Source organism: Rhinolophus sinicus, linkage group LG03 (assembly GCF_036562045.2).
Source record: "Rhinolophus sinicus isolate RSC01 linkage group LG03, ASM3656204v1, whole genome shotgun sequence".
Classification (NCBI taxonomy): Eukaryota; Metazoa; Chordata; class Mammalia; order Chiroptera; family Rhinolophidae; genus Rhinolophus; species Rhinolophus sinicus.
Window position 1 is genome coordinate 11,146,612 of NC_133753.1, and position 119,916 is coordinate 11,266,527.

Below are 119,916 nucleotides of genomic sequence, written 5' to 3' on the forward strand. Positions count from 1 at the left end.
CTACATCACCAGCTTGCTGCAGGAACTTCTAGAAGGCAGAGAGCCCAGGAGGTGGCACCGTGGGGCGCAAGAGGTCACGCTCCGACGGCCTAAACTCTACCCAAAGTTTACTCCTTTGGCCTCCGGGCCTGCGCTCCACCTGCCCGCGAGACCTACCCAAGCACGTGAGGTGCGCGGGCTTGGCTCTCCCGCCACGGGCGCGGGCGGGGCCCCAGCTCTGCTGAGGGGCTGCACCTGCCCGGGACCCACAGTCTCGGGGTCGGGCTCTGCTGAGCCCTCCGCGTGCGGCGGGCCAGAGGTGACCTCGGAGAGCAGGGTGCCCCAATCCCCACTCGCAACCGAAGGCACAGGCGGAGGCCAGGACCCGCGCGCTCCGCTCCGCACTTGGCGCGGGGCCCTCGCGGCAGACGCACGCATGCAGGGAGGTGCCACGTGCTGGGGCCCCGAGCGCGCAGAGGCCGCGCTCGCCGTAGGCGCGCGGCGGCGAACCCCCGTGCGGGCAGCGGGGACCCAGCGCGCGGACGCCCCCTCTCACGCACGTGCGGACCGCCCCGCTCTCTCCAGGCACCCTGCGCAGCCCAGACCGCGCCGCGTCTCCAGGGCCCGGCACCGCGAGGCGGCGCGCAGGCAGCCTAGGGCTGCCGGTTGGGGGCGGGGCCGCCGCCCGCATTGTTCCTCCCCGAGCGGCTGGCCCTCCCCTTACCCAGCCCCGGGCGGGGCGCGGGGCCGCCGAAGCCGCGGAACGTGGGCTCGCGCCCCGCCTTTGTCTCCCGGGCGCGAGCCGCCGTAGCCCCGCGCCGGCCGATCGTTGCCAGAGCCGCTTTGTGCCGCGGCGCGGCGGACGGGTAACGTGGGGCGCTAGCCGGCGGGCGCAGCCTCAGCATGGACCTGACTGTCTCGGAGCTCATGGAGCTCTTCCTGCAGAGCCCGCTGGTGACTTGGGTGAGTGCTCCCGGCTCCCCGCCCCATTGTTGGTGCACCGGCTCCTCTCCCGCCCGCCTGCGGTCTTCGCAGACCCGACCTGTCCGGGCCCCGGGTAGTCCCGGGACGCGGGGACTCAGCAGGTGTTCCCGGCCGGGGCCCGCGCCCCGGGGTCCGAAGGCGTTTTCAACTCGGGAGCCGGCGCTCCGGGTGCAGGATCCCCCGGCGCTTCCGGCCAGTCCAGGGGCTGAGCGGGTACACCTGTTCCCGCGCGGGCGCTGAGCTGGCTGCCCCGGGGCAGACCGGGTCGGAGTGGTCACCCCGGCCCCTGTGGCTTAACCAATCGGGAAAAGGACCCACTGCTCCAAAATATCCGCGTGTAGTTTTTGAACCCCTGAGACCAGCGGGTAGATGTCGGTGACGGGTGGGGGGGGGGGGGTCCGAGGAGGAACGTGTACAGGATGGAGTGGACGCAGTGATTTCTAATGGATTTGACACATGAGAAATTTATTGAACAGTCCATTTTATTTTATGTTCCCGCTCTGGGACGTTGGGCAAAAGTGGCGAGGAAGTTTTCCTCCTGCTGTCTCGCGTCTGTTGCCTGGTGCAGGGAGGGGGGAGAGGCCCTGGAGAAGGGCGGGCTTGGTGCCTGCTGAAGCATGGGTGGGCGTTGGGTGATCCCCTCTGCCCACACGGGCTCTGCCGGCCTTTGCCCTGGAGCGCTTTAGTATGTGCGTGTGGGGTTGACTTTTCCTGCCTTTCTCTCCGCGTCCCACTCCGCACAGGTGAAAACTTTGGGCCCGTTCGGAAGCGGCAACCAGGACAACCTGACTATGTACATGGATTTAGTGGATGGCATCTTTTTGAACCAAATCATGCTGCAAATGTAAGTTATACTCACGGAGGAAGGGAAAAGAAATGATGCTTCAGAAATGTTAAGTTTGTAGAAATGGATCGCGAGGTTCAACGGGAGGGTTCTTTGCACGCGGGGCTACTGTTATCTCAGTATTAAGTGCCTTTTCGCTGCCATTTGTTGGGGTATGAAGAACTCCAGGACAGCGAGTTGGCAGCGTGTTTGATGAAGGACATTTGGAATTGCATGTCATCCACATGGTGTAGGTAGTACAATTCAGAGTCAGGTACATAATTGTGGTTTAAACAATGAAATTTAAAAAAAAAAACAACCTCTTTGGGGGCAAGGAACTGTAAGGAACAGTGTCGGGTTACAGGAAGTGTCGGGTGGGTCGGAGGCATCCTGAGTGACTATAAAGTTTCTCTTTAGGTTAGGACGCCTGTGTTTCTGAGCTCCCTTTCATTTCATCTTCCATTTTCAGCTGCCCCATGGCAACTACAATTGGTTAAGTCGCTTCTCATGAACTGGATTTAAAGTCACCGCGTTAGGAGTGGCACAGGGAGTCAGAAGGCTGGGGTACTGTTTGTTTTGGAGCATGCAGCCTAAACAGGGTACGGTGGAAGTTACACTTGCTAGCATGTATGTCTGACCACATCCTTTCCTGTTGCTGTATTCTGCAGAGCCTGTCTGCCTGATTGACAGCTTGCCACATATAGGTGTTGGCTCCTAGGGCTGCGTTCTGTTCTTAACTCAAACTGCAAGGGACATCTTGGCACTGCCTGTCGGTATGATTCACAGGCACTCGAGGCATAATAAAACTTCCTGATGTTCTCTGTGGATCATCCCCTTTTGCTCACCTACTCACCTGCAGTGAAGCCAGTTGTCACAGTTGAGTATAAACCCTTTGTGGCCCACGAAGGAACGGTTAGCTATGGCATATTCCGCAAGTGATTTAAATAGATTTACCTAAAAAAGGGCTGTTTTAAAAAATTTCCCAAGAACATTGCTGTTTTTGTTTTAATAAGTCATTTGCTGTCACGGTGTGAGAGAGACATTTCAATCGTAATGATTTTTTTTTTTTTTTAAAGCACTACTGTTGTCACCAATCCTGTGTTTGATTAGGTTCTAAAAAGGCACATCTGTTGTCAACTTTGGCAGCACTTCTCCAAGAACTGTGAGGAAAGTGAGTTTTCCTGGGGCAGTCTCATGGCATAGTCAAGTTCTGGCAGCTCCCCCCGCCCCACTCTGTTTTGACCCTGAAAATTACTGGGTTCCATTGGTGCGGCCACCAGTGGAACTTCAACCTGTCCTTACCCAAGCCCAAGACTGTTTAATTAAAAATACCAGCAGTATCCCCAGCCTTTTCATTCAGCTTTTACACCCGGGCAGAGGGGAGAACAAAAGCCCTGGGACTTTCTCTTTCTTCCCTGACCTTTGGAATTCCTCAAGCGTTTACCACTTGCTTGTAAATCAGGAAAGCCTGTTGGACGTTCCTTTGAGAAATGCCAGCTCATCACTTGTTCACACTTGGCCCGTGGCTAAATTCAGTTGGAAGGGCTTCTCCTCACCCCTTGACAACTTCTAATGTTGTTTTCTCCTCTGTGATATGCCAAAGTATTCGTTCTGGAAGTGGGACCTGATAAGTTTGCAGATCTTAAGGTGTCAAGCAGTGCTTCTGGGTTCTTCTGCCCAAATGAGGCACAGAGAAAGGACAACGGGTAAGCTGTTTGGGTGGCTTCCCAGAAGGAGGAAATCAAAGAGAGAGTGGCACCAGCAACACATAGTTTACTGATTGGGTGATCAGAATAACCCTGCTCCTGGTGACAGAAATGAGAACGTTGTTTACCTCTGGAAGTAGGAGGGAATTTACTGGAAAAGGGGAGACAGGAGAACTTCTGGGGGTGGTACAAATGTTCTGCATATTGATGGGAATATGTTTCATTTTTCAAAACATCAAGCTGTAACTTAAGATATGTGCATTTTACTCTGTGTAAAAACTCCCTTGATTAAAAAGAAAAAAAAGAATCCAGCCCTGGTGTGGACAGCCTAGATAAGCCTGCCTGGGTTTGAACTGTGTGATGCCGGGCACATCACTCATCACTTTGGTTTCCTCAACTATAAAATGGAAAGTCAAGTACCTCCCTTAAGAGATGGTTGTGAGGATGCAATGAGACGATGTGTTAGCATTTAGCACAGTGCCTGCCACTTAAAAGGTGTTAGTGTCAATTACTTATCTATATACTGTCTTAATCCAGAAGGGACTTGAGGCACCTCACAAAACTTCTTATTTTTTTCAGTCTCTCTTTCTCTCGCATTCTTAGCCTCCTAGATTACTGCCTAATTCTTAGCCTTAGCCCTCTTTCCATGGGCTCTAAGGCAAAACTGGACTCGGGAACCCATGTCCGAGCCCCACGTCTGACACTATACTTAATTAAGCTAAGCCTCTGTTTTCACTTCTGCCAAATGGAGAAATGTCAGGCTAACTAGTAGGTAAGTGATAAAGCTCTTCTGCTTTATTTCCCAGGCTAGTAGCTCTGACTTTGAGTTATTCAGCTCTTTTGATAAATTCTCCCCAAGTTGGTAAGACCTGAGAAAGTGACCGAAAGGAGTATGCTACCTGGGTTGCTGCAGCTCAGATAAGAGGCATGTCACCTAACACTTCAGAGCCATATGGAGGCTGGCTAGGGGTCACGTGACTGCACCTGGGCATTGTCTCTGGCAACTGAAGAAGGCTGCGGTCCGTCGTAGTCCCTTGGCCCTGGCCTCCCGGTGACATCAGTGCCTGAGAGCAGGAAAGCCCTGTGAGCTCAGCTTTCAGGGGAGGCCCAGGTCTAGGAGAATTCCTGAATGAAAGTCCGGCATTGAGTGGCATGGGAAAACTTGCTGAATAGCTCCTCTGTACGTGCAGTCTCTGGGTACCTCTTGGTACCCAAGGGAAAACAAGGTGTCTGATCCACTTTGGACACATTTTTCACTATCTTACAGGACAATTATTTAAGAGCTTTGACTCTAGCATCAGGCAGACAAGTTCAAATTCCCTCTCTGCCGCTTGCTAGCTCTGGTACTTTGTGCAAATTACTTCAACTCTCTACGCCTCAGTTTCCTGATCTGTAATAAGGGGATAGTATTTTATAGATTTGGGGGGGATTAAAAAATTATGCAAGTGGAAAATGCCCCCGAAATGTCAGTCTTCGTCCTTGTCAGAGGGAGGCCCAGAGCTGGGTTCCCATGTGTGCAGCTGCGTGCGTGCGCTGGTGTGCGTGTACGTACGAGAGCGGACCCCTGATTTGACCCAGATCAGACACCGAGGCTCTTGTTGGATTTCCCGCAGGAGGGGAGGTGGGGGTCACGCAGTGCTAGGCGGAGTGGGGCAAGGCCTCCCTTTACCATAGTTGAGTTTTGATTTGATTCCTAATAACCTGTCTCTACCCTGAGAGCCTTAGTAAAAGGAAGGCGTCCTAAGGATGATGATACGTCGTCTAATTACACACATAGGAAATAGCGAGGCTCTTTTGGAGTGTCGTTTCCATTGGCTGTTACTCCTCAGAACTGGTGAGAACAAAAGCAGAGATGATCAGAGGTTTCCCTGCTGTTGCCTGATGGACAGACACCCAGGCTGCGACCCTGGGAGCATGCAGTCCCTTTCAGGTGCAGTGGCCGTCCACTCGTGTGCCGGGCGCTCTGGCTCCTGGCACGCCTGGGGTGTTCCCATCTGACTTAAGTGAAAGCTGGGACTACAGTAACACCAAAACAGAAAAAGCCCTGCATGTTGTCTAGGTTCTGCTATTTTAAGAAGCACATTTGTCACTTTATGAAATTGCTTATCATATCTTAAGGTATCTATAGTCAAGGGAGGAAAATTGCACCTTTAAGATAAACTATTTTGTAATGCTAGGTACACTCCTGCAGCTCAAAACGCCTCGGGGGTTTAAATTCTGAATGCCGCCTCTACTCCTAAATTAATTTCCACTGAACTGCTAACCTTTATTTTCTCAGTAATAAATGGCTCCAAGAGAGACATGTAATGTGTAGGTGGCTTGGCCAGACTCCACTGCTGTGTGAGGACAATAAGAAATGTCTGTCACATGACAATTAAAAAGAGGTCCTCTGGTTGCCCCAAGGTACCCACGCAACCATTTCAGGGGATACAGGATGATTGAATAAAATCCATGACTGAGCCCTGCATGTAATGTGTAAAGGGGTTTACACACAGTGCCCTGTGGGGACTCCTAGTGTACCTATCAAATATTTACTTACTGGTTGAATTTTAAATAGCTATTTTAAATAGCTTGTATTTTGTTGCTGGTTTTTGTTTTTTTTTTTAATTTTTCCAGTGTACATTTGGAATGATTTCTATTTGTAGATTTTTTTTTTCTATTTGTCAATTTTGTATTAATTATTGATTTCGATTGAGTGGAATGGCATTGAGATCGATTTCCTTCATGCCCAAACTCCCCTTCCTGTGCTGCTCATTATCGAGGGGCGTGTTGCCCAGGAAGGAAGGAGAGGCCTGCCTCTCTTCCATCATGCCAGCCCCCAGGAGGCTCAGTGCCCTTATCACAGGGCTCGGATGACAGATGAAACCGTGAAGACAGCCCTCATTTGAATTAGACATCCTTCCCAGTGTCTTGGGACAGTAACATGGGGGGAGGGCTTTGTTATGAAAAGCAGAGTGTGGTCCTTAGAGAAGTGGCAGCTAAATCTGTTCTAGCGAGTCTGTTCTCTGCAGATAGGAAACCTTTTTTGATACTGAAAATTTTGAGAAATGTCCTGTACATGTAGAGATGAGTGAAATTGTAAGTCACTTGTGTCAGATTTCTCGTTTCATCACAACCAGACCTGACTTTTGCCTGAGACGGGAAAATAAACGACACTTGGGGGGTTTCCCACATGCATTATTTGTGTCTTTATTCTTAGCATTTCTCGTAGGTTGCGTTGTCATCCACATAGTGTCACAGGCTGATAATGTTGGTTTTTCAAGATAGAATTGTGTTCCTGGAATGTAAATCCACAGGCAGGCCCAGTCCAAGAGCAATGCAGGTGACGGAGGAGGGGAAGCCACGCAAAATGGAACATTAATGAGTTTTTATTGATTTAAATCAGAAAATGTACCATTTCCCCCCCTTTTCTGTCTTTTCCTTTTTTGGGGGGAATACTTAAGTTTTAATGCCAACACGTGAAGTGAACATTTGGGGTGGCCTAATTTTACTGTCTCTTCATAGTTCACACATTTTGGTTTGTTCAGCTTTTCATCCTTTTAATCTTGAAGTATATTTTGGGGTAGTTTGTTGATTTTTGTACAGTGTAACCTTTTGGGTCTGCATTGACATTTCGTGGTGGTTTACGGGTGCGGCTAACTGGGGATGGGAATGACGCTGATTAAGGGTCTGTGGTGCGTTGGGTGCTTGGTGGGGGGCAGGAGGGTGACGTGGGGCGTCTGACGCCCACCACTCGGGCGGGCGGTGGCAGAATTAGGATGTGACTCGAGCCACACTCGTCACAGCGCCACATTAACCTAGGCTTGGAGAGGACGAAAGGCACTTGATTGGGAGACGCCATTTCCCTTCTTGTGTTTCTTCCCCTAGAGACCCCAGGCCTACAAATCAACGCATCAACAAGCACGTGAACAACGACGTGAACCTGCGCATCCAGAACCTGACCATCCTGGTGAGGAACATTAAGACCTACTACCAGGTAAGGGCAGCTCCCCGTTCCCTGGCGCTTTGCTGTGTGCCTGGCCCTGTCGTCATGCGAACGGCCTCCCCGCAGGAAACCAAGAGGAAATGGTGTTCGTGGGCAGGCGTCTGCTCGATGACGGCTTGATGCAAGTGTGTTTCCCTTGCATCCTTTTGTGTGTGTTTTTTTGGCATTGTGAGAAGGCTCAGTTATTGGGTCGCTTTACTTTGTCCGGCGAATCACAACCGCGGCCCGAAAGCACGCAGTTGAATGGAGAGTGGCTGGAATGGACTGGGGGTGGGGACGGGACCTTAAAATGGCTCCCGTCTGCAGCTCAGTGAGTCTTTGTGCGAGAGCAATTCAAAAGGCTCAGGGAGCTAAGGGACCACAGAAGGGTTATGTTGGACTAAGGGTGTAATTGATGAGCCCCCAGGTTGCAGACAGGAGTACCGGGTTCACGGTGTAGAGTCCACTTGTCAGGCACTCACCGTATCGTGTTAGCAGACAGTCCCTGGGTCGGGAAGGGGAGCCTGATGGGGGAGGGCTGTTACAGTCCCCGTCCCAGCCTGGGAAGGCCGGGTGGGCATCTTTGATCACATTCATGACCTTTATATGGCCAGCGTTGCTACATATGGACGTAAACTGCCCAGCAGAGCCCTGGTTTGCAAACTTTTTCTCAGCAGTGAAATGTTCCCCCCATGTGATTTTTCTTGAGATCCCAGGTGAAGCCCTTTGACTGATTGACTTGGGAGTTGGGGGACCCTAATGCCCTCTGCTCTGCCCCGTCCTCCCCTTCCAGGGCATCTGTGTGGGTTCCCAGGACTGCAGGGAACGTGGTGTGAGAACCACTGCTAAAGAGCAAGTCCTTCCCCGATTCATGCCGGGCTTTCACTGCGACCTGGGCTATCTTTGCCTCTGAGACCTGGTCCTAGCACTCAGCTTTCTGGGCTGCAACTTAGTCTTGGTTTGGGGTTTGGGAGCAAATCCTCTCTGCCCTCGTGCAGTGATTGCTGGTTCTGAGGTCAGGTCAGGGCCCGCTGGCTAAGGCCCGAGGGGGATTTGGGCTGTGGGGTGGGGGTCAGGGTCGGGGGCCCAGGTCTTGCCGAGGCCTGTGGTGGCTGCCGGAGCCCTTGCTTCTGACTCAACTTCAGTTTGAAAAAGGATGGAAGAGAGAGGGAGTGGACAGTGTCCTGCGTTTTCTGAGATGATTGTTTCCAACCTCCTCTCATTGGGGTCGGGATGCAGGAGGGGGCTTGGGGTGCTCGATGCTTTGCCCGAGTTGCCACTTCAGCAAGCCACCTGTGCGCATTGCAGGGGCGGTTGGTAGCACAGCACTGTGGGTTCCCTTAGAGCCCCTAGAGGCTCACAGCCAGCCCCCTCCTTTTTGTTACACCAGTGGGCTGAGGAGGGGCCGGGGCTCAGGGAGAGGTCTGGGAGAGCTGGATTTGCGGGGCTAGCGTGTTCGTTTCCTTGTCGGAGGGGAGCCACGCTCAGGGGAGGGCGTGCTGTAGGCACACTCAGCTAATTCTTGTCTGTGACGGCTGCAGGCTCCCAGGAAGCTGGGCAACGGCTATGGTGCTGCCATTGAACTTGGGTCTGGGTGTGGCAGGAGCTGTCTGGTGGCTGTGCTGGCTCTTGATGCCTATCTGTCGGCACCATTTGTGGTAAGCAGGTGCTGTTGATGCAGTGTGCTAAGTGCCAGGGGACGCAGATGTTACTTCCAGTTCAAGAGACAGGACCCCTAACTCAGGCTGCGTGGCGGGGAGTTGGGGGAGGTGACAACTGAGAGAACTTTTCGTGGGCAGTGGAGTTTCCAAGTTTGGAGGTTTGTGGGAAGGAGAGGAGGGGAGATGGTGATGAGGTGGGGGAAGGCGTGGAGGCACGAGACAGTCCTGTCCCCCAGTTGCTTGGCTGAAGGCCTGTTCCATCCAAATTTCAGATGAATCAAAACCAGAGAGGAGGTCAACATGAGAGATACAGAAATTCAGGCTTCAAACCAGGCTTGCAAGGCTGGGTAGAGCCAGCGGCGATCCCTGTCCACAGAGGCGTGTCCCACTTCAGGTGTGGCTGGGAGAGGTGGCAGTAGCCCCTCCCTGACGGCGCTGTGAAGGCCTCAGGTGGAGCTGAGGTTTCGGAAGCTGTCCGTTAGCAGCTTGGAGCAGTCGGGCTCTTGTGCAAGCTGTTTGGCCATGCAGACGCCTTCCTCTCGTCTTCCTGGCTGAGCAGGCCGCACGCAGGTGGCAACCGGCAGCTCTGCTGGTGCAGGTCTGGGCCGGCCAAAGGGGCCCGCCACCCACCTGACTCTGTGTCAGTGTGGAGGCAGGTTGCTACTTTGGGGGGCACTGTGTAAAGTTCTAGAAGATGGGGGCCGTCAGAGGAAGGAAAAGATGGCCCTTCCATTCTCAGGGTCCAGAAAAACTCTCAGGTGGAAAGCGAGCCCCTGGGTCCTGGCTCGCTTTCTGCAGTGTTCGCTCTCTGATGGCAGGGCTGCTGTGCCCGGCCAGCCCAGAGTAAATGTTTGCTGAAAGCACTTGCCAACGGCCGCAGGGCCGTCCCTTCCCTTAGTCCTGCTCACGCAGAAAGCTGGCAGGACACTTGCCTCTTGGGTTGACACAGGTTAGGTGTGGGCAGTGGTGTGCTGTGTATTTTTCCCTTCCGGTTTATTGTAAAATAAAGTTAAGTTCTGGTCATATAAGTACTATGTACTTTTTATAAACAGCTTGGAAAATAAACAAGTAGCAAGAGAAAAAGAACCACCCACAATCCCACCACCCCAAGACAATCACTATGAACGTTTTTAGTGTTTCCTTCCAGTTTTTGCATGAATAGTTTTTGTTTTATCCAGTTGTGGTCGTGCCATATATACAATTGCATATCCTGTCTCTTTCCCCCTCCCTCCTGACATTATAGCATAAACATAATTGGTTATTATTGTAAAGGAACATGCAAGAAAGTTTTCAAAAAGAAGTAGTCCCCCGTGTCCCCTCGCTGTGAGGCTGGGAATGAAGTGAAAGAACGTCGTGCTTACTCTGACTGGGATGGCCACAGAGGGCAGGAGGTCACCCCCAAGGAGACTGGGACTCCCTCTTGCTGGTGGCTTTTCAGTAGTCATGTCAGGGTCCCAGAATGCAGCCCTGGGTCTTGTTTGCCAGGCCACCCTGGCTGTCCTTTTCTGGGGCAGGCACCGGTAGGAAGGAGGGAGCCCTCTCTTGAAGAGCATGGGCTTGTTTCACAGGGAAGCTCCAGTTTTGCCTCTAAAAGATCTGTGCAGACAAAGGATCCTTGACCTTTTTCCGAGGAGAGAAGACAGGTGTTGGGTGAAAACCAGCGTGACCAGGTTCAGTCTGAGCACTGGTGTCTCAGCCAGGCTGTCAGCGTCTTCCTGACCTGGGGCTTGTTCTCGCTTAGCGTTGGGGCCGGGAATCATCCGCGTCTTCAGAAGTTCCCCCAGGTGTTTGAGTCTGACCAGCCTTCCCACAGCAGTGGGAATCAGTGGTCTAGAGCGCTGGTTCTCCAAGTGTGGGCCCAGAGCAGTAGTTGCAGCGTCACCTGGGAGCCTGTTAGAAATGCAGGTCGTCAGGCCCCTCCCAAGACCTGCTGTGGAGGTCCTGCGGTCTGTCTTAATAAGCCCTGCAGGGGATGCTCATTCCCTCAGGTGGGAATTGGGTTAGAGAGTTTCTAGTGACATCTAGAAGAGGCACCTTCAGCCAGGTCTGCTGGGGCAGAGAGAGCACAGCTCGCACCAGGTGACCCCTCTCCATCCCGCACAAGGGACATACATATCTCATCTGCCCGGGGACGGGGACGGGAAGGCAGGCTCCTGGCAGCCCTGGGAGGAGAGGGGACTGGAAGGAGCAAGTGGGTTATGGGGAGAGTTTCCGGGAAGGGGCAGAGGAAGGCAGAGATGGACAGGGCCTTGGGGAGAGCGCCTGGGTCAGTCTCGGCATGTTAAAGAGGAAAAGGCTGATTGATCCGTGTGAGGGGTGAGGGTGGGGGGTGGGGCACCAGCTCCAGAACGAGCACCCCCAAACGGGACATCTGCCCAGGCCTGGAGGGAAGACGAGCCTGGACCACAACTGCATGCTGCCTCGAGCCGCCTGGCTGGTCAGCTTCGAGCCCAGGGTCTCATGGTGCTTGTACTCGCTCAACAGCCAAGCTCTTTTTCATCTGAGTTTTTTTTTTTTAACTAATTTTTGGATTTATAGAATGTTTCATTTTTTACATTCAGAGGCTGGAGTTTTTACATTAAACGCACGTTCATTTAGTAGTGGAGCCAGTAGGAAAATAAGGCTAGTATAGCAGAACCCTTCTGTGCAACAAATAGCTGACAGGTGTTTATTCTTCGGGGCTGTGCCTGGCGTCCCACTGCCATTCCCTGCCCCGGACACCTGCAGTCTTGCTCCTTCTCCTGACCAGCTGCTTGTCCCTAGTTGCTGCGGTGTGTCTGGCTTCATGGTGGTGGGCGGCCCTTCACACCACAGCCTGGTGTATTTATTCCCCGTGTCTTGATGGAGATGCAGGTCTCTGTTGTCAAGTTCACGTAACGGACGTCTGTCCTGAAATCGGGGCCCTCAGGTGGGTGTGGGGACCTCCCTGCAGGACTGACTCTGAAATGGGAAATTTGCTGAGTTTCTTCGAGCACCCTTGCACCCCATCTCTGGCCGCAGTGCTCGGGACAGGCTGCTGTCCTTCTCTGGGCCTCCTGAGCTCTCATCTGTCAGGAAGGGGTCAGGCCCCCGAGGTCCTGAAATTCGCAGTTGCCCGATGGCCAGAGGCGACCAAGGTGTAGAGATCAGATCACCTCACGGACGTTTTGTTGAACGAGTTCTCGCTCTTCAGGCTTCATGGTCAGAAGGCCGGGCTGACCCAGACGTTTTTACTTATCTCAGAAGAAGTATTCCGGGGTTGCCTCTTGTTCTGTAGTCTCTTTTTTTCCTTGGTTGTTTTGAAAAATTAAACACACGACAGTACAAATGGTTATAATGCACGCCCATATATCTGTTGTTCAAAACAAATATGAACACATGTGACTATTTTATATTTACTTGAGACCTTTTTTCCTTAAGAAATACAATTTTTCTGACAGAAGTCCCCAGTATGCCTCTACTGAGTCTAATTACCCTTCCCTCCCTTCCTAGAGATAACCCATATCATTAATTGCTGGGTATCCGGCTCACGTTTTTATACTCTTGGGGGGGAGGGTGTGTGTACACACACATTGCTTTGTGCGATATCTTTATATAAAGCTTGCATACATTGCCTGTACCTTTTTCCCACTCAGCCCTGTTTGAGATCCTTCAACCTTCTGTGGCAGTTGTATTAGATAAGCATGGCTGACTGCTAAAAATTAGAATTATCTTTAGAAAAGTGCACGCTCGGTTTGAAAAATGAAAGACTTTTGTCAAAAGTAAGAATAGCAGGAAGTGTACATTTGACATTGTTGGTGGGAACATAGTAACCCACGGAGCTCTGTCTCCTTCGTGTGGTCTGGAGGGTCTCCTTAGGCGGGTGTGACCTAAGGGCTGTGATGGATATGGACAGTATTCAAGAGAATTTCTACTCTGCTCAGGCCGTATCTGCACGTACCCCTGGAATTTGCTTTATGAATAATACATTGTATTGAATTTGCAGAGGAGAAATTCCATGCTCCACTTCTGACTTTACAGGTTAAAGAGTTGGGCCGTGAGATGGATACTCTTGATTTTTGTAGCTTATGTCTACATTCTGAGGAAACTAAAAGTAAGATTTTTGATTGTGAAAATATTTTCTGATTGCCAATTGAGAAATATAAAGGAAATTAAATTCATCCGTTATCTCACCACCTATGGGTACCATTGTTAACATTTTGGTACTTGTGCTTTCCGACCCTTTTCTGACGTGTGTGTGTGTGTGTGTGTGTGTGTGTGTGTGTTTCAAGATGGGGGTCATATCATTCATTGTACTTGTAACCTTCCTTTCCATGGACTGTGTAGTGAGCACTTTGCCGTCATTACGTGCACTTGCGCAACAAGGACTTAGTGTCTACCAGGCATTTCATCGTGTGGCTGGCTGTCCGGCTGTCGCTGGTACTCTTATTTCTGTCTCGGAATAATCAACAATACCACCATGAACATAAATCTTTCAGCAAGTGATTTTATTTCCTTAGGATAAATTCCTAGCATGGCATTCCTGGGCCAAAGGGCACGAATACTTGGAGGACTTTTGCTACTTACTGCTCAAATTGCCTTTTGTACAGGCCTTTTGTTTGTCTTTGCTGGGCTGCCCGTTGGTGCCGTGGTGAGGGTACCTGTTGGAATGCAGGGTTCTGTGTGGCTGTTCAACACTGATTTCTGTGTCTCTGCCGTGTGGGTGAAGGTCTGAGATGACTATACGTCTGGGCAGACTTCCTTGTGTTGGAGAATTGTTGGATGCTGGTCTGGAATCTCCAACAAGACAGCGGCAAGTGATGGTGGCGAGAGGACAGGGCCATGAGGCTGGCTGGTCCAGCCCAGGACCCAGGCCTTCATCAGAGAGGCCCCCTGCTGTACCCCTATCAGCAGTGGGCGCCCTTTGTCGGCCGGGAACTTGACCCAGGAGCTTCCCAGCTTCCCTGTGAATGTCCGCTTTCAGTCTAAAGTTCAAAAGAGAAGTTTCCAGACTCTGTGGGGGAGTGGGCCTGAGGAGGGCAGTGGTCTGCGTGGACCCCCCCTTTACTCTTGCCCTTTTCTCACTTCCCGTCCGCCCATTCTCTCCAGTGTAGTGATGAAATGTGGGAAGAGGAAGCACTGGTGGCCCAGAGAGGTGGGGGTGGCTCCTGAGGATCACCCAGTGCATTTTTTCTTTCTTTCTCTTTCTTAAGGCTGTTCTGCCTGAGATGCTCACATCTGGGGTGGGAGAGAGGCCAGGTAAACCAATCGCTGTAACCCCTGTGTGTGCACAGGACATGGGGACATCACAGGACGCAAGAGGAATTCCGCAGCCCAGGAAGGGCGAAGCTGATGGGGGGCTTTCTAAAGGGGCTCACACTTGACCTGAGTCTTGAAGGATTGGCAAGGAGCTGGACTGGCAGAAAATGGGGTGCATGGGGTGTCCCGGAAGAGGACTAGCACCTGCAAAGCTGTGCAAACATAAAACAGCCTGAGGACTGATGAAGTCACTTTAGAGGAGCTGGAGGTTGGGGTGTCTGTGGGAAGTGGTGATGGCAGAAGCTGGAAAGATGACAAGTTTCCTGGGGGTGGATGCCATGCTCCTGCATTTGCACTCCATCCTGAGCCCTTGGGTGTCCTTGGAGAGCTTTTAAAGGCAAAGTTAAAAAAGAAAACATTGGTGCCCATATGGAGAACGGATTATGTCAGGAGGGAGGGACACAGGAGAGAGGGGACAAGTTCTGAGACTCACATGGGATTTGGGCCACAGGAGGCCGTGGACAGCAGCTTGCTCGGTGCCCCACCTGGAGCCAGCATCTGAGGGGAGGATAAAACACTTCCAGGCTCAGGGAGGCAGAGCTCTGCAGACCTACTTCCCGCCCGCCAGCTTCAGGGCAGGGCCCCAAAGGGGCTGAGTGTGGCGGCTCTGGGTTAGCCAGACAGGGTCCTCAGGAGGGTGGCAGCTTTCAGGGCCACTAGAATTGTTTCCTACGCTGCATGGAAGGGTTTCCTCCTTACCTGTGAGGCTTCCCTGCCCTGTTGGCTGAGGACACCTGGTCATGGATTGCATGGTCCCAAGCCTTTCCAGAGGCAGGTTTTGTTTCTGCAAGACGTGAGACTGCCAGGTGAACTTGGTTTCCTTTTTTCTCTCTCTTTTTTGTTTTTAGAAGAAAAGCTGCCGAGGCATATTGGATGGCAGTCGGGAACTTTGCGACTCCGCTCTGTGCCCCCAGTCAAAAGGTTGAGAGAAAATGACTGACTGCCTGCTGTGAGCCAGCCATTACGCTAGGAGCTTTCTAGCCTCCTCGTTGTGAGGAGGAAATTGCCATCCCAATCTTGCAGAGTAAGAGAGCAAGGCTTATCCAGTGAGATAAGGAAACAGCCCCAGAGAGCTGCAGTGTTCTTGGTCATCAGCTGCTTGGGGCAAGTGCTTTCTAAAAATCAAGCTTTCTATTAGGTTGGTGCAAAAGTAATTGCAATTTAAAAGGTTAAAAAAATCATTGCAAAAACCGCAATCACTTTTGCACCAACCTAATACAGTCAGTCATGTAGGGAAACAGCTTGCTGCTCTCTGTGACTGTCAGCAAGATGGGATGGCCCCGAGGCCTGCTTCTGGAGGGTCTCCTGCTTGCCGTCCCCCCGCCCCCCTTGTTAACCAGATTGCACACCAGCCAAGCCCCAGAGGAAGGGACGGGATTGCTTCAGGCTCCTCTGAAACCAGCACTTCCTGGGTTGGGCGGTGGGTAGGGCCAGGGAGCAGTTGGCCCCAGACTTTACCCTGCACGCCCCCCCAGAGCAGCAGGAAGCAGAGAACTGGGCTAATTACAGAGGCTGGGGAGGGGTGAAAGGTGGGTCTGATGTAATTAGCAGAGCTGGAATTCAGCCAGGCCATGGAGGCTTAAAGCGGGGAGAGGAGAGGGAAAGGGTGTGTGTAGACACAGCCTTTCTGGTCTCTGTGGGCTCCTCCTCCTGTCCTTTGAGTCCAAACCTGGAATTTCCCATCCATCCCCGAGCTGCCACTCTCTCTTGTCTTAATGGAAAGGAAGCAGCTCTTACTTAGCTCCAGAGTCTTACCTTTTGCTCCCAGGGGCCCAGGATGCCACTGAGGTCCCTGTGGGCTGCCACCTCTCTTTGGCCGGTTCTGCACAGACTGAGCCCAAATGCCCAGTACACAGTTGGACCAAAGACCCACTCGAACCTTCACATTTACAAGTCTGGACTTTCTCGTGTTTCTCATACATGTTCTCTCACCATGTATTTACACCTTTTGCTCAAGTTTTCTCTTAATTCGTGGCCATTCATTTAAAAAGCGATGTGCATTGGAGCCCTTCACAGAAGGTTCGTGCTCGGAAGAGAACAGCAGAGCTGTGTCGGGGGTGGGAGGCTGGGCCGGCTCCCCATCATCGGGCAAGAGGTCTGAGTTTGTGCTTCCAGCGGAATATTAGCAAAAACCGTAAAAGCTGGGCTGCTTTGGGAGGGAGCTAATTGGCTTCATTTTCAGTTAGGTCTTGTTCACCGCGTGTTCAGAACTGTGCTCGTGAGTGGCCCAGTGTGTGTCAGTCCAGAACTGTTGGGTGAATGAAGTTAGCGACACGACACGACGTATAGTGCCCTGAACACCCGGCAGGTTGGCGGTGGTAAGAGGTACCAGATCTGCTTGTGACAAAAGGGAGGGAAATGGGTTTCTGAAGCTTTTCACAAGAAACAAAGTCTCTCGTTCGCCATGGGTTTTGGTGTTAAGTGCCAAGATAAGCACGTTTGATGTTATAACTGGTTTGTCAGAGGCAGTCTCGGAAGAACTTGCCCAGGCAGGCTCGGCCCCTCTGTGAAGCCGGCTCCGTGGCTCCCGTCCAAGGCTAAAAACAGTTTTTGGTATTCAACTGTTCTTTTGGAAAGGAGCAGTTTTCCTGCTATTTTGCTGTGGCATTCAGGGCTGTGGTCCTTTACAATATAATTTCAGTCCTGTTTTTGTACCAATGAGGAGAAAGAGAAAGTCCTGAGGACGAGGGAGTGCTTGTCTTACAATGGTGGGTTCGGCCAGAACTACAGGGGTGTTGGGGAGGGAGAAAGGTAGTGAGGCTGCCAGCCGTACGCTGCAGCGGTTCCATTGGTTTGGGACTGGGTTTTAGGAGTTTAAGGGGAGAGGGATGGTGTTCTAAATGTTAGGGTCACTCTCCGTGGGAAGGGATCGGTGCAGTGCAGCTTGGGGTGGGGGAAGCCCCCTGTTGGCTTCCATTAGCTGCCACCCAGGGCCCTGGCGTTGGCTCCCGAGGGGGGAGTCAGGTTTGCTTTCTCAGCCGGGGGAAGAAGCTTAGCCACTGCCCAGTGCCAGTGTGTGAGCTAGCTCTGTGAGCTGGCTTCTGTGGTGTTCTGGAAGGCCAGGAAGGTGAAGCCAGTGGGAGAAGGACAAGAGGAGGTGGGAGGGCAGAAGTAAGGGCCAGCTCCACTGCTTTGTCAAGTTGGGTCATTTTAGTTCTTTCAAGGGTTCTAGAAACTGTGTCACCGTTACTGGCAAGGCGACTTCCAGTGCATCAGATAACTTCATCTGTAGAGTATGGGTCATACCACAGTGCAGGTTATGAGGCTCAGATGAAGTAACACCGAGTTTCTCGAGTCAGTGAAGCCCCGCAGCGATAGCTCGCGTTTGCAGGCTGGGTCTGCAGGGGCTGTTCCATTTGTTCTGCATTCTGCAGATGGAGGGGCCAAGTCACTTGTGCCGATGGAGGACTTGGGAGACACAAGTCCAAGTACAAACAGAGAGTGAGAAAAGCAACCCCCAGCTCTGTGTACAGAGGCAGAGGTAGAGGCGTGGACTCCTTGGATCTCAGCACTCAGAGTGTGGCCTTGGGTAACTTCAGCTCCGACAGTAGCGCCTCCCTCAAGAATTGTAGGGAGGACTGAGTGGAGCCTGTACGCGTACCATGCTGATGGTGAGGGTCAGATGCCCTCCAGTCTAACAGAGGGGTCGTGGGCAGACCCTTCACTCTGGGCCATGCTTCGTTCATCTATTGGTGAGCAGGTGGAACTTCCAAGCGTTCCACTCTCCGAGTTGTTTGGATTAGTCCAGCACACATGCACATGTGTGCTTGACTTCCGCCCGACACGTGTTGCTCCTGTGTGAGCTTTTGTTGTAAGCTTGCTGTGTGCTTTCTGTGTACTGAACATCTTAGATGTAGTGTCTCTTGGCTGCCTTTCTCTGCCACCAGTAATGAAACTCCTTAGAAACAGGCACTGCGTCTTTGGGTTTGTCTCTCACCATCTCCTGTCAGCATATGTTAGTGACAAGATACAGAACAATAAAAGCCACGACTCATTGGAGTAAGTAATTCAGAGACTGAGTCATTATATTCAGAAAACACAATATTGTACTGGGCCTGGGCCCGGATCCTATCTCTAGGCTAACCCTGCAAAGGTCCCTGACCTGTTGTCCTTTCTAGACTGTTAAATAATTGGAGCACAAGGCCCTGCTGTATTCATTCTGTGTCCCTTGAGTACCTGACACATATCAGGTACTACTCAGTACCTGACTATTCAGGGGATCAGTGGGGACAAACCAGGACGGAGATGCAGTGTGTGTGTGTGTGTGGGGGGGGTGCTGGAGCATGAATCCCACTCTTAGAGGGTCCCCTGCTGCCTTCACACCAACCTGCAGGCTTTTCATGTGGTGTTTGCTTTGTTGATGGAGATGCCATATGTCAGGTACTGAGGCTCAGGCCCTGGGGGGTGGAAATTAAATTGATTGTTTTCAATGTTGTCTACAGCGTGGCTCTCTTGAGCTTTCCAGTGTTTAGGCTTAAGGACTTTAAAAATAAATGTCTCCTTTCCAAACCACCATAACTAAACAGGCTCATTCTCCTGTTCTGGTGGCCAGGCAGAAGAGTTCACGTCCCTTTAAATCAGGGGTGTCCAAACTGCGGCCCATGATCCATTGTTAATTGGCCTGCAGCAAATCCCAAAAACATATTTAGTTTACTTAAATAAACCAGGTGAGGCAATACGTACTTCACCTCGAGTGAGTGGCCCGGCTGTTTGTGTATTTGACCACATATGGCCCTTGGTGAAAAACGCTGAAAAAAGTTTGGACGCTCCTGCTTTAAATGGTAGAATTGTGGCTACTTAGGCGTCAGAAACCTGACGCAGTTTTGGCACTTTTTGTGCTAAGTGGGTCTTCCTTCTGTTCCCCTTGTTGGGGTGAGAATTTGTGACATTCGAATTTTATAGAGTAGAGCTTACAAAATTGGATTTTCCTTATGGAAATGGACTAAGTCGCAGCTGGGGATGTCCTAAGCTAGAGATGGCCAAAGGAAGAAAGGCTGCGGGTTTCCAAGAACTCCGGGCTCCTCTTTAGCCGCCTGGGGGGTAATTGAAACAGCTTGTCCCCACTTTGAGAGGAAAGCAAATGAGGATGGTGTGTGGGTCACCTGGGAGGACAAAGGTGCTTAGACCGGTCCTGCTTCTCTCTTCATCACCTCCATGGACCTGGCTTCTTCCTTTGGGAGGTGAACACTCAGCCGGCCTCTACCAAGTCTGCCCCTTTCCCGACTCCCCAAGGGCCTCCGGGCATTGCCGTCCTGTCCGTCCTGCAAACCAGGGCTCCTCATTTTCTCTGCATAAGTCGGACTGGGGCAAGCGGCCAGGCCTGACCCCTCCAACCTGGTTCCTTTGTCAGATGGGGATGATAACTGGACTCAACTCCCTGGGTTGTGACGGTTCAGAGAGAGACAAAGTGTGCGAGTGAAGCGCTTAGCGTGGTGCTCACTGCAGAGCTGGAGTCTGTGAGCACGGACTGTTCCCGTTGCCAGAGACGGTACCGTCTTTGCGCCCTCTCTTTCCACTCATGCATCTTGCCGTGGCACTTTCTCCTGCCTGCAGCCCCTTCCCTTGTCTGCTTCTGTGAAGCCCGTGCAGTCGCTCTGAACCTGAGTTTAATTATTTTTATTACCACCATCATCACATCTTGCAGCCCTCCCCTGCTTTCTCTGTGTCCCACACCAGTTTGCAGGCTTCTCGGGGCAGAACTCCCGTGGGCTGTCTTTGCCCCCAGGGTCCAGTAGCACAGTAATTGCTGGCCGAATGGCTGCCCGTATAATACTTGCCATTACTTTGCCTGCATTCCGCTGCTGTGGTCCCACGAACTGCGTCTAAAAGAAGCCACTCAACTGGCTGGACCGTGCCTCCCGGCCCAGGAGCCTGGGACCAGGCTGAGAACTCCCCATGGCAGGTTTATGTGACGGGCTGCCCTCTAAGATGTCCCTCCTTTGATGCATCACCTGTATTGAAACTCTGGGTCTTTATTGACCCTGGGGTTCAAAAGGTGGGGTACATTGATTTCTAAAGGCAAAGCCACTTTGACAAGCCTTTTAATCTCGTCCTTTTAAACTCAAACAACCTTTTTAAACAGAAAGTAATTGAAAATGTGGCCAGTGAAGCCTTCCTCCTTTCTGTTTCCCCTTTGAAAGGATTCTCCTCTAGTTCTGACCGAGGTCTTCTCCCCTGCTCTGGGGTGGGGGGAGCAGGGGGCATCGAAGTCAGGACCTCAGAGTTCCATGTCCGTAACCCACCCCATCTCCAAATTTACTGGGCTGGGCTTTTTGCGCGGGAAAGGGCACATGGTAGGAAGGGGTGGTCCAGAGCCAAAGGTAGGGCATTTACATTTCTGGGTCTATTTGAGCGCTTCGTAGGTACAGTCTGAGGAAGGGAGAGCTTGAACCGCTGGAGATAGGCCAGGTTGGCGGGAACAGGGTCACCTGGGAGCAGCTGTTGTGGCGGCCCCAGAGGGTGGGGAACGGCCAGATGGAGTTGGGAGGTGGGATTCATGATAGGACTGTGAAATTCAAGGGTATGTTCAGATCTGGTTGGAAAGAGTTTAGAAAGTGTGAGGGGTAACTGGACTTTAAACTCCAGAGTAGACTGAAAATAAAAAGACATAAAAAGGAATGTGGTGTGCTCAGGAAATCTAGCTTTCAGTCTTTCAGGATTCCTGCTACCTGATTTTAGAAATCATCTTTGACTTTGAAAAGCAAGGAGCAACACCCACGTTCCTAGGCGCATTCACAAAAGCCGAAAGGTGGAAGTGTCTATCAGTGCACGTGAACGGATTAACAAAATGTGTGTATACACAGTGGGCTATTATTCAGCCTAAGAAAGGAAGGCAGTTCTGAGACAGGCTACAGCGTGGATGAACCTGGAGTATATTATGCGAGGTGAAATGAGCCAGTCACAAACGACAGATACTGTATGAGTCCACTTATATGGGGGGCCTGGAGGAGTCAGAGTCACGGAGACAGAAGTGGGATGGGGGTTACCAGGGTGGGAGGAGGGAATGGGGGGTTAGTGTTTAACCCACTAAAACCGGAGTTTGGTTTTGCAAGATGAAAAGAATTCTGGAGGTTGGTACAATAACGTGAATGTACTTAACATTGCTGAACTTGACACTTAAGATTGGTTACGATGGTAAATGTTACTGTATATTTTATGTGGTTTTATGTTATGTGGATCCTGCCGTAATTTTACCAGGAAGAGGACTGAACTCACACCCTTGCTTTCTGGAGGCCCCTGTTCTCTCCACTCTCTGGTTCAGATCCGTGACCTGTGACTCAGGCAAAGGAAGTAGGATGTGTGTTTGCGCTCCATTCTCTGGGCTTCGGGAATCTCTATGTTGATCTCTATGCTGTTCTTGTTTTTAACTCATGTAGGCTCTGGGAATCTAGTACTACAAGGAGACCAGCTGTTGGCTCTTTGCATACGGTACCTGGAAAGTGGTTCTGCTGGAACCTTCAGGAGGATGGGGCAGGTGTAGCTGTGGCCTTTCCCTCCTAAGGTCTGGTGTGCGGACTCGGAACAGCCAGTTAGAAAACCAGGAGGTTGGACTGATGCGTGCTCTGGGGTAACCTTTGCATTACAGCCCCAAGGTTTTCTGCAGGGGGGGCTTAAAGTGACACCAGTACCTCTGGGAGGCCACTTCTGTGCCACGCTCGGAGTGTTGCCCTGAGTTGGATGGGATCCCACCTTTTGTAATATGGTAATGAGGTGGAGATGCTAAAAGCATAAATTAGGAGGGTAGGAGGTTTTTATGGAACATATGGCTATGTGCCAGACGCTGGTCTCAAATATTTTCTGAAGGAATGAAGAGGGCATCCAATGTGAATGTACGTGATGTTAGTTATAAAGGTCTTGAAACCCTGGCCCCGGCTTTAAAAGTGGCTAAGGGACCGTGCGTGGCTCGCTGAGCAGGATCAGTCAGCATTTTTCCTCCCCCCGCCCCCTTCTTTTCTTGTTTGTTTTAAAGGAAAAACCTTTTCCCTTGGAGTCAGCATAAGGGTTTTTCCACATCGAAGCAATTAATCTTAAGTCCCGGCAGCTGAGATACTCCTGTTGCTGATGGATAGTCCGGAATGTGAGGGCTTTTTAGACGTTCATGCTTAAATCAAACCAGGATTAAACTGTCGGGCACGGAAGCATCCCTTTCCCCCTTGAAGGCTTTTGGGTGGAGGTCAGTGACTTTGGCTTAGAACTTGGAATCACATCTGCCTAGAAGGGCAGTTGGTAACTTCCCCTGACGCAGCTGGGGAGGGTGAGGAGGAAGGTGGTAGCCGGGGTCAGGGCGCACCGCCCCCGTGCCCTTTTGGGGTCTGGACTTGGAGGGAGGGGAGATGGAGCCGTTTTTTTCTTCCTCACCTTACCTACCCCTACCTGGCCTGTAAAGGACCCCCTCCCCTTGGCCGTTAGCTGCTAAGGCCCTAGAAGGAACTAATCTGGCCCTTGTCCGGCAGAAGACAGGACTGCGCCCTGCGAACCTCCATTTCCTTGGATCGCTGCTGGTCTGGCATCCAGACCCAGAGCCCGCCTTGGGCTGGTGAACACTTGCTGGGGGGGAGGTGCTTTTCCACCTGGAAATGAGCCTTCCCCCCTGAAGGCGAGCTTGGCCCACTGCGCAGAATCAAGAACCTGTATGCTTTCTTTTCTGCCTTCTATTTTTATCACATAGATGATAGTAATGGAACAAATCTGCACAAAAAGAGAGAAGGCAGATATCCCGCCACCATCCTGCCACCTCAGCACATTAAAGTGGGTCAAAGTTCACTGTCCTGCCGAGCCTGTGGCCCTTCCCTGGGAAGGGAATCTGTGGCTTTCATGGGGACAGCTGAGGGCTATTAATACTGGGAGGAAGTCCTTCACACCAGCCCCAAGGGGGAGGAGTCAATGTCTCTCTCCCCAAGGGCGCTTCTGAGGCACAGCCCACTGTGAGAACAGACCTCTGTCTTTATTTGGTTGAAATGTCATGTGTTGGAGTGTTTCAATCCTTTTTTGGTCATTTTCTGTGTTTTACAAGTGGCTGACAGCTTGCCACGTGTATTTCTTGTTTACGGATCAGTTTGAGAGCTTGCTGTGAACATCTGAGTTAAGCCCTGAGCAGCAGACACGGTCACGCAGAAGCTTGTGTGTATCACACAGGCCAGGCAGATGCCCTCAACCAGGAGCTAGGGACGCTGCGGCAGAGCGTGTCCAGAGCAGGCGCTGCCTGGACCTCAGAGTGCATGAGGCCCAGTGGTTAGCGTCTACACCAGGAGTGAGGGAAAGTGGGGCTGGGGTGGCCCAGAGCCACAGGCCCAGTCCCCTCGTTTTTCACGGAGAGGGGGGTGGGGCGGGACAGTGGGGGATGCGAGTGGGGCTTGGCCGTGGCCACACAGTGAATAAGCAGAGCTGGATGGAACCCAGCTCCCATGTGCCATGACGGGTCCAGTCATTCGTTGATTGGGGCTCACCTTCCACCCGATCCTCTCCCAGAGGCACGGTTGGGACATGCCTCGGGCGTGATAAAGTGTTCCTCTGTGTTGTTAGGGCTTGGTGACTCTAACAAGTCCTGATGGAGTGTGGCTGGTGTGACGTTACAGTCGGAAGGGGTGTGAGGCGTGGCCCAGTGTGGAGGTTCTCAACTCCTGTGGACCCCTCCCCCCAGGGTGAGAAATGCTGATTTAACCGGTCTAGTGGGCTTGGTGGTCAGTAGTGCTTAAAAGCTCTCTTCGATGCTTCTAATTAGTTGATTCTGACATGCTCCCGTTCAGCCTGCGACTCCTTTAACAGTGGGAAAACTCAAGGGGCCGCTGAGGGGGTTTCTTTGGTCCCTTCAGGGATTCGAAGGTGAGTCCGGGACCTGAGGTCTCGGCTCCTGTCACCTAAGGTCACTTTCTCCCCTCCTTGCCTTGTTTCCCATCCGGCCTCAGCCAGGGGTCTCCGTGAGGCTGCGGTAAGTCGCTGGGGTGGCTCTGCCTGCTCACGTCCTTGTGGACAGATCCACTGGAGAGCATCCGATTTTGCTTCCTGTGCCTTTTTCCAGCCTAAGGAGGCAGCTTGGGTTTTTCTGTTTGCATTTGGCTTTGGAACTTTCGGGGAGGTAGAAAGAGAGCGCTCAGACACACAGCCCCAGAGAGCTTTTGTCTAGGGTGTGATTCCTAGGAGCTTGCCGCCCAGGGGGCTTCTTTGCCAGACCTCCCTGGGCAGGAGACCACGCCTAGCCTCCAGGTGCCCCCCTAGCAGCACAGGCCTTTGAACCTGAGTGGATTGTCCTAGAGCCCCAAAGATTAGGCTGGGAAACATTCAGTTGTTAGAGACCTCGGAGGTGGTTTTGAGGGTGAGTTGATTGCTCCTGAATTTGGTTGTCACATTGTGTAATTATCTTGTGTTAAGCTTCCACCATCCAGAGAGGTTGTTCCCGCGCGTCAGAGGCTTCTAGTCTGTGGAGCCTCTTCTCCTTTGCAGAAAACCCTGGGTGCCCCTTGTCCCCCACGCAGCTCCAGGCTGGCTGCCTCTCACAAGTTCTTCCCTCCTCTAAGTGCCGACTGTGTGCCCCCCACTCAGCAGCACCTTCACCAGGTTCAGAGCCAAAACTACCTTGATGACAAATTCCACAAATGAGTTACATGATCTTTGCGTAAACATTTTGGGTTTCCAATCCTGTGGTTCATTTGTTTTTCCAACACAAGCCCTTGCATCAGGAATTGTACATTTTTTATGTAAATGGTTGCACTGAAAGCTGATATTACCTTGGTCCTGGTCACTCTACTTGTTTGCACCTCGGTTTCCCCATTTATAAAATGGGAATCACAACAAGGTTGGACTGAGGATAAATAAGTCCGTATATTTAAAATACTTAAGAAGAGTGCCTGGCACTTAGTATGGAAGTGTTGGCAGTCACTGCCTGTCTTGCCTTTGGTGGTAGAGGATGCCCTAAGCTGGCCTGCAGCGGTGGGTTCTGGCCACGTTCTCTGGCAGATGTGCCATGGTTATAAGGCCGCTCAGGTGGCCTAGGGGACCAGACTGGTTCGTAGCCCACAACAGCAGCGCCTTGGATCCCGCAGGTCACCTGACATGGGGCACGAGGAGGAAGGGTACTGGCCCTGGGAGTCGGCAAGGGTTCCCTCCCGTTTGCAGTCATGTCCCACACCAGCTGCATGGGCAGAAAACACAAAGACTGGCTTCCAGTACGGAAACTGTCAGCTACCAGAGCAGTGAGGAATCAAGATGTGACCGTGAGGAGTGTGTGTGTGATGCACGTGCAAATATACACAATCCCTGTTGGCCCTGACGTGAGCCTACTGCTGCGTTTACTTTTTTGATTGTAGGCTCATCATAGTAGAGAGAACACTCAGTCATCCAAAGATGTATAAAATGTATGAGTTAGATGGTTCAGGCCTTCTTACCCCATTTTACAGATGAGTTAATGAGGCCCTGCGATGTTAAGTGGCTTGCTCAGGGTCACGCACAGTTAGTGGTGTCAGACCTGCAATTGGAACCCAGGCCTTTCTGCTCCTGGTGCAGTGTTATCTTTTGTGCTGCGTGGCCTCTGAAATAAAAATGCGTGTGGGTCGTTTTCTAGGAGATGAGGAAAGTGGGAGGGTTGAAGTGGGTGGAAATGTGCCGTAAAGAGCAAACCCCATTGAGGACAAACATGGCCCTTTAAATCCCCAGGATATCCAGACCCCAGTTTGGCACACCCTGGACTACCCAGGAAGGGCACCAGCTCCTGGCCTCAAAGCCACCCACCACCTAACCACCTCAGGCCTGTCTGCAGATGTGAGTTTCCTGTGGGCCAAGTGGGAATGGAAATTCCCACCTCAGGGGCTGGGCATGCAAGACACCTGGCACTTGCTGGCTCCTGCCCATCGGATCCCTGTGTCAGGGAGGCTGTGAGAGGCTCCTAGCTATGCTGCTGTGTGCCTGGGTACCGCTGTCTGTCAGAACCGGAGGTGGTGTGGGCCAGGGGCCTGGTGGGGTGGGGGTGGTAGGGAGCGCAGCCAGGGGGGCATGTCTGGTGTGCACGTGCCTGGTTTCAGTGGGACAGGGGAACTCTGGGCACGGGAGAGAGACGGGAAGGACGCTTGGACTCTGACTGGTTGGATGACTTTCTTTCCCCCAGATTGTAAGGAATATCCCAAGTCCGACGGCTAAAACTCCTGGTCTGCACTTTTCAACTGGGGTTCTGTGCTTTGGGTCCTGCAGACCTACCAACCTAAACCTCAAAGCAAAACCAGCCCGGGGAGCTATGCTCCTGGCAGATGTTTTCTGTGTCAGAAAGGGAGGATATGTGGGTGCCGGTCTCACCATGTGGCTCATTAGAAGAGGCTCTTGGGAATCTAAGTGATCACATTGCGTTGCTTCATGGGGAGAAGTTACTTTGGAAAAAACACACACAAAAAACAAAGAAACCATTTGTCTTTAGAGAGTGGGGACTGTATTGTCCTTTGATGTTGGGTGGATGCTGACCTGTGGGGTGGAGGGGAGGGTTTAGGGCATCACCAGATGCAGCCCTGTGCCCTCCCCTGGGGTTCTCTGGTGATTGAGGGCACACCAGTGGACCAGGGAGGCAGGGAGGTGAGGACGGCAGGGTCACCCTCTTGTGGTTCGTTAGCGCCACACTGATGCGCGTGATTCACCAGCTGGCCCTCGGAGCCGCAAGAGAGAGTGAGTGGCTGATGGGGGTCCCAGGTGTGCGGTGGGGGGAGTGAGCTGCTGCTGCATAGTTCACAGCAGTGAAAGTCAGGGTCTCTCCTCCTGAGAAGTCTTGGATGATCCTCATGGCTTGGGTTGGATGCACCGATTCTCTCACCTCAGTCTTACTGGAGGCATCAGTGCACCGGGCCAGGTGCGGAGTCCTCAGAATGTCTTCCCAGGATGCACCAGTGCGCGTGGTCCCCAGGTATGCTCCCGAAGGCCTTCCTTCACACGGGTGCAGAATTGCCCTTCATATTGGAAATAGAGGGGCGCTGCCTTTCTTCAGGTTTCACAGCATCACCTGTTGCTGGATGTTTACACACTTGGATTCATTTGCTTCTATCTCACTGAGAAAAACGGGCATCGTGTGGTTGGAGGCGATCGCATTTCGGTGGTGCATCCTCTCCATTGGCGAGTCCAGCTCCCCGTCTCAGCACGCAGCCGACAATAAAACGGTCTGTAACCTGCAGGAGTGCTTGTGTCTTTTCCCAGCACTCATGTCCCCACGAATGGCGCTGTTCCCAGGGGTGTCCGGTTTCCCACTGCCATTCACTAAGCCCCACACCATCTTTAAGCAGCAAGAACTGGTTTTGCAAAGTAAACAGATACCTCCGTGGGTATCCTCAGCGAATGAGGATGGGGGCTTCATAAGTTACCGGACTTTGAGGGCAGCAGAATGACCCTGGGCTCCTCCCTTCTCGTCCCCACCCCCTTTTCCTCTGACTCCTAAACACTTGAGTGCGCAAGGAGAATGGGGGAGGCCTTGCCTTTCCTTGGTGTTGGGGAGGAGGGCTCATCAAAGAAAGCCAGTCCTGCCTGGGGCCCTTTATGGCCCCTTGAAGTTCCTGGCCTGACCCCACACTGGAGCAAGGCTGGCCTGGACTTTAAGCAGACTCCTTGGGAGATGAGCTTTTCTGTCCAGCTGACTGCTCCGGGCACCCAGCAGAGTCAGGGCACAGGGTCACCCTTTGACCTCCGTCTCCAACTCTGAGCTGATGGTGGGGAGAAGGCAGCTGTGGACTTTAAGCTTCTCGTGGGTGAGGGAGAAATGCCCCGGGGCTTGAGAGCGTGACAGGTGCTGAGAAGAGGGTGCAGTGGAGTGTGGAAGCCACAGCCACGGCGTCCGTCAGTGGAAATCTGACCTGACCTTCGAGACTGGGCAGTATCAGGAGGAGCTGCAAGGAGGGAGGACAGCCCCAGCCTTGGAGGGGAGAGGGCAGGGATTGGAGGACTGCCAGCCTCGTTCTCTCCCTGCGGGGTGGAGGGCCACCTCCTCCTTTCTGGCCTGTGCCACAGACTGTAAAGTGTCGTCACAGTCAGGTGATGCCGTGTGTCCTGAGGGATAAATCAGGATTTACACCTGGCAGCAGGGTCCAGGTTTGGAGGATGTGCTTGTGTCTGTGCCTTGTGTCCCAGAAGCCTGTGGTCTCTCTCCCCTGAATTTCCTGCAGGAGACTAGACAGTCTGTGGGACCCGAGGACTCCTGCTCCTGCCTGCACCCGCTTCTCAGGCTGAAGGCACACTGGGTTTTATCCCCCAACCTCGGTGGCTGTGTCTTCTCCCCATTTCTATGTTCTGTCCCCGTCGTCTGCTGGATGGCTTTCTTAGGGCCCAGAACGGTTTGGGCTCGGCCCTGGGCCCTGAGCAGGGACAGAGAGACAAGCAAACGTCGTCCCTGCTCTGGAGGAGTCCAGGTTGAGACGCCATAGAACACGGCTGAGGCAGAGGCTGAGCTGGCGATCAGACAGCTTTGTAAGGGCTTTAATTGGAAGAACGCTTGAGTCTGTTATTCGTAACAAAGGCAACAAGTCAGAGTCCGGATCCTCTGGGGAAGGATTAACTGTTCCCGCTTTTTGCGTAGTCTCCTAGGTGTTGTGTTGTGGGGCCCACCTATTTACTGTGTCCTGAGGAACCCTCTCTCGTCCGTGGTGGATAGGTTTACTCTGGGGTGCAGATGGATTAGTTGTGGCTGCCAGAAGGGTTAGGAGGCCTTGACCCCTGGGAAAGAGTGCTGTAATTGATTAGTGCTGTCTGCCCAGGAGGTGGGACCAGGAGGATAGTCCTGAGGGTCCCTGCACAGTTTCTCGTTGAGTTTACAGATGAGGAAACTAAGGCCCAGAGACGCGGAGCCTGGCCTCTGTGTTCAGTGGTGGGTCTAGAACTAACACCTGAGGTTGCTGCGTCTCCACCTAGTGCTCTCGCTACTGCCCTGACCCTGAAGAACCCATCCCAGCTAGAGAGGCCTGCTGTGCAGTATGAACAGGGACGAGAAAATACCAGACTGGCCCTGATGAAGTGGGCTGTTCATAAACTACACCACAGAAGGAATCAGGAAGGCGGCAGGGAGATGGGCTTGGACGGGAGAGAGGAGTGAGCTGGGCCTTACAGGGGAGGCCCGATGTAGATGGAAGACAGTTCCATCGTCCCCTCCGCGAGGGCTCCCTCTTGGCAGGACTGGCTGCCTGCAGCAGAAAGTGCAAAGGCTGCCACCGTCAGCTCTCTCCTGATGCGTCAGTAGCAGGAAGAGTGTGTAACCTCACGGGCATAGACAATGCAGAGAAGATAAAGTCCTAAATTCCTAAGATCCTTTCCATGTTTGCTGGCTGGTTTGTCACACCTGCCATGTCCCCCGCTCCTGTGCACTGGTGTTTCTGACACTTAGGGTTCTGTTCCCCGTGTCGACCCGTTGGTACTGTGTGATGGGGCTGGTGGCTCACAGCCCCCTTCATAGGACAGGTGGGGGGGATGGGAGACTGGGACTCCCCGCAGAGAAAGCCCTGCACTTGTGACTTCTGCACAGCCCGGTGCTTCTCTGTGGGAGCCATTGTGTGAGGCAGGTGGGAGCAGTAGCTCTCAGCAGATTAAATAAAGGGGGGATCAAGGCACACACTGCTTCCTGTCCCAATTTTCAGCTCGTTTTTCTCGCTGGACAGGGAGTCAGTTTGGCACTTAACAATAGTTGCTTGATTTTTTTTCACCAACCATGTGACTACACCCTTGCGTGTTGTCAGTCCCCCAATTCCACATTCTCCTTGGCCAGCGGTTAGCATCACCGAAGGGAGAAAACAGAAACCTGCTGGGGGCGTGCATATCAGAAACCCCACCTGGAGCACAGGTCTGCAGGTTTCCCCAAAGCGGATTCTGTATCGGCTCTACCCGCCCCTTCCTCCTCCCTCCCTCTTCCCTGCTCTCCCACTGCTCTGCTGGCTCCCCTCCAAAAACATGCAGCGTGCTTCGTTTTAAGAAGCACATAGGGGAAAATGTTTAATGCGTGTGATTGTGGTCATGTAAGAAAATGCCAGAGATGCGTTCTGACGGAGGGGTGGAGTGACGTGGTGCTGGAGTTGCGTTTAAAATTCTTTGTGTTATAACAAAGGGGAAGAAGATGGATGAAGCAGATTTGCTCCTTGTTGGTTGGAGTGATGGGTATGCGGAGCTCATTGAACTGTTGTCTCTCTTCGTATTTGCATTTGAAAAAATTCACAACAGCGATGTTTTAAAAATGTAAAGGGTTCTACTGAAAACTGTTGGGCTTGTGTATAATTATGGATGCTCTTTCATAAGCCTGCTGTACCTGCTTAGAGATGCACGTCTGACTCATAACGCCACACTTTGCTCTTACTTCCTTGCTTCCTCCTCCGGCTGGTTGAAGGCAGACCAGACGTTCTTTCTTTCTTTCTTTTTTTTATTTTTTAGAGAGTCAGATGTATTCCTTTATGTAACATTTTCTGAAAACTTGCAGTATATTCATCTACCCCCAAGATAACTGGAACTATCACTAACATTTGACCGAGGTTTTCGGGTACTCTTGTACAAATAGTAATATGAGTTTTTGTTTTTATTGGACAAACATTTATTGAGCATCTACGTGCGAAGACAAAAACAGGAGGAAATGAATGATGTGGGGGAGGGGTCCTGCCAGTCTCAAGTTCACACTGGAGGCTGGAAGGGGAGCCCCAGGCGGAGGGTCCTTTCCGGATCCCGTCCTGCAGCATGGAGGTGCTGTCCCACAGCAGGCCTGTCCAGTCCCCAAGCATCTCAGCCCGTTTTGATATCCCCATAGCACTTACATTCAACCCCAGGCCCCTTTGCCTTCACTTACATTTTCTCATCCCGATCACAGGGTAGACCCGTTCACTAGTAATTAAACTTCTAAAGGGCAGAGAAAGTTCAGTTATTTCGTGTTGGTTTCAAGCAGCCCCACTGGAAATGGGGAACGAGCAAGGCATGCCAGTAGAAGGCCCTGGTACCAGTTAGATGCCAGACCTGGCTGTGGAAGTCCATTGCTGGCACCTGTCTGTTCAGCCAAGGGGAGCAGGTGCTGGAATGGAGTAGAAGGAGGTGAGCTGGCACTGCAGCCCATTCTTGTGTGGCTCCATCAACATCCTGCTCCCGTGGGCCTGAGTCAGGACAGTAAATAACGGAGTGAGAAAACACTGGCCATACAGACCAGTCAGACCTCACAGTGGCATGCCGTGGGCCCATTCCTAGCCCTGGGTGATAAAGGCTGGATCCTGTACAGACTGGCCTGGGGTGTCTGTGTTTCAGCCCTTGACCCTGAACTTGACCTGTTGAGGTGTCCTTGATGTAATCCTCGGCCTTCAATGTCATTTTTGCCCTTTCAGCCTCTCCCTCTCCCAAGAGTTGGCCTGTCAGAGTGGCTTGGTGGGAGGAGCACTGGGTTTTAGTCACGTTGGCTGGAGGTCAGGACCCACACAGTGTGTGATGCTGGTCGGTGTTTGCTCGCAGTGAGGGAGGTGCTAACACAAGGGAGTTTGGGGCGGATCAAAGCTCTTGGGGGAACTCGAGCGTGTTAAGTGCTGGCTGCTCTGTGTCTCATCCCCTGCCCGAGGGAATGCAAATTGGTGCAGTCACTTTGGAGAACATTCTGGCACTAACCACGTCTAAAGTTCACCATCCACATACCCTCTGCCCAGACTGTTTCGTACCTAGGTGTATACCCGAGAGCAAGTCCCCTTATGGACGCCGGGAGACTTGTACAAGGGTGTTCACAGCAGCAAAAGCCTGGAAACAGCCCAGATGCCCATCAGTGGAGGGATGGATGAATGCACTGAGACGTGACTGCACAGTGGAGTATTATACAGCTGTCCAAACAAATTAACTACAGCCACATGCAGAGATGTAGATGGGTTTTAGCAGTGTCATAAATACTAGGTAAAAAGAGCAGGTTCCCAGTAGTGCTACATACTGTTCCTTTTCTTATAATGTTAAGAGCACCTAAAATAAATGTGCTTTTGGGAAATATATACTGATGCAGTAAAACTGTAAAAAAGAGAGCGAGGGAAGGTGTAGTTGTTCAGGTCGATGGCATCTTGGAGGGGAGGAGACCTACCATCTGGTTAGAGGTAGGTTATTGTCACGGTCCCAGCCTGTGTTTAGGGCAGTGAGTTTGCAGGTGGTTATTACATTGGGAAAAGTAACTAAATGAACGTGACCATGTGTGACCACAGATGAGTGTCATGAGCCCAGAATTATGATGAACGATTAACCCAGTTCTGGGCATGTTGGGTGCGACACCCCGCCTTCCCGCCAGGTCAGTGTTAGCAAAGGCTGTGAGGGCCTGTGTTCCCTGGAGGTGGGGTGGGGTCTCCTTGCAGTAGCCTCCCCTCCCCACTGCTGCTCTCTCTGCCCTGCCGCCTGTCCATCCAGCTCAGGTCTCCCTCCACAGTGCCTGCTGGCTGGAGTGACCTCGGCCCCTGTGGCATTGCTCTTCCTTAGCCACTTATTTCCTATCTGTGTTACACAATCAGTGCCTTGTTATAAATGGCCTCACCCACTAATCATTTCCACATGTGTGTGTCTTTCTAATGAGATGGTAATTTCCACGAGGCCAGAGGGTGTGTTTTATCTCCTATTATGTGGCGGATTACTCTGTTTTTTTTCTCCTCTAGCAAATAGCAGTGTCTCAGTGGACACAGGCTGAGAGTCCCCCTGTGCAGAGGGGTAGGTGGCCGTGCTGGTGCAAGGTGAGCTGTGGAGGGGGCGGCTTGTGTGTGTGGAGCTGCAGCCAGAGTGGCCAGCTGGCCGGCCTGCCCGCCTGGAGCAGTTCTGTACATGCCTAGTGTCTGGCCTTGTTTTTCTGGATCTGGGTGGCCAAGGAGCCACAATGTGACGGTTGGCAGAAAAGGCCTTTCCTACCTCGGCAGGCCCGGGTGTCCAGGGATGGTCAGCTGTGGGCGGAGCCAACACTGCAGCCTGTCCTCGGCTCTGTCGTCACCTGGGTCCCATGGTCCCGGCTGGGAGGATACACATGCCCCTTTCTCCTGCATCTTTCCCCTGCTCCTGGATGGGAGAGCTGTTGGCTTTCCAGCATTTCTCTCCTGTGCTCTCATGCAGGAAACATTTGCTTACCACCTCCCCATGCCCGACCAGGGCCCATTCCTGACTCAGCTCGCTCGCTCGTCAGAGTGGTTGATAAACGCCGTCTCCACCATGAGTCTGAGTTCTAGGAGGTCAAGGATTCGGTCTGCTTTCCCTCACCATCACATCCCCAACTGCTAGTGCACTGCCTGGAATAGACCCGGGCTCAGCAAACACTTGAGTCAGTGAACAAACAAGATGAACGAAGAATATGAGAGAGGCAGTTTATGAGTGTACAAAGCACAGAGGACCACGGCCGAGGGTGACGAGGCAAACAAAGAACCCCCGAAAGCCAGGTGTGCAAATGCCCTAAGAGAAGCACTTAGGTGTTTTGAGGCTCTGAGAGGACAGGACGCAGTTGCTCAGGGCAAGAAGCCTGCCATGTTTACGGATAGCCTCTCCTCGGGCACCAGCCTGAGTGACCAGTGAGAAAGCCTCTCCTGGCCACTGCAGGGTCACTGACTGCCACGCCTCTCTGCCAATCACATGTGAACTCCCAGGATTGGAAGATGTAGACTCGGGCCCCAGCGTGGTCGTCACTAGCCATGTGACGAGGTGTGTCCTGACCATGGGCATCTCAGTGTGTACCTGGGCGCAGGTCAGGCGCTACCTGCCCCACTGAACACAAGATGTGTACAAACTGGAAAGTGTTGGAGCAGAGTGAGCTGCTCTTCCGCCACACACCCCACGCCTAACAGAGCTCACATAGTTGGTGCTCAGTTAATGGGCACAGTGAATCTTGTCTCACTTTCTTTTGGCTCAGCTGGACGAGTCCCCTTGCCGTGGTGGCAGGGTGGGCGCCGACTGTCATCCTGCTCAGTTTGGGCTCAGGAACAGCTGGTGAGGGTGCCTATATTTGCCTGAAGTGTAGGCTCTCAGCTGGCCTGCCTTGAGACCAGGTGCTGGGACGGGTCTGCAGGCCTAATTTTCCTACCTCCTCCCAAAGGTTCTTTGATTCTGGTGGCCCTCCTACCCACCTGACCCACATCTGGAGGACAACTTCCCTTTTCTTTTTGAAAAGAAAAAGGACTTTCCTCCCCCCCTCCCCCTAGCTCAGAGCCTTACACAGTAGGGGCCCCATTGGCCTAATTGAGGGGCTGTTGTTTCTGCCTCTGTCCTTTGGGATCCACATTTAAACTGTTGACACAGTGAACACATGTGCCAGTCCTGGGACATGTGGCCCCTCATGGGCTCGTTCAACAAATGTTGCGTGAGCCCGTCCCCGTGCCAGGCCTTGGGCAGCAGCGGGGACGGAGGTCATCCAGGTCCCCACCCGCGGGACGCACACCTGGGTGAGGAGCCTTGAAAAGTGAAGCCGGTTTAGCAGTAGAAGCTTGGTCCACTGCTGTGTAACTGGTGACAGAGCATCACCAGTCCTTTCCTCACGTCCCCTCAGCATTTCATTCCACAAACATGTTCCAGGGCTTATCACATTGGATTACACAGGGGAGCGCCACTGCGTCTTAACTCCTGGCTCAGCCACACGTCGCTAACCGATCGTGGCTCTGTCTGCCTCTGGCTGGGGCCAGACCTGGCTTCAGAATCCTTCGGAACACCGCTCTCCAGAGAGCCGCTGCCAAACACCTGTGCCTGACACCCAGGCTTGAACACTCTCTCTAACCGCTGGGATCACAGCGGTGACTCATGTGAGAGCTCCTGGTGCCTCCAGAGGCTGCAGGATGGACAGCTCCCCACAGGAAGCATTTCGGAGTGTTGGCATTGGCCTCCATCGTGAGGCTGGGCCACCACCAGCGTCGTGCGCGGTAGGACTGCACGGCATGTTCTATTTTTCTTCTTAGCACTTAGCACTTCCTGGCACATACATATGCCTGTTTATGTACCTCTTTATCTCCCTCATTAATACAGTATCCCCAGCAATGAAAACATTTCTTGATCAAATGGATCTTGTTTTGGCCGATTGCTAGAGGAGCAGGAGCACCGCCTCCCGTTCGGAGTAAATGCGATAGTACACGTCTGTCCTAGCCTCTGACAGACGCTGCACGATGTACCGTTAGGCTCTCTGATTTCTCAGCGTTCACACGAAGCTGTTCTCCGCACTCCAGGGGGAGGAAGGTGTGTGCAGTGGCCTGTCCGACGTTCTGAGGCAGGGTCTGTTCTCACCAGACCCTTCCTCCCTGTGGTCAGTTGGTTCAGTTTAGCCAGCAGTTGGTGAGTATCTGCTGTGGGCAGCACGTGCAGAGGCCCAGGTTTGGGGGGGAGCAAGGAGGGTTCAGAGCTGAGCACACCACAGCATCTGCCCCCAAGACCCTGAGCGTCCCAGTCACCTCAAATTTGGGGTACACTCTACCAAGGCTTGGAGGGACTAGAGGATGAAGTGATCATTTCCAGCCACGGGGCTTGGGCAGGGGAAGGCATTGGAGGGGAGGGTTGTAGGGTGGAGAGGATTGCATCAGGTGTTGGGGGAATCCAGCCACCACCAGCCCCTGCCCACCCCCCAACACGGGCAGCTGCCGATACCATCGGTTGAGATTTTCACTTCCTGCTGAGATGTTAGTCATTACAAACTTGTCATTTCTTAACCTTCCTCCGCCCCAGTTTTTCAACTGTGTCCTGAGTTGCCCTCCCCCAGTTTCCTGCTATAGAATAAACTCTTGGTGATGAAAGAACCGTCCAGAGTGTCTTGCTCTTTGGATGAAGCCTGATCATTTGCTGCACTCTCCCATGATGAGCAGTGATCGGCTCACAAGATTTCTTTGCTGGTGCTGTCTGTTTCCCCTGCAGCGTTTTTGGAGGGGTGAGCTGGGGTGAGGGAAGCAGTACTGCAGTCTCACCTCACTCACCTCTCTGCTCTGGAGAATTCGCTGTTCCTTCCGAATTCACATAGAACTTGACCCCCTACTCTTCAGACTTTTCCGTTCTCTGAGGCACAGATTCTGCAGCTGTGCCCGAGGCAGGCATCAGTAATCAACCAGGCACACAGTCCCCGGAGCCAAGGCTGCCCTTAGAATGCTCAGCATAGCACCCTGCCAGCCCTTCCCAGTGCAGGCTTTTCCTCTTGAGGCCAGAGGGAAGACAGAAAGCTAAGCTAAGAGTAAGGAGAGGATGGTCAGGGGTTCCTGTTCGCTCCTCCCTCCTGCTTGGTCCTAAGCCCTGAGCGCTGGAGAAGGAACGGGTTCTGGACGAGCCTGGGGTGGGTTCCTCCATTGCTGAGGAGCCGGAGGTGAACCCCATGCCCAAGCAGCTGTGGCTGTCTCCCTTTCTGGGTTTCACTTTCTTGTCACCGTAGGCCTCCTGCGTTTGTGCACTGCAGAGCTCTTCTAAGCTGGGACCCTTGAAGCAGGAGGCAGGCACGTGTGGGAGACCCAAGCGTGTCTGGACCAGTACCCATGGGGGGCACATGCCAGGCTCTGTGCTCAGTGTCCCGTACGTGAGGTGTGATGCTTGCCCACCCAGCCACCTGGAGACTAGCACAGGGGCTGAAGCAACGACAGGCTGGTGGTGGGCCTGGCCAGGGGGCTCCAGAGCCACAGCTGCCACCATGGAGATAAGCACAGCGCGGGGGCTGGCCCCTGACTCCCTGAGCAGGGCTTCTGCTGCCCTTCGTCCTGGGACTGCAGTGGGGGGGGTGGGGGGTGGCTCCAGTGCCTGGTCAGGAGACACAAGATGGGGGCATGTCTTCTGCTTCCTCTGCCTTTGTTGCCACCTCTCCCTGCCACGTCATGACCCTGATTGGTACACACACACCTGGAGGGCACCTGCTCCTCCTCAGTCCCAACTCAGCTCAGCAGCACCTCCTCCTGGAAGCCTTTCTGGATTGGTCCCTCCCACGTGCGCCCATTGTCTCCTGGTTCAGGTGCCTCACGTCCCCTTTGTTAGGGCACCAGATGTGCCAGCGGGTCTGTGTGTGGCCAGGCTGTGGGCTCTGCGAGGGCAGGCCCATCCCCGCGTGCACGCCCTGAATACCTTCTGTGCTCCTGGACAGTTTTGTTGAGTTTGTCTGTCTGCATTGCCTGGATTTGAGGCCTTGTAAGAGCTCTTGTCTACTTATAGCGTCCCCTTTAAGTGCCACACCACCTACCACCCAGGAGGTGCCCAGGAAATGCAGTGGTGTCAATGAGAGATTGAATGGCTGCCTGCCTGCTCTCCCCGCCTACCAGCCTCCTGCCCTGGGGAGTTGGATTTGGAGGCCTGGCTGACTCAGGAGCGTTGGTGCGTTTCATGTTATGATGCTCGCGCTGTCGGGTGCTGGGGTGGCCTGGCTTCCCGGCCTGCCTTTCCCTGCCCTCTCAGGTCCCAGCAGGCTGCCACCTGCAGCTGGACGCTCCCAGGCATTCTGTCCCTCCTCCAACGTGTACCCTGGGAGTGGGAACTGGTGCAGCACTGCCAAGCAGCGGGTGTGGCACGCAGCCCCGTCCCATCTGGGGTGCGTGCCCGCTGGCCTGGGGTGACTGGTGGAGCAGAACATAGAGGGACTAAGTGGATGAGTAGATGCCATGTTACTCTCAGCCCAGCTCCTTGCTGAGACGGGAAAGCCACACCTCTCCCACCAAGCTCCAAGGCCATGCCCAGGGCAGACGGTGCCTGGAGAATCGGCCTCGAGCCCCCCACAGACGAGGGGACTGAGGAGCAGTTTGGGTTCCATGGACCTGGTGGTGGTGGTGGCTCTTCCAGCAACATGTGGCAGGTGCCCCTGGCCTGCCGTGACCCCGGCAGCCTGCACTCTGGCCAGCCGGTGAGCCCTGCCCCTTCCCTGCATGCTCGTCAACAAAAATGTTGACTTTTTCAAGAAGCTCAAAGAAAGGAGCTTTACAACTGCTGATTCAAAGTTGTTAGATTCCTCACCACCATAAAATAGGGTTCCTCACATCACAGATGCTGCTGTGTGAGCCCAGAGGACAGGCCCAGGCAGCCCTAAGCCCCCCCAGGCAGCCCTGAGCCCCCCAGGCAGCCCTGAGGCCCCCCAGGCAGCCCTGAGACCCCCCAGGCACCCCTGGCCTATCCTTTCGGTCCTCCCTCCCCCTCCCCCAACTCCCCGTGGGGGGGTGGGGGCTGGCACACAGTAGGTTCTCAGTAGACACAGTGACACAGGAGCGAGCTCCTTGGTGTGGTAGGAAGAGCCCTAGGGCTCAGTCCCCGGATACCTGGGTGTCTAGACCTGAAAGTGCCGCTGCGTCCCCCCGAGTTCCTTCTCCAGGCCTCAGTTTCCCTGCTCGCTAGGTAATCCGTAGGCTCTTCAGCTGTTGGCTGGGGTCTGTGTGCACAGATGTGCGTGCGCCTGTGGGTCCATCTTGGGCCCCATGTCCACCCCCCACCCCACCCTACACCTGTGGTTGCCGATGGCATCACCGAAGAAGTTCATCCTGAAGCCCAGCTTTGGCTGCTGGGGACCAGGCTTGAATTTACCATGTGTAAGATGTTCCTGAAACACCATTTATGGGCAGCCGTTCTTCTCAGAGGAGATGAAAGCGGTGCCCTGCCCATGCTTCCGGGGCTGCCCCCCCACCTTCCTAGTCCCAGCGACTCAGAACAGGCTCCTCCTAGCATCAGATAAGACAGTTGCACCCGCAGAGCAACCCCAGGCACCATACACCCTTCAGGGAGGTTGGCAGGTGCTTGCGGGGACACTTGAAGTGTTCTGTCCCATCGCTGTGGGGTTTTCCCTGGGTTCTCCCGGGAGGCGTGGGCCCTTGCTTGTTTTGAGAGTTGGCAGCTCTGTGTGAGTTACTCCATGAAGATGGGCTGTGCCCCTCTGTGCTAGCACTGGGTCCTCTTTTCCAGCCCCTCCCTTCCAAAGGAGCCATGCATCCCTTAGGGATGGCGCTAGGTGCCTTAACAGATGAGGGTGTGGCTCAGAGAGGGACTGTGACTTGCCAAAAGTCACACAGCAAACAGCTTTGCCCTCATGTGGTGGTGTTTAAGTTTCCAGGTGCTGCTTGCTACAGGTCTCCTCAGTCAGCTCAAAGGAAATATTTATTTTCCTTTGTGCAGACAAAGAATGGGCTTGGTTTGTTTCTGTGAATGCAGCCATGAGAACAGGTGGTTACGAAGGGTTCCCCGGGAAGGGGTGTTCTGAGGATGTGGGAACTGTGGACGGCCCGAGTTGGTGGCTTTACATTGCTGGGTCCTGAGGCAGTATGGCCTAGTTAGGAGAGTCAGTGCTAGGGGCTTGTACAGATCTGAGCTGGTTTCAGACCCTGGGGACCCCGGGATTAATTGAGACAAGGTGGAACAGATGGATTGAATCTATCAACAGCTTTACGTGACAGCCTCTTAACATAAAAGCACTTCATTACCCACTTATTTTGCCAGGGCCCCGTGCCCTGGTCTAAGCAGGAACTCGGCGGACAGGAGAGGGCCTTGTCCAGATGGAATTACAAGCACAGCCCGGTGGGCTGGGCTCCGGACAGGCAGCTGGGGATAAATCATCAGGCTTACATTTCCTCTCAGCAGCTAAATGAGAAAATCATGTTCCTGGTGGGAATCTCCCAGAGAGTGGGTTGCGGTGCTTGGTTTGGGGGTCAAGTCCCTGTTGCTGTCAGATGAGGTGACACTGTGTGGGAGGCATGACTGGTTAGAGGGTGGGCAGCGGCTGTCACTAACGCGAGTCACACGGAAGGTATGAGGCACAGCAGCCTTAGAAAGTGCCCTGGGTTGGGCCATCAGGAGATTGGTGTGGTACGGGGTGACAGCTCACCAGCCCAGAGTGTCCAACCCTGACCTTGCTCTGGGTCCTGCCACCAAACCCCGTCGCCAGCATCAAGCTACAGCCCCCTCAGATTGAAAATTCTAGTAAATTCTTTCCTGACCACCTCCCTTGAATGCTGGGAGGAGGAGGAGATGGGACCCTTCCTGTGGTTGGTGTGTGTTTGCCAAGGCCAGGTTCTCAGCAGGTTGTGTTTGGGTCAAGGAGCTGTAGAAGGGCATTCAGGACCCCCTCTTGGCCAGATCTGGATGGGTGGTGTGGGGTGCCACACAGAGGAGCGCTGAGAGATCGATCGCACGAGCATAAACCTCAAGTGTATAGGGGTCCTGGAAAACTGTCTGACTTCGTTGGTCTCTCTGGGGGGTGCCTATGGGTGTCTCAGCCTTTGGGAATCGCAGAGGCATCTCACCTGTGACAGCCTCGGCTAGGGCTGTGCATTTTCCGGCAGTGTTATCGCGGTGGGGTTAGAAGTCTTTCCTCTCTTAGGGCTCTGGGGTCGGCTGGGAACACTGGCATCTGGTCCTGTGTGTCGCTTCTGTCGTCTGGGAAGGTAAGCTGACCCTCGCTTTGCTTCCTTTGCTCATAAAACTATCACGGTTGGGTTTTTACAGTTGGAAAGCACAATACTCAAACCGGCATTACAAATTCCCTTGGAGATGTTTTTAACTTGCGTTAACATCTGCAGGCTGTGGAATCTTCAGGCATATGACGGTCGATTTTGCCAGGTTTCGAGGCATCATAGGAAGGAAGGAACTTCACAGAGGAAACCGCCATCACGGTAGTGGACCAAAGCCGTTGGTTTTCAGGATTTGGTTCCCTCATTAGTGTGTGAGAGAAAGAAGACACCCTTTCCAAAAAAGAGATTTGTTTCTTTAAAAAAGCAAAAAGACAAAAAACTATATTCTGATCATTCTAATTTTGTCAGCTGTCACTGTTAGCAGCTTTGTGCTGCTTCTGAGTGGGAAGTTGATTGACAAGGCAAAATGTGAGAAGTGCCACAGAAGTGAGCAGGTAAGCGTTAGGAGTTGAGGGGAAAGGAAATCATTAAGGGAATCGAGGGTGGCTGCGCAGAGCAGGTGGCATTTTCACTGAGCTTTGGAGCTTGCGTAAGGTTGTAAGTGGTGGTGATTAGGGCCAGTGATCGGTGAGGCAGAGAGTGCCCCAGTGGGCACCAGTGAGTGTATATAGTACAGTATAACCTAAGGCTTGACCTGCTGGCCACACTTAGCACTGAATACATCCCTCTGTCCTGTCCTCCACCTGCTGGCTCCTAAGCACACTCCCCAGCCCAACCCAGCCACCACCTCCTCTGGGAAGCCTTCCCAGACTTGTCTGGGCAGAGTTTGGCAGGGCTCCCTGTGCTGTGCTGGGATTGTCTACCTGCCTGCCTTCCCAGCAAGACTGAGAGTGCTCAGCTCAGGGCACGGTGCACAGTGTGCCTTTGGAATATCTGAACCCGACGTAAAGGTGCTGTTTGAGTGCTGTGTGCACACTCAGCTGCCTCACTCATGTTTGTGGTTTTTCAGTATCGACTCTAAGAACGTGGGTAGGTTTCTTTGGCTGCAGGGAAGGCACGTTTTGTTGTCTGAATCATCTTGATCTCCTTGGCAACCATGCACGTCATCTTCCTCCTGGCTGCCTCCACTTACCTTTCCTGGGATTTCCCCCTCGTTTACTCTGCATTAACAGCTCCTATCCAAACCCCCATAAAGCGTCATTCCGTGGACCTACATTCTTGGCCTTCAGCAGAATTTTTCCTTCCCGGCAAAATGTGAAGACACAAAATGCAGTTTCATTTGGGGGGAGAAAAAGATCTCTTCCCATTTCTTCACGAAATCCTTGTTCTTAATCCAACAGTCTCAGTGTTTGAAATGGAAACAAGATAACCGTGTGTGCAAAATCAAAAGTGTTTACATCCTGCAACTTTTCCGGGATCTGGCATTTCTTCCTCCAGCGGAAAAGATGGCCTTCTGTTTGAGCAGGCACAGAGGTCAGCGCGGCTGTGGCAGGATTCTGAGCCTTTTCCTTGAGGCTCCTGCATTGCCTCAGGCGGTGGGTGGAACTGTGGGATCCCTGAGCCTCAGTCTGCAAGGGGCTGGTGCCCTGGGAGCCCAGCCTCCCGCTGCAGGGCCCAGGGCTGTCAGCCGGCCCCGCCCGTCCCTGGTCAGGTCAGGCCGCCTGGGTTCTGCTGGCTGCATCTCTGCTTCCCAGCTGATGGAGGCTTTGCACCTCCTGATGGGAGGTGCTGGAGTACAGTTTGATTTGGGAGGAAGTGTTTTTAAGAAAACAGTAATCCACATCACTTTTCACCGTGGATATATTGTAAACTGTCTCAGAGAAAAGGATTAAAAAAAAAAAATTAGTGGACCTGTTGTCTTCACAGCTCAATATCTGATGAGTAGTTGCTGCTGACTATAGTACGTGTTGTGTGTGAGGAGCCGTGCCACTGGGTCAAAATGTTTTAATTAAAGATGATATAACCACAGTACAGAATCTTGAGGAAATGTTGGGAAAGCTTGTTTCTGTCCTGATCACTCTAATAAAGAGAGCGCTATCATTTTGGTTAATTTCCTTTGAAGGTTTTCTTTTTTAACATGTCATTAATGCTGTACATACAATGAGGTATCCTTTTATTTATTTAGACACTTTTTGTCGTCTCTCTACCTGGGGTGAGTGGCATATGGGCTCGACCGGCCCCACCGCAGCGTGTTTGCTGCGGGAGTGGTGACGCGTTGGTGCATCCACACAGTCCTGTCGTACTTTGCATTTTGAGGTTTTGGTGCAGATGTTTTGGGGCCTCCGTTTACTCTTCTGCCATTGACAGTTTTACTGTGAAGGACACAGCTTACTAAGAGTTGGGGTACACACACTTGTTCTCGGGTGAGTTGAGGGGTCATTTTAAAGGGCCTGAGCTGAGTCTTTCCCTGTTGCTAAACCAAAGGAGGAGGTCCTGGGAGAAAGTGTGGGCTCATGTCAGGGCTTTTGGGACACTCAGCCGCCAGGGTAGAGCGGGTACACTACCTACAACTCCTGGGTAGGGGTGGCTAACAAGGAATTAGGAGGCTCATCCCCCTCAGGGACCCAACAACTTAATGGGAAGTGACTGGACAAAATGCAGAAAACGGGCTTCCTCTGAGCGCTGGGAGCTATGGGGTCACGGCAGGCAGGCCTGAGGGCAGACCCAGTGGATTGAGGCCTCCAGGCCTCCTGGGGGGCCCTCTGCATCCTCCCAGCCCCTGCTGTGCTGCCCCAGGCCTCTGCCTGCCCCTTTGTATCCCGGTGGGGATTGAGCACCGCCCACACCCACAAAGTGCAGACTCTCAGGAGACTTAGAAGCTTCCTTGGGAGGAGTGGGGTTTGAGGGAGTCTGGGAGGGAAGGAAGTTCAGACTAAGGGCTGGCCTGTGCGGAGGCTTGGTGACAGGAGGGGATGACGAGGCGTAGTGGGACCTCCGGGGGCCAGCTTGGAATTGCAGCCTGCGCCCCGTGTTGGGTTTTGAGACAGGGAGCAGTGCTTGCTCATGGGAACAAGCCTTCGGCATCATGGGCTCGGTGAAGCCGTGGTCCTGGGTGCTGGTCTCGGTGGCTGTAGGGTGGCTAAGAGGTCCCGCCGTCCACTTCAGCCACTCGCTTGGCTGTAATCAAGTGTGAGTTTTGCATGTAACCAGATGCCTCTGGAATCTGCTCAGCACCCTCCTCTGTCATCCTTCCTGTCCCTGGCTTAGCTGGATGACCTGTGGAGTCCGGAACCGGTACCCCCTCCATGTTCTGCACTTTTTCCACCGAGAACATTTGTATTTGCCGCGAGAGGATTCTAGTAGGAAGGGCTGTTTCCCTCCCACTCACCTTCCTGCTCCTGCTCTTAGAACTTCTCTCCACCTCTGAGAGCCAGTGCCGCAGGCCCAGCCTGGCCACCCTGCACTCCCCGTGTCCCCCTCCATTGCCTCCAGAGGGCCAAGGTCAGGAAGCTGGGAATCCGGTGACTGGCCCGGCTTGTTGACACCATGTGCCAACACAGATGCAGCCCCTGGGACCCACCAGCTGGGGTGACAGACGCTTCCCGGGGAGCGTCCTGGCCTGTCTCATCCCTCCCCTACATGTGTAGGACCGTGTTTTTATTGTGACAGCCCCAGAGGGACATTGAAATTGATAAGATCCCAGATTTGGATTTGCAGCCTGGGTGGTGTACATTACAGAGCACTTTCCAGCCCCCCCACTGCTGAGAATCCAAACACACCCACCCTCCTCTGATCCACTTTGTGACTTTTCCTTTGGTTTGTTGAAAGCGGTTACACGTGGCATCTTTCCAGGATGCACTTGGTGCAGTTTCATTTATGAACAGGAGGACCTGGGGTTTCCCCAGCATCTTGAATTAGGATCTGAGAGCAAACCTGAAGGGGATACAAAGTCCGCCCTGGATCTCACGTTGTTAACACCCCTCCACCCCCTCTGTGGGGGGAGGGGCCTCCATGAGGACTGCCTTCAAGCCTGACCCTTCTCTCCTGCCTGATGGGCCACAGGATTGGCTGCATCAAGGCTTGTGTGCACCCTCCTCCCTGCCTGGGGATATGCAGTGGCCTTTGTGAAGGCCTGGGTGGCACCAGGAAGCACCAAATTTGGGGCTGCTCAAGCACACCACTGGCCGTGCGCTCTGCAGCCTCTCTGCGTCCCACCCCATGCAGCCAGCTGGGGTGTGACCAGGTGCCCGCCCAGCAGGCCACTGTCAGCTGTGGCCTCCACAGTGGCTTTCTGTTCCCAGTGCCAGGTGGGAGGGTCCCCTCGTCAACAACCTCCTCACGTCCCCACTAGATGGAGGGCCTGGCCTGTTGCCCCGGAGGCCCCGCCACACTGATGGGACGAATTCGCTTGGCTTTCCTTCGTGACTGCCGGCTACCAAGTCTCCTAGTTACTGGTGTTGGGGACTGTGACAGCCACCAGTCACAAGTGGCTGTTGGGATCTCCAGATGTGGCTCGTGTGACTGAGGAATTTTGCATTTAAGTTTTAAAACCGATGCTCGATTCAGTTATTGGAAAACTCGTGTGTTTGGAACAACTTGTATATGTGAAGCTACATTGTCAGGTCAAGTGTTACTTTTCTTAAGATAGCTACTGGAACATTTGAAATGAATGTGTGTCTCACATTATTATATTCCCACTGGATAGCTCTGCCCTTGACACTCACGCCTCTGAGCCCGCTTTTGCTGGAAATATGATTGGTGGTCCTTTAGGGGGACTAGTTCATGGCTCCAGAGTGTTTTGGCCACAGGATTAGATCTCAGGAGATCCATGGGGTTTTGAAGGGAACAAATCAAAACATAAAAACATCGTCTGTTCATAAAACATTACTTCTTAATTGCACAAGTGACATATTGCTTGTGGAAAATTAGAAAGTCATGATTAGGCAAAATTAAACATCCTGTTTTGGAAGGAGAATACACGGGTTTTCTAGCAATATTTCCTAGCAATGTTTCCAGCACTCTTTTGCTTAGATAATCATTAGCATAAAAATGCCACTTTACATTATTGCAGAGATCTTTAAGATGATTTCACGTGCTGTGTCTTCCTGATAAATGTGTGTGCCCTTGTTCAAGCACCCTGATAAAAGGGCTGGAGCTCCAGACACTGGGGCATCAGTGGCAGAGGGAAACCAGCAGGACATCAAAAAGGGCTGTCGATGGCTGGATAGTGGTAATAAGTGAATCGTCTAGAAGTTGGGCTGAGCGCTTGAGTTTCATATTGAGGTGGGGTAGGGACTCCACGCCTCAGGCCTCAGCTGGTGGGAGTCCTTCCTTGCTGGATGAGCAGCTGGAAGGAGGATTTTGCCGATTTTGCTCGTGGCGTGTGTTTTGCTGCAAGATGGGACTGTGGAATCCTTTGGTGAGCCATTAGTTTTGTGTGTGTGTGGAATTTTTCCAAGGCCTGAAGGAGGGCTGAGGCTGTTCTGCAAGTCAGACTTCTGTCCGACACAAGTATTTACCAACTGAGACATGTTTGAGAAAACATCAGCCATCTCCGATGTGGTGACATGTGACCCCAGATAATAAAGACTTTCTCCAACACTGAGTGGAGAGGGACCGGGTATGTTTGGAGTGGGGTACGCCTCGTGGTTTAGCATCCCCTTCCCCCAGTTTCTGCTGTGGACAGGAGCCATAGAAAGATAGTTCAGGAGGGAGGATAAAGTCATGCCGTACGTCCTCGGGGGGCTGCCCTGTCCTCCCAGCACTCTTGCCCAGGCCACCATCCTAATCCGACGATTCAGAACTCGCTCTGGGGTGCTGTGCCGGGCCCTGTGGGATTAGCCGACTATGTGGTCTACCCCTTTCCTTCATCAGCGCTCGTTGGCAGGATACTGAATGCAGGCCCCTCACTTGCAGTATACAGTGGTGGCTCCTGAAAACTTCCTCTCAATGGGGACTTTTTTTTTAAGGCCCAAGAGCTTTGTTGGTGAAGCATTTCTATAGCCACCACCTTTGTAAGACCAAGAATATGTATGAAACCCTCCCCTTTATTTTCCTTCCATAAAATTAGATTTTTATCTTCTGATTCGTGGAAACACAAGGTCCATCCGGGCAGGGAAGGTGCCCTGCTCTGAAAGCGGTGGGCGGGCGACGCGCCGGCACGCTCGCAGGAGAGCTTGTTAAAGACACCGAGATGGGGGCATGACTGATGGCTGGTGCCTGGCCTTCTTTCAAAGCCCCTCGGTGTGAGGGCCAGAAGGCAGCTCGTTTCCCGCGCCACCTCTGTGACAGGCGCAGATTAACGGTGATTTATCCCTATTCCGGGGAAGTCGCTGTCGGTAAGCGCGGTCTCCTCACGTCCAGCTTGTACCAGAGACCTGCTGAGCACACGTACCCCGAGTCATGAGGTCGCAGAGACCCAGTCGCATCTCTTTAGTCTTCATTCTGTATATATTTTTTTAATCACACAAGCAGACTACACCATAAAATTAAAAACAACTTTTAAAAAGAAACTCGTACCTAATCCTGCTATCCAGGTATGTAACATGTCTTCTTTTTCCCAAGGGCTCTGTACTTATGCAGACATCATTTTTATTTGGTTACGATCAAGGCAGTGGTACAATTAGCTTTGACTTTTCATGTGTGTTTATGTCCTAAACAGTCCTTCCTCTTCTGTAGTAGCTTCATAGTCACCATATAATGGCTGAACACTCATCCAGTGACTTGATACACGGTCATTTTCTTAATCATTCTTTATGTTTGTTTCCTGTTTTTTAACAGTATCTTTCCTGCTCTGTTTCTGTAGGAAGTGCTCCAGCAGCTGATTGTAATGAATTTGCCCAATGTTTTGATGATTGGCAAAGACCCGCTGTCTGGTGAGTAAAAGCCGCCCCCCGTGGTGCTTGGCCAGTGCCATCGGCTCTGGGCAGCTGTTGACACAGAACTCTGGCTGTCAGCTTGGAGCCAGCACAGTGAAAACACACGATGGTTTGGGTGAGATTTTAGAGCGCGGGTTTATTGCTCTGAGGCACTAAGCCAAGAGCACATTTCCTCCTTAAGAACAGGTCTTTGCCACCCCTTGGATGCGCGTGTGAGGCAGGCAAGGCACTGCTTCTTTGGGCTCAGGTGCCTGCGTGGTGCGGTGGTCTCTCCAGGGGTCCCTCCTGCTCAGTAAACATGGAATCAGTGACACTGTCATGGGGCAGGTACTTCCTGGTAAGACAGTAAGACTCTTTGGAGGGAACGCACGTCTCTTCCACTGGGATCCTGTGATGGTTTATTCTCTTCACAGTGGATCTCACCAGGATGTCCTGTCATGTCTCTGTTTTCTCGTCTCCCACTGGACCCTGAGGCCGAGTGGGCAAGGGTTCCAAGCCCTAGTCTTGGACACTTAGTGTGACTTTGAAAGACTGAATGAAATGTGCCGCTGGATGTCTCCCAGGAAGTCCGAGCTTAATTCATACTTGTCAGTTAACTCCCTGGGTGTGTTACATACACAGGGTGTGTTACATACACAGGGTGTGTTACATACACAGGGTGTGTTACATACACTGGGTGTGTTACATACACAGGGTGTGTTACATACACAGGGTGACGGATTTCCTCCCTTCCATATTAGTGTGTGTCTACCTGCACCCATGGCTCATGGACATAAGCGCAGAGGCCCCAGGGACAGACGTATCGCTGGCCGGCACTTCCCTTGTTCCGGTGGGGACGTTGATAGTGTTTTAGAACCACAGGCCTGGGGCCTCCTAGAAAGTGAGGGGTCAAGGGTTGCAGGAAGGAGCCATCATGTTAGAGGTTTTACAGAAGGAACGGATGCCTCCCTCTGCTGGCATCTCTCGTCCTGCTCTCACTGGAGTCTGGCCATCCTTGCTCCTGTCCGTATGGCAGAGGCTGATGTTACCTTGAGACCAGAGGACAGTACACTGAGTGACCAGCCAAGGGCGTTACTCACAGACGAGCACTTCTTGTTTAGTGCCGTAGCCAGGACAGCAGCAGCAGCGGCCTCGGGGGCACTGGGCCGGGTGTGGGTGAGCGTTAGTTAAATCACTTTGCTCGGGGTGGGGTGGGGTGGGGTTCCTCCTGGTCCCACCTGGTCGATGTGTCTGCCTTTTCTCTGGGTGCCAAAGGGAAGCGGTTTGCTTGACCTCCCGTTGTAGCCTTCAGTGCGCTGGCCCATGAACACTCACACCCTCGCACATTGGCTGTGCAGAGTCCACAGAGGCCCACCTGGGGGCTCCTGGCAGTACATGCCCTTCCCCCACTCCGTGAATTATTAAGTGGGTACAAAAGTAATCGCGGTGTAAAAGGTTGAAAATAATTGCAAAAACTGCAGTTACTTTTGCACCAACCTAATAGGAACCGGGAGCCTCTGGTTTACGCCTCCCCACTTCCCGCTTTGCCTTTAGGCCATTAGTTTTCTGGCTTCATTACACGGTTCCCCCAGATAGAAGATACCAGGTGCAGCCTATCCGAGCCACAGTCCCAGGGACAGCTGGGACTCTCGTGATTTCCATAGTAACTTCGGGAAGGTGGGGGCTCCGCTTTGCTGAGCAGAACTGTGCTACCTCTCCTGATTTATTTGGGGGCTGGTATTAAGGGGAGAGAGGACAAAGGTGCCTAGAGAGGCTGGTGGTTCATGCTTGGTTCTGCTCTCCCACCAATCTGGAGACGGCCACATAAGGTGACCAGAGGAGGCAGCGGCTCAGGAAGGAAAGAGGAGCAGACGCTCACTTCTTGAGCCCTTGGTGACCCCGTGGACCTTGTACATGTATTAAAAAGTGGAAATGAAAATGTGCTTCTGGGGTGTGGCTATGCCATCCCCAAGTATAAGTGAGTTTAAGTGACAAGCCCTCAGTCGCTCAGCCCTTAGGCAGGAGGCCTGACCGGAAGCTTGCTCCGTTCAACCTCTGAGCCTGAGTTCCCCCTTTGCATCACACGCGGACATGTAAGTGTTGGGTTGAGCTGTAGGCAGTTGCCAGTATTCAACCACTTTAACCTATAAAAATGGCAGCGGCTGTGGTTCAACCTAACATTAAACATGCCAGGCCAGGCCGGTGGCTCAGGCGGTTGGAGCTCCGTGCTCCTAACTTTGAAGGCTGCCGGTTCGATTCCCACTGGGCCAGTGCCGGATGGCTCAGTTGGTTGGAGCGCGTCCTCTCAACCACAAGGTTGCTGGTTTGACTCCTGCAAGGGATGGTGGGCTGTGCCCCCTGCAACTAGCAACGGCATCTGGACCTGGAGTTGAGCTGCGCCCTCCACAACTAAGACTGAAAGGACAACAACTTGACTTGGGGAAAAAAGTCCTGGAAGTGCACACTGTTCCCCAATAAAGTCCTGTTCCCCTTCCCCAATAAAAAAATCTTAAAACCACGAAAAAAACATGTCGCCCTGTGACCTCATCATACTGCATAGCTCGGCCACCTTCCTGTTGATGCCCTCTGCCCCACCCCTGTCAGTGTCCCCACTTCTGCCCTCTAGGGACCCCTTCTCCACCAGGCACCTGCACATGCTGAACCCAGCCTCCAGCCCTCCCCGCAGCAGAGTCTGTTCCAGCCTCCTTGTGAGGCCCCCGGGACGTAGAGGTTGTCCGTGTGCAGAGAACACGGGTCCCCACCTGGGGTCACAGAACAGCTTTAGTAAGGTATAATTCGCGTACCATAAAATGTAACCCAAGTTAAGTGTACAATTTAGTGACTTTCCCCCCATAAATGTACAGAATTATGCAGCCTTCACCACGATCCTGTTTTAGAACATTATGGGGAAGCTGATTTTAAACTGTGACAGGTGAATAGCGTGTCCCCCTGGCACCCAGCACCGTGTCGAATCAATACACATCCGTCAGAGAGGTTGTGGCCCCGCTCTGAGCCGTGAGCAGAGGCTGGAGGACCCCACCCAGGCAGCAGGCTCAGGGCCCCGGCGGGTCGTGCCGAGGGGAGGGGCTGCCTGACCATGCTGTCAAGACGAGACGATGCGAGCTGGGTGCCCCCATGGGTAGGTTTTGGCAGAGGTCCTGGGGACCTCCCCGAGCAGAGGGGGTTGGCAGGCCCACCAGCAAGATGACGCAAACGTGAGTGCCCGAGGCGGAGGGGCATAATTACGGAATCATGTTTTCTGTTTCAAACTTTCAAAATAGATGTGTGAAGCATTTGGGGTTTCTCTGTAAATAAAGAACAAAGTTGGTTTCTTCTGTGTGGTTGCCTGGAAGTCGGGAGGGGGAGCTGCTTTTTTTACTAATTCTGTCACACACATTTCAGGAACATGCCTGTGCTCTGTTTGGCTGATGTTGACAGTGTATTGTTATTTATACGCTCTTCCCTCAAATGCTCCTAAGAACAGGTCTTTCAAGCCCTTGCTCAAATGCCACCTCCTCAGAGCTGCCCACCTGACCGCTGTATCTGCAGTTACAGCCTCTCCCTCAGGACTCTCTAATCTTGCTCTGCCTTCCTCTTTTTTTCATAGCACGTATCACCTAATATACTCTAACATTTACTTACTTTTTCATGTCTATTGCATTCCTTATGTTTTCCCCTCTAGAATGTAATCTCTCATGAGGACATGAATCTTTGGGGAGTTTTTTTGTTGTTGTTGTTGCTGCCAGTATGTTCTAAGTGTCTGGCACATAGTAGGTGCTCAATGAATGTAGCATAAATGCTAGAGACCCACCTTTACCTCCATCTCGCTCTTCCATTTCCCTACTCCCTCAAGCTGGTGTTCCTTAACCAGTGTTACCCACGTGCTCTCACACATACACAGGTCAAGGGTCATTGGTCAGGGTCAAGTGAGAGTCGATCTGTGCTCAACACCATGTGTGTGGCATCCCTCGGCCGGAGAGACTGCCCTCACGCCACCATCTTGCCAGCTGTGCATCTGTTAACATATGTACGTGGTTTATCGAAGAGTATACACTATAAGAAGTTATATTAGATCGTGATGTCTGCTTTATGTGTAAAGTGAGGGCAGTTGTTGGATTAGAACTAGACCAGCTCCCTGGTCCGTTTGAGCCCTGATTTCTCAGCAGCCAGGCCTGTCACTGACACACACACACACACACACACACACACACACACACACAGATTTGTCTGACAAGAAGCCAGCAAATTCATTTCTGCCATTAATCATAGAACATTCATGCTGGAAAAGAGCCTTGTTTTTTCTGCCAAGGTTTGTATGCAAGTGCAATAGTGGTATTCAGACTTGGAAGTTGCTGATCCCACCTAAGCCCTTTAGAACGGAGGGCAGAGAGTCACAGGGGTGCAGAAACGCAGGCCAGAGAGGGGAGGGAACTCATTCAGAGGCACACAGCATGGTGGTCCCATAGGCAAGAGATGTGTTTATCATTATAAAGTGCATAGATGGTTATATATGGGGATGATGCTGCTGGTTCCCAAGCTCTGGGATGAGATACCGTCATTGTTCTTTCTGCTACTTCTTGGATTCTAAATGTCAGGCAACATTCCTGGGTGCATGGAGGGGCTGCCCCATATTCACACCCTGCAGGATCCTGTCTGAATACAGCTGGAACCTCTGAGAACAGCGTGGGGGGTTCTGTTAATTGGCATTCAGTGGTCTGGCCCTCCGTGCTCTGTTTTCTCCTTGTGGTGGTTACAGACGGGGCTTCTGGGGACAGAGAGAGCGCCTCATGGACACAGAGGCTATGGATGTCCTTCCTTCACAGCTCAGTGCAGGCCACTGTCTGAGGGACCCAAAGGGCCACTTCCTGACCCTCCAGGAGAGGACCCGAAGGCCCTCACACCCTTCCTCCATGAGCAGACTGTCCCCAGCCAGAGGCTCACAGAGCAGCTCAGTGCAAGCCTCTTCTCCAGAGTTCATTGTCAAATGCCCGCTGTGCTGGGTTCACGGGCCCCAGAAGCATACGTATAGGCTGTCTCTGCTCCAGAAGCTGCCAGTCTGCATTGGGGCAGGGAGGGGAGGAAGACAGTATCCAGGGTGAGAAATGGTATGAGCCTGTTCCACATAGAGTGCCCAGCAGGTAATAAGTTCTGCCTGGGCAAGTCAGGAAGACTTCCTGGAGAAGGTGGTGTGTGACAAGCCTTCAAAGAACAGAACAGCAGAAGGGAGGTGTCCCAGGTGGGAGGAGCTCAGGAGAGTGCTGGGAATCCCATGGGGAGTGGCTTAGGGCACAGGGAGCCAGTCTTCTGTCACAGCTGAAGTTTAGGTTTCAGAGTCTGGAGAGAAACGGGACTCTCGATACTCCTTGGAATTTAATATTTAACCCTCTCAGTGTTTACTTGCTGTTCTGTCAAGGGCATCCTTGAAGTGCTTTTCGGATCCCATGGAAACCTTCCCTCAGTCCACACCGCACAGCTTTGCCTTTTGATGATTGGGGAACCTGTGCCCCTCCCCAGTGGCAACCGGGGACAGTGGCTCAGAATCTGGTTTATTAGGAACAATCTTCTCGCCGCTGAGAGTGTTCTTTTAAAAAGCGAAAAGACTGTCTTCCTTCCCCGGCCCTCCCCCTGCTGTCCTGCCCTCCCCTCCCCTGGTGCCCTGCTTGCCTGTGACATGGTGGGTCAAGGTTCTAGCAGCGGGGGTGGGGGGGACTCATGAGCCACTCCTGTGTTCTTTTTCTCAACTTTACTTTTTTCCACTTCTTAACACTAATCTTTATATATATTTTTTTCTTTTTGCATTTGCAAAAGGCTCAGTTGCTTTGAATGGGGAGGGAAAAAGTAAGAAAGAGTAATCTTGCAGGCATTTGATCCTGTGAACATTTCCTGTTTTGTCCTGGAGGGAGCAGGTTCAGAAAAGCGCCGAAATGCTATTTGGAACAAACGGCTCACTCCTTTGCTTCTGTGCTGCGGCTGGATTCAGAAATGAGTCTTTAGTCCATCTCAAATGCGGGGTTTGCTGGGCGCATGAGCTGAAAGCCAGTGCTTAGCTTTTCAAGGAACGTGAAAAGCTTGGTTAACACCAAGCCCAGGCGGGCGTGACAACACAGCCAAATGCTGGCCTTGTGAACAGCCTGTGGGATCTGCCTAGATACCAGACTTTGTTTAGTAAACTTGTTAGCGATGGCCTGTACACAGAGAGAACGCTCCCTGGCAGCGGTACCCACGCCATGGCTTCTAGCAGGACTGTTCTCTGTGGCCGTCCGAGGAGGAGGGACGAGATGTTATTTGTCAAAGGTCTCTGTGTTTCCCGATTATATCTGGGCTTTGAATTTTCTGCCTGGTGGTCGGGAGGGACCCTTTCTCACTCAGATCTCCTGCCTGTGCCATCACCTCGCCTGCAACCAGCCAGTCGCACGCTGAGTTCTGGTGGTTGATTCTCCTTTTCTGATCTTTGGTTGTTCGGTGCTAGGAAGTGAATTTGCACGCAGCTTCTGCGGCCCCTGGCTGCCTGGTGGGGGAGGGAGCCATTTTGGGTGAGATGCTGTGTCAGGGGCTTGATGTGGCTGTTTCAGATTGTTCTGTGTAATCTGGGAGAGCTGCATTGTATCATGTGGGCAGAGGCTTCTCATTGCCCATGCACGGTGGTGCCGGGGGTGGGGGCAGGCTTGATGTGGGTGATGGATAGATGCTGGGATAAGGGGGCCACTGGCCTGGGTGCACTCAGGAAGCCCGGGCACCCTTTCACACGGACATGTGACTTGGTGCCTGCCACAGTCCATATCCGATAAATGTTTGTTGAATGACTAATTAAACAAATGGGGCAGTGCCTGGTTATGGTAATGCCTTTTGGGGGCCCCATGTGTGACATCCTTCGTATAAGAAGTCTAGGTGAGGGTTTCACAGAGGTGGTGCTCCAGGCTGTGAGGTAATGGGTAGAGGTGCCTCCTCATACCCCGTGGACCAGGACAGATACGATGGAGGGTCCCCGTGTGCCTACACCGAGGACTTCACTGTCCACACTGCTCCTCAGCAGGGGGACAAGGTGACCCTGACTGATGACATGACAATAAGCAGTTCTGGCTATAAGCAGAGCCCCCGGGGGGGGGGGACTGTGCACGTGTGGGTGCACCTTGGGATGTCATTTAACATTGAGGAGACTCATACACGGGGTCACGTCCACTTTTCAAATCAGTGAGATATCTCCGTAATCATCCTTATGAAATGACTGGCTTTTAAATAAGAAACCAGAGAAAGCACTGCTAGCAGCTGACTCTAGCACATAAGTCAGAGGAGAGCAGGACGTAGAATTAGTAAGAAAATAAACGTATAGTAAGTCCTCACTTAACAGTGTCCATAGGTTCTGCGACTTGAAGCAAAACTGTGCATAGTGAAGCCTGTTTTACCACAGGCTCCTTGATACAAACAAGAGTTAAGTTCCTACAGCATCTCATCACCATTAAAACGAAAGGATGTAGAATGAAAGGACTTATGGGAGGACGTGCTGTATGTGTGTGTGTTCTCTTTGTTCTTACCCCAGGACTTGCTGCGAATACTGAATGTCAGTCACTCAGTCAGCAGACACTGGTTAAACACCGGCATCAGAAGCTAGACAGGCTAGAGCCTTGCTCGGGAAGGAAATGTAAATAAGTAATGACAGTTTCAGGGGGACGGGGGTGGCAGAGAGTTAGGCGCGATCAGGTGGTGACGGAGCTGGGACCCAATCTTAGTTCTGTGACTCAGCCTGTCGGACCCCGTTCTTGTTTGTCAAAGGGAGATTTTGGCCATTGGACATTGCTTTGGGGATTAAATCAACGCTAGCGTGTCTCCTACACTGCAGTGATGGTCTGTAGGAGCAAAGGGCACGTGGGGAGGGCAGAATTCACTACTGATTGGGTCCATCTAATTACTCGTCACTCAGATGGGTCAGTCCTGCCAGGTTGTGAGGCTTAAACCCTCAGCCTGCCTGGAGACTTGCACATCTGGACGTCAGGCTGTGGAGAGTGGGTTAGCGAGACAGAGGCGTCAGTCACTGCTTTCCTCTGACCCCGTCTCCTCAGGGCAGTCACTGCGCCTCCGACCTCAGCAAGGGCGCACTGTGTGCAGTTTGGGGCAGGAAGAGCTCCCTCTTGTAAAGGGCTGTTTGCCTTCCTTTGCCTAAAGCCCCACCTTCATACCTAAGTATCACTGACTTTCTGTATCTAGAGACCAGGAAGTGTCAACATTCAAATGGCTACTACAGCTTAGAGAGTCAACGAGTAGACTCTAGAAGGGCCCTAGAGACCATATCCAGGCTTGGAAGGTGGGTTTTGTTTCATGTGATTGGCAGTGGCTGTTGGCAGAGTGCTGTGTTCAGAAGGCTCCCAAGGCCTCATTTCAGGCTCAGTCAGAAAGGGCTGTGATCAATGGCCATGTCTGCCACAGACAGGACATGAGAAAGTCAGGGAATTTTACAGCCCTGATCTGATCCAGCCTGCACATTGTAGAAGTTTGTGTAGTTTAATTGCCAACTACACGTCTGTATCCATGTCCATCCTTACAACACATGTGACAGCAGATAGTTGCTCTTATTTTGGGAGCCGATGGCTATAAACATCTGTAGCTTTATATGTGGCCTAGGTCAGCATATATGCATTCCATTTCTGCTAAGAAAGACTGGGGTGAGCTTCTGTGCGTCAAGACTCCAGGAAGCAGGTAGTAAAGGAAGTCAGGTTTTTCTTAGACACCCGTTAGCTCAGGGATTCCCCTGGGGTTGTGAGTTTGTGGGGAGGTGTGGAAGGTGTCTCATGTTTCTCTACCTTCCCCCATCCACTGATTGCTTGTGACTCACTCGGCATAGAAATCTACGTTGCTTCCTACCCCATCACCCACTTCTTACCCTGAAAACCAGCTCTAGTATGCATAACCACAAAGCATTTATAATTCGACTGCCACCATGTTCTCTTACCCCAGGGCCTTTGCACATGCTGTTCCCTGTGCCTGGAACGCTCCCACTCACCTGCCTCCTGACGCTCTCCTCTTCATCCGTGGGTCTCAGCTCAGAGGAAATTTCCTTTAAGAAGCCTTCCCTGATTCTCACTGCAAACTAGATGTCCTTCTTCTGGTTCCCATAGCATTTGTGGGCTTGATGGCATTGCTGGTTTGCTTTGTCTGGGCTCAGAGGATGGTGATATTCTCAGCACCCAGAAGAAATCGGTGCTTGGGAAGGGACTTGTCTGTAGCTTTGTTTCTTCTTTGCCTGTTTGATTGTGTCACTGAGCCAGTCTTGCTGGCAGGGACCCAGTAGAAAGTCTTCTGGTATGTTTTGAAACTATTCAAAACCAACAATCTGGGAGATTTCTGAAAATAGCAGTAGTTCTTACTACTGAAATCCTGATAGAAACTGGGAACTTCTGCTTCTCTCTGTCTCTCTCTCTCTCTCGTTTCATAGGAATCTATGTAGGGGTAAAAATCACAGGATGCATTTGTGATAAGCAAATGTTTTTATTCCCTCCGCCTGGTGAGAACAAGCACAGCACGGCCTCACTGGAGTGAGGCCATGATGCATTTCTTAGTGCCCTGGTTAGCACCCTGTTCCTCACCCAAAAGTTGATTTCAAATAATTTTTTTCCATAGATATGTTTCTAAAATTAATTCTCTACCTTTAATACCTTTTTCCTCCTCTGTTACAAAACTTAGCAAATAGAAATTCCATCCTTTTCTAACAGTGCTGTGGATCAGATTTAGTGTTTTCTTGATGTCTGATGGGTGTGAATGAATGAATGAATGAATGAATGAATGATTGTCATTGCATGTAACTGCAGGGTGCTGAGGGAGCAGAACCCTTTGCTCTGTCACCAAACAGCCTCAGACTGTTGTGTTGAGCCGCGTGTGTGTGTTCAAGGACTCTACTTTCCTCTCCTACCAGACAACCGGCTTATGCTCTTGCTACTAGCAGTGGGCTTGTCCTGTGCTTTTCCCCCTTTTAATTTGCCATTTTCATCTGCTGTGGGCTGGGAAAAGGGATCATCAGAGCTGTGTGATGAAAAGCACGATATAATTGGGTCCTTGGGGGCCTTTGCTGTGAACAGAGCACATAAAGATTGTCTGTGGGACTCTGCCTTCTGTTTGGGCTGGTCTGAGGCCCTTCAAATGCTTCTTCCCTGTGTGTCAGCTCTGCTGCCGACAGCAGCAGGTACGTGGCCTATGGAAGGGGAATCGCTGTAGGAAGAGGAGCTGACGAGGGCTGGGAGGGGTTTGCACCTGTTTTATCCACTGAAGGGCTTACGAAGGCCACTTGCCAATCATCTGGGGACTGACTGAGGGGGCAGAGGTGACGACCATCACGTGGGCTAGGCGTGAGCTCTGTGGCCAGGGAATGTTTCCGTGAGACTGATGGGAGGTTTTCAATAGTCAGGTGGCCCTTTCCTTTGCTTTTTATCAAAACTGAAATGGTGGTTGATCATCAGCTCATCGTTAACAGAGAAGTGAGTCGGTGTGGGGATATATTTACTAATGTCTGTGGATTAGAGCCTCTTGGCCAAATAAAAGGCCTCAAGTGAAAAAAAAAAAAACACACCCGTAAAAGTCTTTGAGAATTTTTCCATTTCAAACACTGATGAAGTTCTACACCTATTAGCAAAGACAAAGGTTTGACCATCGTAGATTGATCTGCAACGCCAAGCCTTGTTCTTAAGTGTATTCTAAGAGCGTTGAATCTGAGCAGTCTGCCGGGACCCTGGAGTCCAGCCCCCACCCGTCCCGCCCACCTTCAGGCTGGGAGGCAGCAAGGAGGGTGACGTTTGGGTCAAGTGACCTCAGCCCCCAGTTCTGAGGCTTGACCCTGATGTCATCACCTCAGAAAAAGCTTGTTTTAGCTACTTTTCAGTTGAGAGGTATTTGGGTGAGGTTGTATGTTACTCCATACACGCCTTATACCCAAAGACCCAACGTGAACCACAGCATAGTTCTTGGGACACGAGGTGGTTCTTTTTCATCCCAGGGATCACTGGTGATACTTCGGGCCATTTTAGCACGGTGCAAGTGGGTGTTGGTAAGTCTTTCAAGAAAACGATGCTATTTCTGACAGGTCCCTTCTCCCCCACATGGAACAGAATATAAGGAGAAAGACAATAAACCATAGAATTTTTTTTTATTTTTTTTATTTGAAAGCCACTCTGCACATCACCCAGGCCAGCTCTCTCCCTTTCAGAGCTGTGGAAACAGGCCAGGGGACCGAGGACAGCTTGTTGTGCTCACAGGCTCCTGGTGACCAAGCCAGGTGTAGAGGCCTGGCATTCTGTTTACTTAAGTGGTTGAGACTCGTAAACGATGAAGACACGTTCGGCCTCAAGCATAATCAAAAAGACAACGTAAAATGATGAAATGAGATTTTTTTGGCCTGTGTGATCGGCAGAGCTGACAGAGAGCCATAAGACAGTGTCGGCCTGGGTGTGGGGAAACGGGGCTTATCGAATATTGGTTGTGAGAGAGTAAAATGGGAAAGTCTTTCTGCTGAGCCATATGGCCGTAGGAAAAGCATAGAAGATGAGTTTATTCAAAGTAAAGGAGGACATGCATAAAGAACTAGCCATTAAGATGTGCTTGGTAGCATTGTGTTTAGATGAAAACATTGAAAAATTGAACCTCTGGGAGGGAATTGGTTGGATACGTTTGTGGTCTTTGTACAAAGTATGGGACCATCCAAAATGATGTGTATGTGTTGCCTGGGCTTTGCTTTGGAATATTCCAGCCATCACTGGAACTGAGAAGCAAAAAGGGCAGGAGGAGGAAATGGAATGTATAAAACATAGTAACATGAGGCTGGGTGATGAGTATGGGGGGGTTTGTTACACTGTCCTCCCGGTCTGTTTGAAATTGTGCGTCATGAAAAGGTAAAGTCATGCAGCCTTGTTTTAGCGTCGATTCTATTTCCTACGGGGGTGATTCTCTCCCATTGGACTTTCCTTCCCGCACGCATGAGAAGGGGTGCAGATTTGAAGCTCATTAATCATGGGAAGGTAGTTAGGATATAGTTGAATGGAAGGGGCTAGGGACCACACAGTTCTATGCAGAATCCTCAGTTGGTTCAAAAAGCACACCCACACATAGAAAGCAGGTGGAGTGTGTACACCTGAGTGGGTAACACTGGGTAGAGAGTTACCTGACTTCCCCCTCCCGCAGACGCGTGTGCCATCCGTGCGGCTCCCTCAGCGGTGGAGCCTGATTAAACACGCTGCTCTTTTGCTTTAGGGAAGAGTATGGAGGAAGTGAAGAAAGTTCTGCTGCTGCTGCTGGGCTGTGCTGTCCAGGTAGGCGCTGGGCTGGGGATGGCGAGGGCTCAGCCGGAGCCACCTGTGTGTGCATTTGTGGGGACAGAACGCCCCTGAGGTGGGCGTGACAGAAGGTCCCTGGGTTCCTGGGAGAGAAGTGACCCCCATCATAGGTGGCAGTCATTTCTAGGACCAGGTCACCTTGGGCAAGAAGCAGGTGGGGTCCCTCAGGCCAGCGCCATTAGCGTATCATCCCCAGTGTAGGAACGTCCAGAGCAGCGCTTATGGGCCAAATTTGACCCACGACCCGTTTTTGTAAAAAAGGTTTATGGGAACACAGCCACGCTCATTTCTTTACATCGTCTCTGGCTGCGTTCATACCACAATGGCAGAGCTAAGACCAAATGGTCCAGAGTCTGAGATTTTTTATTTTATTTTAACGCCCTCCAGCCTTTGCAAATGAAGTTTGCCGCCCTCGGCCTGAATCAGTGTCCTTGATCTTCACTTGTTTAAAAATCACCTGGACAGCTTGTCTAATGTGCAGATTTCTGTGTTTCGCCCCCAGTATTTTCAAGCTGGACTAGGCTTTGAAAAGCAATCGCCCCGGGTGATTCTGAGTAGGTGGTTGGAGCAACTTCTAGAGAAACCTCAGTCTGAGGTCCAGCAGAGGGGACAAGGGAGGACACTTTCTTGGGTACAGAGGAGAAAGCCTGGGGTTGGGTGGGCGGTTCACTTGGAAACTTTCTGTGGCCGTGACGGTCCCAGGTTGCCTCGCTCACAAAATACTTCCATTAACACGTCTAACCCTCTGCAGTGTGAGAAGAAAGAGGAGTTTATTGAAAAAATCAAACAGCTGGACATTGAGACCCAAGCCGGGATTGTGGCCCATATCCAGGAGGTAGGTGTGTGTGTGGCTTGGTGGGGCTCAGCCGCGGGCCACGTTCCCATGGCAACCAGGAGGCAGGCTGTCTCCACCAGTGAGAAGTTGAAGCAGTGCATCACCCATTAGTGATTTTGCCAATGTTAGGTTTCAGACACCACAGACATATTGAAGCTATTTGGAAAAGTGGCCATCAGCAAACTAAAATAAAACGGGGGTAAAAATAAAAAATTAAAACAACAACAACACACACACACACACCTCAATCAAGCCTTCTTTTGCCTCCTCTTCTTACCTAATATGGACTCAGACTATTTTTAAGAGCTGTCAAGTGGTTTAGGCTCAGATTTTGATTTACAGGCCCTGAAAATGTATTCTGGCAAATGTCATCCTGCTTCAAATGGTTGATCTTTATGGAGAAAGATTCTCCGTTTCTGTCAGTGACATGGCAGAGAAACAAGCTGCCACCATTTGGGAAGTTAAAAACTGGCAAGTCCCAGAAGGGCTGTCTCCAGAGACTAGTCCGTGGGGTGGAGGCAGGTGGGCTCGGCACTGAGGGCAGCCCCTCTGCCGTTGATGGGCCTGGCAGAGGTGGCCTCAGCAGAGAAGGTGGTTTCCCTGGAAACAGGCCTGTGGGACAGGCACCCACCTGAAAATGTGCTTCCCTGACCTGTTCCTCCCCCCCCCCCCCCCGCAAGCAGCATTGTGTGTTTTAATTATCTTAGAGGATATGGTTCAGCCTTCAGTCTAATTGGACAGATGAGATAAAGGCATGAAAAAGACATGAGCAGGAGCACACAGGAGCAGGTGTGTGACTGGCAGGGGCAGCTAAGCCCAGGGCACCGCACACCAATGCCGGGGGCAGGCTGTGGCGGGGCTAATGGGCGTCCCCACCACCAGGCACCGTGGCGTGGTGGGTTCTGAGTCACAGCGAAGCAGGGGATGGATGTGGCTTGTCTCGGGAGAGGGTCCAGTGAAGCCCGCGTCGTCAGGGGAAAGTCAGTATTGTAGTCAATGTTCTCAACCATGCGTGTCAGTGAATGGCTACCCGTTAGCCGAAGAACGACTCTGCCTTTTAATTTTCCTTGTGTCTGTGTTTTGAAAATGTATCTGTCTAAGGACTGGGTCCTTGAGACTAGCCAGTTCTTTGCGACTCACTGTCTTTCCTGCCCAGCCAGCGGGATATTTACAAAAAAAAAAAAAAAGAGGAGGGGGAGGCTGCAACTGAAAGAGTCCTGCGTGATTACCAAGTTCAGGGGCTGGCAGTGGGGACTGGGTGTTGGAATTAGTTGGGGGCTTCTTAACCATTTAGGCCCCACAAGAGACCCACCGAGTCAGAGTCGGAAGGAGCAGCATGAGCCTTAAAAAGCTCCTCATGTGACGACGTGCAGCTGGGGTTGCATCCTGAACCCCCTTTACAGACATGAAAGTCCGTTCCCAAGCATTGGAGTGGGCCTGGAACCCGGCCTCCGAGTCCCAGGTCCGTGCCTTTGGGGTGCCCTGCCCCATGGGTTGACATTTCTCCTAAGTCTCCGAGATCAGCTGAATCCCAGCTTTTCCTTTGTGAGGTGGGGAGAGGTAAGGAAGTGGGTGTCTTTTGAGAAACTGAAAGGCCCTATTTGTTTGTTTGTTTTAAGATATTCTCTACCTCCATTTACTGCTCTAGAAAATTTTCAGGACTTTTTTTTGTGTACCTCCCTGAAGTATATCGCTGATTTCCTTTTGTTTTCCTCTTGGAGGCCTGAGTGTGCTAGTAACTCATCTTCCCAAACTGAGAAGAAAGGGACTTCAGTCAGATCTTCTGCCTGTTCTGGCAGGTCTGGGGGTCAGGTTGAGAAGGTCAGGTCGGCAGAGGCTGCCCAGGTGGGGCATACTGTATTTCCCCAAAAATAAGACCAGGTCTTATATTAATTTTTGCTCCAAAAGACACATTAGGGCATATTTTCAGGGGACGTCTTAGTTTTTTCATGTACAACAATCTACATTTATTCAAATACAATCATGTCATCTTCTGGAACATGGTCATAATGTACTAAATGCGTCCATCTGGCTGACGATCTTAACTGGGGCTTATTTTCAGGGTAGGTCTTATTTTCAGGGAAACATGGTAGCTATGGACCTCCCCTCAGACCCATGGAAAGGGAAAAAACCAGGTGGCCTTAAGGGGCCTGTGGGGATGAGATACACAGGCCTACCTGGAAATTGTTTTAGATCGTGAAATATTTCCCCCAAACAATTCAATTATTGTGTACCTAACATTCTGACATAAGAGTTTTAACATTTTGCTGTATTTGCATTAGATTTTAAGAAATACAGTTCCCCTGCTTACCCTCCCACCCTGCAAAGCTTACCTTCTTTGTGTTATAAATTGATGGCGCGCCAATAAAAATACCTGAGGACTGTTTAGGGAACTACTACATTGTAAGGAGTGCTTTCTGGTATTTTTAAAAAAGGTCAGTATCCTCTTTGAACCAGTGTTGAAAGCAGAAGTGGTTTGTATGAGCAGAGCTTAGCTGCAGCGGGTTTAGCCACACGTGCTTAAGGAGCCCCCTGCCTGCCACAAAGAATTTCTCAACGAAGAGTTAATAACATCAGTGAAATGGGTCAGCTGTGAGAGAGTCCCTTCCTGGGCCCCCCTCGCACCCCTGCTGCTCGGCCGTGGGAAGATGGGTGCTCTCAGGATCCCGCGCTGCTCCCTGCATGGCCTCTGCAGCGCTGGGCCTGTGTATGCCCGCAGGTGACCCACAACCAGGAGAACGTGTTTGACCTGCAGTGGTTGGAGGTTCCGGATGTGGCCCCGGAGGAGCTGGAGGCCCTTTCCAGGAACATGGTGTTTCACCTCCGGAGGCTCCTAGATGAGCGAGACGAGCGCACAGAGGTACGTCTGCAGGCGGCCCAGCTGCCAGGTGGCATGGTGCAGCGTGGGGAGGGACGTGGGTCTGGGACCCGCCCGGGTCATGGCTGCTTTCCTCGGCCTGCCTCTTCTTCTTCCTCTCCAGCCTGGCCGTTTCTCCTGGAGTTGGGATGTGGGCATTTTATTTGCAGCGAACTGGCACCTCTGAGATACCTGTGGGAGGACAGGAATTCATCGACATGCGGAGCTTGGGGACCCTGTTGCATTCACACGCTCCTTTCTGTCTGACCGAACAGTTCATCTCTTTTTCAAAACTTACACTGCCTTTCCCCTGCCTCCCTCCGGGTTTCTCCGTCTCAGCTGCTGTCTCCTCTTTTCCTTTCTTCTCATCCTTGGATCATTTCTCACCAAGTGCGAGCACAGATGCTGTGCCGGGCGCAGGAGCTCGCTGGTGAGACCCCTCTCTGCCCTGCTGCAGCTGATCGTGGACCTCACTCAGGAGCGCGACTACCTGCAGGCACAGCAGCCCCCGAGCCCCCTCAGGCCCTCCAGCACCGAGTCTACCCCCAGCCCGACCAGCAGCCTCTCCAGTGAGGACAAGCAGCATCTGGCCGTGGAGCTGGCGGACACCAAGGCCAGGCTGCGGCGTGTCAGGCAGGAGCTGTGAGTCCTAGAGACCCCGGCTCTTCTTTTCTGCGTTTGTGCCGTGTGTCGCAAACACGTTTCTGGCATGTTCAGTTCACTCCCATGCAGTGCAGCAAACGGGAGCTCTGAGTTGGGCCCCTGGGTCAGCTGGGCTCTGCTCGGAGCGCGGTCACTATTTGAATGTTGACTGGTTCCCTCCCTCCCCGGGCCTGCACAGGGAGGGGTTCTGCAGTGTCTGTGGGGCGCCTGCCAGCCCCGACATTACAGATGGTCTACAGAAGCAGCCTGCTGTCCACCCTCAGGCCCAGTGTGGGGCTCCAGTGACCCCGTGCTGGTGTGTGTTTTCCTGGCCAGAGAGAGGGTGCATTTCACTTGCTCTGGTGAGCCTGTCTCCTGCAGCTGGAGATGTCACTTTGTCCGTCATCTCAGGAGTTGCATCCCTGCACCTCCCTGCCAGTGGGCCAAGCTGCCTGCCTGCCTGCCTGTGGGGCGGTGCCGTGGCCCCTGTGGTCTCCTTGCCTGTCCCACTCCCTCAGTGTGGGTGGTAACCCGGTGTAAACTTAAAAATGGAAAAGAAAAAATTTGAGTCAGGAACATTTTTGAAAGCCCCACATCCAGATTCCCCTCCTCACCCCCAGAAACCAGGTTCCCTTTCTTTCCCCCACTGTGGTCTCGCAAGGTGGTGGGCTGCTTCTGAGGAAGCCCCCCTCAGCCTCATGTCCGAATCACCCCCAGGGAGGAGAAGACAGAGCAGCTTGTGGACACCAGACATGAAGTGGATCAGTTGGTGCTGGAGCTGCAGAAGGTCAAGCAGGAGGTGAGCAGGGAGGTGTGAAGGTCAAGCGGGGGTGGGGGGCTGGCACCCCCAGTAAATGTGGCCCGAGGTCCAGGAATGCAACAGTGGGAGCTTCCAGCCAAGGCCTCGGTTTCCTTCCCACTCAAAGGGATGCTGCCCCAGAGCCAGTTGTCCTGAGAACTGCTGTGGGATGATATGTCTCAGTGACAGTACGTGGGGACCCCACGAAGTGGCCTGTACACAGGGCCCCTCAGCCACCGGGAACCAGCAGCTAGGAGTGCAGGGACTCAGACCTCTCTTCCCCGCCCCCGAGGGTGCCCTGAGCTGGGTCCCCTGCCTTTGCCCACCCCCAGAACATCCATCTGGCGGCTGACGCCCGGTCTGCTCGTGCGTACCGCGATGAGCTGGACTCGCTGAGGGAGAAGGCGAACCGTGTGGAGAGGCTGGAGCTGGAGCTGGGGCGCTGCAGGGAGAAGCTGCACGATGTGGACTTCTACAAGGCCCGTATGGAGGTGAGCCTGGGCCGGGCGCGTCCGGCACATCCTGTCCTGGAAGCTTCTAGAGAGAGGAACCCTGGGATCGCCGCAGCTGGCGCTTTCCCTGCACCCCCTCCTGTCTGCAGGTCTCCTAGAGGCCTCCCTCTGTGAGGGGAGGACTATGGTTGGGTGATGACAGCCATGCTTGCTCTTAGGAGTTTTCCTTCTCCCATTTTATGCCACAGTGATGGCCTTCTAGTCACAGATCGTTTTTTTAAGACTAATTGCAATTTCCATGGCTGAGTCTTGCCCCAGAACTCAGTTTCCTCATCGATAAAATAGATATACTGCTTCGTGAGGTGTTTAGGATGGGAGGTAAAATACCTGGTATTTGGGCAAATCCCACAGCAGGCGCTCAGTGGGGGAGCCTGTTCTGACACCGAGGTTAGTGGTAGCAGCAGCGGAGGGGTCAGGGCTGTGGGGCGATGGAGACCAAGACCAGGTGGGGTCAGTGACACTTTGACCTCTCACTCCCACTGCCTCACTTCAACAGCAGGTTCTGGGACCCGAGCACATACCGGGGCTTTTCGTCACTCACTGGAAACGCCACAGTTGGGAGAGTCAGGGACACTCATGCACAGGTTTCCCTCGCCTGCTGCCTCAGCTGCCCCTCCTGCAGCCCCCCAATGGGACCATGGACGGCGCCTCCCACCCCTCACCCGGTTCTCTGCCCCGTGGAGTGGGGTGACTTTCAGGGTCCCGTCCCTAGGCCCCGTGTTTATTCCTGTCCTCGTCCAGGCAGCGTCCCTCAGTCATGCGGACATGTGGCCTCGTGCCAAGCCCTGCACCAGCAAGACTCGCGCCCTGCACTCGGGGAGCTGCTGGACTTTCAGAGGGTTTCACGTGGGAACCTCTTTTGCATATTCTCAAATTTCATGCCTCTGGATCGTAACAGCCGTGCTTTTCATGTTGATAAGTAATTTTCATAGTGAAGTTACTGTGACATTAGTAATGCCTTAAATTTTGCGTTCGATTTCTGAATCACAAGGGAAATAGTGTGTCTCTGCAGGAGACAATTCCTTAGGGCCAGGCAGTGACACACGTGGCTTTGCCAACACTTGGCAGCTGAGGCTGGCCCAGAGTCCAGGCCACGGCGGAGGATGAGTCCCACTCTTCTCGGAGGCCCATAGGATCAGGGCTCAGAGCGGTGTGGAGGACAGGCGTGTGTGTGCACTCGGTCCTGAGACTGGGGCACTTGAGCAGTGCTGCTCAGTCTGCAGACCGGCCGGCAGCCCAGCACGGCCACAGGCTTCTGTGTGGGCCTCGGGCCTGAGCACCGCTGGGTGTCATCTGACTGCATGCCTGGGGCCTGGCACACACAAGGCACTTGGTAATCACTGCATAAGTCAAGTAAAAACCCACCTCTCAGCAATGAAAAGATGTATGACCTGGGGTAATGGACAGGAAAGAATCACGAGTTTTGTCACCTTTGAAATGGTGACAGTGTTGGCTGTGACGGGCAGTGGAGCAGAGAAAGGAGCACGACTTGCACGTTGGGTCCGGCTCCCATTTGTGGACACCCACTGTGCGGGGGATTCTCATCTAGGCACAGAGGGAATGATGGGCAGCCACATGCCCTCCCCGAAACCCTGCCCCGTCTCCACTGAGAAACACAGAAATGCATGTCATGGAAGGGAGAGAGTGTTAGTGTCACATGGGAGGAAAAGTTAAAGGCCTGGGTGTTCACGGTGAGGGCAAGGTTAATTTGGGTTAGAAAAATAGGGACCACGAAACATTTCCATGTTTTGTTTTCAAACTTCTGGCAGCTTCTGCGTGGCTCCTAGTCTAGTTTACATGAGGGTTAAAAAAACAAGAGGAGGCCTGGGCATCCGAGGTTCAGTGGGAAGTGGCGGGTGCACTGGCTGCAATGCACCTCGACTTCCCTTTGCAAACAGTCGCCCCACCTCACCGCTGCCAGGGCACGGGGGCTGCTGTCCAGAGGGCCACGTGGGAGCAGGACAAAGGCAGAAAGAGACTGCCTGGAAGGTTTCTCTTGCCCCATGTTTGGTCATTGGCTGAAATTCCTAACAGCAGAGGGCAGATGCGTAGGGGCCGTGTGCGTTCTGAGCAGGGTGGGCCAGTCTCTGCTCCTCTGAGAGACTGATAGCTTCCTCGGCAGTGCTCGCTTCAAAATAAACAGTCCGAGACCTAGCAGGGCACCGTCCCGCCTGCCACACCACTTTCTCGGTGCTGGGCAAGCCTTGTCCCTCTGTAAAAGGCAGGGTGGTCTGGGTGTCTCTCAGATCCTCATGCCCTGGCATCTCATGCATAGGTAGGAGCATGTTTCCACTGAGCTTATCCTAGCGAGCCCGTCCACCGAGATGAGGGCCCTGGATAGATCTGTGCAGGGAGGGGTCGCGGGGGCTGTTGGCGAGGCAGTTAAGAGCTGGGTTAATGGTCAGTCCTGGGAACCGTGCAGACACACCCTCAGACGTCCCCCGCGGTGCCCACGTTCAGGAGGGGGAGAGGTGCTGTGGGTTTGGTCTGCCCTGCCAATCCAGGCCTGGGAGGTGGGGCCTCGGCTCCACTCACCCTCCAGCCAAGGCAGAGTCGCTCACCTGTGCCCTCGGGTTCCAGCAGCTCTCCCCAGCAGAGTGCACTTCCTGGGTAGAAACCCTTTTCTGTAGGTGAAGGTGCTCAAGCTGTATTTGTTGATTTGAGTCTAATCTCTAGGTTCTTCCGGACATCCCCGCCCTTAATGAAAACCCTCCCCATTCTCCCCTGTCCCTCCAGCTATCGCAGTCCATTCCAGAGCCTGTTTGAAACAGGAGAATACCACTGCGTCCTGCATTTCCTCACTTTCTCACCCACCCCTCCCCTCGCATTCTTCTGCCACCTCCCTCTACTTACCTGGAGCCATGCTTGAGAATGGGGTCACGATGCACTTGCCAGGTCCAGTAGCACTTCCAGCCTGCCTTGCACGCCCTCTGTGGCACGGCTACCTCCAGTCACCTCCTCACTGAGCCCACCTCGCCTCACGCCTGGCTTCCCTACATCCCTCACTCCACCTTCTCAGGCCCCTGTGGCGGCCACCTTGCTCTGCCCACTCCCAGATACCGGCCGTCTGCTCTGCCCTCTGGGCTTTCGGCACACGTCCTGTCCCCCTCCCGCCCCCTCTAGCTGACACAGACCAACAAGCCCCAAATCAGTCTGTGGGCTGGGTCTCCTGTGTTGCCAAGCCCGTCTGCATAGTTCATAGGAACCTCCAGGGTCAGCGTGTCTAAATCCACTGTCTCCCCCTCCCCCAAACCTGCTGGAGTCACCATCCACCTCCCCAGGCACCTCAGCCAGAGCTGGTTAACCTCGATGCTTCTGTCTTCCTCCCCACTCCGCCTGCACCTGGCCTCAGGTGCTCCCCAACCTCCAGAGCCCATTTCCCCATCTCCTGGCATATCGTTGGCCGGAGGCAGGTGTTGGAAGAAGCAGTGCTACCGCAGTGCTGGCCCTCTCCGTCATTGCTCACTCACATTAGTGCAGTGAGCAATGATCTATTCCAGAATCCGAACTGGCCGTTCGCCTCTGTCTCTCCTCCTCCACATCCCTGCCCTGCTGCCAGCTGGTCTTTCTAAGTTCCTCAGGCACCTCTCTGCTCCTCTTAGGATAAAACCCACTCTGCCCTCGTGTCTGGCTCTCCTCACCTTTGGTCCCCAGTGGAATGCTGCTCCTGCCAAAGCGAGCCCCCTTCAGGCCCCTCAGTGCCCTCTGAGGCCTCCTCAGCCCAGCACACCTCTGCCGGCACCGGCCCGACGAGCGGTGGGTGGGCCAAGCGGTACGAGCTTCACCCCCAGGCCCGTGCTTCATACTTCCTGTAGACCCCCTCTTACTTCCAGGCAGCGCTCACCACGTAGCATGGTCATGACACATCTTCCTGTCTGTTTCCCTCCTGCAACGGGAGCTCCTTGAAGACAGTCTGTATCTTTCTGACCTCAGGTTTGGGTCTTCGGTGCCCAGCAGGGATGGCCAGACTAGTCAGTCTGTCTGGGGGTGAAATCTGGCCCACTGTCGGCTCTTAGGATGAAGGTGTGTGGACCCCAACTACACCCCTTTGTTCACACGCTATCTATGGCGGCTTCTGGTACGCCTGCAGATGGCGTGGTGGTGACACACTGCTGACCTGGGCTGAAGGCTTTATCTCGGGTCCCTTACAGACCTGTGGTCTGGCCCACAGGAGGCAAGGCCTGTACAACGAGCAGTAAGAACGGGCGCTTCCTCCCCGTGCACGCACCGTGTTTAGCTCTTAACTGCATCAGCACGTTTAAGCGCCCGATGGCCCTACAAGGTTTAGCAGCCACTGTTGGACCCTCTCGTTTCTTCAGATGAGAAAGCTGAGGATGAATGAATGACTTGCCCAGCATCACAGGTGGTAAGGAGGTGGACCTGGCATTGAAACACATGACTGCCTTCAGCACCTCAGCCCCGCTGAGGAAGAAGGAAATAAGGGGCAGGTCCATGGAGACAGAGACGGTGCAGGAGAGAGGAGAAACGGGGGTACTCACTGGGGGTGATGGCGGCCACTGCCTCGGGTGCCGAAAGGGCTGCGGGAGGGCCCAGCCTCCAGCAGGTCATGTCGGCCCTTGGATGTTACGTTAAAATTCAGGGAACTGATGACCTTGAACACCTGATCTTCTGTTCCCACTTGGGACTTTGTGTTTCTTAATGATTGTACAACGTTTAGACCGTATACTAAAGAGTCAGAGCAGGACAGAGCTGCTGTTGGTTTATGGTTCCGTCCCCCACACCTCCAGCCAGGTGAGGCCTTACAGGAGGGTCTTCTGTGAAGCTGAACTGACTGTGGCAGCGGGGTGAGCTGGGGAGTTCAGCGAGGGGCGATCTTCACTGAGTAGGAGGTCTGCCCGCCCGGAGCTGCATGACCCCATCTCCCTCCTCGGCGGACACAACTGGGCTGGACACCTCAGACCAGGGGGGTGGGGGTGGGGGGTCCTGAGCACAGTGGGAAGGAGCCAGTTGCTTCCCGACATCCCTCCACCCCACCCCCACCCGCTGTGTTGGTGCTTGTTGGGGTCAGGACACACCCCTGGAAACAAGCGTCTGCCTGTGCACAGATGCAGGCTCTGCGCGTGCAGGACTGGGCAGTGCCTGACATGGGGGGACGTGGTGGTGGTGATGGCAGCGGCCCACTGCCTGGGCCCCGGGGGCCGTGCCTAGAGTATTTCACGTGTGACATCACGTCAGCCCTGTTGTGCCCACCGTAGGAGGGTCGATCCCCGATTGAGAGACATGCGCTCGCTTCGGGTCCTACAGCTAATCGTGCCTGTGGCGGGCCTGGGAGGGAGCCCGTCAGCCCACGTCACAGTAGCACATTAGCAATGGCAGCTCCTGGGCCACTTGGGGACCAGCCGTCAGGCCTGGCCTGTGACGTCCTTAAATGCAGTCCCTCAGCTGTTCGCTGCGTTGAGTCAGGCCTTTAAATAGCCTCCCAGTTCAGCTGGGGTCAGGTCCACAGGGGGCAGGCTGGCTGTGGGCAGCTGCCCAAGGTGTGGAGCCGGGCTCCTCCGTCCAGGCCGCACCCTGGGCCAGCTTTAGGGCCCAGGCATGGCTTCTTGGGGTTTGGTCTCTCATTACTGAGGTGGCAGGGTGTACAAGGCAAGTTAAGATATTTCTGTTGCCTAACATACAGTAGAGGTTGGTGCTTCCAGAAAATTGAGACTTAACTTGAAAAGTAGCTAGAAATCGTCCTGTTCTGTGCTGTATTCTTATTGTGGACACTCTTGTCCATCCCTGCCTGTCTCCAGTGTTTTCAGGGCCCTACCTCTGACTCCCCCTCATGGCGTGATTCAGCCAACAAGTGTCACTGAATACTTGTGTGAGGCCCACAAGAGCGGAAGTAGAACAGTCTTGCCCTGTGCCTTCACGGTTTCGGGAAGGAGAGCAGACCAGCTCTCGGTTGGCCTCCCACTGTGCCCAGTGCATTCTGGGAGCCCAAGTACCTGACTCAGTGGGCAGGACAGAGTGGTGTTGCAATCACTTCTCAGAGGGGGCAACTCAGGCTGGGTTTTGAAGGCTGAGTAGGAGTTGGTTGTGAAAATGAAAGGGCATCCTGTGCTATGGGAGCTCAGGGCCTGAAAGTGTGGTCCCACTTACTGGTGGGTAACTGGCTGGAAGGCAAGGTGAGAATGAATGGTGGTGGCACTGGCCACAGAGGGCGGGCCAGGCCTTCTTCCTGCTTGAAGCCCCTCTATGTGCTCTGGTTCACATCGTTAATAGTAGTTTGGGCCTCTTACCCATGTGATGTCCTTAAGGATGGGTTGCAGGCAGCTGAGGACAGTGGAAAAAACACAGGTCTGGAGCTCTCTGGCCCAAGTTCAAGCCCCAGCTTCACCCACTGCTAACTTTGTGACGTTGGGCTCATTCCTTAAGTTACCCAGGTCAGCCTCTTCATCTATAGGAAGGGACTGTCCCTGCCTCCTTCTTGGGGCTGTTGTGAAGAGTGAACGAGGCAGGGACAGGGGTGCTTAGTGGAGGGCCAGCCACAAGGGGCTGGCGACAGGCAGAGAGAGGGCACCCAGGTAAATCCAGAGTCTTAATGACTAAACCCTTCACAGCTGCCAGACTTTGATCAGAACCGTGTCCACTGCCTGGAATGTGCGTGGTTTCCCCTCTCCCAAGAATCTTGGATTTTGGCCCATGCAGGGAAAACAAACACGTGCTGGATGAGCAGGAGCTACCGGCCCCGCTCCAGTTGTCAGGACCCATGAGTGGGGCAGGGCTTGGAGAACTGACACACTCCCCTGTGTGCGTGTTCGCAAAGTGAAGGCATTCAGGGGAGACTCCATCCCCCCTGAGACAGTGAGTGGTCCTAGGAGTGCTCCGGGGGGAAAAGAAACCAAGAAGCCCTTTAATCAGGAGGAGCAGAGATGAGGTGAACGAGCTGAATGCCTCCCCCATGTGTGCTAGGCGCCTGGGACAGGAGTCAGAGTCCAGGGGACCTCTTGCCAATGAGGGGACCTGTGAGGGACCTGCCATTGCAGTCCATTCCCAGTACGTGCCTGACACACAGGAGGCCCATGGTCCTTATTTGTGGGCTTCACGTTTGCTTGTGATTTAACTGTCTTAAAGATTCTCATTTCCAGGAAACTGCCAAGAACTGTTCTTCCAAGAGTACCTATGTGTATAAAATGTTCGAGCAGGAAATGTGTATTGAACAAAAGCTGGTCCCAATAGCCATTTTGTCCCATGACCCTGATCAGTGGCATGAATGTTGAATTGAGAAGACTAGACTCAGCCCTTGGACCCGGGACAGACTCTTAGCCCCACCCCCTCGTTAAGGAAACGGGTATGCCCAGCAAAATCCCGTGTCTGTCAGCAGAGTCCACTTGTCCAACAAAAGGGAGTTATAAGTGTCAAATACCATCGCACTGTGGCTGGCAGAGAGCTGACACCCACCGACAGTGTTTCCTTCCCGAATTTAAGTATTTTCTTGATTCCTGGATAGTTCTCTTCCCATAGAGAAAGCCCATTTGCCCTAGCCTAACGAAAAAGGTGCAGGTGCTAAAAAGTGGAGACAGAACTTCCCGCAGCAGCAGCAGCCTTATCCCTTGGTTGTTGGTTTCGGTCCAGATGCCTGGAGGAGCGTTGATCTTAGAACGCTGACGTCATGAACCGGGTGCCCTAATCTGATGGTTCTCATGTATGTTTTTGCTGACCAGGAGCTGAGAGAAGATAATATCATTTTAATTGAAACCAAGTCCATGCTGGAGGAACAGCTGACGGCTGCTCGGGCCCGGGGCGATAAAGTTCACGAGCTGGAGAAAGAGAACCTGCAGCTGAAATCTAAGCTTCACGACCTGGAATTGGTACTACAAGCTGTTGTCACCACATGTAAAACTGACTGGGGCAGTTTCAGGTGTATGCTGTGCCCTTGTCTGATTTTCAGCTGCAGGGTTTGATGCCGCTGCCGACACAGTGACTCGCTGACGGCCGAGAGTCGCTTGCTAAGCTCAGCAGGCTCACGTGGGCACCACTTATTTCCACAAGACAGATACTACAACTTGATGCTTTTCTGTATTGCTTTTCTGTAAGGATGTATGTGTGTGGGTGTCTGTTGCAAACAGGATCTTTGCTGGCGTTTGTGGTGTGGGTTGAACGTAATTCTGAGTCTCTACGGCCTTTGCAAGCCATGTTTGGCCTGTTGTTGTAGGGCGCTGTCATCACTACTTGCTTTAAAACCCTGCACCATGTGTCACTTTGTTCAGACACCACTCAGAGACCTCAGGTCGCTTTATCACCTAGGTCAGAGGGTCAGCATATCTTAGTGGTATAACTCTCACAGCTGGGCCCTGTGTTGGAGTCATTTCTGTGCAGCTGAGTTTTTTCAGACGTGAGCAGGCACATGGAGGTCCTTCATCCTGGGGGAATGCAGGCAGATGCACAGGGGGCGGGGCCTGTGCAGAGGGTGCACCAGCCGCTTCCTCACCCGCTCCCTCTTCCCGCACTAGGACCGCGACACAGACAAGAAGCGCATTGAAGAGCTGCTAGAAGAAAACATGGTGCTGGAGATCGCACAGAAGCAGAGCATGAATGAGTCCGCCCACCTGGGCTGGGAGCTGGAGCAGCTGTCCAAGAATGCAGACCTGTCGGACGGTACGCTGCCCCTTTGCCTGGGAGCCAGCCTGGCTGTGGCGTCTCCCTTACCCAGGGAGCTGAGCCCTTGGCTCTGAATCTTACATGTCAGTCCGTCCCCACTCCAAGTAAATAGGATTTCCTTCAAGGGCCTTTTGGAACTGTTTCCTCGCAGCTTTCCCCAAGGAGAACATGAGGGTTCTGGCAGCCTTGATGTCAGGACATGAAATACAAATTAAATGTTGCCAGGTTTCTCAGTTCCCATATGGACGGTCCGAGGAGCGTCCAGATTACAGCATGCTGACACCCAGAGGACATCTTAGACTTATCTATGGATGATTGAAAGCTCTAGATGGCAGGAGAGGTCCCCAGTGGCCACTAATCCCCACTATAAATGTACCCTGGGCATTATTTCCTGTGTTCGTTTGCATAATTGGGCAAGATGGATGCAGTCTGTTCTCTGTCTCCCTGGATGAGGGCTGCTAAGTGGCTGCTTCTCATGGGACCCAGACCTCTTCCTCTCCCTCCTGGGCCTGCACCCCTGCCCAGTACCCGAGATGAGGTGCAGTCAGCCAGGGGAAGGTGGGTGGGGCAGCCGTCAGCAGTGCAGCAGGAAGCCTCAGTGCCCAGGAAACAATAGCCAATTCCTGTGTTCAAAAATAGCACACGTGCACCTGAGAGAGCAAGTTACTGTTTGCTCATAACTTTACAGAGGCAGGAGGGCTTTGGGCTGGATTGGGGAGGCGGGGGAGGTTGCTTTTTCTTTTTTTTTTTTTTTTTACTTTTTTTTTTTTTTAATTTATTGGGGTGACAGTTGTTAGTAAAATTACATAGATTTCAGGTGTACAATTCTGTATTACATCATCTATAGATCCCGTTGTGTGTTCACCATCCAGAGTCAGTTCTCCTTCCATCACCATATATTCGATCCCCCTTACCCTCATCTCCCACCCCCCACCCCCCTTACCCTCTGGTAACCACTAAACTATTGTCTGTGTCTATGAGTTTCTGTTTCTCATTTGTTTGTCTTGTTCTTTTGTTGTTGTTGGTTTATATACCACATATCAGTGAAATCACATGGGAGGTTGCTTTTTCAATTCTGCTAAACATCCCTAAGCATAATGGAAAGACTGTTGAAAGCAACTGGATCTTCCTTCTCTTCAAGGGGTCCCATCAGTTTTGAACCTAAAATCGGTTCATTAAAATATCAATCTGTGTGAGAAGATAGTTCTGCCCGTGGTTTGGTGCCTGGGCACCGTGCTGGGGCACAGGGTGGGGGTCACAGGGATTCTTTGCTCTGGGAATTCAGGTCTGCCGGGGAGGACGCTGCCCCTTGGTGGAGCAGAGAAGTGGTGCAGGCTGTCTAGGACCGTCTCAGACCGTATTTCTGTTGGAGACCAGGGTTGGCTGACGGGGTTGGAAAGCCTCACTGATTTAGACCACTCAGTATAGTTTGTGAGCCCTTTCTGGTCAGTGACCATGATTTATTCTTGGTGTTCTCAATTCAGTGCTTAGTTGATAGCTAATGAGCGAAGCCTGAATGTACTTTTGCATGTATGGTGTGGGGGCTTCTTGAGTCAGAAAGACCTGGCTCCAAGTCCTGGCTCCTCTACTTGTTAGCTAGGTGACCTCTTTTAAACCTCAGTTTCCTTATCTGCAAAATGGGGGTAATGAAGCAGCCTCACAGGATTGCTGAGAGGAGACAGTGAAGCAGTGCACTGTGCCTGGCCCATGGGGTATAATAAAGAACAACTGTTTTTATTGCCCTTGTCTGATTAAAATACATCCCATTACTCTGGTTGTTTGGGGTGCTAATGAGCATAACACCCAGTAAAGAACCATCGGTTGGTTTCATAATAAACTGTTGTGTCATCATGATAGTCTCTGAGGCACTGGCTTTTACGGAAGAGGAAACGAGGCTTGTAATCAATTCCATTGTTTAACTTGGAGAACCTTCAGAATTATTCTCCATGAGTACAGAGTTTCAGTGTGAAATACTGAAAACGTCTGGAGGTGGATGGTGGTGATGGTTACAGAACAATGTGAATGTGTCTCATTCCCCAGAACTGTAAGGTTAAAATGGTAAACTCTATGTTATATATATTTCACCACAATTTTTTAATGTTATTTTTTAAATGAATGCCGATCCCAGGTTGTGAATTAGTGGAGTTTTATAGTTTCGGTTAGTGTCATTTGTAGCCGAGTCAGGACGGAGCCCTCCACGTGTTTTCGTATGTTGGCACCATGTGTGTATGTGTGTGTGTCGGTGCTGGGAGGGTCTGTCCACCCCACTGCTGCACGGCCTGTTGTCGCCTGAGGTCTTTAGGATGTTCTGGCTTCTTGGGTCTATACTGCTCTCCTTGGTGGGAGGTGAGAACTCAAAGCGGATGCAGACACCTTTCCGTCGTTTTGGTCATGCCGAGGAGCTGGACACACACATTTTGTTTCCAGCTTGATGTGCTTGCTATGAAAGCCATCCCCTCTACGTACCTCCAGCTCCTGGGGTGATGAACAAGAGGCAGATGGGGGCGCAGTCATATCAGCAATACATTATAACAAGGCTCCCATGGCTGAGCGTGTGGTACTGGTGGGGCGGGTGAGGGGGGCAACCCTGACCCCGTCTTTCGAGGGCTCTCACATACACTCATTTTTCCTCCTGAAAAAGCCCAGGACTTAATCTAAAGTCATGCACCTGCTTGTGGCTGGATGGGGCCAAGAAGCTCATTCCTCTCTCAGGGCTGTGCTCCCTTCTCTGTCTGCTATTCCAGCTGTTTAAAAGCAAAGTAGATAATCTGCCTTTTTCTTCTTTAGCCTACAGTTTTATCTCACTTGGAGCTTTTAAAGCAATTTTCATACACTGTCTCATTCTTTTTTCAATAAATTGTAAGATTAGAAAATGAAATCTCTGTGCAAAGGATGGCAAGCACTGGCTGTACATGCCCCGTAGCCTCTCCCATCTTGGCAGAATAACTAGCTGATATCCCAGCTGAGCCACCCAGTTCCCACTGTTCTCAGAGCTGGCCCAGAAAATGTCCCCTATTTGCCATCTCTGTTATTCTCTAAAATTCTTGACTTGTACGGTCAGGCTGGCAGCTTGGTTAAAAAAAAGAAAAGGTTCTAGCAGTTACACAGTTTTTAACTTTTGTGTTGGCTTTTCTACCATCACCAGCTTTCTTCTTAAGCTCTGGGTTGCTCCCTTTACAGACCCCACCAGAGCCATCATAGGGGCCCTAAGTGCCTGAGGGACCCTCGGGCACTAACAGCAACAACAGCACCCCGTGAAATAGGGAGGGCCCCCCGCTGACCCATGGGAGTCCTTCCTAGGCCCCTCAAACATGGGCTCGGGGCTGGTGGCCGGGTCGGGGCCGGGGGCAGAGAGTGGACACGAGGCGGGTGGCCCTGTCAGGGCCGGGGACAGAGAGTGGACGCGGGGCGGGTGGGGGCAGAGTGGAGGTGGAGACCCCTGGGCCCTGGGCTCTGACCCGACTTGGTGCTTCAGCCTCCAGGAAGTCATTTGTGTTTGAGCTGAATGAATGCGCCTCCAGCCGCATCCTGAAGCTGGAGAAGGAGAACCAGAGCCTGCAGAGCGCCATCCAGGGGCTGCGGGACGCGGCGCTGGCGCTGGAGGAGAACAGCCTCAAGTGCGGGGAGCTGGAGAAGGAGAACCAGCAGCTCAGCAAGAAGGTAGCCCTGGCCGAGGGTGGGTGTCCTCCCCCTGCCCCACTGGGACCTGCAGCCGAGTAGGTGGCCAGGGGGAGCATGTGGGTGTCGCTGAGGACGCACAGCTGGGAGAAAGGCAGGACCCAGTGCAGCTGCGGTTACAATAGTGGGACAAGAGTACCATCAAGTGTCACAGGGCAGCATGACGTGTCCCTGTGCCGGTGCCTTGAGTCTGTGACTCGGACACCATTCACCTCTGTGTGCCTTGTTTTCTTCATCTGTAAAATGGGGTTAATGACGTACCCACCTAGTAGGTGTCATAGGATCGTTTGAGTTAGTGTAGGTAAAGGGTCCGGCACGTGGTAAGTGCTTAATGAAGAGAGAGCAGTGCAGGGTTAGCAAGCATAGGGTGGGGCTTGGGGCGAGAAGCGTCATGTAAGACACGCACACGTGTGTGCACGCATGCACACGTAGGACCACTGGAGGTAAAACGAGCAGTGCTCACTCCTTCCTCTTGGGTTATGGGATGGGGAAGAAGAGATGGCTGCACTGCGTTTGCCTTTCAGGTCAACTCCTGGTCTTGTCAGTAGCACAGCAGAACCCGGGTATCTGGGAGGGCAGACAGAGGCTTACAAACCAGTCTTCGTCCTAAGTTACGAGGACCCCCGTTCACATGGAGGGGCTCAGTCTCAGGTGCAAGAAGGGTTGTCGAGAGGCTAGGGATTGCTTCCGTGTCCTGGTCATTCTGGGGCAGAGGGCATCAGTCCACAGAGCCACACGGCAGCCGGCACAGTCGCAGGGTGGGCTGTGAGCACACCTCGACCAGTGGTCAGAGTCCATCTGAGGGCGAGGGCAGGAGCATTCTCACTTGCGGAGCACCACGCAGGACTGGTGCTTTCGCTGTCTGGGTGTCTGTCCTGCCCTGCCCATGTGTTCTGGCAGCGTCGTTTGCTAACTGGCCGTGGGAGGGACGTGGCTGTAGGCAGGAGACAGGCTGGTCTCGGCTCTGCTGGTCCTTTATCTCTGGGTGAGGCTTGGGACAGCCCCCTCCTGTGAAATGGCTTCTCCTGTCCCCCATGGGACCTCCCAGGCTGGGCCACTCACTCACTCTTGTCCCCTTGAGGCATTGTGTGTCTTGCAGCTGGTTAGCCGCCAAATAGTTTGTCCTTTGTTTGTGGGACAATAGAAAACCCCGTCTCATGCATGTCTCTGGAGGCAGAGTAGCATGGGGAAAGCGACTAGACGGTTTGGGTTTTTAGGTTCACATGGGCCTGGCACAGGAAATGTCTTTATAAACCTCAGCCAAGATAAAAAAGAATTGACCTTTAGAAAGATGAGAGCTGCCGACTCTGCGGGTCCTCATGGGTCTGCTGCAGAAAGCCTGCAATGGAACCTCTCTGGCCCGGCTCCCGGCAGGCCTCAGAGACGGCCGATGACGCTTCTCTCCGCCCTCGTGGTCCACCCCAGCTCCTCCTGTACACAAACAGGACTGGCGGTGGGTGCCGCCTACCTGGTATGACTCCTTAGCCCCCATCTCGGGTCCCACCCTCCTGCTTCCTTTCTGGATCGGTTCCCTGGTAGTACCCCAGCCCTCTCCTGCCACTGCCCTCGGGAGATAGGTCTTGGCAGAGTCCCTGATACAAGGGAGATGCTGCAGTTCCCAGAGCAGAGCTGTCCTGTGTTGGTGCCCAGAGCCTTGGGAAGGCGGCCCCTCTGCCTGCCGAGCGCTTCCCCTCCTCTCTTGCCAGCCTGCCTGGGGCCTGGCTGGGTCTTCCTGGCCCAGCGGAGCCTGGCACATGACGGGTATTTCCTAACATTGGATGGATGGTGGGTCTCGGCCACCAGCTGAGCACCACAGTGTTGGGGCACGGCCCCAACACTGACCTTCCTGGAGCAAGGGTACACACAGCCTTGGGACAAGTTCAGACAACACAGCCACTCTGAGAGGTGTCTGAGAAGGAAACCAGGGTCAGCCAGGACACAGTGCCTGGAGGCCCAGGACCCCTATGCCAGCCTGGCTCTCCCACCTCCCCCAGCATAGCCCATGCTGCAAAGCTTATTCTGGTCTGAAATGTCTGTGGAAAGCATGGTTCCCCAAAGTTAGCATCCCTGCCTCTAACTCACAACAATTCTGTGGACCTTGGAGAAGGGGCCTCCCTCTCATGTCTGACTCTGTGTTGATGTCATAAGAGTTCATTCTTTGAGCCAAGAAGTAAAGAATCTTTATTGTCAGAGGAAGAGGGGCAACCCTTTTGGGGTGTCATCATGAGAGCAAGGACAACCCAGGGCCTGAGAGGCAGGTCCGTGCACCCACATGCTCTGGGGACCCCGAGACTCACACATGAGCTCTCAGCCCGAGCCCAGCAGTGCGAGAATGGGAAGGCCCTTGGGGCCAGAAGGTCTGCAGCCAGCTCACACCTCAGCCCAGGGAGCTTGCCCCGGGGCACTGGCCTCCTTCAGGGATGAGCAGGAGTGGGCGCTCTGGTTCCACAGCAAAAAGAACCAGAAAAGGAGAAAGATGGAAAGTGGGAGTTGACTAGGAGCGGTGGGTCGGACATGGGGAAATCGCATTTTCAGACTAGAAGCAACAAAGATCAGAAATGCAAAGGTTGGGAGAACATTCCTTTCTCTGGGAGAGAAGTGGCGACAAGGGTGAAGTATTAACAGTAGAGCGTGGGGTGGGGTGGGGTGAGCGGTGGGGCAGCGGACACACACCACCGGCCTCCACTGTGGGTGAGAGTAGGGCTGGGTCGGCCGGTGTGTGTCCCGGCTCTGCTTCATCCTCCCCGTGCGGCCTTGGGCAAATCCTTCGGCCACTCTGAGGCCGGTACCTTTCTCTCTGTGATGGTTAATAACACCTCATGGCCACTCTGTCAGGTGTAGGCACTGTCGTCAGAGGCTCCCTGCTGAGCCCCAGGCCTGTGCTAAGAAGTGGGGCAGAGATAAGGAAGGATGAGAAGGGTGCTCTCACTTTTGAGAAAGACGGACACATGGCCTGTTGTGGTGCGTTTTCCTGTCAGCCCTGGCTGGGTGATGCTCCCCCGTCCCAGGGTCCCTGTGTTGGGGCAGGGGGCTTGGTGCACTGACAGTATGATGAGAGAGCGCAAGTCTGAGCCCCGCTGGGCCTGACGCGCCCCACTAGTGAGGAGTAAGCTCGTCTGGCTGCTTCCTCCAGAGGAGGCTTGAGACAGCACACAGACCTGTGAGGCAGGAAGGCAGGGCAGCCCCTCACCTGGAGAGAAGTAAGCAGCGCAGGTGTTAGAGCAGTGACCCTTCTGGGATCTTTGTAAACCTACCTGTGCCAGGCCCAGCCCCGACGGGTGAGTAGAGCGGGCTCTCAGTCCTGGCTGCTCACTGGGCCCCTGGGCATCTCCGGGTCCTACCCCAGAGGTTCTCATTGGCGTCCTGAGGTCTGGGATCTTGCAAAGCTCTGAGAACCATCTGATCTTTGTTCTTAAAGATATATTGTTTAGAAAGTCACCCCAAACCAGCAGCATGAGGGGCACAAGTCAAACTGCAGATTCTTAGGCCCTGGCCCTGACCAACTGGGTCGGACGCTCTGAGGGCGGGTGGGGCCCAGGCTGGACTGCCACCTGCCAGGGGTATGCTGAGCACATCACACTGACAAGCTCACGACGATGCCGCCGCTGGCCCAGTGTCAGTTATGGAAACTCGCTCATGGCCACATTGTTAGCAGGGAGGAACCAGGCTGTGAACCCTTGTCCCTCTGTTACCAGAGTCGGTGCCTTTTTCCCAACTCCTGTCCCAGCTGACAATGAGTTCGGTGTCAGTGGGAAGGGACAGCTATAGCTGTGAAGCCCTTGCAACACAGACGACAGCATGGGCCTCGCTTGGGAACCAAATCTCAGGTCCCGGCCTGGACCTACTGAGTCTGAATCTGCGGTCATCGTGGTGTCTGGGTGTCTGAGCCGGCGGTCATCGCCGTGTCTGGGTGTTAGGCACAGAGTGTGAGAAGTGCTATCTAGATTGTTTCCGTTTAGGAAGGTTGGGCACTGGTGGATCCCAGCAGAAGAGCTTGGTGTTGGGGAGGTGACCGGGCAGTTGTCCAGGCAAGATGGAATGTGGTCTGGCCTGGGGGCAGCAGGGGTCTGGAGGGAGGAGCAGCATGGGGAAAGAGGACAGGACTTGGTGACAGATTTACTTGGAAGATGAGAGGCAGGAGAGACATAATCAGAAGAGCACTCTGAGCAGCTGGGTGAATAGGGGTGTCACCAACCAAGTGAAGTCCCTGCAGGGCATCCAGTGGTGGTGGCTGGTGGCCCCAGAGTGTGTGGTCTGACCCTCTGGAGAGTGGACACAGCCTGAGATGGAAGTGAGTGACCTGCGGGTGGTTGAGTTCACGGCAAAGGGGGTGAGGAGAGGTGGTCTGAGTGGGAGGCTGCCCTCTGGGTGCCCATGACCTTCCTCTCTACCCTGAGCTGGAAGTGCAAATCCTGGGCTAAGAGTTCACGGTCAAGGGTATGAGGGGTCACACAGAACAACGCCTGGGCGTTTTTCTTGGAAAAAGCCCTGTTTGGGTATTCTGTGGGGCTGACAGGTTTTCAGTTTGTGGCACTGACTTTTGTATGGGCTGGGTCTTTTGGCTCTGCAGATTGAAAAGCTGCAGACCCAGCTGGAGAGAGAGAAGCAGAGCAACCAGGATTTGGAGACCCTCAGTGAGGAGCTGATCAAAGAGAAAGAACAGCTACAGAGTGACATGGAGACCCTGAAGGCTGACAAAGCCAGGCAGGTAGGCACCTCCAGAGCAAATGCCTCTCCTGGACCCCCTGCCTACAAGAGGGAGAGGCCAGGATCATTGGTAATTTATCAGTGATACGTAGCTTACCAGTCACCTTGCTTAGCTATAGCTCAAACCAGTAATTCTCAACCAGCAGCAGGGGCATGGGGGCCAGATTTTGCCTCCCGGGTACGTTGGCAGTCCTGTTTCTGATTGTCATGAGTTGGCAAAGGAGAGAGAAGGTGCTCCTGGCATGTGGTAGCTGGAGGCCAGGGATGCTGCTAAATGTCCAGCAGTGCACAGGACGGCCCCGCAGGACACAGAATGATCCAGCTCCCGATGTCCAGTGTCCCTCGGGGAACTCTGGCAAACCTCCAGGGTTTATCCGCCTCACACTTCAAGGGCAGACAGTCCAGTGCTGGGGCAGTGGCTCAGTGAGGCCAGGCAGGAGCCAGGCTTCTCTCTTCCTGTTCTGCCCGTCTCAGCAGAGGCTGCTGCACGTCCCCAAGGAATGGGCAGGAAGGAGGTGGGGGTGAAGGGCAGAGGGAAGGCCTCTCCAGGACCCTCTGTCGACACCTCCTTGACCAGACCTGAAGCATGGCTACCCATAGCTGCAAGGGAGGCTGGGTATCAAGTATTTGGGTTTTTCAGCCTCTCTAGACGGACAGAAAAGGGGGGGGTGGGATGGTGCTATGTGTGGTGAAAAGACAGGGGGTCCCCCACCCAGATGTGGCTTACAGTTTGTAGGACAGAATGACAGGTGACAAGGAAGGTGATTTCAGACGTGTGCTGCTGAGGAAATAAACGTGATGCCCAATGAGCGAGCCCTGCTAGGTGCAGGGCATTTAGAGTCGTGGTGCAGGGAGGCCTGCAGGATGCGAAGGAGGCAGAGATGCTGAAGGCCGAGGGGTAGAGGGTGGTGAGTCTTTAAGGCAGAGGGACGGTCCCGTGCAGTGTCTATAGGCAGAGAGTAGCATAAGGAGAGGCCACAGAGGTGGATGGTCAGCGTGTGGGCTCCTGCCCACCAGGATGAAAAGTACCAAGGGAAACCACTTTCATTGTTTCAGGTAAGCGCGGGAGATGTGGTTTACGTTTCTGCGTCATCCTGGCTACTAGGGATGTGTCTGGGCTTGAGCTGTCTCAGTAGGGGATCTCCATGCCCTGCCCCTTGGGTCCATATCAGGCCTCTGGGCAACGTTAGGATTTCCATTGGGTGCCCAGTGGGATGGGCTTTGAGGACCTACACTTTAGTCCTCTAGTTTGGACCCAAATCGCTGAGATACCTCCATGCGGCCGCCTGTGACGTTCCCGTTGTTGTTTTTTCCCTCAGATCAAGGATCTTGAGCAAGAAAAGGATCATCTCAACCAAGTTGTGTGGTCGCTGCGGGAGAGGTCGCAGGTGAGCAGCGAGGCCCGCGCGAAGGACATTGAGAAGGAGAACAAAGTCCTCCACCAGACGGTGACGGAGACCAGCAGCAAGCTCAGCAAGCTGGAGTTTGAGAAGCAGCAGCTGCACAGGGACCTGGAGCAGGTGAGGGAGAAGGTGGCGCGGGTGGAGGAGCTGGAGCAGGAGCTGCACCGGCGGGAGAAGGAGAATGAGACGCTGGCCACGGAGGTCTCCTCCCTGAAGGCGGCCACCGCGAAGGCGGACGCCATGGAGCGTGAGAGCCGCGGCCTGACGCTGGAGAACCGGACGCTGAGGAAGTCGCTGGACACCCTGCAGAATGTGTCGGTGCAGCTCGAGGGGCTGGAGCGAGCCAACAAGCAGCTGGGCGAGGAGAACCTGGAGCTGCGTGGGATGGTGGAGACCATGCGCTTCGCCGGCACCAAGATGGCGCAGATCGAGAGGGAGAACCAGGAGCTGGAGCGGGAGAAAGAGGAGCTCAGGCAAAGCGTGGAGCTGCTGAAGGCCCTGAGCAAGAAGTCGGAGCGCCTGGAGCTCAGCTACCAGAGCGTGAGCTCCGAGAACCTCCGGCTGCAGCAGACCCTGGAGAGCAGCAGCCAGAAGGCACAGGCGCTGGAGCGCGAGCTCGGCGAGCGGGAGGCAGAGCACCGGGCCCTGCAGCGCGACCTGGAGGCCCTCCGGCTCACCAACCAGCAGCTGGAGACGGCCGAGAAGGACAAGAAGGCCCTGGAGCAGGAGGTGGCCCAGCTGGAGAAAGACAGGAAGCTGCTGGAAAAGGAGGTGAAGCGGCTGTGGCAGCAGGTGGAGCTCAAGGACGCCGTCTTGGACGACAGCACCGCCAAGCTGTCTGCCGCCGAGAAGGAGAGCCGGGCCCTGGACAGGGAGCTGGCCCGCTGCAGGGACGCGGCCACCAAGCTGAAGGAGCTCGAGAAGGACAACAGGGACCTCACCAAGCAAGTCACCATGCACACGAGGACACTGACGACCCTGAGAGAGGTGAGCAGGGGGCGGCCCCTCCGAGGGGACCCGTGGGGCGGCGTGTCTGCCCAGAGCAGCACGGGCATGTCGAGAGGGCTGTGCTTCCAGAACAGGAGGGGACTGTGCCCATCCTTACATGTTTTCCCTGATTCTAAACAGGAGGCTGCCTGAAGGTGTGAAGAACCAAGTGAAAATCCCCTGTTCCCCTCGCGCTGCCCAGAGAGAACTTGCACTGCTAGTAGTGTGGCTTATTTTATTTCATCATTTCCCCTGTGCATGTGTGTGTACATGTGTGCGCACACACACACACACACACACACACACACACACACACACACACTCACACACACACTTTCTACATCCTAACCCTGTTCTGGGTGTTACTTGTGTGCGTTTTCTCCTTCTATTAAATAGGTTTCAGGACACAATCTCTGATGACTGCAAGGTACTGATCCAGTCGATTTACTGTGGCTATTTTTTGGACATTTAGTTTGTTTCCAGTCCCCCCCCCACTGTTGTCAGTGACACTGGACATCCTTGCACATGGACACCTTCACAGATGTGTCAGTTTTCTTAGGATCTATTCCGAGAAGTAGAATTTCAGGCTCAAGGGGCATGAACGTTTTATAGTTTCTCGATAAGTCCGCATTCTACTTTTCGCTGGCACTTTTCGCATGGGTCCTCTGGGCATTCGTCCCGTGTGCTATGGTGAATAACTGCCCTGGTAAACGAGTTCAGCATCTGACTGGCCCAACACAGAAATCGAGTCTCTCACATGTAGGTGGTCAGTGTGGCTATTCCCAGGTGGACGTAAGTGCAGTGTCTCAGGCACCGGGGGCTTCTCCCTCCTGTGGCTCGTCCGTCCCATAGTGGAGCCCTTGCAATCGGCAGGTGGACGAGGAAGAGAGTGAGTGAGAAGGAACACACTTCAGTCGGTCACACTAGCTGGAAGAAAGGGAAACACACGTGAACACAGAGGTCTCTGTGTTCAGAAAGGAGTGCAGGCTGATAGTGTGCTGGGGGAGAGAGAGAAAACACAAACACAGCGCACAGTCCCTGCCCCTGTAAGCGTGGGTCAGGTGACGCCCCAATAGAGGCCGACCCCAGAGCTGCAGTGGCTTCCCACAGCAAGGCTAATGTCTCCCACACAAGAATCCAGGTGACTCTCCTGGGGCCTGTCCTCTGTGCTGTGACTCAGCCGTCCAGGCTGCTTTGATTTACGGCTCCACCATCTCAACATGAGGTTTGGGCGGTTGCTGTCACAGGCGAGAGGCAGCTGGAAGGTCACACTCCAGCTCTTCTGTGCTGTACCCAGGAAGTGACCACACGTCAGTTGCACACCCAGCTCATTGGTCACAGCTGGTCACCTGGCTTCACCCAACGGCCGGGTGGCTGGGAAACCTGCAGGCAGCAGACTGCAGTGTTTGGCGAGCCCACTCTCACTGCTCTTCCAGGCCTTGGGATTTGGTGGGGGGAGGCCTGTGTGCCAACAGCTGTGACACCAGCCAGGAAATGGCAGCAACCTGGAGAGCTACTGATTGGGGAGGAAGTAACGTGGGTCAACACCACTTTTGAAAAGTAAATCAAAACCAGGATGTAAAATGAAGTCTTTCTCCTTTTCATACTTCTTTTCCGTGTTCCAAATTCTCTGCCCTGAGCGTTTAACTACATTACCGTGCAGAGCAGGCAATCATGAGGAATGCAGGCCTGCTACCCAGAGGTCAACACAATGGTGTTTCAAACGCATGTTTGGGCGTGTTTGGAACACACACGATCCATCCTGACGAGTAGGTCTGGGCGTCTGCCACGCCAGGGGCCCGGAAACCTGTGCTCATCCCTTCTCGTTGGAAGACATCCCTGGGGTTCACCCATCCCCATCAAACCTCCTACTCAGTGCTCGCGACCTGAGCAGCCAGGACTGGGGAGGACAGTTGCTCATCCTGGGCAGGGCCTGCGCCCGGCGCCCCTGCCGTTTCTGCTGGGTGCCCGTCCCATGCTTGTCCTCTTGCTGTCCTTACAGGACCTGGTGCTGGAGAAACTGAAGAACCAGCAGCTGACCAGTGAGCTGGACAAACTGAGCCAGGAGCTGGAGAAGGTCGGCTTCCACAAGGAGCTGCTGTTGCAGGACGACGACAACAAGAGCGACGTGTGAGGACCCCTCCCCTGTGGCCCACACACCGTTACAGCTCACACCACGTCCCACGTGCTCCACGCCTCAGCTCCACCTCCGTGTGGACTCCTCTCAGCTGAGGGCGTGTCCTTCGTATTCCAGGTCTTCCCGGAGGCTCCCAAGGGAGAGCGGAAGGAAAATCTTTCGTCCAACAAAAAGGCTTCTTAATTTTGTAAAAATAGACTTTATTTTAGAGTTTTAGGTTCACAGCAAAATTGAGGGATAGGTACAGACATTTCCCATATACCCTCTGCCCCCCGCCATGTGCGTGGCCTCCCCCACTGTCAGCATTCCCCACAAGAGGTACCTGTGTTACAATCAGTGAACCTCACACGCCGTCGGCACCCAAAGTGTGTAGTTTGTGTTACAGTTCACTCTTGCTGTTGCACATCCTGTGGGTTTGGACACGTGTAATGACGTGTGTCCATCATTATAGTATCAGAATATTTTCACTGCCCTGAAAGTTCTCTGTTATTTATCTCTCTCGCCCTAACCCCAGCCCTTTATTTATTTTAACTGTTGCAGACTTGGCCTGCAATGCTTTGTTAAATGACCTTGTTTTTCAAGGTATCCAGCATCTTAGACTTTTCCTGGAGTTGTACCCGACTAGATCCACATGCTGGATAACGGGATGGCCGTGTGGTGCAGTGTGACTTCCCACTCACCTAGCACTGTGACCTTGGGCACATTGCCTACCTTCTCTGAGCCTCAGTTCTCCCATCTGTGAAGGGGCCCTGGCAATGCCTCCGTAAGACAATGGCTATAAAAATACCCCAGGGACTCTTCCTTTGTACGTGTCACAAGCACATTGTCCTGGGAAGGACTCTGAACGGATGGCTTTTGGCTCCTGTAGTTCTGGGCCAAAAGCTGCCAGCTGCCAGGTGCTGAAGGAAACCAGCTTAAAGGGGGGAAGGATGTGTGGCAGCTGGGAGACTGGGAGCCTGTGGGTGGAAAAGGCCGACAAATAATACTTTATATCTGTAATTTTCAGAAAATACAAGATTTTGGAAGGCAGGAATGAGTCAGTATTAAAAATGACACTGGCCATGAAAGAAGAAAAGATTGTGTTCTTAGAAGCACAGATGGAAGAGAAAGCCAGTCTGAATCACCAGTTACAGAACGAGCTCCAGGTGGTAAGCACTGGCCCATTAGGGATGAGCTTTGGGTCCCTGCCTCGCCGTTTCCAGCCCCTCACCTGGGTAGCAGAGGGACAGCCTGGATGCCCAGTTCCTGGAGCAGCCATGCATGAGCTGTTGGGTTCTGAGGGAGCTACACGTGGACAGAGCCAGAGAGGGAATCAGAGGTCTTGGGGGGAGAGAAGACAGCAGCTCAGAGCAGCACCGCGTCTACTAGGCGAGATCTGGGGACACTGATGACCCACATGGCATTGTGGGCATCAGGACCAAACAGGCCTGCAGAGCCTCGCTAGCCCCTCAGGTGGGACAGACACAGGTGCATAGGGGTCGTGTAAGGTCAGTGTGTACACACGCTCTCCACGTGCTTGCATACAGGCGCTCCCCACACACGTGCACACAGGTACTCTTCCATCCATGCCTCCTTTCTGAACCCTTGGCACATTTCTTGGCTGCGCGACTGGATAAGGAATCTAGAGCGAAGCAGTTCCAGAGCTGGAAGGGGCTTTATAATATCACCTGGTCCATATTTCCCGGGTTCACCTCTATTTTATGGAGCAGCCAGCTGAGGCTCAGGAAAGTGAGAAGACTTGCCGCTGTCACGTGGCTAAAGTTGGGGCTGAGGCAGGACTGGGTCCCAGGCCACTGACCTTTGTGTCATTTCTGGAAAGAGGGAGAAACATGTGGGACAGAGGTTATGTGCACTCCCCCTAAAGCAAAAGCTGGGTGTCTGGTTTGTCATGTGCTAGTGCCAGGTGAGGGCTGGGGTTTGGTGTAGGGCCGTCCTCTGGCCACTAATGTGGGCTCCAAGCCGGCCTCTTCCTGCCCCAAGTCTGCTTTCGTGCTTCCCGACCTGCAGCTAAAGAAGGAGTGTGAGATCCTCAGGCAGACCCAGGAAGAGGGGAAGCACCTGCCGAATTCTTTCAAACACCCTGCGGGGACGTTGGTCGCTGGTCACCAGGGAAAGGAGAGCTGGGGGCCGAGCCACAAGGAAGCCACCATGGAGCTTCTCCGAGTGAAGGACCGGGCCATCGAGCTGGAACGGAACGTGAGTGGGCTGCCCGGCTGTGGTCGCTCAGAGAGCGTGCTGGTAATGGTCCAGGGATAGAATGCCATTCCTGTAAAGGACTCGGGATGGCAGAGCTTGACCCACATCTCGTGGGACACTGCTTGAGTTGTCCTGGCAAGTCCTGGAGCTCCTGTTCATTTGCGGTCCCTTCTAGCATTTCTAACATGAAGGGGCGTATTCACATTTTCCATGGTGACTTGCAGTCGGCCTGTCCATCATACTTGGCCTGCAGCTTATGTCTGTAGCATTGTGTGTTTCAGTGCTCTGTACTGGGGGCTGGCAAGCCATGGCCCACCGCCTACTTCTGTAAATGAGGTTTTGTTGGAACACAGACATGCCCTTCTTTTATGAGTTGTAAGGGGCTGCTTTTCCAGCAATGGCCGGGCTCAGTGGTCGGGGTAGAGACCACATGGCTGGCACACCCAAAAGTATTTACTCTCTGGCCCTTTACGGAAAAAAGTTTGCCAGTGTCTATCTAAAGCCCTGATTTTATCTGACTCTCCAAACAACTATATTAAGTTGATACTGATGAGAAAGCTCAAACAGAGTTTAAGAGACCTGACCAAAGTCCCATGCGATTTAAGGTCACCTGTGTTACCGTGTGACCCACATGTCCTGGCTCCTCGCCCACGTGGTGGCATCTGGTATGAGGTCTTGCCCAGCCTCATGGAACGTGGACGGCCTTATGCTACGTGCTGTCACTCCCGAGTAGGGTGAGGCTGTGGCCGCCGCAGGCGTTCACTCCCATCCTGTGTGAGCAGCACACAGAAATGCACTGTCAGGTGATCAACAGAAAACCAAAGCACTACCGAGAAAAAGGACAAGGCGGCTGTAACCCCAGCTTGCCGTCGCCTCACACACGTATGCGCAGGTTCTATGCTCCGTCCTCTTCGTGTGCGGGCTTTCCCGAAGCACATACCCCTCAAAGTAGTGGTGTTCTTTTTCTTTTTAATTTTCCAATTCTGCTGATTTTGTTTTCCAAGAGGGAAAATGTTACTTCTCTCACCTGGTGGACCTTGGCTTTCGCCCCCAAAGCCTCAACTCTTGAGGGTCCCTTACAACTCAGGTGCCATTTCCCGAGCTGGCGTCTGATGGCCTTGTGCTTCCCCACCCCTTAGAACGCGGCTCTGCAGGCTGAGAAGCAGCTGCTCAAGGAACAGCTGCAGCATTTGGAGACCCAGAACGTGGCCTTCAGCAGTCAGATCCTGACGCTGCAAAAACAGAGCGCCTTCCTGCAGGAGCACAACACGACACTGCAGACCCAGACGGCCAAGCTGCAGGTGAGGCCACGGGCATGTTACCTGGTCTCCTGGAGACCAGCCCTGAGCTCCCACTCAGTAAGCAAGACGAAGCACGGGAGACTTTGGGGGTTGGTTTTGTTGTATTTTTAATAGGCTCATTGTAAATAGTGGTTCCTCAGGATCTTAGAAGGTGGTGGTGATGGGTAAGCCGCTGTCAGTGATTGAGCATATGGCTGCCTGAGTCATTTCCCTGCTTTTACTCGCAGTCTTGTCTGTTTCGCAAAGTCTGTTCCCTGGGACGTTGCTAGAAACGACTTGGAAAAGACGTTCTGGGATCAGCTCGGTTTAGTTCACATTGTTACCCAGGTTCCTTTGTTGTAGAACCTGGCAGAGCCTTTTTCAGGTGAATCTTTCCTCTCCACGGGGGAGGTAGGGTGGAAGCCACCCCAGGCGGCTGAGAGCAGAGCTAGTTCTGGGCCACGTAGGTTAGGATGTAGGGTTTACTTCTGGTTCACAGACCGTGGGAAAATGAGTGATTCATTAATGCAGTTTCTGAGAAAAGTGTTTGAAAATATGTAACTGTGGGTCAGAGACAATGAACAGGAAACCATTTGGCAAAGACGATGGGATTTGTTCTATTAAATGTTCTATTAAATGTTCTATTAAATGAAGTAGGATATTGGTTTATAGTTTTGTTTTTGTTGGGTTTTCATTGTAATGTCTTTGTCTGGTTTTAACATTGGGTGATTCTGGCCTCAGAATGAGTTAGGATGGATCCCCTCCTCTTCACTTGATAGATTTGGATGTTGCCAGATGGGTGGTGTGTGATTGCCAGATGGGGTAAATTGGTTGGTAGTGTCCAGGTATTCTGTATCGTTACTGATTCCTGTCTACTTCTTTTTAAAATATCAGCTTTGAAAAGTAGGCAAAGAGGGTACCCAAGCAGCTTACCCAGGGAAAGGACATAACTTGCCCCAAAAGGTCACATTTGTAGAGAGCACCACATGGTATCTCAGTTCCCTGAGCGTCCCTATTACTTCAGAGTCTGTCCTTGGCCTGCTCCTGGCCCCTCCCTGCATCTGGGGACACGGGTCTGTGGCGCCCTGGGGCCTGCACATGGGCCAGGCAGCCATGGTCTCCTCCCTGCCTGCAGGTGGAGAATTCCACGCTCAGCTCGCAGAGTGCCTCCCTCACGGCACAGTACACACTGTTCCAGAACCAGCAGGCGGCCAAGGAGAGCGAGCACGAGAACCTGCAGAAACAGCAGGAGCGGCTGGCGGCAGCGTACGAGGCGCTGCTGCAGGACCACGAGCACCTGGGCTCCCTGCATGAGCACCAGTCGGCGGAGTACGAGGCCCTCATCCGCCAGCACAGCTGCCTGAAGACGCTGCATCGCAGCCTGGAGCTGGAGCACAGGGAGCTCGGGGAGAGGTGCGTGCCCGCAGCTGTGGGGGAGGCAGGCGGCCCCCTGGGGCTCATGTCCCACCTCCAATCTGCCCCCCGTTTCCTCTTGGCCCACTGCTTCACTGTCTGGGGCACCAGAACTTTTCCAAAGGGAAGTAAGTGTCACCCTCAGTGATCTGGAGTTTGTGCAGCTGGAGACCGAGTGACAAGAGGGTCCCCGAGTGCAGAAGGCGGTGTGTGGCTAATCCCGGCCCTGGGAAATCCAGCATCGGGCTCGGGGTCCCTGCTCCCCTAAGGATTCCCGGCCCCTCTTCCTTTTCTCTCCAAACCAAGAACGAGGAGGCGGAAGGTCACCACAGCCGCTGACTTACAGTGACGTGCCTCACCCTAGATTCCCTGGCCTTTTTTTTCTTTCAAGGTCTGGGCTTCTTTCTTTATCCTTTAAGTTTTGAACCTTTTGGATATATAGAAAGTAAACAGAATAGTACAGACACCCGCATGTACCCGTCACCCGGCTTTAGCAGTGGTCAATAGCAATATTCTGCCGTGCTTATTTCATCTGTGCCTCCCACTCTCCACTCCCACACACCGTTTTTTTTCTTTTTTAATGGAAAATTGATATGCATTGACATGCACAAGTCTCAGCTTTGTGCTCTTGTGCATTCAGTCAGGCCTCGTCGCCTGAGCTGTTGTCCTGCAGAGCCCTGATTGCCCAGGACCCTGGCCAGGTGTGCAGGACGCAGAGCCTGGGCAGGTGTGATGTGCGCATGACTCGGACGCAGGAGAGAGAGGCACTCAGACACTTGGAGCCACACAGGAGAGGCCCAGGAAGGTTGAAAGGTGGTGCCTAAGTCACCGCCTCGGACTTGGGGCAGCTCTTGTGTCATCTGTGAATACAGAAGGTTCCAGCAGGCGGGAGGGACAACCGGGGCTTGTCAGGGACTCCATCCTTGTGCTCTGCTGCCCTCCAGAGATGGCTACAGATTGAGACTGGAGAAGAAAATAAAAGGCCCAAGCTGAGAGTGAAGTGTGGGGGGTGGGAGGGCTGGTTGGGGGGTATTGAGGAGCAGGAGTGGGTATGCGTGTGTGTGAGTGTTTGTGTGCGTGTGTTGTGTGTGAGTATGCACGTGTGTGTACATGTGTGTGAACACGTATGTGAGTGTGTGTGTGAGTGAGTGTGACTGTGTATGAAAGAGAACAGCTGGCCTCTGGCACCTGCTTGGGCCCCACCAGGCAAGCCTTTGCCCCCCACAAGGCCTTACTAAGGACATGGAGTTGGGTTCCCCAAGGGACAGCAGAGGGCTTACCCTAACCCCGAGAAGGAGAGAATACCTCTTATGTGCGGTGAAATTCAGCTGTTTATTTTGTGGTTGCTTTTAGATCTGTTTGTGCTTAGTGAACCACCTCGGCACTTACTTGTAACTCCCTAAGAGAAGGCTGGGAGTTCAGAAAACATACTTGTGGTATCCCAGGTGGTCAAAGGAGGGGTCAGAGGGGCTGTAGCAAGTAGGAGGAAGAGGCCTCAGCTCCGGGCTGGAGGGACCCCCAGTGCCGGCCCGGCCTGGGCACTGGCCTGCACAGCTCTCCCAGCCGCCATCCTCCCGTTTCTCCGCTGTCCAGCCCCGTTTCCTGTCCGTCCCCTCAGCTCTGCAGAGAGAAGCCGCCAGAAGAACCCCATGTCCTCATGGGAGGCTTTGCAGTCTTCAAAGGGGGGTGTGGGTTACTGTGGGAACAGAAGGCCCTGGGCAAGCTCCCCGCGGTGTGTTCCCCTCCGACAGGCACGAGGACATGCTGAAGCACAAGGCGGAGCTGGAGGAGCTGGAGAAGGCTTTGCACACCGAGCGGGAGGCTCTGCAGCAGGAGCAGAGGGCGAACGCCATCGCTGCCAGCGAGAACCAGAGGCTGCAGGGAGAGCTGGACAGGTAACCGCCTGCGGCATCTGCCGTCGGGATTCCGTTCAGACCACCTCACTCAGCACCCACTGAGAGAAGATCAAATGCGTCCTGGTCATCGTGGGCGTTTACAGACCCTGTCATGTTAACAGTTGGATGGTAACAAGGTTAAAGGGGACTCTGGCTGGTGGCTGGGCTAGAAGGACTCACGTGACAGCTGGGACCATGCATTGTCTGAGTTTGGATAACCTCACCTCCAGGCTTGTGACAGTGACGACTGTATGAGGCACAGGCACCTTTGTCATCTGATGGGAGCCACACAGTGACCCCATGAGAGCGGTACCATCGGTCCTCACTAGTCACACCTCCCCATTGGTGAATTCACCTCCTTGCTGAAATGTATTGTAACCCCCAGACCAATGCCCACAGCCTCATGGACGTGCCCAGGTTGGCAAGGTATCTGAGTTGCCATTTGCCATTGAGGTTGAACAGGGCCTGTGACCTCTGTCTTCTTGTTTCATCATTCACACTGCAAACAAGCGTCCTTTCTGTGGTCCATTTAGTGCCATGGTTTTCGTGTTTCTGTGCTTTTTGGTGGCAGTTTCGCTGTTTAAAATGGTCCCCAAACAGAGTACTGAAGTGCTGCGAGTCTTCTCGAGTGCAGGGCTGTGCTGTGCCTTACGGAGAACAGACGCGTGGTAGGCAAGCTTCATTCAGGCCTGAGTTACGGCTGTCAGCTCTGAGTACATTACAAAAGGTGTCATTACACAGAAATCCGTGTAAAACAAGGGATGTCTTGATCAGTTGACAAAGATGTGACCAGAGACTCACCAAAACCTACCCCTGTGTTTTCCCTGGGAACAGTGGTTCTGTATTCGCTAATTCAGTTTCCGAGGTGATGTTACAGCTTTACAGCACATTACTGCTGTGAATAATGGGAATCAGCTGAGCTATTACCCTTTTTTTTTTTTGGACAGATGAGGAAACAGGCTCAGACAGATTACCTAACTTGCTCAGTGCTTCTAGTTATTGGCATAGCAGGATTTGGAATCAGGTTTTGCCTTATCCCAGAGGCATGGCCATCTGAAGCTGCTTCGTTGCTGTGTCCTTGTGTTAATGGCTCCCAGGGCCCACAAACTGGTGCATCCCACGGCCAGGCAGGTCAGGCACGTGGGGGAAAGAGTGTCAGCGATAGACCAGACGGTGACATGGAGAATACTCACTGCCTAAAGGTGGTCAGCCGGGAGGCAGCCCTGGGGCTGCCAGGCCATCCTTTTGTTTATGCTTTTTTCTTACAAGAAGCTGGACATAGGAATGTTGATGTGAAACTTTAAAATTTTTAAATGATGATAAACTAATTTAAAAAAAGGAGACAACTGTGTAGGCCAAACAAGACATATCTGTGTCCAAATTGAGTCCACGAGCCTCTGCTAATTTGAGCTTTCTGATATAAATCTTCCCCCAGGAAACCCCAGGTGGGTAATAATTATGATGATGATTTCAGTGATTTACATAATACCCCCGCTTGTCATATTTTATTTATCTCGGGTTGAAATTAGAAAGGAGGTTGGAATGGGAGAGAAGAGCTGGGCATAGACTTAGCTTTAGAGCAAAAATGTTCTGGTTCTATGATTTTAAAAAGTGTTTTAATAACAGCACCCTTTTTCCAAGCAGGAAGATATGCCAAGGCCTTAAATATAAAAGAGATTATAGCAGTGTCAAACACAGTTAGAAAAGTCGGCTGATTTTGTTCAGCCCCCTCACTTGCACATGAGACAATTTGAGGCCCAGAGAGGTTGTGGCTTTGTCTAAGGTTGCACAGCTGGGACAGAGCTCCTCAGCCCCCAACCCTGCTGCTCTCCACCCCCAGGGTCAATTTCCTGCACCAGCAGCTGAAGGGCGAGTACGAGGAGCTGCACACCCACACAAAGGAGCTGAAAACCTCGCTGAACAACTCGCAGCTGGAGCTGAACCGCTGGCAGGCCCGTTTCGACGAGCTCAAGGCGCAGCACCAGAGCATGGACATCTCGCTGGCCAAGCTGAACAACCACTGTGAGGTGAGGCCTCAGCCCGGGGGGGCTGCGGGACCCTGGGCGTGTTCCCTGGCTCAGCTGGGTTGTGATGGGTCCTCGTTTGCATCTGTGCTCAAGCACTGTATGAAGGTCACACTCAGGCCAAGAGGAAACCAGAGGCATTTGAAGGGGGCGAACATTGTGATGGGTCAGGATGTGTTAGAAAACACCTTGCATCCGACCTTTGCTTTTTACAGGCTCGGCATAGAAACGGCCCTCTCGGCTGGGCATTTTGCTCCGTGCTTATCTGTGTCATCTCATTATCCTCACAGCGACTCTGTGAGCTGGGGTGCCCTCCTCGTCCCTCCTAGTCTGTCTGAAGCCGATGCTTGTGACTTTCCTGCTACACCAACCGTGATGATATTCTAGAGCAGGAGGTGGCTGGTCTCGGCCCGCAGTTCAGATCAGCTACCTCACCTCCCCACCTGCTTTGTGTAGCTGTGAATCAAGAATGGCTTTTACAGTTTTGAATGGTTGGGGAAAATCAAAAGAAGACTATTTTGTGGCAAGTTAAAATGATGATAATTTTAAACATCAATGTCCATAAGTAACGTTTTTGTGAGCACAGCCATACCCATGCGTTTACATTTCTTCTCTGGCTACTTTCCTGCTGCAGTAATAGGGTTGATCAGTGGGACAGAGACCACTGTCCTGCCTGGAAAGCCTAAAATGGTTTACTGCCTGGCTCTTTACAGAAAAAAAGACTCTGCCCACCCTCTTCTAGAGCAGAGCTGTGCAATAGAAATATAATGCAAACCACCATATGTGATTTAAATTTTTCAGTAGCTGCTTTAAAAAAGGAAAAGGAAACAGGTGGGATTAATTTTAATGTTATGTTTTTATTTAGCCAGTGTAACTAAGATATCATTTTGACATGTAACCAAAAAGCATGTTCATGAAACATTTTATATCATTTTTAAATTATTATTAAGTCTTCAGAGTCAGTTGTATATTTTGCTCTTGGGGCACAACTCAGCTGCTGGATGGGACAGTGTCACTGCAGAGGGAGCTCGGCCATCCCCACGTCGTCGGCTGTTGTCCCCCCACGTTTCCACCAGTGCCGAGGATCCTGGGATAGGCCTCTCTGTGGACGTGGCCTGGCCCTCCCTCTGGAAGCTGGATTCCCATCCTTGGAACTCGGGGTCACACAGTGTTTGACACGTTGTCTGTCTGTGTTTTAGCTGCTGTCCCGTCTCAAGGGGAACTTGGAGGAAGAAAATCATCACCTCCTGAGCCAGATCCAGCTCCTGAGCCAGCAGAACCAGATGCTTCTAGAGCAGAACATAGAGAACAAGGAGCAGTACCATGAGGAGCAGAAGCAGTACATGTAAGGGCGTGCGGGCCCTGCAGGGCAAGGGGACACGCCAGCTTACCAGCATATCCTCTGGGTTTTCCCTGGGATGGTTCTAGATTCCTGCGAGGGGTGGCGGTGGCTTTTGTTTGCTTTTCAAAGGCACTGCCCACCGCCAGAAGCTTCTTAATCTCCTTTTGGAATTAAGCTCATTTTAAAAATATGACAGCGCTGAAGCGAGGTGTCTCAGGGACAGAGTGCGGGTGGGAGGCTGAGCACAGGTACTGTCGCCTGTCCTTTTCTGTCTCTTTTCCCCTGGGTGGTCTGGACAGCAGGTAACCTGTGTGCTGTGGTTGCCCCCTCCCCCAGGCAAGTATTTATGAAGTGCCGGCCTCGGCACAGCCCCTGCAAGGGGCACAGACCCAGCTCCCTGGTTGCCAGGAGCTGGTAGGGATGATGGGGTATGAGCAGAGCTGTGTCCACACCGACACGTGTTGGGCTGCATGGAGGCACAGAAGGAAGCGTGGTACTAGGAGTGGGGGTTCTGCTGCTGGCACGGGATGGGGAGACAGCAAGCCAGGCTGGGGGGCGTGAAGGAGGAGCGTGGCGTGCTGCGGGTGCGGGGAGCGTCAGGAAGGAGGTGGCCGGCTTGCCTGGTGGATGAGCTTGGATTCACTGGGCGTGTTTAAGGGACGCTGGCCTAGCAGGGCCCAGGAAGCTGCCGGCAACGCGGTCAGGAGGGGGAGCCTTAGCGCTGCACCCCGTGGGCCTTGGAAGTCACGTAACCCAAGATGCATCTCGTGGGTCCAGGGTGGTCGCCACCCGTCCGTGCCTGCTGGGTGGACCGTCCTTCCCTGTGATCAGCAGTGGGTGGTCAGTGTGGGAAGGCAAGAGGAGACAACGCTGGCAGCGAGACCTGGTCACAGTGAGCACCAGGGTGCTGTCCCAGCTCCCTGACGTCACGATTGCCTTCCTGTGCTCGTCTAGAGGTGGCTTGCCGCCTACGGAAGGATGGTTTACACTGGAAACCACACTGTCATTTGGGGTAGAAATGGCCGTTGCCTGACGTGGTCCCTCTGTAATCCTGCTGATGGAAATGGCGTGGACGCCTGGTCCCTGCGGGGGCGACCTGATCGTGGTTTGCACTAGAGAGTCTGCAGACGGCCAGAGGGTTGGCAGGCTTCCAGAGCCTGCTCTGAGCCGAGTACCTCCCGGGCCCTGGGAAGGTTCTCGTGTCTGCCCTCTGTGAGTTTGCATAACTGGGCGGGGGTCTGACCCAGACACGAGAGCACTCTAGTATAAGGCCAAACGGCATGGCTGTGAGCACAGAAGGACACAGACATCGAGCCAAGGGGGCTGGGAGCAGAGTGGGGTTGCTGGTCAGGAGCCTGCTGGTTTGAGAGCTATTGCTTTTCACAAGGTGCTCACTTCGGGGTGAACTCTTGGGAAACCCTTGGGTTTAGGCAGGATCTCAGCAGCTTCAAGTTGCCACTGGTCCACCAGGGGTCCGAGCTGTCAAGGCCACACCAGTGGTGAGAGGCAGGAGCCGGCAGCGTTGTATAGAGTGGGCAGTGTTGTATAAAGTGTACCCCTTTACCCCCAGCTCCCTGAGATAAAACAAAAGCATGCCCTCTGTTTCAGGAAGGCCAGAATCTCTCCCAGTGAGCAGCGATACCCTCTGACAGCCCAAGGTTTAAGAGGTGTCCCTCTGGTCCTTTCTGTGTTTTTGAAAAGGTGAACTGATTTCCAGCATTTAGAAATCAGGAGATTTTGCTTCACCAACTGAGTTTCTGGCTTCTCTGAAAAACTGAGAAGATCCGCGTCCCCAGGGCCTGCCTTCGTCCCCACATGGCAGTGGTCTGCTGGCATCACAGCCGTGCCACAGCCCCCAGCAACCCGTCTGGGCTTCTCAGGCCGCGTTGCTCATTATCTTCTCTGCCTGGCCCCCAAAAGCTTTTGAGTTTGCTCCTGTGTAGGTGTTACCAGAAGCCCAGTGTTGGGATGGGTCCAGGGCAGAGGTCTGACTCTTTCAACCCTGGCGGCCATCTAACTCACTGCAGGCGGACCTCTCCCTGCCACCAAAGGCGTTTACCTCACCCTCAGGAGCACCCCGTGTCTGGCCCTGAGTGACCTGGCCGGAAAGTCCTTGGGGCTTCCGAGCTTGACTTTTTAGGTGGTTAGGGGTTTGCTCCCTTGAGTTTACTTAGAGCCAGGTGCGTTAGCAGGTCTCCTCAAGGCGTTTGGGCCCCTGGAGCCACGTCAGCCGCTTCATTCACACATTCCCAGCCCAGCAGCCATGGTCATGAGAACCAGGGTGTGAGTCCCAGAGAAACAGCGGCCCATTCAGGGCCAGGTCCCAGGCTGGGCTGATGAGTCAATTCACGTGTCTTATTTAAAACTGGATTGGTTGTTTTTCTTTCTCCTTTGTTTGCAGAGACAAATTAAATGCCTTACGGAGACATAAGGAAAAACTGGAAGAAAAAATCATGGATCAGTACAAGTTTTATGATCCTGCTCCAAAGAAGTGAGTTGATTTAAGTTTCAGTAACTGAAACACAGAACAGAAAAGCTTGCTTTCTCATGAGTGGGGTGAAAACTGGAGCCGTTAGAGCAGTGCCCAGCTGTAGGGCCTGCATCTTCCTGTAGGGCCTGCATCTTCCAGGTCCTTTGCATGTGGGCCTCTCCCACCACAGAAAGAATTTAGAAGTTCAGCCCCAAGATGAAATTTCTTTTAGCCACAAGCCTTTTTAAAGGAGCAGAGAGGCTGTGCTTTTGGAGCTATTAAAGCAGGATGGAAGGGATAGTGAGGGCTTCTGCCATGATGCCCACTTTTACCACTCCAGGTTCTATCTGAATTAACTGCAAATTATACTTCCCGAGCCTCAAATACGGTGATCATGGTGATGCTGAAGGGTGCTGTCATTCTGAACCCCACATCAGTGGTCACGTCCCAGGCTGGTGTTGGGAATCCCACCTCACGTTTGGGTGCCCAGTGACCTGCTAGAAGGTCAGGGAGGATTGATTGTATCCTAAAAATCTACTTCCAACTAGGAAAAACCACTGGATTGGAGCCAAAGCCTTAGTCAAACTCATCAAGCCAAAGAAAGAGGGTTCCAGAGAACGACTGAAGTCAACCACAGACAGCCCTCCCTGGCAGCTGGAGTCCCCAGACCCGGCCTCGCCCTCTGCTGCTCAGCTTCTCAGGTCCCAGCCAGAGTCCCCCGAGACCACCCCATCGGCCTCAAACTGTGTAGAAGAGCGAGACGCCCACAACGGGCCCACGGGGAAAGGTAGGAGGGGCTGACCTGGCTGCAGGCAGGACGTGAAGGGGGTCTAAGGACTGCCGTGGACGGGGAGGAGACGGCGTGGGGGTGTGCACACAGGTGTGAAGGACGCGGAGGGGTGGCCGTGGACACACACCTGCCTTCTTAGGTGTGTTAACAGCCAAGTAGGAAATAGGAGGCCTGGTCAGTGCTGTGGTGGTTTTGTCCCGTAACAACTGAGAAGCTTCACTTACCGTGTAGACTTAGGGACTCGAGTACCCAGAGCTGGTATCTACATGAGCACCACAGAGACGAGCGCCCATACGGCTTGGGTTTCCCCCGTGTGTCACAGGTCCAGAGCACGCCGTTTCCGCTGGAGGTCTCAGTGCATTTAACACGTCATGTCTATATGCAAGATCTTCAGCGAGGTCTCGTGTGGCTCTGAGCTTTTTATCACTTTGAAAACCAGGGCAGCTGTTCTTCTCCAGCCTGATCTGGCCTTGAGTCCTTCCACCACAGGTGCACCCTGTCTCTGGGGGCTGTCCTTCGGAGTTTGCCAGAGGTTCTGAAATGGATTTCTAGTGATATGTGCTGTATTCCATTGACTCTCCGAGGCTGTCAATTCCAAGTGGCACAATTGTTGTGCACACAGATAAAAGGAAAATATGAGCAAACAAATTGGTTGTGACAGTGACAGTTTTGTGAGAGTTGCCACCGTCACAGTAGTGACTGTGAGATGCAGGTTGATCAGGGGACAGGACATCATGCCCCCGCTGTCGCACCCTGAGCTCAGACATCTTAAGGTTGGGGGTGGGGGTGGAAATGTGCATCTTAGGACCAATTAAACACCACAGCTGCCTTAAATGTTTTCAAATTTACTTTTAAAGACCATTTTATGGATTATTTATCCATCAACCTGCCAGACCTACACCCTGAGAAATTTAACCTTTTATGAAGTTAAATTTAACACTAAGACTTTCTGAAGATCAGGCCCGTGCCTGAGACTTGTGCATGCCCAGGAGCTGACATGACAGCACTGAGGGCCAGTGACAAGCCACCTTCTGAGTGTGACATGTACACAAGCCTTTTGGGGGTGACATCCACCACTTCACGTCTTGTTGTGTCACTTGAAATGCAAAAATGAAATGTGTGCACACGTGCACATTGTTTGGGGGCTACTGCGTTCCTTCCTGGTCTTTCCAGGAGATAAATTGGGTTAAAGGCTCATATGCAGGTAAGTGATAATGAAGTGTGACATTTGTTTTGTTTAGAGGGGTTCTGTTGCCTCAGGTTTTCAAACTGGATATTTCCATTTTTTTTGGACGTTTATTACCTCAACTTGCGTTACTGTTTAAGGTGACTTAAGTGTAATCAGCCTAGTAGAGTTGGGAAAACTTTCAGAGGAAAGAAATGCTTGACTGGTCCAGACTCGCGCTGATCCGTGAATGAGCAGAGCAGTGATGATTATTAATAACAGCAGCCAGGTACTGGGCATGTTCTGTGGGCCCAGCACCCTCTGAGCTAGTTTCCCCACCTTCTCCGCCTCATTTCGTCCTGGCTGCCCTGTGAGGTCAGCACGCTCACTAGCCCCTTTCCAGAGCTGAGGCAGGGAGGCCTGGCAAGGTGCAACACTTGCCCGTGGAATAAGTGGCAGAGCTGGGAGCTGAACGTGGGTCTGACAGACTACGGAGCCCGAGCTCCTAACCTCTAGGAGTACTGGCTGCAGTTGAAGCAGTTTTGGTCCCCAAGATGCTGAGCAAGTCTGGGGCGCCGGCATGAATCAAATCGGTCCCTTATCCTGCAGTGTGCGCTTCGGCCACCAGGTGGTGCTGTGGAGGAAGAAATAAAGCAGGTTCTGGCGTCAATTTTAATCCTCAATCAAATTGGGTAAATCAGTTATGTTAACATGTGACATGTTCAGAAAGTTAGACCAGTTGTCTGCTCTGCTAAGACTCTATAATTTCAAGGTCATGAAGTCATGAAGTGTAGGTTTGGAATAGAAGATGCGTAAGAGATTTAAAGGGAATCATTCTTCTTGATGTTGAGGGGTTTTTGGTATCCAAAAGAGATATTTTCATTATTTTTAAACTCATCCTGCCAAAAGGTGTAATTTTAGATGTATAAGGATTATTAGTGAGTAGTTCCGGTAGATTGTGTCATTACAACAGGCCAGAAATATATCATTAAGTGTTTCCAAGGTCTTTAAACAGGAATAAGAGTAGTGTGTGAGCTGCATTGTCAGGGAGCCTGTCATTAAAATGGATGAGTAAGAAAAGCCGGGTCCTAAATTAATAAACATTCTTACTTAATAATTTAACACACTGAAATTGGAAAATAGTCTAAGCCATTGGCTCTTCGAGCAATATATAATTCGGCTCACGTGCTAGGTAAGTAAAGTGCTGGCACTAGATGCCACTAAATTAAATTGAGTCAGAGCATAAATGATTCACCGAGTCCTGATTCTGTCACGTCGTGGGTATTGTTTCCTGGGCTGGACAGGATTCTGATTTCCTAAGTACATTTAGCTCATGTAGAGTCATTTGTTACTGTTATTCATTTCATTTATTTACTGTGTTTTTTTTTTTCTTCCTTCCTCTGTCGGGTTATCCGGGGGATAACAATTTAGCAACTTCACGCAAAAAGAGCCCCTTTTTGAGAAGCAAAAGTAAAGACAAAGAGAAGTCTCCAACAGCGGCCCACCCGGCTCTCTCTAAACGCCTGCGGTTCTGGTCTTCCTCTGACATGCCCTCCTCTCCTAACGAGCCTCTCCCTTTCTCAGAAATTGGAGATTTCTAATCCTTTTCCTTTATCAGTGTCTTCATCACCTACCCGCCTTCATTTCTGAAATTCAAACAAAACAAAAAAACAGTACCTAAAGGCCAGATGACTCATAGTGGACCCTTCCTCCCAACCCCAATTCCAAGCCAAGCTTAACGTAGCCAGCGTGGATTCTGATTTCAAAAGAGAAGATGAGTGCTCACACGCCCAGGAGCGCACGCCAGCACAGCGCAGTTTTAGGGGCGCCTCGGGACCCCCATGCAGGTCCTTGGGCCAGGATGTCCGTGCTAAGTAAGTCCAGTGGCTGCGTACTGCCCCCGCTCTCGCACCCGCAGGCTTCTGTCAAAGCGCGTGTGTAAAGCAGAACTGGTCAGTTGTCGCTATGCTTCCTAAAACGGCCTCTGTCAAGTGAGTTGTTTATTTTTTTAAGACTTATTTCTAAGCAGCTAAATTGAAAACGGCTGCCCTTTTCTCCATGTTGCTGTCAGAGCACTGAATGGTTGGCTTTTGCGGATAGGGCCCCTTTTAGGTGTGTTCTGTATTCTGAAGGATTTATCGCTCCATTCAAGCACTTTGAGTAATTGGATGGATGTTGCCGAGCCAGACTTCAGCCCAGAGCCAGACTTCAGCCCAGAGTGAAGTTTTCTGACTGTGCTGTTGTCCTCGGACATCTTGGATGCTGATGTTAAAACAGCAGGGGACAGGACATCAGCACGTAAATCACGCCCACAGCACGGGATGCTGGTCCAGGAGAGAGAGGCCTTTAGCTACTGCCGTCTTTTCTGTCTTCAGCCATCCTTGTACCACCTGCATGATTTTTGCCATATCTTTACATCACCTGTGTGCTTACTGAAATGTTTTCCCTTGAATTGACTCACCCTTTCCACTTAAATTTATTTTATCAGTACCGTAAATGGAAAACAAGTATCACCGTAAAAACAAGGTCACCACAAAAATGAATACGTAACTATTAAAAGGTGGAGTCGGCTGATGTGGCGCCGATGTTGTCCCGGGTACCTGCTTTGGGATCCTTGGGCGGCCACGGGCCTGGCTGTCTGGCCTCGCTTCCCAGCATGCTGTTGGAATCGTGCCATTTTTCTGTCATTGCTGCTGCTTGCCCCTCTCCGCCTCCCCTCTGCTCCTCATTTTAACTTCACCTAGTGGATGCCTGTCCTGATTCATTCCACCAGACTTGAATCTTGCTTCTCATCAAGGTTATTTTTCAAAATCCAAAATTTCCCTTGATTCCGAGTTATAAAAGTTGGGTGCCTAACACTTCGCAGCCGGTCCAGAATCTGACTGAGGGGTTGGAATCTCGACAGTGGGCGGGGCCCTGGGTCCAGGGCCCTTGGGGTGCCCAGAGTGGGACATTGTGCAAAACGACATTGTCCTAATGCTACGAGGAACCCCAACTGCATCAATAGTTAACTTGTATTTGGAGAGCCCTTCCTCTCCCCCTTCCTACTGCTAGGTACTTGGAGGGTTTTTTGTTTGTTTGTTTCTTTTTTTTCCCAGCGTTTTTATATAGGATTTTATTTAACTTTGACAAAAGTGTATGTTCATAGTAGAAAATTCAGAGATTGCAGAAAAGCACAAGATACCAGGTAAAAATCATCCTTGCAGACAGTCTCACCATGCAGAGATGCAGGCTTCTTAAACACGTTGTCAGGGTGGCAGTAAATCTTCCTCAAATCAGAAGCGAAGCGCCTTGGTGGGATGCACTTGCTGGAGCTTGAGGGCCTGGACTGCAAGTCTGGAATGATCCTGAATAGGCACCTGTCAGGGTCTTTTTAAATCAGAGATTTGAGGTACACGCTATTGCACAGCAGGTGTGCCCTATAGGTAGTATGTCGGACTTCTACCAACATTTTGTTTAGGCTCTTGAGTCCTTCCTTTATTTTCTCCCAGCTGTGCAGGGCTCGCATTATGGCCCATCGTTAGAGGCAGGGCCGGCGGCCCAGGGCCTGCAGCCAGGCCCTCCCGTGGAGACAGAGCCCGTGAGGTGTGCAGCCCAGCTTTGTTCCTGCGGTCCGTGTGCCCTGCTGCTCTTGCTTCTGGCCTCAGTGTGGTAGCCTGGCCTTGGCACAGGATTTTGCAGCCCCATCTCTCAGTGTCCTTCTCTGCCCCAGGCCCTGGGGACCTAAAACCAAGGCGAGGGTCCCCGCATGGAGGCAGCCTTGACCACACGGATGCCTCCGCTGACCCTGCCGTGAAGCCCTGGCCCTCAGAGCTGGGCTCCCGGACCTGTTCATCCTCAGCCGTCACTACAGCCCCTTCCAGCTCCACCCCCATCTCCCGGCACCCAGGCCGCACCAAAGGTGAGTCACGGGTCCCTCCAGAACCAAGAGGTTTCAGTATCTGGGGCACCAGGTCCCTTCTGAAGACCATGGGCTCAGAGGCAGGAGGGTGGTCTCTCATACTGAGAGGTGGTGAGCAGAGCGGTTACGCTGTGCACAGGCTTTGGTATCACACACACACAGGCTCAGACCTCAGCTCTGCCTACAGCTGTGTGACTTGAGGCAGATGAGTTCACCATCCAGAGCCCCAATCCTAAGCCACTAATGGGAATGCCCCAGAACCCCCTTGTCACGCAGGGCGGCCTGCGGGGTCTCAACTCCCGCTCCCCACATAAGAACGCAGGATATGGTGAGGCCAAAAAGGAACACCCATGGAGCCATAAGTAGGGGAGTCATATCACTATATTCTCGCTGGCGGCATCCGCCTCTCTGCAATCCGCTCTTGGTAGCTCAGCCCCCATTTTCTTGCTAGCGTAGCCACAGTAGTTATATTAGTGGCCAGTGGCTCACTGGTCACAGCTGACGGCCAACCAGCCACAGCTGATGGCCATTCAATCACAGTTGATGACCATTTACTACCTGAGCCAGCACCTGTCTATGTGAGGCCGAGAGCCTGGAAACTGCTTTCTGGGAATCTGTCCCCACACTCCACCCCTACAGGCTCTCGCCTCACAATCTACGCGACAAGCGTCTTTCACGAGGGGCCCTGTGCGAGGAGCCTGGAGGTGAATGCAATATCCTGGACTCAGCCAGTCTTCCCGGACACAGCCAGGGTTTCTCAGGCCACCACCAGTACTTCTGGGCACAGCCAAACTTCCTGGGCTTCTTAGGGTACCACTAGTTTCCCCGGGTACAGCCAGGGTTTCTCAGGGCACCACCAGTACTTCCGGGCACAGCCAGACTTCCTGGGCTTCTTAGGGTACCACTAGTTTCCCCGGGCACAGCCAGGGTTCTCAGGGCACTGACACTCTCTCTGGGAACAGCCCGACTTCCTGGGCACAGCCAGGGCCTCTCAGGGCACCGCCACTCTCTCTGGACACAGCCAGACTTCCTGGACACGGCCAGGGCCTCTCAGGGCACTGCCACTCTCTCTGGGCCTCTCAGGGTACTGTGCTGGAACAACAGCGACTCATAGTCAAGGTGCTTACATATTCTCAATGGTGGCCGGTCAAGACACAAAAGCAAACATCCGCCAGTTCCACTACATGGTGGTACGTTCCCAAGCAAACAGTCAAGGGGTCCATCAAATCAGGGATGGAAGGCAATTCCCCACAGTCCATAGTCATTCGCCAGGGCTGTCCTGGGGGTAAGGGACGACCTGGACCTCACCCTCATTTCCCATGGAGGACTCAGCAAGCGTTTCCTCCTGGGACTACAAGTCCGCATCCGGCTGCAAGCACTTCTCAGCCCACAGGGCCGCAATGTCCTTTGCTTTCTCCAGCCTTTGCTGGTTGGGGAACCATCTACATCCTCCCACCCCTCCACGAGGGTCCAGCTCTCCGCAGCTGCTCCTTCTGGTCTTCCAGAGACTGAGTGTTCATACACACGAACTGCTCCATCACCCTTCAGAGAGCTTTGGCTGGCACCATATCCTGCCGACCACGCCATGTGTCGTGCAGGAGACCCTGCTCGCTGCGCCATTTGTCACGCAGGGCGGCCTGCGGGGTCTCAACTCCCGCTCCCCACACAAGAATGCAGGATATGGTGAGGCCAAAAAGGAACACCCCCGGAGCCATAAGTAGGGGAGTCATATCACTATATTCTCGCTGCGGCATCCGCCTCTCTGCAATCCGCTCTTGGTAGCTCAGCCCCCATTTTCTTGCTAGCGTAGCCACAGTAGTTATATTAGTGGCCAGTGGCTCACTGGTCACAGCTGACGGCCAACCAGCCACAGCTGATGGCCATTCAATCACAGTTGATGACCATTTACTACCTGAGCCAGCACCTGTCTATGTGAGGCCGAGAGCCTGGAAACTGCTTTCTGGGAATCTGTCCCCACACTCCACCCCTACAGGCTCTCGCCTCACAATCTACGCGACAAGCGTCTTTCACGAGGGGCCCCAGCGAGGAGCCTGGAGGTGAATGCAATATCCTGGACTCAGCCAGTCTTCCCGGACACAGCCAGGGTTTCTCAGGCCACCACCAGTACTTCTGGGCACAGCCAAACTTCCTGGGCTTCTTAGGGTACCACTAGTTTCCCCGGGTACAGCCAGGGTTTCTCAGGGCACCACCAGTACTTCCGGGCACAGCCAGACTTCCTGGGCTTCTTAGGGTACCACTAGTTTCCCCGGGCACAGCCAGGGTTCTCAGGGCACTGACACTCTCTCTGGGAACAGCCTGACTTCCTGGGCACAGCCAGGGCCTCTCAGGGCACCGCCACTCTCTCTGGACACAGCCAGACTTCCTGGACACGGCCAGGGCCTCTCAGGGCACTGCCACTCTCTCTGGGCCTCTCAGGGTACTGTGCTGGAACAACAGCGACTCATAGTCAAGGTGCTTACATATTCTCAATGGTGGCCGGTCAAGACACAAAAGCAAACATCCGCCAGTTCCACTACATGGTGGTACGTTCCCAAGCAAACAGTCAAGGGGTCCATCAAATCAGGGATGGAAGGCAATTCCCCACAGTCCATAGTCATTCGCCAGGGCTGTCCTGGGGGTAAGGGACGACCTGGACCTCACCCTCATTTCCCATGGAGGACTCAGCAAGCGTTTCCTCCTGGGACTACAAGTCCCGCATCCGGGCTGCAAGCACTTCTCAGCCCACAGGGCCGCAATGTCCTTTGCTTTCTCCAGCCTTTGCTGGTTGGGGAACCATCTACATCCTCCCACCCCTCCACGAGGGTCCAGCTCTCCGGCAGCTGCTCCTTCTGGTCTTCCAGAGACTGAGTGTTCATACACACGAACTGCTCCATCACCCTTCAGAGAGCTTTGGCTGGCACCATATCCTGCCGACTACGCCATGTGTCGTGCAGGAGACCCTGCTCGCTGCGCCATTTGTCATGCAGGGCGGCCTGCGGGGTCTCAACTCACGCTCCCCACATAACAATGCAGGATATGGTGAGGCCAAAAAGGAACACCCACGGAGCCATAAGTAGGGGAGTCATATCACTATATTCTCTCTGGCGGCATCCGCCTCTGCAATCCACTCCTGCTCGCTCAGCCACCATTTTCTTTCTAGCGTAGCCACAGCAGTTATATTAGTGGCCAATGGCTCACTGGTCACAGCTGACGGCCAACCAGCCACAGCTGATGGCCATCCAGTCACAGTAGATGGCCATTTACTACCTGAGCCAGCACCTTTCTACGTGAGGTGGAGAGCCTGGAAACGGCACTCCTGGCTCTGTCCCCACAGAAGGGCAGTTGACTGGTGACCCATGGACCCCAGGACTGTTTCTGGTTAGCAAGCAGCTGCTGGTGCAGGGTTTAGTCTCCAGAGAACCAGCGTCCTCCTGCAGGTGGTGGGCTCCTTCCTTTTCCCTCCTCCAGCCACCTGAGGATAATGAGCCCCCTGCAAGAGAATTGCTTTCATAGCCCTCTGCTCTTGGTGCAGCTGGCCTTCGAGGTTGGAAAGGGCTCCTAGGGGACTAAGTGTTCGGCTCCTTTGTCTGCATTATCCTTAGGCCAGAACACTGCTTTCGTCTGGAGTCCCAATCATTGCATAGGTGGAAGGAAGTATGATTTAAAGTTAACTCGAATAGGAGTCGGGAGTGTGAGGCTGTCCCAGCAGGAGACATGGGAGGATTGGTACAGGCAGGTCCTAAGGGTACAGACCACACGCCCCTCCCTCACCCTCAAGAGCTGGACACTGCCACAACTCAGGTGCCGGGAAAGAGTCAGAGGTGGCCGTCTGGCAAAGGGTTTGGGTTTCCCCATGCATGTTCCAGGAGCCGTGACTCACCAGCCTTATTTTCACCGTAGGCTATAATTCAGATGACAGCCTCTGTGAGCCGTCCCTGGAGCTCGAGTTCACCAACCACAGGCAGTATGGTGAGTGGTCAGTTCTTTGTGCCCATCAGCCTGGTTCTCACACTTGTTTTCATAAACAGTGCTTTTCCTTCTAGCTAAGTCCTGTGTGGAAGTCCAACACACAAAAATAGACAAAAGTGGATTTGTTATGTTGAAGTGGGAATGGAGGGGGTTCACAGTTCCTCACAACTCCTTCCTTGCCTCCCCAAAGGCCTGAGCATGCAGCTTCTGCTTACATACCTCCAGTAATGGGGAAGTCACTACCTACCAAGCGTCCTGCTTCTGAAGGCTCTGACTCTCCTTTAAAGGAAGTTCTGGTGAGCCACACAGGGAGTATGGATTGCAGGTAGCTCTCTTACTGTCCTCACCTGGATTTTGGTTGCCCAGAGGAGCTCCAAGTTGTATTTCATCTTAGAAATTATTAGAAGCACTTGCCATCTGATTTACGCATATTATAAATTTCTGCAGAAGGGAAACGGTGAATTAAACCTGACCTTTCAAAAATTAAAAGCTGCTTTGAGTTTCTATAATTTCTGAGAAACTAAATTCTAGGAAGGTGGGAAGCTAATTCTTTAAAGAAAAAAAAAACACCTCAGAGAGTTTGTATTGAATTCAGCTTCCTTCTGAAGTGGTGTAGGTAAATCTCTTACCCCATCCGTTGTCTAGAAAAAGGTTTTGTGATGCTGACATTCGTTCACACAAATGCAGACATTTACAGTTTACATGAGTAAAGACCGGCTCTATGGTGAACAGTTGGCCTCACGGAGCCCTTGTACCTTTCTGCTGAGTGGAGGATCACGGGGAGGAAGGATCTGTTGCTGTTCTTGGTAAATCTCACCACGTAGCCAGATTTCTTGCTTAATCAGCTGACGAAAAGGATTTTCGTCTTAAGTGTTTTGATTCCTCCAGCTTCTCTTACCATGAAAAAGGAGGAAGGCAAAGGGATTTGCAGACAATCCTCGAATAAACCAAGGCGGTTTTCAGAGCCCGTTGATTTGTATTACAATTGCCTTTTGGTGAAACTTACTTCCTTTTTGGAGAGACGTGCATTTCTTTATTTCAAATTTTTCCTTCTCGAAGAGGGGACTTATTCTGCTTCTATGCTATTCATGAAAAACAAGTATTTCTAGGCTCACCCCTGAACCCCTTTAGCTGACAGGTTTTTTCCAGATGCATGCTATTTGCAGAGTACACCACCAGCACTTGGGAACGGGGTGTCCTGGAGGCCCAGTAAATCCAGAACAAGCTTTGCTTGGTGGGGAGGGAAGCAGAGCGTCTCCTGGCACAGCTCTGGTTCTCGCTGCCGTTCAGCTCAACACCAGCTGTGTGCAGGGGTGACTGAAGCAAAGTTCCTGTCCCCCAAGCCCTTTGTCCTGCAGCAGGAGAAACACTGATACAGGGCTGGCTGGCCAGGGCCGTGATGCTGATTGTGCTGGTGGAGAGGTGGTCTGCATTCCTGAAAGGGACAGCAGCCCTTGCAGGGGTGGCGCTGCCCTTCCTGCCATCTGGCGCTCCTCACCCTCTGATCCGAGGGCTGCCACAAACAGCGCTCAGCAGGCACACACAGCTGCCAGGAGGGCTGGTTCCCCCTGGCACTTGTCACCATAAAGGTTGGTTTTCCCCTTTGGGGCAGTTGTAAATTTGAGACAGATAAAGCAAAGGAACTGAAAGAGAGCAAATGACCAGGAAAAGTGAGCACTTTCTTTTCTCTGGAGGGCCCCAGCTCCCACTCCCGTGGACCCCCCAGTGCACAGACACATGCTCCCTCGTGCACACGTACCCCTGAACACACGGCCGTTTCCTGGCTCCCGCCCTCACCAGGTTACACTGTCATAGTCTAGGCAGCAGTTTGCACATGTGTTCCAGAAAGCTCCATGCAGTAATAGGGGTGGGCTCCCTCCCCCACAATGCTTGGCTTACCCAGAGCAGCCTTTTTTTGTCTGCTTTTTATACTGGAGTTCTGCATGAGATTTCCTTTGTTAACAAAATTGTTTTAAGCCACAGCCCTAGACCTCATAAAAATAGATAATACAAGTTACCATTCTGGACAGCCTACTGTGTGCTACGCCTAGCACTCAGTGGGTGTAGCTAGACCTATCCTGGGAGAATCTAGAAAATCCGAAAGTCCATTCTTCCTAAGGCCGTTCACCTTTGTCACAGAGTTACTTTGTTACATAATTTTTTTTCAGATTAGATGGCTAGTCTGGGATATACCTGGTCATCGGCCACTAAGTTTAAATGTTGTCTTTTCAGTGTCCCGGCCAGGTAGCTTAGAGAGCAGTCGAAATGCGTCCAGCGACAGCTCACCTCTTAACCTGAAAGGTAAGTCGGCATTTCCTTCTGTGCACTTTGGCTCTGGGCTCATATTATTTTTATAATTAAAAAAATAATAATTAACAAGATTCTTAAATGCATTATGTGCACTTACATTCAGAGGCCACATCTTGCAGTTTCAAGCTCAGGTGTGGGAATTTTAATAGATGGAGGTTCAAATCCCTTCCCCTCCACCGACTAGCTCTGGGCACCTGGGCAATCTCCATCCTGTGACCCCGGGCTGCTTCATCTTCAGAATGGGGATGGCACCAGTAGTTCTGTTCCCTTGTGGTCAGAGGACATAGGAGATGGCTTTTGAGTCCTTCAAAGTTTTTAAAGTTTATTTTATGGTGCGAAATGTGGTCTGTCTCTACAAATGTTCCCTGTTCATTTGAAAAGAATGTGTATGTTGTCCCAAGAGAGTCAACGAGTGTGGTGCCTTCCAGCGACTCATTGAGACGTTAGCAGAAGCTTTCCACTTTTATCTCGAGCTATTTTGTTTTTCAATGCCGGTGGAATTCTTTACAGTGGGATTGGTAAAGAATTCCACAATGTCCTGGACATCTGAAATGCCCGCCTGGGCGAAGTGCTCCCTGCATTTTCATGCAGGGCTCTCCCTGTGTTTCCACTGAGCCAGAGGCAGGAAACACAAAGCCTCCTGGAGGCAGGTGAGGCAGAGGGGGGACTGACGTGTGTCCCTGTGTCGCCTTGCCCTGACTCCCAGGTTCGTCCGACCAGCTCCACGGCAGGTCTGAGAGCTTCAGCAGCGAAGACCTGATCCCCAGCAGGGACACAGCGACTCTGCCCCGGGATACCAGCACCCCAGGACGCACCGCCCTCGGCCGCCATGAGTACCCCCAACCCCGGGAGAGGAATGGGCCTGTCCCCCAGGAGGGCATCCAGAAGAGGGGCACGGCCCAGCCCCATGGCGGGGTGCGGCCCTGCTCCTCCTCCCCCAGCAGCGAGATGGTCACCCTGGAGGAGTTTCTGGAGGAGAGCAACCAGGGCGCCGCCACCCCCGTGAGTGGCCCAGGGGCTGTCTCTTCCCTCACTCTGTCCTCGGGTGGACTGGGACTGTAGGTCACAGAAGGAGATGGGGGGGTGGGGTGGCACAGCCTGGGCGCAGAGCTGGCTCGGGTGGGGAGCGAAAGCACTCGCCGGCCAATCACCGAGTACGGGCAGCCAGCCCAGCCCTCGGAGGCTGTTCTCTCCATCTGTGAAGTGAACGCGCAGAAAGTTGTTGCCTGCGTGGAGGGTAAGGATGGCATGTGCCCACCACCTGGAGCTTCCGAAGGAGGTGTGGCCGGTACCACTTGCAGGGTGAGGTTTCGTGGCAGAGCTCTAAGCATCCACTTCCCCTGAGTCTTCTCCAGCAGAAGTTGGGGAGTTTTTCTGTAAAGGGCGAGATAGTAAATATTTTCGGCCACACAGTCTCTATTGCAACTACTCAACTCTGCCGTTTTGGCAGGAAGCAGATGCAGACCATTTAGCAATGAGCGGTGATGGCTAGGCTCCAGGAACACTTTACTTGTGGACAGGGACATTTGAATTGTATAGAGTTTTCACATGTAACAAAAGACTGTTCTTTAAAAACAACTTTTTTTCCCCCAGTTATTTAAAAATTTGAAAACTGTTCTTAGCTCACAGGCCATATAAAAATGTGTGGCGAGCTGGAGTGGCCCACGGCTCTGGTTTGCTGAGCTCCGTTCTGCAGCTCTGGCCCCCTGAATGCCACCTGTATCAGGAAACCCTCCCCTGTCGCCCTCCCAGTGTCTGGTTTACCTTTCCTGAAGCTGCATGTACACCTTTTACACACTGTGTCTGAATTCAGTCACACGAGCGGTTGGGCTCTTGAACAGATGAAGCACACTGTCCTCAGTTGAGACCTTGCAAGGATTTTTGATGCTTCAGGAGTTCTGTCTCATTTCCCTTCAGTGTACACAGTTGAACTTTTCTCCTGCCACATAGGAAACTGTAACTGCATTAATAAAGCCCAGTGACACAGAGGATACAAAATACTTTTCTGTAGGTATTTATTGAGCACCTACCATGAGTTAGGCAGCATGCGTGATGCCTGCCTGTGCTCAGAACGCAGAGCAAAGCAGTTGATGAGCAGGTTTTTATCACATACTTGCTAGGTGCCCTGTCTCTTGGGTGGACCTGAAAGGAAATACAAAACATGGCCGTTGCCCTCATTTCATTTCTGATTCTGTCTGCAGAACACTCGGGTGGGAGCTGGAGAAACACAGGGGCCCTGCCCTTAGGAAGCGTATGGTCTGATGTGGTCGTTCTCAAACTCCAGGGTGCGTCAGGCTCCTCGGCCTGGACACCCCGCGTCCAGGCTGGACCCCCGAGTCTCTGACTCAGGAGGTCTGAGGTGGGGCTCCCCGAGACTTTGTGTCTTGACTGAGTTCTCAGATGACGCTCTTGCTGCCCTCCAGGCATCACACGCCGAGAAGCACAGATGTGATGGATGCACAAGAGCAGTCCCCGAATCAGGGCGCCTGCACTTACAAGGCTGCCCTGCTCAGCCCTCTCTGACTCTGTGCCTCGAAAGTGAGCCTCCTTTCCCTTTGCAGACCTCAAGGCGAAGGAAGGGTCCCTAACAAGAGGCAGGGCCCTTCCCCACTTAGCTTTAGACCTGTCCTCAGGGTTACTATGGGGACAGAGTCCCTGAGAGCAGTTTCTAGGCTCTCGGCCTCACGTGGAAAGATGCTGGCTCAGGTAGTAGATGGCCATCAGCTGTGGCTAATTGACCATCAGCTGTAACCAGTTAGCCAATTAGCCACTGATATAACTGCCGTGGCTGAGCTGGTGAGTCGAGTCGAGTCAGTTGGTCGGTTGGCAGGCAGAGAAGCGGACGGCAGGTTGCAGGTCGTGTGGCTCCAGCCACCAGCGAGAGTATAGTGGTACGACTCCCCTATCCATGGCTCCGTGGGTGTTCCTTTTTGGCCTCACCATATCCTGTGTTCTCCTGTGGGGAGCAGGACCAGAGGCCCCGCACGCTGCCTCGCACGACAAATGGCGGGGTGAGCAGGGTCTCCCGCAGGACCATTTCTCATGCACCATATTGTTACCTGTCGCTTTTCTGCCTAAACGAGACCAAAATAATCTCGCGGCAGCAGTTTGTTTTGGGAGCTGATGCTGGGCCCCCAAGAGCCACCCCACCTTCCTTCATCTTCCCAAAGTGCTCACCCCCACTAAGCTGGCACCCCCCCCTCCCCTGAGTATGCCTGGAGAAATCACAGCGGCGCACCCATCCATGCCACCACTTCCTGAGTGCTGACAATACTGGCGGTGGTGTAACAAGGTGGGGTCCCTGTGGTCTCATGAACATGGGTGTCAGACTGAATCATGCAGAGGGGAGCCAGGGGTGGTGTGGAAAACATCTCCACAGTCACAGCTGTGGGTTTGAATCCCTGACTCCCACTCTCTAGATGTGAGACCTGCTTGACTGACCTCTGTGACCTCAATTCCCTTACCTGTCAAAGGTTGTTTTAATACAACCTTAAACAACCTTTTGTAAGGTTGCTCTGAGAATTCAGTGAGTTTTGGGGTGTTTTTGTTTTTGTAATTATACCAGTGTTTTCTAGCACAGTGCCTGGCACGTGGGAAGCAGTTGATAAATGGTACCCATTGCTACTAATGACCACAGATGTTACTGCACCAACTCCCAGGAGCTGTAGCTTCTAAGTCGCGTGTAAAACAGCAGATTGCATCTAGCAACTTAAGTGTCCAGATGTCTTCATGGGCCAGGAGTTGTTGGCAGGTGCCAGTGGCTCCTGAGCTGCTGAGTTGTCTGTCCTGCAGATGGACACTCCCTGACACAGGTCACAGTGAGCCAGGGTCAGACTCCATCAGCTTGTGACCCCTGAGTCATCGCCACATGAACTCATGTCCTTTCCTCTCCTTATGGTGTCCATCCGCCTCAGGAGACACCTGCACATGGCTCCTCTGGGCTGTGAGGTGCTGGCAGGAGGCTGCAGTTTCCAGCACAGGGTCAGACCTTGTCCTCTGGTGGCTCTGTCAGCCCCCAGAGTGGTGGGAAAGGGCACTGGTTCCCTGGCCAGGCAGAGCCTGGCCTGGGCACAGCTGCTTGGCTGGGGTCAGCTGCTTGAAGGGAACAGTGTGGCAGGGTGGGCCTCACTCGTTCCCACCCACCCCTGTTGTCCCGCTCGCTTCCCTTTTCTCAGATCAAGAGAAAGATCTGGGTGGCAGTGAGGGTCTCGAGCGCGATTGGTTCTGGCTTTGGGAGCTGGTCTTGTTTCTCTTCCTCGTGACCAAAGATGAAGCCCTTGCGACGCGTCCGAGTGTGGTGGCCTGAGAAGGAAAGAGAGTGCAGTCCAGCCAGGCAGCCTTTTGCCTTCTGCTCTGCTTGGCAGCACAGTGAGGCATCCATTGAAAGCGCTGGTTGTGGTCAGGCTTCCAGCCCTAACCTTTGCATAAAGTGGAGGATTTTGTGGGAAGCCATTCCCCTCTCTGGATCTGTTTCCTTGCTTATAAAGTTAGGGGGCTGCATGAGTGATGTCAGGATTCTCTCCCCGATCTGTGTATTGCCTCCCCGACCGTCACGACCAGGGGCCGTGTGTGCGGTATAGGCAACGTGAGGCCTGATGAGGTGGAGCAGGAGCGGGAACCTTCGGTCCTGGCCAGGTGGACTGCGCAGGGGCCCTCCTGGGTGGGGGGTGGGCTCTCCAGGGACCCCCCCCCCCCCGGCTCACTCCTGCCTCAGCTCTTCCTCTCGTCTCTCTAGGACACTCCCAGTTGCCGGGATGACCTGCTAAGTGACTACTTCAGAAAGGCCAATGATCCCCCGGCCATCAGAGGCCAGCCGGGACCACCTGCCAGGAAAGAAGGGGCCAAGATGCCCACCAGCTTTGTGGCCCCCACCATCAAGATGGCTGTCAACACCTCTGAGGGGAAGCTGCTGAAGCCTGGGCAGTATGTGAAGCCAAGCTTCAGACCTAGTGAGGCTGAGGCCTCGCCCAGTGCCCCACTGCGGCAGGTCCAGCCTCCCCAGAGCCTGTCCCTGGGCAGACCCCGGCCGGCCGCTCTGCCCCCGGCTGCCCACACACCTGCCAGCCGGAGTGCTTCCCTGAGCCGAGCCTACAGCCTGGCCTCAGCCGACCTTCTTCGGGCCACTGGGCCAGAGGTCTGCAAACAGGAGTCCCCTCAGAAGCCAGGGGGTACAGAGGCCTCCGGGAGCAGAGAGACGGGCAGCCATACCCTGCAAAGCCACACAGCCCCCAGTTCCCACAGCCTGGCCCGGGAGCGGACCCCACTTATGGGAAAGGCTGGTGGCTCCTGTCAGGGCCCGGGCCCCCGAAACCGGCCGCTCGACCTGCGGCGCTTCTCACTGGCTCCCCCAAAGGAGGAGAGGCTGGCTCCCTTGCAGCAGTCCGCCACGGCCCCAGCCCTTGCCACTGGAGGTGGCAGTGACGGTGGCTGTGGCAGCAACTCCCAGCTCCAGCACTTTTCACCTGCTGCAGCCCCAGCTGCCAGGACTAAGCCGCAAACCCCCCAGCACTCAGGGGAGGTGGTCGCCGTCACCCCTGTCCGGGCAGGGCTCAGCCTCTCAGAGGGTGACGGGGTCCCAGGACAGGGCCACAGTGAGGGGCTCCCTGCCAAGAGCCCAGGCAGGTCTCCCGACTTGGCTCCCCACATCAGCCGGGCTCCTGAGGACTTCAGTCGCGGGAACAACTCAAAGAGCACACCGGCGTCCCCAGAGCCAGGTGGGGACCAGCAGACCGTGTGGTACGAGTATGGCTGCGTGTGACTCATGTCCTGGACCATGTGACTCCTGAACCTTAAGACTACTGGCGCGCCTTCTGATGACAATGGCCTTGTGTCCTACCTGCCTGTGGTGCCAGGGGAGGGTTTTAGAATAAGGAAAGGGGTTCCCCTGCGTTTCTTTTGTTTGTTTTGTTAATGAAAACACTGTGCCAAGCCCTAAGAGGAGTCCACTCCCAGGTGTGGAACACTTGTCTTCCGTAGCCTCCAACAGCTGGTATCTTTTGAACAAATCCACTTTGGCGTGGGGACGCTCATAACGCAGTGAGAAAACTGACTTGCCCCAAAGTACACACTATTTGAGCGTGTCCCTTTAGAACACTTGTTTGCAACTTGTTGACCTCCATTAAAGTATGCGTGTGTGTGTGCATGTACACACACACACGCACACACACGCTCACAGGGCTGAGCCCTAGTGGGTCTGGAAACTCTACTCCCTTTCCCAGAAGCCATTTGACCTGGGATAAGCCCAGTCTGGCCAAACTACAAAGACTATGAGGCTCTGGGTGGACCCCAGAGTCAGGCTCACTGTTCAGAGCTAGGAGTGTTGCCCTGCCATTCCTGGGGTCCCATGCACTTCCCTTTACCCCAGGGCCATAGTGGCCTTCTAGGCAGGTGACAGATGGCCTGACGCATTTGCCTGCCCTGCCTTTCCTGGCTCACTTTTCTGCAAACACTGGATCTGCTGGGCCTGGGATGTGGGGCCGAGAGACGCCCCGCCCCGGCCTCCCTCCTCCCGCCCAGCAAGTATACATAGTGTATAGAGGTTAAGCGTGTCCGAGAGCGAGGTGCACGCCTGATTTAGGTGGCTGTAGCGCTCCAATTTCCCCTGTCTCGAGAGATGCTGATGTTGTTTCTGAATAATTTCTTATGGTAGAAACCAAATTTCTTTTAATATATTACATATATGTGTACACACTCGTGTGAAATACATGTGCTCTGAGGGGGGGAATCTATTTATGTCCCATTGGGAGTCCTTTTCCGTCAGGAGTCTCACCTGCTGCTTTGTGTATTCGGTCAGATTCCTGACAGGTTTTGTTTCCTACTTAGTAAAGGTGCTCTTCCTGGGATGTACTGAACCTGGCGATTTTGTTTTTTGGGGGTTTGTTTTGTTTTGTTTTTCAAGATTTTTTTTTTTTTCCTTTTGATTTAATACACTGAGAGAGAAGTGGTGTTAATCCGGTCAGTTTTAGGAGTGCTTTGGGTTGAGTGTTAAATAGCCGTTTGTTCTGGAACACAAGGAAGGAGGCATTGTAATAAAATGCAGTGGAACAGAATAGCTTCCTCGTTTTTCTCCCCACCCATCACTGGCAGCATTGACTGCACATTTGGGGGGCTCTCTGGGCTCCCTGCTGCAGCACCCCAGGCTTCCCAGGACATATCTCCCTTCGTTGAGAGGTCAGAGGATAGGAAATAAGGTTTTCTTGTTTGCTATACAACAGCTTTTTTCAAGACTTGGATTTAAGTTAGTATGAATTGAATCCCAATTTGATACAGGGTTTATATCACGACAGGAACTCAGCTTAAAGTGGCCCTTTGGATTTTCCCAAAGCTACTCAGCTAGGAAGGTCCAGATCTGGAATTTAGATCTCGGGGGCCTCAGATAAGATGCTTGAAAATGGAGGGAGGGAGACAGGAAGGGAGGCATATAAATCCCCACACACGACAGAATCTTCTAGCAGTTTTCTGTGCAGCTGTTGTCTTCATGTCTCCTTCCTTCCTCACCAAACTTCTGTTTTAAAAGTGTCTCCTCTTGCCTCCTCCCGTTCTTTCCCGAGGATCTGCAGTCTGTCGTGCCTAACCACATGGCAGGAGCTGCCATCCGCAATTATTTGAGCCAAACGGAGCAGTGGCCACCTTGCAGGCTACATCCTGTGTGGACTTTGCAGGACTTGACACCTGGCCAGTCCTTGAAGCCTGTCTCGTGATTCTCTCCCCTCTGGGACAGCTCCTCAATGCTCAGACTTGCCAGAACCTCGTTCATTCACTCATTCCTTCCACAAACATTCATTGAAAGCTTCCTCTGAGCTAAGTCCTAAATGCCACCTTGAGGCTTCTCCTCCCTCCATGCCACCCCTTCAGGGCTGACCCCACCCTGTTCCCCTAGCACTGACCACTCCTGAGCTTCAGACCTGAAGTTAACTGCAGGCTTCATTAACTGTCCCTGCCTCCTCTGGGCTGTCGAGCTCATCGGCCAGAAGCCTGTAATGCAGTTGGACCCCTCCTCTCTCCACAGCCCACATTTCATGTCACCTAGACCTGGGAATGTGTCTGAACTCTGCCCCTTGTCTTAGCCAGCTGTTCTCATCCTAGGACACGTGACCCTGGGTCTTAGCAACAGCCTGCCAACTAGCCTCCTGTCTCAGACTGTTCAACTCTCGTGGTACCTGTTGGGCATTCACCCCAGGTGACCCTTGCTGAACATTCCCTTATCCTGGCCTCCACACGAGCCACACCCATCCCACTGTGGTCTAGGTTCTTTGCACATC

General features: G+C 53.0%; 1 protein-coding gene across 3 annotated transcripts; it reads left to right on the top strand.

Annotated features, from left to right (window-relative positions):
* The first annotated feature begins 701 nt into the window (after positions 1–701).
* On the top strand, positions 702–117,550 carry CCDC88C (coiled-coil domain containing 88C). Of its 3 annotated transcripts, XM_019745153.2 has the most exons (30): positions 702–942; positions 1,707–1,807; positions 7,360–7,468; positions 47,374–47,443; positions 59,654–59,712; positions 60,488–60,571; positions 63,291–63,431; positions 63,886–64,070; positions 64,788–64,869; positions 65,202–65,360; positions 73,052–73,198; positions 73,841–73,985; positions 77,464–77,648; positions 82,237–82,374; positions 83,693–84,763; positions 86,766–86,893; positions 87,907–88,048; positions 88,908–89,096; positions 90,236–90,397; positions 91,512–91,789; positions 93,541–93,684; positions 95,525–95,711; positions 96,908–97,053; positions 99,452–99,541; positions 100,069–100,307; positions 105,188–105,376; positions 109,277–109,345; positions 111,578–111,646; positions 112,362–112,657; positions 116,391–117,550. In XM_019745153.2, the coding sequence occupies exons 1-30, from the start codon at positions 883–885 to the stop codon at positions 117,411–117,413; spliced, it is 6,087 nt and encodes a 2,028-aa protein (XP_019600712.2). In that variant the 5' UTR covers positions 702–882; the 3' UTR covers positions 117,414–117,550. The 3 variants fall into 3 exon arrangements, with proteins under 3 accessions (XP_019600712.2, XP_019600731.2, XP_019600721.2); XM_019745172.2 differs by lacking the exons at positions 702–942; positions 1,707–1,807 and adding an exon at positions 2,256–2,385; XM_019745162.2 differs by lacking the exons at positions 702–942; positions 1,707–1,807; positions 7,360–7,468; positions 47,374–47,443 and adding an exon at positions 53,611–53,719.
* Positions 117,551–119,916: the final 2,366 nt, after the last annotated feature.

Bases quoted from the DNA above. Each gene is read 5' to 3' on its own strand.
- CCDC88C (XM_019745153.2), top strand. From the start codon at position 883: ATGGACCTGACTGTCTCGGAGCTCATGGAGCTCTTCCTGCAGAGCCCG. The intron at 64,071-64,787 runs GTGAGTCCTAGA...AATCACCCCCAG, and splicing joins CGGCGTGTCAGGCAGGAGCT to GGAGGAGAAGACAGAGCAGC. The intron at 86,894-87,906 runs GTGAGGACCCCT...TGTAATTTTCAG, and splicing joins GACGACAACAAGAGCGACGT to AAAATACAAGATTTTGGAAG.